General features: G+C 38.5%; 5 protein-coding genes across 8 annotated transcripts; 3 read left to right on the top strand and 2 right to left on the bottom strand.

The window, feature by feature from the left end:
• Window positions 1-1038: 1038 nt before the first annotated feature.
• Window positions 1039-5866, top strand: otpa (orthopedia homeobox a). Of its 3 annotated transcripts, none has more exons than XM_026176893.2 (3): window positions 1039-1222; window positions 1772-2187; window positions 4416-5866. In XM_026176893.2, the coding sequence occupies exons 1-3, from the start codon at window positions 1186-1188 to the stop codon at window positions 4935-4937; spliced, it is 975 nt and encodes a 324-aa protein (XP_026032678.1). In that variant the 5' UTR covers window positions 1039-1185; the 3' UTR covers window positions 4938-5866. The 3 variants fall into 3 exon arrangements, with proteins under 3 accessions (XP_026032678.1, XP_026032676.1, XP_026032677.1); XM_026176891.2 differs by having other exon boundaries at window positions 1724-2187; XM_026176892.2 differs by having other exon boundaries at window positions 1039-1261.
• A 9666-nt stretch (window positions 5867-15532) lies between these two features.
• wdr41 (WD repeat domain 41) lies at window positions 15533-25910 on the top strand. The gene is made up of 13 exons (XM_026173153.2): window positions 15533-15916; window positions 17974-18089; window positions 19008-19056; window positions 19165-19293; window positions 19392-19454; window positions 19953-20064; window positions 20166-20228; window positions 20315-20419; window positions 20953-21137; window positions 21236-21357; window positions 23121-23206; window positions 23656-23789; window positions 23871-25910. Exons 1-13 carry the CDS (start codon window positions 15869-15871, stop codon window positions 24009-24011), a joined length of 1353 nt encoding a protein of 450 aa, XP_026028938.1. The 5' UTR covers window positions 15533-15868; the 3' UTR covers window positions 24012-25910.
• An 867-nt stretch (window positions 25911-26777) lies between these two features.
• Window positions 26778-72713, bottom strand: pde8b (phosphodiesterase 8B). Of its 2 annotated transcripts, none has more exons than XM_026173151.2 (22): window positions 71824-72713; window positions 59377-59433; window positions 53051-53241; window positions 51504-51563; window positions 50448-50505; window positions 50075-50163; window positions 49865-49943; window positions 49290-49430; window positions 49114-49202; window positions 48979-49033; window positions 45146-45197; window positions 44039-44116; window positions 43271-43347; window positions 42510-42674; window positions 41009-41054; window positions 40154-40283; window positions 39773-39971; window positions 38872-39089; window positions 38602-38740; window positions 37786-37953; window positions 37462-37591; window positions 26778-30527 (listed from the first exon to the last, which is right to left on the bottom strand). In XM_026173151.2, the coding sequence occupies exons 1-22, from the start codon at window positions 72103-72105 to the stop codon at window positions 30418-30420; spliced, it is 2613 nt and encodes an 870-aa protein (XP_026028936.1). In that variant the 5' UTR covers window positions 72106-72713; the 3' UTR covers window positions 26778-30417. The 2 variants fall into 2 exon arrangements, with proteins under 2 accessions (XP_026028936.1, XP_026028937.1); XM_026173152.2 differs by lacking the exon at window positions 71824-72713 and adding an exon at window positions 59525-59912.
• Window positions 72714-88287: 15574 nt separating this feature from the next.
• crhbp (corticotropin releasing hormone binding protein) lies at window positions 88288-92073 on the top strand. Its single transcript, XM_026176889.2, has 7 exons — window positions 88288-88447; window positions 88534-88627; window positions 89037-89194; window positions 89656-89866; window positions 90472-90617; window positions 91162-91279; window positions 91366-92073. Exons 1-7 carry the CDS (start codon window positions 88358-88360, stop codon window positions 91518-91520), a joined length of 972 nt encoding a protein of 323 aa, XP_026032674.2. The 5' UTR covers window positions 88288-88357; the 3' UTR covers window positions 91521-92073.
• A 6229-nt stretch (window positions 92074-98302) lies between these two features.
• s100z (S100 calcium binding protein Z) lies at window positions 98303-100972 on the bottom strand. The gene is made up of 2 exons (XM_026176888.2): window positions 100736-100972; window positions 98303-99251 (listed from the first exon to the last, which is right to left on the bottom strand). Exons 1-2 carry the CDS (start codon window positions 100949-100951, stop codon window positions 99096-99098), a joined length of 372 nt encoding a protein of 123 aa, XP_026032673.2. The 5' UTR covers window positions 100952-100972; the 3' UTR covers window positions 98303-99095.
• Between the last annotated feature and the right edge of the window lie 7273 nt (window positions 100973-108245).

The raw sequence follows: 108245 nt of genomic DNA, 5'->3' as shown, positions 1-108245 counted from the left end.
CAAAATAAAAATAAAAAAGCAGGCGTGCTAATTGAGTCTAATGGTGGTTTACTGACAAAGAGAGTTTTCAGTTAATTTTTAAAAGCTTTTTCTTGTTTCTTCAACATAATTTAGACAGATGATTTTTAAAAAAACAACTGATGCCTCCCCCCATCCCCACCTGAAAGTGTTGGAAACATGATTACGTGGTTGCCCGTGTTGTCAGACTATCTGTTCAGGTGTCAGACTTTCGGGTATATTAGGCTGACTGTGTCCCTTTATCAAAGGCGAGCATCCTCACTTTACTGTTCGCTGAATTAATTTGCTCACACATCATTTAGACCGAGTCCCTCCCTGCCTGACAGTTGGAACTATACAGGAGATCACATCCACTTTATACTGCTTTTATTTCAAAGTGCTCAGATATGACGAATCTTATATAAACCTGCTGGCCTTGAACATTAGCCTGGTCACAAATAAAGTTAGTTGATTCCAGTAACGGGAAATTAAAAAAAAGAAAAAAAAGTCTGACCTCCAAGAGGTATTTAATGTCGTAAATAGGTGGATGATATCGTCAAGCTGACTAAAAAGAAAAAAAAAATGAACAAGAACAAGCAGTATTAAAAGATGCAGACTCGTAGCTGTCATGTGGTATCTCTTTATGTGGTTCTTCCTAATACGAGTAATAATAATTCTTGTCCGAGTGGCTTGCTGTAAAAGCACACGCAGAGCAGCGTGCGCAATTAAACAAATATTGTGGTGATCCAACATTTCTTGAGCGGGTCGAAGCTTTCGCTCAGATATTAAATCAGGTTATTTTATTGGATGTAATTTGGGGGGAGAAATCAAAGCCAATTACAGGAATGAGGAGGAATGAACTTGTGGATGGAGAGGATGGAGAAGGAGGAGGAGGAGCAGGTGGAGTGGGTGCTCGGGTCTCGGGCTAAAGCTGACATACCTCAGGCTTCAACTCTGATTGGTCCTCGTTTGGAGAAGCTCATGGGTTCATTCCGTTGTTAAGCGCCTCCCCATTTCGCTAAACTACATTATAATGCAACGAACCTCCCTTTTAACCACAAACCGAATTTGCTTTCATTTAGGCTATATATTTTTCTTAAATAGGTTAAAGTCATAGAGATTTTTTTCTTTTTTTCGTTTCCTTTTTTTTTTTTTTGGGAATAGCATTTCGCCCTGGAGCGGTGCGCAATGCTATCTCATGCCGACCTCCTGGATGCTCGCCTCGGTGAGTTAACATCACCAAACTCCGGTCTTCAACTCTACTGTAAGCTGGAGGAACTTCTAATCTTAAATCAAGCTCAGAAATGGTCAATTTGCTTCTTATGTGATCTTAATGGGGCTGAAGTGAGCTAAACTCGCTTAATTCATTGGAAAAGTAATTATTATTATTATATTACTGCGTAATTTGATTTAACAATTTTCCAAGATACCAGTGTGATCAAATTGAATGAAGAGTATTTAAGGAGCAGATTGCAATGTGCATGCTGTCTCTTGAAAATAGCTGCAGTGGCTGTTTCTGTTCTTTTTTTTTTTTTCTTTTTTTAAATGTCTGTATTTGTGTTGAGGCGTTTAAAGCATGCACAACAACTGCTTCATCCTCTACTGCAGCCTAAACAATGCTTCAGCGGCTCCTAAATTCGCCTTTTCGCATGTAAGGCATGCTTGTTGTGTGCACTTGAATATGTCACTGCATTTGCCTAACGTGTTCCTTTTCCTTCCTGTATAGACCAAGTGTTTAATGTGCAGCTCTCACCTGCTGCGGTTGTCTGTGCAGGGATGAAGGATGCCGCGGAGCTCCTGGGCCACAGGGAGGCTTTGAAATGCAGGCTCGGCGGTGGGGGACCTGACCCGGGACACTCCGGGGAGCTCGGCCCGGGCCCGGACGGCGTGGAAGGGACTACGATGCTCCCGGGTGACGATATCACCAGCGGCGGGGGATCCAACCCGGTGCAGGTGAACAGCAAAGAGCAGGACAAACAACAGCAGCAACAGCAGCAGAACAACAACAGCAACAACAACCCCAACCAGTCTGGAGGGCAGCAGCCCCAGAAACAGAAGCGACACCGGACCCGCTTCACGCCGGCGCAGCTCAACGAGCTGGAGAGGAGCTTCGCCAAAACACACTACCCTGACATCTTCATGCGGGAGGAACTGGCTCTGAGGATCGGCCTGACGGAGTCCAGAGTGCAGGTGGGAGGCGGCTGGGAGTGTGATGTTGATAAGAAATGAAAATGAAGAAAATGAACTTTTGAAAGCCCAGATTTGAAACATACAGGCGTTAAAAATAAAATCTCCCGGAGTACCGAAAATGCAACAAAAATAATACCTGCACATTAAAGTGATTAAATATTGAACTATTAAAAAAAAGCCCAAATGCTTTCATTTGGAGCTCAATAGTTACTGCAACATAACACAATTAAGTTACTCTGCAGACGCTACAACGGCTCTTTAGAGGAAGCTTACCGAAACACTTTATTAGGATGCAAAACAAAAACAAAAAACAAAAAAAGCAGTCAGGGTTAAGATTTTAGATTCTTTTGTTTAATTTACTCTTTTATTTTTTCTCACAAAAACCAAATTCTAAGCTAGAGGAATGTGTTATATCAATTTGTGCAAATAATCAAGCTTATTGCTTGGTTGACATATCAAAAATATTGCCTAAGAAGGAATGCAAAAAACAAGTTTTAGTATTTCACAGAATTGTAGTCACTGTAAAAAATAAAATAAAATAAACGACGTTTTATGGCATCCGCCTATTATTAATATTATTAGGTTTTTATAGTTTAATTATTTTTAATGTTAAACACACACTGCGGTTTATCTTCGCATTGAACATAACGAGTGCAGGTGTTATTAAAAAAGCTTGATACTAACATGCCATTCTTTCGTTATAAAAAAAGGTGCATTAATTGGGTTGTTTGTAGTATTTTATTTGATTTTATTCAAACTTTATAAAATATCACTTTTCTTTTAAAAACCGAGGTTGCTTTATTTTAATGTTTACTTATTAAAATGGCCCAAATTCCAGTGTCTGCCGCATGTAATCCATCTACAGGGAACCAAATGCTGACGGCAGCTTTATTATACTCGATTAATCGCCTCGTATCAACCTTTTAACAGTCCTGAACTAACAGTGATGGTCAGTCTACAACTTCATCAGACTGCATTTCATTCTCGCTGTAATGCTGCCACTTCAGTGGCTCACTCTTGCGCCTTATTGGATGAGAACGGAAATTGCGCTTGGATCGCTCGCATGTGAAATAATACCCCATAATAATCATTACTATTATTGCAAGAGTCCATTCAGTCCCTCCGCCATTTACATAAAATCAAAATTAGCGAAATGACGCTCATCTGCTATTATGACAGCGCTGAAAATAAGAAGCAAGATCCAGATTCGATTTAGCGATGGGCCTGTCACCGCTGTCTGCGTCTTAATGCCGGACGCGCTGAAGATGCACCCTGTCTCATTTTTATTTCTGTTTTTTAAGGGGGGATGAGAAATTGCGTTTTCTTTCCTTTGAAGTGTAATGCATTTCAGGCCGGATTTCACGGCTGGGTTACTCCGGGGAAAGAGAGTGCGATTGTCCCGTTCTTATTACTGCGCCCCACTTTCTCAACCAAATCTTCACATTAATCATAGACGCCCGCTTACAGCCAGACCCACAGAAGCACGGGGACTCCGGGACTAACAGAGCAAACCACCGCTCTACAGCAGCAATAACATTGCCTTTTTTATCCCAGGCTGGATGTAGCACAGGAATCTGAAAAAATGTGGCTCAAACTATACGACGACTGCTACTACTACTGCTACAAATAATAATAATAATAATAATAATAATAATAATAATAATAATAATAATAATAAATAGCCCACAAAATAACTTTAAAGTAGAAAATATTTAACATAAAAATCTGGTTGAACCTTAAAAAAATAAATAGGTCTCTCTCTCTCTTTCTTAAAAAAAATTAAAAAAAAAAAATAAAAATCGGCACCACGATGTCAACGGCAATGAATAATTAAAATAATATAAAAATAAAACCTGGTACTCTTTAGTGTCATTTCAACATTAATGTGAATGTTCACTCATTACTGCAAACAGCTGTTATTTGAGAATTTAACCAAAATTCATAAATCTGTGTATTTCTGCTGTGATTTATTGCTGGTGCATTTCCATGATCACACATTGATATCATGACCTTTTTAATATATATATATATATATATATATATATATATATATATATATATATATATATATATATATATATATATATATATATATATATATATATATATATATATAATTATTATTATTATTATTATTATTATTATTGGTGCTCCCAGCGTTGGTAACGTGACCTGTCACTAAAGTCACTGACTCAGCTCCCCCTGACTCCTCCCGTCTTTGTCTGCAGGTCTGGTTCCAGAACCGACGGGCTAAGTGGAAGAAGCGCAAGAAGACCACCAACGTGTTCCGGGCTCCGGGGACTCTGCTGCCGACGCACCACGGTTTGCCTCAGTTCCCATCCGCAGCTGCGGCAGCAGCGGCTATGGGCGACAGCCTCTGCTCCTTCCACGCCAACGACACCCGCTGGGCCACGGCAGGTATGCCTGGCGTGTCTCAGCTGCAGCTCCCGCCCGCTCTGGGCCGCCAGCAGGCCATGGCGCAGTCCCTGTCTCAGTGCAGCCTTGGAGCCGGACCACCGCCCAACTCCATGGGTCTATCCAACATGTCGTCGAACGGCTCCGGGCTGCAGTCGCACCTCTACCAGCCCACTTTCCCCGGAATGGTCCCCGCGTCTCTATCTGGCCCGACGAACGTGACCGGGTCGCCTCAGCTGTGTAGCTCCCCGGACAGTGACGTCTGGAGAGGGACAAGCATCGCCTCTCTGCGCCGCAAAGCGCTGGAGCACACAGTATCCATGAGCTTCACCTAGTGACGACAGTCAGGGCAACGAGCTTTTCTTTCACCAACTACAGAGATCTTGTGCATTTTGTTCTTACCCACCCAGTCCACCCAAAGAGGCACAGTGGGACAAATACACCCGGGATATTTGTTCAGATAACATTTTTTCTTCTTCTTCTACCCAGTTCACGAGAAAGAGGGGGAGAACTGACATTATTCATTGGGCCCTTTGGCCTTTATTAACCATAGGACTGGTTCTGTTTTAGGCTATAATTTATTATTTCGCATGTAGCCTCGATCAGCTATTTATTTCTCTATTTAAACGAACCGATGCGTGAGTTCGGTATTTATTCACTTATTTATTTATTTATTGGGCACATCCAGCCCTGGCCATGATTGCCGCGGGGCACTCGGTTATATTTGCTCGGTGACTGAAGGTTTTTGAAGACAAATTCTGTGGATACTTTTAACTACAAAAACTAGATCACAGATTCAATCTCCCCCTTTCCCCCCCTCCTGCTGCACAGCATGCAACTCTATAAGACCAAAGGGATGCACACTGGCCACGCAAAAGCCACACACCTGGAGATTTAAAAGAAGGAAAACATGGACGATTCACCAGGAGGGAGACTGATTTGACAGGAACGGGGGTAAAAAAATAAATAAATTAAAGACTTGACTGCATGTGCTGTCCAAAGCAAAAATAAAAAGGGGGAAAATACTCTGAATTAAGACATTGAAAGTGACTTAACTATAATCTGTTATATAGGATGTTTTGTGTAGCGGAAGCACTCTTGTTCCCATTTGGTCAGTTTGTGATAACTTATGTTTCCAAAATTATGTCTGTGCTTATTCTCAGCTATGACTTTCTTAAATGTTTGAACCGTTTTGTTTCATGGACATGTTTATATCAATTCAGTGTAAATGATCAAATAAAAACCATTTTCAATTATGCCACAACACGAATTAACCCTCGTTTCTTTACAAGCTCAGTCCAAAAGGTATTTAGATTTTAAATGATTGTAGTGATGAATCTGAAATTTTTGTTTAGCGTTAACTGTATCAAATTCTCTATCTGGTATAAACTTATTTAAGTAAAAAAAAAAAAGAGGCAGCAATGAACATTGAAGTTAGGCTTAAGTAGCAAATAATTATTCTACAAAAAAGTAAGTTTGCGTTATTTGTGATGCTGTTAACTTCTTTGCCTTACATCTATCTATCTATCTATCTATCTATCTATCTATCTATCTATCTATCTATCTATCTATCTATCTATCTATCTATCTATCTATCTATCTATCTATCTATATATATATATATATATATATATATATACACACACATAGATATATATATAGATATATATCTATATGAGCACTTCCACACTGAATGCTCAAAATCCAGAATCCACATTAGTAATTTAGGAGAGATCAAGCGTGTCAAACTCAATCTCAGTAAAGACCAAACTGACAAATTAGAGTCAAAGGTGTGTTTCTTCATTTTGTTATTTTTGTTATACAAATAGCACAAATAATGACCTCCAAAGCCCCAAACGTTATGGCTGCATCACAGAATGGCATTTACAAGCAACATGTAAGCATTTAATAAAATGTTTATGATACATTATGAATAATAAAGACACTTTTATTGGTGTACAGTATTTATCATCAATATAACATTTTCACATATTTTTATATGACTGCATTTTATTGACTAATCTCTCATTCTGCTTCTATGCCAGCCTCCAAATGTGAGTGCTTTAATACACTAATAAGCACTTCTGTCTGTTTCCAGCTAAATTATAGATTTAGTTGTAAGCAGACAGAATTAAATTACAGACTAAATTCAATTATATTTATTAGGTAAATTGATAATACTTATAAAACAGGCTTTATAAAGTAATACCCATCATTTATCTCACCTGGAACATCAATTAGACAAGGTTTATAAATCTCACGGACTCTTTCCAACTTGCTCCAGTGACCTAAATGTGACAACAGACCTGATGGCACTATCTAAAAGGTCTGCTTTCTGTAATAAAAGAATAAAACAGTGAGAAACAGGCTGAACTTGAATGCAGCATTTGTGCAACCAGCTGTGAGATCCTGCTTTTTGTATGGAGTCTATGCCGTACACATTTCAGTGCACTTCACAGTGTTGTATTAATTCATTACCGAATTCTACTTTTTAGGCCTGATCTAAGGCAGCTGGTTTTTTGTTGTCTTAAATTTTCTATCAGGAAGCAAATACACAGTGATAAGTTCAGGAATTTTGAAAACAAAACAAAGCGCTAGCTTAATTTAAAGCATCAGTTAGTAATGGCCTTTGAAATCCCTTAAACTACATATATACAGATATTTATATGTTCCAGTGTTTAGTTTCTCTGATTGTATTCCAGTGTGGAAACGGGACACGAAGCTGCCACTGAGGTGCAGCACAAAATGTGTGTTGGAGTGTTTGTGCTCCACACAGCAAGTGCATCATTTTACTTTACGTTGTTAGGAATAACACATCATGTTTAAGTTTATTTATAATCAGTAAATAATGCACTGCCTCTGCAAGAAAAGGCTATGGTCAGAAAAAATTTAAATAAAATAAAAGTCATTTTGCCCACAGTTGGCAATTGAAGTCAATGTTTCTTGGTTGGCTTTAGAGCTTCTCCTGTGCAGCACCTGTTTGTGTAACAGTCAAGTTTAGGGAAAGCCTTTTTATTAATTTTATGTTAAAGCCTTTTATTAATATAGTTCCTTTGTAAACCATCCATCCATCTTGTGCTCACTCAGTTCAGATTTGTAGGCGGTTTGAATCTACCTGTGATGAGGTAGAACCACTGGACAGGTCACAAATTTTTACAGGGCTAACACAGAGAGACAGATAACCATCCACACTCCCATTCACACCTACGGCCAACTCAGAATCACCACTTCTTCACCATGTTGCTAGATGTAGGAGGAAGCTAATGTCCTCAGACTGAGCCCACGCAGTTACAGCGAGAACATGAAATCTCCAAACAGAGAGCCCCAACCAGCAGGCAGATTTGAATCCAGGACATTCCCAGAGTGAGGCGAGAGTCCTAACCATCACACCTCTATTCCACTTCTGAAATGTAATCTTCAAATGGAACATAGACATTAAAGGCGGACCTTTGAGTTGCAGTTCAGGTTTTAATCAAGGGAGCCTAGTGACGCAATGTTTGCTGATGAAGCTGCAAATCTCCAAACAAAGTGAGTGGAAAGTGCAGTGGAAAAGGCCCTTTAAGCACTCTAATGAGAGAATTAATCAATTACATTTAGAGTTCCCATGATTATAAAAAACTAGAGCAGTAACAGTAGATATCTCAAATGTGAGTGCCTGCCAGCGAGTATCTGATACAACTGTACTTTTAGATTAGACAAGCATTTTGGTCAGCATTTTGGCAACAGAGATTTCCAAGGTATCCATTCACCTTTAAACGAGGAGTATGGATGCACTCATGTCTGAAGTGCAAGCTGCTCTTACACTTTTTTTTTCATTACTGTGTTAGAGATACATTTATATTATATTGAAAACAATACAATATTTTCTCTATTGTGAAATCCAAGCTAAGTAATTCCTCTTCCCCGACATCATATTGGCAAGTCCCTAACCCATATTCTGGAGAAAGGCAAAATGATTATGTGAACAGATTTCTGTGTATGTCAGTCAGAACTTCCCTGAAAGCCAAGATTTTGGAAAAAAATATAATAATAATTTAAAAAAACATACAGAGGACTGTTTGTACATGGATTTAGGATTTATGGAAAATGGCCCTGCCAGTCTTCCGGATGTGTTATGCTAAATGTATTCTTTAACACTTTTATTTTATTTTACACAAGTCTGGATTCAAGTGTTCCTATACTTTTATAATCATACAGAAAGTTCATTCACCTACATGAAGAAAAAGTGTTAGCTATATTACATCCAATTACTGTTAATCACAGGCTAACTTTAGACAGCATGCTGTAATTAATGTATCCAGTTTTATACCATTCTCCTTTAGACAACTGAATACTTATGTCACCCCCGTGAAACAAACTCTCATCACCTAGAAATATAACACAGAACATAGCAGGTTATCATCTAAAGGATATCACAATACAGTGAGGCCTGCTGGGATGATTGACCCGTGTGTGTGTTTGATTGTATAATCATCAATGACTAAACCTCTACTTGCTTTATTGTGTATCAATTTTCACAGAAATGTTCTGACTTACTTCTTCTATTTGTAGAATACTACTACTTAATTAGCCAGCAGGTACTGTTCTATAAATTATTGTGAATCTTTTTATTTTGATGTAATTCCATGTCATAGACTTTGGCTTTCATTCGTGAGCCCCTCGGGATAAAGATTTTTGCAGTCTAGCAACAGATGTGAAATAATATTACATAAATGTAATAATTTGTTTCACTATCAGCCAGGTTAATTAGTTTGTGGAAATGGGTAACCTGTTTCTCATTGGGTAATTTGTCACACACTGACGCGGTAGCCAATCAGTGACCCTGCTGTTGGTGGGATCATTTCTCCCAGAATGCTGTGCAGCGAGGGTGTCGCAGAAAATGCGAGTGCGAGCCAATGTTTACCTCCTATTTATTCCACACAAATAAATGAAATCAGTCAATAAACCATCCAAGGGTGAATATGGCTCTCTCTATCCTGGATTATGAATGAGAGCTCATTAATTTTCTTGTGTGTGTGTGTATGTGTGTGTGTGTGTGTGTGTGTGTGAGTGTGTGAGTGTGTGTGTGTGTGTGTGTGTGTGAGAGAGAGTTTAACAGTTTAAATGTGTGTGTTTGCATGCATTTTCAGGTATGCACGTGTGGTTATTTTCTTTCTTCACATATGTTTATGATGTGCACAAGAAGGATGTCAGAGGGACATTATGCACAAATACTAAAGAGCAATTAGAAATCAGAATGGTAACACACAAATATTCACACGTTTGTAATTATGTTTACAAAACAACAGCAGTAGACTGACATTTCAGTAATTCTGATATGATGATTAGCGGATCAATACAATACTCATACAAACTTGTCCACTGACAACAATGAAAACAGAGGGAAAGTGCTAACCTCTGAAGCTAGAAATTGGCCTATCAGTACCAATAAAGCTTAATAAATAGGTTTAATGTCTCTGTTTTTAATACTTCTTGGAATCTTTGTCAAAGCCACTCGGCCTAGTCATGAAACACAGAATAACTTCAAGTAGAAAAATAAAATAAGGTACAAATATTAAACTTCAGATGTGCACAAAAGTTCTTTTTTCATGCTATCTACACTAAGTTAATCTAAGTTAAACAGTATGTATGAGAGGTGTATCCATAATACACACAGATGCTAATGAGGTCAGAAAAATTATTGGCCTGACTGAAAAAAGCAGGTTCAGCTCCTCCCTCTTTATGCCAGCAATCTTACTGACAATAAGATGAAATTAGTCTGCTATCAGTCTGCCATTGGTTTGCTACTGAATGGGGTCAAGTCCTCTGATGCAAAGAGACCTGTCACAGATGTGTTGCATTCATCAGTGCAGACTGACTGTTTAAGGAATCTGTCTATATTTATTTATTAGACAGCAATTATTTGCAAACCTTCGCCAATATCTTTGAGAGTGATTGCAATCAGTCTGATTCCCATTGCTGCTGTCTGTAGACTGGTTACTTTGCGCCAGGTGATTGATGAAATCATCCAGAAACAAGCAGTTTTTACTATATTGTGACTGAGCGACACTGACTCTCTTCTTCTCCCTTGTATTGATCTCTCCTCGACTAATTGCATCCACTGAGGTTGACCTGTTCACCATGCTTGCAGTGCTGGTGTCTTTTGGGGGCATTTTTAATAGAATTATGAAAGGCTCCAGCCTTTCACCCAAATATGATTGTATCTATCAATGCGATCATATCAAATCAGACTTTATTTAACATGAGCATAATAAGTGCTCTTTGAAGTTTACATTGCTTAGTTATAGTCTAATATAGATATCAAGCTGACACTATTAAAACCAATTGACCAATACTTAAATAGCAGTGTAAAAATTATATTAAAATTATAATGCAATATATCTCATAAAACAAGCTACAGAGAAAAAAGAAATTTATGTCTGAAGTCAGTTCAGGCCACACGTCCCAAAAATCTTATCCTCTTAGTTTTAAGGGGTACGGATACATTGGTGGCTTCAGATCCATGCTATGAATCCAAATTCATGGGAGCTTTAATGTTATTTGACAGGCAGAGTCTCGTAGTGTCTCGGTGATCGTTATTCCAGATGGTGGCAAGAAAATTCCATTTGAAGGTTTTATTAATTTTCGTTAAAATGGGGAGGTTCGCTGATGCTGTCTTTGCTCACTCGCTGACGAGGCTGACTGACATCTCGCTGCTCCCTCCATTTGTCTTTGTTTGAAAAGGTCTTAATTGTATTACATGCAAATGAAGAGATTTGATTTTTGTCCATTATCTATTCATAAGAGAAAATGAACAGAACATTAGAGGGTCACCAAATGAGGGAGGGGGAGGAGGAGGGACGAGAGACTGAGACAGTGATGATCAGTTAGGCAGAGAGGAAGATAATACAGAATAAAGGAGAACTGGCAGCTTTATATTGTATTGGTGTAATATCTCCCAAGTTTTGGTGCTGTGTAAAAATAATCTTTCCACCCTCATGTGTAATCTGTACGTATGTAATACTGCAGGTCAAGGCTGATCATTAACCCATGATGACTGAAACACAGCAATTAGAGTCATGCTCATGTGACAAATCACAATGACAGATGCTTAAATGCATTCCTCCGTCCTGGTCAGCCCCAGACCACCATTACCTGCAATGTAGATTAAAGTCAAGTGCACATCCTGTTTCTGTTTAAATTAGGCGCAGGAGGAACCTACGAATTTAAAGGATCAGCACAGGATAACGAAGAAAAGACAATTTTGATGTCAAGAGAAAGCTCAAGATGCTGCTGACAGTCACTTCTGTGGGTTTTTAATCATGACAGCAGCAACACAAATAGACACAGACGTCTCAAACAGCTCCAAAGGTTACTTGTAATATGGAGAAATGTTAACAGTTACAAATAATTATGTGTTTCTAAGGTTTGACTGTGATTAGCTTATTTAATAAACCTAAACTTGTTAGCTAGAGCTATTTTGCTAACTTTCTTGCTATGAGCCTGAACACATCTTACACAAAGGCCTAAATTGCTACTTGCACATCCACTGCATCTACAAGAAAGGAAGGGTACTCTGGGATCATCCTGAAGTAAAATTCATAATAATTCCAAAATAATTCCAAAGACCAATTGAGCATTCAGAGGTATGCATCAACATCAACGACTGGGTGACCATTTTTGATCACAAGACAATTGCACAACCTGTCTCCAAATTGCTATAGTGTTATATCACCGTCACCAAAGTCAGCCTGAAACTAGCAACTGACTGCAATGGTTGGCTACCTGACGCCTGACTTCAAAACAACCATTTCAAAGGCAACAAAATTGCATGTTCACTGCACATTGTGGCAAAATATTTGACAATGCTCTGATCTCCATCCACGACTTTACCAAGTGTGTCTGTTGCATATAAGAAGGAAGTAGACTCAAAGGTCTGTAAAGTAAATCAAAATGGGAAGTGCCTTAAACATGCTTATCTTCTAATAGCCAGTAAAGGGTGAATCTTCTGGTTTCAAAGGGAACTCTGTACATAGGTCTGTAAGAAAATTACCAAACCTTTCACCATACTCTTCTTTCTTAATTTATGATGGTAGTAAAAATCTTTCGATGAGTTTACAGTCTCAGTCATTTATTTATTTTTGGTGGTATTTAGGTCATTATACTCCCATTTAGAGTGAAATAATGCTAAATGTTACCTTGGTTACCTTTCTTTCGGACAAGTGACTACTATCACATTAAAATGGAGCATCCTCAGCATCCCCAAAAAGAAAAGACGAAACAAATAAACAATTTCAAAGATTTTTATGCAATGAATGTACATAAAGCTGAGTGTCCCCAAACAATTCAGAGAAGCAGAATATATTAAAGTAGCTTTATAAAGAAATTTACAAAATAGGTTTATGTTACATTTTATTTATTGATTTATTGATTTATTTTTTCAATTTTACGTGTGATTTTCTATTTGGCTCTGCAAAGAACTCTGTAATTATGTTTTGCCCTACAAATAAAAGAATATTATTATTATTATCATTAGCTGCGAACTTATAAAGGTGCTGCCCTGTGTGTTCAGGTCTAAGTGGAGCAGGCCCTCAGTAGATAAAGCAGAACACAGTGAACGCCTGATGAAGAGGGACAGTGAAGTGTGTTGGTCAGGAATGAGCCTATCTCTCTACAAGACCCCTCTGAACAGCAAGGGAGGGAGTGTGTTATTGAATACTGTTGTTGGCCCTTTGTTAAATTACTACTTAATTTCTTTTCCATCATCATAACCATTTGTTTTCCTTACAGGCTGGAGATAGGGGGTGAAATCAGGCACTATGGTGGAGAAAGAGGGAGCACACAGACTTCTTTTCTTTCTCACCCTGAATCTGTTGGTCTTTAGTGCTTCAGTGACAATCACATCAGGGCTTTCACATCTTAGATGATTTCTACCATTGGTCATATTTGACACCTCGTCCTCCTCGGCTACTGCACTCAACAAACCCTCTTTTCCACATTTCTTCCCACTGCGCACCTGAATCTGTTCTTTAACTTCTGTTCTCTCTATCAACCTTATTTCCTGTATTTTTCAAAAATCTTGGATTGTCTACATTGTTTACATAATAATATCTGCCACTTGATCCAATTCATTCAATCCTGAAACACTAACAAGTGCTACCATCATGGCCACATGTTCTTCTGATTTTTCTCATTCTCTGACTTTTCATCTAGCACAATTTATTCAGTAACAGTAGACTCTCAGTAACAGGATCACGAGTCACAACTTTTCTAATAATTATATATTGATTCAAAACAGTGCTCTGCAATCTAAATTTTTGACCCATCCATTCAGATATCTAACAGATACTGTAGTAAAACAAACATTCTCACATCTAAAACCCATTCACTCCACCTCAACCGATCCCTTGCCCTAACCCTCCTCCTTTCTCTAGCTGCCCTTGAGCTTTTCTATTACCGCATGGAAAGCACCTCGCAGCCCCTGACAAGCGCAGCGGATCGACACTAAATCAGAAATCAGTGCCAGCCACAGATCTGAGCCACCATGAAGGTCACAGGCCCTACACTGCGTGTCGTCTCAATTGGGGGAGCAGGAGCAGACTCAGCTAGGGGTGCGCGTGTGTGTGTGTGTGTGTGTGTATGTGTGTGTTAACAGGGAATACACTCAAAGAAAGAGATTGTAAAGCTGAGGAAGAAGGTTTGGTTGAAGAGAAGGTCAGCATTATTGCAGAAGTCGATGAAGGAAAAAAAATAAACAAGAGGAAGAGAGGAAACTGTGGGCAGAAAATGCTGAACTGACCCATCTGTATATAAAAAAAAAGAATTACATCATAATTTTTTTATACAAAAGGAAACAACTGATTAAAAAAAAGGATTTTCCTCACTAGTAGAGTTTTGAGACTTCTTCTGATCTTGTGTTATTGTTACACACTGCCATCTAGTTGTACGAAGAGGAATGACGCTCATTTAAAGATCTGACCTGATTCCAAAATGTGTTTTAGCAATCTTGAATGTTTGAGCTTCATTGTGCAGACTGATGAATGTAAATAATTTGATAGTACTAGGCTGTTTTCATGTATATCTGCAGAATATTTCTTAAAGTGGAGCATAAAAAGCTTCATTTTTGAGTAATAACTGTTTAAAATATTAAAAAAAAATACATCCAGCTTTCCCAGATTAGACTGTTTCCCTCATTTTCTCAACAGCAAGTAATTTTTGCTGTGGATTTGCAGGCCTTGCATCTGACTCGCCTATGTACCAAAAAGGCAACCTGGGTTTTATTGGTTATATTTAACTAAATCTGCTTATATCGCTACTGAGCTTAAAAGTGCACTGAGACCCAGGTTTGGTGTGACCAACATAAAAAAGTGATTTCACTTTTGACTGAAATTCAACATGTGTTACCTTTGTAACAGGATTCATTGAGGTTGTTCCAAAGACTGACCTTGCTCAAGACCAGATTTCTGTCAGTCCCTGTTCGAGACGGAAATTCATAAATGAGAATCTCAAAGTAAAAAACAAAACAAAAACAACAACAAAACAACCCCTCCGGATTAAGTTGTTTTTGGTTTCTACAGGTCCACTGCTATTTCTATCAAGATCTATGCTTTCAACGTGTGTAGCTTATTATTTTATCATTAATTGCATTTATGTCGTTATTTATTTATATCGCCCAATTGTTAATTCAGTATTTTTATTATTATTATTAATACATTTCAAGCTTTAATGTAACATTATGCTGAAAAGTAAAGCAATTTCGGAGTGCAGATTTATTAGTTTTAAATAGGCATGGGCAGATTATTTTAAGCAAAACACACAAACGAATACAAACACTGCCTGAGTGGATGCTGGGTTCAGTTTTCCAAGTGTCGCAAAAGTCCATGAAATCATTAAAATGCGCAGCGGTCTAAATATATTTACTTCCCAATTATCATTCGACTTCAGTGAATCGTGTCCATGCAAAGCTTCCGTAGTGCGAGTCACATGAATGGTTTGTTGTGGTCGTGACTGAAAACCTTTTGAAACATGTAGCTGAAAACTGCAGTATTAACGTGACTCTCTCAGTTCTGGCGAAATTAAATTATCTGTCCAACAAACCGAAGCGTTACCCGCCGAAGCTTCCTCACAGTGAAAACGGCGAGAGGCTGTTTCTGTGTGACGCTGGGGACTTTTCAGATAGAGAAGCTTGTAACGTTAGCTAGCTGCTTTGTTGTGCTTTGAGTTTTGGGTTCGTGTTCAGAGAAGCGTTTGTAAAAACTGGCTTTACTGTGTTTGACCGGCTGACGTCATGCTCCGGTGGATTCTCGGTGGTCGGGAAGCTCAGAGCTCAGCGGAGGTAAGCTGAGCCTGGGAGCTCGTGTTTGCAGCATACCTTGTTTGGAAATGTATGTGATGATTTTATGAGTCTACCTGTGTAACTTATGGAAATATGCTGTAATTTGTCCCATAAACGCTCCTCTCCTCCAAAGACTCATGTATTCCAAAGCAGATTGTACCTCCATGTTCAGGAAGCCTGTCTCAGTATGTGATATAAATATCCACTAAATACAGGCATAAACACTCACCGGTCACTTTGCTAGTTACACATTGCTAGTACTGGGTTGGACACCCTTTTACCTTTGTAGTGGTCACACACAGTTGCTGCCATCTTCCATTCCTTCACATCCCAATCCCATGGTAGACTGGGATTTGGTGACTGGAGACCATATGAGCACAGGAGCTCATTGTCATGTAAAAGAGACCATCTTAATGTGATCTGAGCTTTGTAACATGTTGTGTTCTGATGGAAGCAATCATCGGAAGATGTGTTCACTGGGGCCATGAAAAGATGGACATGGTCAGCAACAATACTCTGATAGGATTTGATGTTTAACTGTTGATCACTTGATACTGAGGAACCCAAAGTGTGCCAAAAAACTATCCCCGACACCGCATCTCTGTGAAGGTTCACAGTCATCCAGGTCATCCAGGCTCTTTTGACTATCCCCAGACCATTTTATCACCACCAGACAGAACTATTCCATGCTTTCAAGTTTTGTTTTGTTTTTTAACTCCCAAATTCTGACTTTACGATCCAAATTTTAAAGCAGAAATGGAGACTTATCAGACTGGGCAACATTTCATATCTGCTTCAAGGTTTGGTGTGTTGTGTCTTCAGAGGTGCTCTTCTACACGCCTTGGCTGTAATAAATGGTTGTTGGATTTGCTTTTGTCCCCATTTTAGGTCAAAGCAGTCTGGCTGTTCTCCTTTGATCTCTGACTTTTTCACTGCTGTTCACTAGAAATTTTCTCATTGGACATTTCTCTGTAAACCCTAAAGATGGCTGTGCAGGAAAATCCCAGTAGATCAGCAGTTTCTGAAATAGTCAGACCAGCATGTCCGGCACTCCACGTTCACTCACTTAAATCACTTTTCTTCATCCTTCGCATGCTGAGTTCGAACTTCAGCAGGTTGTTTTTACCAAGTCCACCTGCTAATGAATGCACTGAACTGCTGCCATGTCAATGATTTATTCTGTATTTACTTTAACAATCCGTTAAAAAAGCAGTTAATAATAATAATAATAATAATAATAATAATAATAAAGTGATAGTGTTTTTTTGTTATTTTCAGTTTGATAAAAGACAGATAATTTCCTTGTTACTAAACTCAATGCTCAAAATATTTTATGCTGGCTTTATTCTCAAAGTAAGGCCAATATCAGAGATGTAGTATTTTAACATGGTGGTGTCAGACCATGCTTATACTTTGTGGACAGGACATAGACTGAAATGTATGATGGTTGCTGAGAAGCCCACTTACATTATGAAGTAGAACATGAATTACCTATATAATATGTATATCGCTAGCTATTCCAAAACAGTTTAGCCTATAAAACATAGGCCTTATCAGCTGTGTCAAAAAGGTATTTCAGGATAACAATGCAAAGTGCTTCCATAAGAAACCTGTAACAGGCACTAAATGTTAAGCACGTTCATGAGTAGTAACAATATCAGGGAAGTAATGAAACCCTCCACCCATCTTATTGTACATATGACAAAAAACTCCAACATATTGCCAGTTGGGATTTAAGTATGAGAAGCAAAACAACTCACTCTACAGAAAAAGTAACAATTGAACAGCTGGTATATTTGTCATGTTTTTGATATAAAATCAGAATGCAGCGATGGCTATTCTTTTTTTGTAAGATGGGTAAAGTAACAAAAACAAAAGTGAATAAAAATATAAATGCCAATTTGTATCCCTTAAAAATATATTTGCTTAGAAGTACAAGTTTGCTTTCCACTTCTTTCTTCCCGTACTCTTGTCTTCCCTATCTACTCTCAGCCTCAGGGCTGGGTGTACAGCACCGCGGCCTGTTTGTCTCACTGCTTTCCCTCTTGTGTCTGCAGAAAAGCCCTGTGCTGTGCATTGGAGAGGAACAGCCCAAAAACTGCTTCACTGAGCTGCAGGTGCTGAAAGGACATTTTGACATTGTTCGATTTCTGGTGCAGATTGATGACTTCAGGTAAGCCGACCGCAAACGGCCCCCTCTCCCCTTCCCCAACCCTCCCTCTCGCCTCTCCTGCCCTCTCTTATCTCTCTTTCCCTCTATAACCTCTCTCCTCTCTACCCTTGGCTGGCCTCCATCCCACTATGATTGACAGGAGATCCTCACCTACAACAAACTTACAGAGCATGACAGGAGCCCAATCATCACCACTATGTGATGGTGTGTGCATGGTACAGTATAACCAAAGCCTTTTAATACTGTCCGTACACACACACACACACACACACACACACACACACACACACACACACACACACACACACACACATATAAAGGTTTGCACCTGCTCTCCTCGTTTGCGCTGTATTGTGGAAGCATGCTACACACTGGGATGGCAGAGTGGACCTGCATAAGTGTAAGATTGGGATTTATACCCGACCTAAGTGTGTGTGTATGTCAGGGTGGAGGGGGGGTTGCTTTACGCCTGGTCTCCTCCAGTAATCACCTCCTCCTTTGGGTCTCGTCCTCTCTGCTCACAGGTCCACAGTTGGGGGCAAAGGCCAGAAAATTCTCTCCAGATTGCTTTTGAAGTCTGAAAATGTATCCTCAACACTTCCTCTCTTCTCATTTTGTCTCTGTTTTATCCGCTCATCCTGTCTGTTGGTTTTGGGAACAGGCAGTTTGGATGGTTCAGGGTCAGAAAGCAAGTAACGCGATAAGCCCCAGGACAGATGTATTTTTTTTTTAACATTTCTCGGTGGAGATGAAGCTGCAGGAAATGATTCCTTGTATGAATAGGTTGTATCTGCAATTGACTAGTCGACCTGCTAAAGCAGAGTCCTGCCAGTCCTACAATTCTCAGCTGAGGGGCCAGTGTGACACAGGAGTCTAAATTCAAGAAATAACTCTTACCTTTCTTCTCATGTTACCCAGATGTGCCTCAGCAGGGGATGATGGCCTTGTTTTGGTGTGGAATGTTGAGGTAATATGCTGCCAGTTTTTTTTCTTTCTTTCTGCGTCTTGCGAAATTGCACACAGCACAGTGGGACTAATTGCTAATTGCTTTTATTTTTGCTTGTCCGATTGCTAGACTGGGGAGAGGCTGCAGGAGCTGAGAGGCCATTCTCAGCAGATAACAGCCATAACCACCATCACCTGCAAAAATGAAGTCACACTGAACACCTCGCTTATCACTGCCTCTTCAGACCGAAGCCTCAGTGTATCCTGAAACAATGCACACAAATGTACAGCAAGTGTTTCATGAGTAATTCATGACTTTGTGATTCAGGCTTGATTCTCCTTAATCCTGCATGTCAGCTGTGGGACCCTGATACAGGCAACAGGGTCCAGACCATTTCAGATCTTCATTCTTCTGTAAAGGTAGCAAAAAACACCTTTGAAATCCCTAAAAACACACACACACACACACACATCTTGCATCTGTATTATCAGCTATTTATTTTTGGAAGTGAAAATGGAAAACTGTGTATACACAGTTTTAAAATGCGCTCCAATCCTGGATATACAAATAGTAAAATAATACCAAACTGCCCCACTGACATCTTCAACAGTGTTGTACAAATGTACTCATGATACAGCTTCAGTTGCTGGATCAAACCATCCAATTGTCTCTGTCGCTGCCTTCTTGTGAGAATTGGATGAATCCAGAATCTCAGTTTCTTCCTTTTCTTCATTAGAAACGTCAGGATCTGCTCATCATCTCTTGATGTTGGCATTTTTTTCCTTAGTGCCTTTCTTAAGGATGAATTTTCCACCAAATTATTTTGGTGTATATAGAAATTAAAAATCTAAAACAATTAAAAAAAAAAAATCTAAAATGATATTTCACATCCTGATCCAGCTGTGTGTCTGTCTCAGTGTTTGCTGGTGCTCGAGCGACTGTGTGTGTGGCTCTCTGGTGGGGAAGAACTATGCGTGTGGAATAGAGACTTTCAGCTGCAGTGTCAGCGACCCAACCACAGTGATACTGGTGAGAAAAAAATGTCCGTCGCACAACCACATTTTTACTGTTACACCAACCGTGCTGGCCGCTGACGCTGATCAATGTTTTTGTGTTTTGACGTGTCGAAGGAATCACTGCTTTGATTGAACTGCCGAAGAACTACATAGCAGCTGCCATGGATAAAAAAATAAGTAAGAGCACAAAATATGGTGCGGATGAACAGATCAGTAGATTAAAAGTGCGTTATTTGAAACAAAATATTCCTTTGTCTTTGCAGTGATCTACAGCTTGACAGTTTCTGCTGATTCCTCTCTGTCAGTGGCTGAGATCCGCTGCCTCTCCGACCACCAGGATCAGATCCGAGCTCTTATCAACGTCAATGGTCAGTCTGAAACTCGGTGTGTCTGTTTGATTTTTAAGCTGCAAAGAGACTGCATTTTGAACCCACAGACCGTGTAAAAGGTGGATGTAGCTACTGAAGATCTGTTTCAAAGGCTTGAGATTAGCATTTTCACCCTTTGTTATCTTGATTTAAAAACTAAAAAAACTAAAACGGGTCTGACAAAGATGTGCGTGTCTCACTGTTAAACTGCTTTCTCACTGGCTGTCGACTTTCCAATCACCAGCCGTTAGCTAATTAGTGGCCACAGATAATCCTCCTTGGTGAAACATAGTCCAAGATTTACAAAATAGACTTCACTTTTTAACCCAAAATGAGGAGCTGAGACCGTGAACTCATTTTTACAGAGTATTTAAATCGGTAAGCTCTTTTCCTGTAGAGTCTCTAGGACTGTTTGCAGCCACAGCCGCCATCACGTGGTCACCAGGTTTGATACATTTAGAAGCTATGTCAACACTTTATTCTCACTGTGTTTGTAGCCCTGGACTCATGCCTTTTCCTCTTGTGTTCTTCAGACGGGCTCTTCGCCAGCGGGTCCCATATGGGTGAGTTGATCTTATGGAATGCGACTGAGTGGAACCTCCTGGCCTATGAACACATTCTCTGGGAGGAGTCTCAAGACTACAATCAGACTGAAATACGAATGGGGGCTCCTAAACCCAGCGAGATGTCCATTCAGCACCTGACCACCAATGGAAATGTGAGGACAGGAAAGGGCAGGATGGGCTTGTATACTGGGAATACTCTGTTGTTTTATTGTCATTTAAAATGAGAACTTTCTGTTTGTGTGTTTTGTAGCTCATCCTTGCTGCTGTGGGCAGCGGTCTCTACGTCTACAGTGTTCAGACCAGAAGCGTGGTGGCCTACAGAAAGGTTGCCCACGACTCTAATGTGTTACACACCATGCTGCTGTCTGACTGGTAAGATCTTACACCTTTTCTAAGACTTCTTTTTTTTACCCTCTAGAACACACACGGGCAAAATACTTTCTGAAAGGAAAACTAAACAACCCACCTAAAAATCAATAGCTGTAGCTTGGGCAGTTTGCACATGCACTCCACGGTGATCTATGCTTACTTGAATACATTCATAAAAAAGAAACCCTCAGAGCTCACTCTCTGGTTAGTATTAACTTTTAAAGGAATACTTTTGTATTTTGTATGTATTCATTTGGTTTTTCTTTGTTCTTTTGAAAAGTACTTGAGCGGTTTGTAGTGTAGTAAAAATCAGATAAGGGTAGCATGATGGAGTTTCTTTCAACTTGAAAGAAAGGCAGATATGAAATGAGGTCAAATGTAAAAAATGAAAAATCTTTATGTGGTACTTCCTACATGCTGACCATAGACACTACAGTTGTAAGAATCATAGTGTCTAAGTTATACCTGCTGTTGGTTGTGGTTGGGGTGACCCTCCAACTCACAGCTCATCTTCATAACCGAACAACTGCAGATCAAGATGGTTGAGTTGGAGTTTGTCCAACTGAAGGATGAGAGTCTGGTGATTGCTATGACGGCAACGTGATTAGATTACTTGTGGGGAAACGTTAGACAAAGGATCAGTGAAAGCTTAGTACAATTTACTCAACTTTCAAGAGGGAGTGAGACTGACTCTATAGTAACATGTTCATGTTAGAGTAACATGTTCATGAGCAGTGACTGTTAGCCAAATTAATTCAGAGAAGCAGGTCAGCACTGTAATGTTATTAAAGTCTGAGTTAGCCGCAAAATTAAAAACAGTCTCAGTCAGGTTCATAGGTCAGGACATATTTTACTTAATTCTTAAGAGCATGTACAGTACCAGTCAAAAGTTACTTTTATCTTACCAAAGTTTGCTGATTTTACTTCTTGTTTTTTGTCCATGGTTTTATACAGGGCACCACCCAATTCAATAAGTCTTATTGTATAAAGGATCTAAATGTGCAAAATAAGTAGTAACTACAACTTTGAAATAAATGCGGTGGAGTAAATCTCTGAAAGCTGCAGGTATGAAAGACTGGGCTTGTAGACAGTTTAAAAAGATATCTTCCAAATATAAAGATTATGGAAAACTAAACAAGCAGTCATACAGTCAGCTGATGTTTTATCTTGTTCTTAACATATTGTCTTGCTGTGTGAAACAAACTTGTGGTGGAGCTGAAATAATTGCTTTTCCTCTGAAGTTGTTGAACAGGTGTTTTGATAAAGGACACTTTAATGGAGTTACAGGTGCTCAAATCAACTCCAGGCTGAAATATTTTCTCTCTTTCACTGAGTCAACCCTCATGTAGTTCAGCTGTAGCGCCAATACTGCCTTCCTGCTGTTTTCATCCATAACACTAAGGGAAGCCTCATTATTCCTGGTTTATGTAATGTTGAACCCTCATAGACTGAATCTTAAGGCTTTGTTGGCTTCTGTGCCTTCTCTACTGTGAATCAAGCTTCTGTTTATTATCTAAACATTAGTAGATTTATGCCTACAAGACAAGACGGCCACATGATAAATATGTAGGGAGTCATATCTTTCACTGATAAAAGATTTTTTTGGACAGCCATGAACCAGTGCATTTTTAATCAAATTTAATAATTAATAGTTTTGTTTTCAATATAATTATCTAGCAGTAAATCAGCCTGCGACTATTATTCAAATAGCTGTTGCTATGCAGACAATCTGTGTGTGTATGTGTGTGACACTGCCTCTGTTTTAGTGAGCTGATGTCCTGCTCTGAAGATGGCAGTGTGAGGATGTGGGAGATCCAAGACTTGCCTTTGCCGGCTGAACCAGCTTCTTCAGGTGAGACACACACACACACACACACACACACACACACACACACACACACACACACACACACACACACACACACTGCTAAAACTAGATTCCCCATGATCTATTACTTACTTATGAATAATTATGACTGGAAACTTTAAAGACTGAGGAATGTGTGTGTGGAGGTGGGAGTGCTGTAATGTTGGCCAGACGTGGTATTGTGTATATGAAATAAAAGTGGTGTGTAGCAGGTTAGCACAAGTCAGTGTTCCTGTCACATCATTATTATGACGTTTAGAGCAGACCTATTAGTTACTATTCTGACAGTCATGGTAATGCTGTTTTTAGCCTATCCTGTCATCTGTCATCTCTACCCGTAAACACAGAAAATAAATTTTTAACAGCAATATCATCAGCAACAAGTACAGTTTCCTTGGGTATCCTGTAACAGTAATTTTCTGTCCACGCGACAGGGTTCTTTGGGATGTGGAGTTTTGGCCGTTCAAACAAACAATCTGGGCCTCCTTCAAAGAAGGTTATAGACATTCCCAACATTAGGATGCTAGAGTTGACTGGAGATCTGATTGGACACTCAGGAGCAGTCCAGGTACATAAGGCTTAAACTAAAGTTCTTTCTTATAATTATGTAATGCCAGGGCTGCAGTAATGTCTTTTGGACTTATTTCAGATGTTCGTAAGTTTCACGGAGAAAGGTTTGGTTACATGCTCGGCGGACCACCTGCTCATTCTGTGGAAGAACGGAGAAAGACAGTCTCGTCTCCGCAGCCTGGCCCTTTTCCAGAAATTGGAGGAGAGGGGAGGACTTTGACATTTATGTCACTCGCTTTAAAAAAAAGTTGGGAGGTTGATGCTTAATGGTGTTCACAAATGATTTAAATGTTAGTGTAATGGTTGGTGTTTACATTTATTCACTTTGCCTTTGGACTGAAGATGTGTATTACCTTAAATTCTATAAACTGTCTGTAAATACCTCATCTTCCAAATGTAACAGTACTTTTGTTTCCACACTGGAGTGTTTGAGCACTGTGATGCTGACATAAGTCATTTTGTACCAAACACAGTCTGTTATGGTTTTACATTAGTACAGCCCAATTCAATTCCTGCTCAGGCTTTACTGTAGATATACATTTGTGCCTCTTCATGTTGTGTAGGTCTGCTTCCATGTGCCAAGAAGCACTGTTGTGATCATCTAGCAGTGCAATGAGAGGAAGGTTCAGCAGCTTATACGTGTAATCATTTGCACTATTGCTGTTTTTGTGTGTTTGTTTGGTTTTTTAATATAGTTTGACAATATGCTTTGTGTTTTTGAGAGTTATGAGAATGACAGTGCTTTAGCAGTGGCATCATTCGATAATGCTTGTATTTTTCAAAAATATTTTCCACACTATACATTATCACTTTTTAATTATTGCCATGATTATACAGTGTGTCTGGAAAGTATTTGCAGAACAGGTTCCACATGTTTTTCCTGTTACAGCCTTATTCCAGAATAAATTGAATTAATTTTTACTTAAAATTCCACACATACTACCCCATAATGAGTGAAAAGAGTTGAAATTCTTGTGAATCTATGGAAACCAAAAAATGAAAATATAAGATTTATATAAGTATTCATGGCCTTTACCTCAGAAACTGGTATCGATGAAGAGATTGGGGGAAAAAAGAAACATATCTGCAGCATTAAAGGTCACAGTGAGCTCAGTGGCCTCCATCAACCATGAATGGAAGACATTTGGAACCACCAGAACTCTTCCAAGAGTTGGCTGCCTGGCCAGTCTCAGCAATAGTCAGGGAGTTCACCAACAACCCAATGGCCACTGACAGAAATCCAGCGTTGCTCTATGGAGAGAGGAAAACTTTCCGGAAGGACAAGTATTTTTGCTGCACTCTACCCAGGCCTGTATGATACAGTGACCAGTGGAAGTGATTGCTTAGTAAAAGCCACATGATAGTTCAGCTGGAGTTTGCCAAAAGGTACCTGAAGTGCTATCAGATGGGAGCCCTTCCTTTTTATCAGATGAGAAACAAAATTCTCCGGTCTGATGAAACACAGATTGCACTCTTTGGCCTGAATGCTAAGCATCATGTCTGGAGCATCAGGTCTTTTAGTTGCCCAACCAGAGTCCAGACCGGAACCCAAACATCTCTGGAGAGATCTGAAAATATCTGTGCGCCAACGCTCCCAACCAACATGATGGAGCTGCAGAGGTGCTGCAAAGAAGAAAAAAGAATGACAGAAACTTCCCCCAAAAAGGTGTGCCAAGCCTGTAAGGTCACACTCAGAAATACTTGTGGGTGTCAAAGACTTTTAAGCATTTTTTTCATTTGTCATTAAGGGGTGTTGTGTGTTAAATTATGTATGAAAATTAATATTATCCATGTTGGAATATGGCTGTTTCATGTGGAACAGATTAAGATGCTATTATTACTTTCCAGATGGACTGTAATATATAGAAAATACAGAACTGGCACATTATTGCACTGATGGACTGATGGACATCAGTTTTATTGATGAGAGGAAAATTTGCAATTGATGAAGGATTTTCTTAAAATATAACAAGCTGTTATACAATCTGCTTCTGGCTCAGTAGATTCAAAGCAAAGTGTTCTGTCACTGGCTGTAGTCGAATGTAACTGAGCTCATCATATTCTGCTTCTTACTGCTCATGGAAAAGACTGTCTGACATTTAAATCTGAAATATTTAAATTGTCTGTGTGAATAGAAATCTTTATCGTATACTAGCAAAAATATCTTCTCATAGTCAGTGATAGCAGCTATGAAACATTCAGAGGTGGAACTGCTTTTCAAGTCACCTTGAAAAACAGCAGGAGCACATAACATCCACAATAACATCCACAATAAAAATGTATGAAAGCAAAATATGTAGAAAGCTAAAGCAAAAATAATATTGGCTTTAAAAATCTCGTAGTTGTACAAAACATAGGAAAAAGTCTTGGGAGCATCATCACCGACTCAGAACTGTAGCATAAAAGTGTGTATCACCTCTAGAACACCACTAGATGGAAGTCAAAACATAGAAATCCCCCCCACTGGAAAAAAGAGGCCAAATGTCTTCAGCGTGAATTTTGGTTGCAGAATTCAAGCCGAAGTAAAACTGCTTAATCAAAAACCACGAACGAGAGAGAGATGCTGACTCTGCAGCTCCTTCACACCTTTGTCAGCCCAATGTGGGCTTTATTTAATCAACACGTCAACTAAAGGACTTGATGCACTGCATCCTGATCACAACATGTTTTGTACAACATTATATTATATTATAAAAATACATCCCAGCTGTAGTTTATGTCAATTAATGTCTCACAGATCGGAGATGGTGGACAGTTTTAGTTAATTTTGGAATCTTTTCCAACAATTTTTAAAAAACATTAGTAAATACCTTTAAACAAAATACACATAACTTATTCAGTTAGATTTCAGGATGCTGGTAAGTGACTCCTTTTATTTTGTAAAGATGTATCGTTTAGATTTTGTCCTCCAACTTTTGGGAAGAAGGCAAACATTTCAGCTTGAAAGGATTCCTGTAAAACATCTTTGTGCCAAAAACGTAACAACTTTATATTGAAAGAACTTTTTAATTGTCTCTCACAATACAACTTTGTGTTTGACAGAAAACATCAAAATAAGACCAGAGAGAGCAAAATACATTAAACCTTTTCAACAAACATGGCGGCTCTTACGGAAAGCTTTTGTAACTACTATGCTTGAGGCAGTAACATCTTTGAAAACATCACAGTTCTCATGGCCAATGACCCTCATATTTTTCAAAAAATATTTTTCCGCACTCTATACTATCTATCAATCACTTTCTAATTATTGTCATGGTTGTAAATGATAGAAAAGATAGAACTGGCACGTTCTTGCAGTCACGGCCAACAGTTTTATTGATGAGAGGGAAATCGAAATCTTTGTAAGTGATGAAAGCTTCTCTTTATATAACAAGCTGTTATACAATCTGCTTCTGGCTCAGTAGATTCAAAGCAAAGCGTTATGTCACCAGCTGTAATCGAATGTAACTGAGCTCATCATATTCTGCTTTTTACTGCTCATGGAAAAGACTGTCTGACATTTAAATCTGAAGTATTGTCTGTGTGAATAGAAATCTTCATCGTATACTAGCAAAAATATCTTCTCATAGTCAACGATAGCAGCTATGAAACATTCAGAGGTGGAGCCGCTTTTCAAGTCACCCTAAAAAAACCCGAACAAACATAACTTTGGAAATTAACAGCAACACATAACATCCACAATAAAAAGGTATGAAAGCAAAATATGTAAAAAGCAAAGCGAAAATAATATTGGCCGAGTATTTACAAGAACAGCAGATACATTAGGTAGTTTACAGTGTATTGCAACAATAGCAGAGCTACACAGTGAGACGTAACAGGATTAAGGCGTTGATTAAGACCTTCATCGTCAGCATAATGACAACATCAGTGTGAATACATCGAACATGGAGGTGAACAAACAAGGAACGTGCGTTTTATCCAACTGCACCTGGTTCAGCTTCTGTCGTTAAAAATCTCGTAGTTGTACAAAATACATGGAAAAAGCTTCGGGGGCCGTCAACACTGACTAACTCAGAACTGTAGCACAGACCGTGATGCATCAGGCCAAATATCCTAGTTTTAAAAACATCTAAAACACATATGGCTTTTCTTCTTTTTGTGTTTTTTTTTTATTTTTAGTTTGTTTTTGTTTTTATGTCTAGAGGAGGAAATGTTTCAACAAAAATACTTGTGTTCTGTAAAGATGACCAAAGAATAAGGCACCCTAAAGAGCTCTCTGTGCCTTTGGTTAATACTGCTTGATGTGCGTCTCCTGGATTACCACGCACATACTTGCACATGTAGACCAGCAGCTGAGCTGGAGAGTTGGGACAAGAACTGGTAATCACAGAAGTTCACCACATTAGTAGCCTATAGATATCTGGATATCGCCATTTTGATTTTTTGAATTTGTAAAATAATTTATTATGAAAGTCTTTTAAAGATTCTGCTGCTGGCAGTAGTGGATTCCAGTGCTGTTTTCACCTTCTGATATTAAAGCTTAACAGAGGTGATCTTAAATATCCAAGTCTAGTGACTAGTATTATTATAGTAGTATTCCATCCTCAGTCATAGTAGGATGAAATATAATACTAAACCAATTCCAGTCCAGCCACCTACACCCTTTCACTTTGTTTGCACTTTGTGGAGGCCACATTAAGTGCTGTTCCAACAAGCATTATGTGGTGGTGGGCTCTAGAGTCCGCAAAACACCAAGTGTGCACCTGTGCTGACTTACTCGCTACATGGAGGAAACACACTTACAGATAAGAAGGACTGTTTGAAGACTATCTCAGTATGAAAAACACTTTTGTGGAAGTTTTCTACATTTGTACATGTTTTTAAAAGTGCATCTGAATTTATTTGTTCTTATTTTTGTTGCAACAAATTCTAATAACAGAGAGCAGTATGTAAAATCACCATAACGACCTGGAGCATGTTAAAAATACCTGAATCAAACTGAAACACAACACGGCGTATTTTCCAATATGTCATGGACATATTAATACATTCATCTCATAGCGGCGCACATCTCCAAAGGAGCTGTTTGGAAGTACCTGTTTTCACCTGAGAAAGGTGAGGGCATCCCAGACTTTTTCCGCTTTATTTCTGCCCTCCTTCATAATTAACAGACTCTTCCACACAGTGGAAGTGCCAGATTGAAATTGGGCCTTTGTGTTGGTTTGATTTGATTCACGGACAACATGACAAATTTAGAGTCTACCACCTGTAGATGGAAGCCATATCATTCAAATGACACCCACCCCACCGAAAAAGGGGCCAAATGTCTTCAGTGTGAATTTTGGTTGCAGGATTCAAGCCTAAGTAAAACTGCTTAAGCAAAAAACACAAACGAGAGAGAGATGCTGGCTTTGCAGCCGTGCTTTTACAATCTAAACACGGTTTAGCAGCTCCTTCATCTGTTTGTCAGGTCAATGTGGGCTTCATTTCATCACTAAAAACATGTCAACTACAAAACCTGACACACTGTACCCCGACCAATTGCCAAGCATAGGCTCAAATAGAAAGCCAGTAACTATGTTGTTCAAATACTCGCAAGTCAATCATTTTTGGGGGGAGTGAAAATGTCTACAGTTAGTGTCACAAAGCTATGAGTGTAACATCTGGTAACTAAATAGCTCTGATACAGTGCAATTCTGTTCCTCCATTTGTTCGGACATGCAGGTTTGACAAGGATCTTCATTATCCTCACTAGCTGCTTTCACAGTGCACGTAAGATGGTGATGTAGAAGAAATGACAGTAGGTTATCAGGTGGCATTTTACAAGGTATTCTGCAGCTATATGATCTCAGGATCCAGCATTTGTCACGAAAATAGCCCTACAATCGGCAATCTGTGGACTGCACCCTGGTACATAGGTAAGTACTCCTGGAAGTGCCCTTTCTTTTAGATTTTGTCTGAACTGGGCAAATGGACAGGGATTGAAGGGAATTTGGTCCCAGACACAAGTCTCTACGTTGTTTCACAGCTAATGCAAAGATTAATTCCAGCTAAGCACCTTTTACTAGCTGGAACTGTGAAAAAGGAAGTATGGAGATTTGCACTCGCTTGTACTAAAATGCATGCCCAGATCACTTCAGATTCTTGTTTTCAGTCAGTGCCTCTGGCAATTGTCACGTTTTACTTTCCATATTTCTTTTATAGCAGTATACAGATACAGAAAGAAAATATTTGCTTTAAAGAAAACTTCCAAAAGCAAAGTCAACAAAAAGGGAGTTCAAAATGTAAGATGTCATGATTAGCTAAAGTGCAGGTTTCTGTTGTATTACACTGTATGGTACAGATTGTCAGGTGACCTATCAGGTCCACACTGTACCATGGAGGTGCTATCAAGATATACTTTAGGGGGCCATAAAGTGGCAACAGGGAGACAGCCTCCAGTGACCACCTGTTCTCTACTGGTACCACCTCCAGCTAGAACCATACAAGAGGCTGTGATTTGAGATGGAAACGGCATATCTGTGTTCTTCCGATTATAAAATTTTCAGGCCGTATCCAGGAACCCCTGAGAGGTCACGGACTTCTGTCAAATCCCAGCTGAAAAGAGTAACTGTTCCACCGCAGGGCTTCATTCACTGTCCTACCCTGCTTGGAGTGATATATGTAAGGAGGGGATGTGGACTCGGTCACGAAGGAGGCGGAGGACGTAGACTCTTACAGTTCATCTCATCCAAGGTCTTCCAGTATTTGTAGTTCTCCGACAGGTGCTCCATTAAGCCAGGAAGAGTGGCAAAGGCTGCAAGGAGACACATTGAAGTTGGTAGAATTAAAAACAAACATGGCTACACAGATGTGTGTTGTTAGGCAGATTTCAGTCATAGTTAGTAACTAATTATAAATTCAAACCATTAAATCATTGAAATAATATTGCACAGATCCTCTTGGTTTCACCAAAATAGCTCAGACAAAAGACAGTGGACGATATCCTGTGATATCTGGCACCAAAGTGTGAAAGGCAGGAGATAAAACCGTCCATGGTTTGGACTTGATTTTCCATTACATCCCACAATTTCTCAATCAGAACATTTGTAGGCCAAATCATCATCTTGACTTCTTTGTAAGCTTCCTCAAACCACTTTTGGACAGATTTGGTGTGTGTAATAGGTAATGTGCGCAGTGCCTTTTTCTCATAGTCCCATGGTTTTCCAGGTAAGCAGTTCATCTAGCTGTCCATGTGACGAAAAAGAAACATCACATTTCTCATACACGGCCATTACTTTATGATCCAGTTCGGACATTGATGGCATATTTGGTGATTGATTAGGTAAGCATGAGCACTCTGACTGGTCTGCACTTATATAGCCCCACACACATTACTCTGACACCTTTGTCATACAAGCAGAATTAAGAAATGACCAGATAGACCAGCCTTCACTCCCCACAAGCATGAGTTAGTGTTTGCCGCCAGTGACCACGTCACTGATTCACTGGTTTTTTGTCCATGGTTTGTTTTTTGGCACTGGGATCTAAACAATAAATACCAGGGACACAACAAAGGAACTGCTGTTTCGAAACCTTCTGCCTTCCAGCCTTCACAAATCAGCCCTTGTCACAGACTCTTGGATACTTCACACAAGCTGAGAGACTATTTGTTGACACCCCTTCAAGATTCAAGATTTACTTTATTGTCATTCAGCACTACCTCAAAGACGCAATGCAGAATGAAATTACGTAGCACAAGCTTACATAAAGACATATAAAAATGTCAATAGAGTTAAAAAAAAGGCAAATATAATAATTAAATAAATAAATACATATAAAGTCAGTGGTACATATTTAAAAAGCACAAATAAAAAAACAATTCAATTACTGCAAAAGAGAAATGCTGATTGTTGACCGATTGGTAGAGTATAATAATCTAGAGAACAGAAGCTGTTTTTGTGCTGTTCAGCAGTTCGATGGCTGGTGGAAAGCGCCTGAGGTGCGACCTGCACCTCAGGCTATGATACCGTCTGCCTGAGGGCAGAAGTGAGAACAGGCTGGGGTTGGGGCGGAAGGTGTCCCTGATGATGTTTTTTGCTCTGGATAAGGAGTGTTGTTTGGCTGGACCCTCAATAGATGGCAGTGTGACCCTAATAGTCCTCTCAGCTGATCTCACCACTCTTCTCAGGGCCTTTTTGTCTGAAGCACTGCTGTTCCTGTGCCAGAGAGAGATGCTGCTTGTCAACACACTCTCAATGGTGCCTCTGTAAAAGGTGGTGAGAACCCTGGCAACCTCCGGTCACTTAGGAAAAATGTCTACTCTCTGACTAGTTGGCAAATAGTTGTTGGAGGTTGTTGTCAGTTACTGGAAATGGACAACATCAGCCTTCAGCATTAAAAGCTTCAACCAAAGGTGCAAAGGGTGCAACTAGAAGGCATTCTGGTTGTCCTCAAAACTCTTTACAGTATGATTAGTGTCTTTGTAGTGTTTGCAGACAAATCCATGTCAATCAAAGCATTATCAGAGTGCTTTTTATAGCTATGTGCAATTTCTTGCTAGCAACTGGCAATAACCTTCAGCAGCCGGTTGTGGAATACGCACTTTTCCTAGCCATTTCTGGTTACCAGTGGGTCACTGAATGGTCTCTTGGCCTGCACAGCTGGGGCATTAGCAATCGCTTTCACAGCTACTGCCAGCAACCGCACGCAACTGGTCTCGGTATATGTTTTTTTCCCCAAGTGACTGGCCTCTAGGCCCCTATCCCTGTGTGACTGAAGCCTAAGACTGCAACTAAAAAACTTACTGTTCCCGTTGACACTGTAGTTTTTATTCATTTCACCTGATAGTGGTTTTAAAAAATGTGAAACATATATGGTGACAGATGACAGCTGGCAAAAGATTAAAGGGACACCTGCAGACATAGCCTGGTTGGTCATATGTCTCATATCTATACAAGTAATTTTAATGTATCAAGTCTCAAAATATCAGATTATTCAAAGAACCATGAATAATCCCAGTAGAGAGAATGCAACAAACACATATGTAAATTATATTTTCAAAAAACAAAACAAAAAACAAAGTAACAAACAAACACACACACACAGACACACAAAAACAGGAAATCAGGGATAAACACCTACATTTGCCACTGACTTCCTGTTATCATTCCACACGGACTGTTAACATTTGTAAGCAGGCTATGTGCAGTCAGTTTGTGTACAGTTGCTAATGCTACATAGACTCTACAATGGTTCTCCCACATTAAAGGTCAGCTGGGGCTCAAAGGTCTCTCTGCCTCTCTCTCTCTCACACACACCCACAGCCTGAGGCACCACAGCTTCGGCTTGTGTTGTTTACATCCTTGTTTCCGGCCTTGTTGATGAGCCACACTGCATCTGTGGAACTAACAATGACCCCTGCCTTGTCCTGACAGTGACCCTGGTGAATTGAAAGAGGCTGCATGTGTGTTTTAGTGTTTATGTGCAAGTGAAGTTCTGCTCGGCTGCTTGTCGAGTGATTGTAGCCAACCCCTCCACCCTCATCCCTGCCACTATTTCCCTGACTTCCACTCCCCTGATACTCTTGTAATTTCTCCTGATCCCACTGGCGTTTGGAATCTTTCCGTGACATCAGAGCTGACAGTAAACAAGCTGCCTCTCGGGGAGACTATGCTAAGAGGGGAATTCAGTGGGAATGGGGAACTAGTACAAGCAGCATACTATCCCGTTCCACTCATCATCACTTTCTCTCACTATCTCTTTCCTGTCATTTTCTCTCTTGCAATCTACTAAGAAAAAAATCACTGACGGCAATAAAAGAGGCCAGGAGTCAAGATGGCACTGTCAGAGGTTTTGTTTTAGTTGGACTGAAATGCCTAATTGTTTCAATTATTGCATTTGAGTTATGGAACAAACTGGAAATGTGGGAAGTGATTCAGAGGTCTTAACCCAGACTGGTTTAGTGTCCCCAAAGAAAGGTTACACTGAGCAGACACAACATTGCAGTAAGTAACATTAATCATGTTACAATGCAATTTCCTGTTGGGACAGGGTAGGTCCTGGCATTCATGCGGATGTTACTTATCCCCCTATCCAAAATCAAGTGGGATAATGCGCCCAACCACATGCACAAATACAGCTTGAGGAACATTAGAGCTGACCATAAGGCTGTAGCAGGAAGCAAGATTAATAGGTTAGTGAGCTACGACGAGCTTGGAGGTAGAGTCTTCTGTGTCATGAAAGTGGCTCCCTTTCTACCTGGCTAAATCACTATGGTAACTTATGCTGAACAGACAGCTGGAAGAGTCACGTTTTCATTAATGCTTTTATTTTCAGCATATTTTCTCTGGTAGGTGAATAAGTTTTACATGTGCAAGCTGTTAAGCTCTACCTTACTAATGCAACAAATGAAGCCCAGCTGTAAAGTTAGAGGAGAGCAAACTGTTCAGTGATGATAACAAACTGGAGCAAACTGCACTCATAGTAATGATTTTGTGCAGCAGAAGAGTTATATGTGAATGCGCTCAGATCCTGAAAACTAAAACCTGGCTTAACAGAGAAAGAAACCATTAATACATAAATCAGCAGCCATTTGAAGATATTAATGGAGGAGCTTCTTTAAACTGAAATCAAAGCAAGTAGGGATGGGTATCGTTTAGGTTTTATCCGATACCGGTGCCAAATCGGTACTTTTGAAACGGTGCCGGTGCTCAAACGGTGCTCGAACCGGTGCTTAAAGAATGGAGAACACAAACTTTGTCCAAAAACCTCTCATGTTCAGCTGGTTTTTTTTGTAAAAAGATAACAATGTTAGCCTTTTCTGCAGCTATGTGGCATATATGGCATCACTCTTGGCTGGAAGCAGTGCTTAAACAATGGAAAAAACACAAACTTTGTCCAAAAACCTCTCATGTTTAGCTGTTTTCCACTTTTTCTTTGGTCATTTTAGCCTTTTTGGCCAGGGTGAAGGGAGTATCTGCCATCAAACAAGAGGACAGCCGCATGTAGCTATGATGATGTTTGCTAGTTCACCTTACATGCATTAATGTAATAACGTGGTTAGCCTACTCAACGTAAATTACACACGAACAACATGAAGCTACTCATGCAGAGAAGAACGGCTGCTGCTGCCATCATCATCCGTCATCATTTCTGCTACACTGGCAGGGCTAGGGGCCAGGACTCTATTCTTCGGGTTTTGGGGGGATGTTGCTCCGGGTCCGATAACTGGCAACCCACCCAACGTGCACGGTGTGAGGTCTCGCAGCAAGCTATCAAATACGGCGCATTTCTTGGCTTTTAAAAAAAACGCTATGCGTCGCCAGCTGTTTAATCGGATTCTTGGTGTTACCTCCTTTGACAGTATCACAGTATCAGCTTAAAGCACTTGTTGCAGGCTGCTGAGTTTGCATATTTTGCTGTGAAGTACAGCCAGACTTTTGACCGCTTCGACTTGGACATTTTTAATCTGTAGCTCTGCTCTAACAGAACATACGTACCTAGCCCCGCCTACTATCCTCGGAAACGTAAAATGATTGGCTAGAAGTGTATCACAGCTCAGGAAAAAAAAGCACCGAAATAAAGCACCGAAATGTGCGCTGCTTTTCGGTCTGGTTACTACCGTTTATGTCAGATGGCACCGGACACCGGTACCCATCCCTAAAAGCAAGGTTTATGGTTCAAACAGAAATCATCATCTAGGCTGATGAGCCGAGCCACTGCAGTCTTGCTGTTTTGGAAAAGGATAACTGCAGGACCCTGCACACTCACTGGCTATCAATTTGTGATTGATCCGTTGTTAGCATAACCTGGATAATTCTCCTTTTTCTGATCCAGAAAAATTAAATTTTTCCTGTTTTAGAATCCTGAGCCACAGTATTTCCTAATAATAATCATATTTAAGAAAATGTATATGTTTTATTTCAACATGACCTGACACTTGTGACTGACCACACAAAGTTATTAGGAAAGTGTCTACTGAGATCACAGCACACGAGAGCAGAGGGCTGTTTTCCCATGGACCTCTATGTTACCAGAAGTTGTTTTGCGGAGGCGTTGCATCCTATTGACCACGGACCGGTTTATGTCCGACAGTATTTTCACGGACCGGCCTTTAAGGTGTCGCGGATAAATACAACAAAATAAAACCAGTACCGGTACAAAAAAAATAAGATTTATTCATAACACACGGGAAAAGACCCAGGGAAACCGAGTTAACGATAACGCTGTCAAGTCGAAGCCTTGCAGGCTCAAAGTTTTGTATTATTATTTGATTCATTCAAAGCACCTTCAGGCAACTGTTGTTGTGATTTATTGCAAGTTATTAGGGGCTTGGCTTTGAGTGACAGGTGGTTGCTGTTTTGTCTTGTTTGGTATATAAATTTACAGTTTAGGATTTTCAGTCGCCAAATTTAGTGTTCCAGTTAATATCAAGCTGATTTATGGATGCAGCTTTCTATTCTTTCACTCAAATCTGGCCTTTTCTGGCATCCCAAAAACGAACAAACAAAAGAAAAAAAACCCTTTTATGTCATGTTCTGGGTGTGTGGCTGTAAAATTCCTGAAGGTCTGGACCTCCCTGGTATCCACCCATGGGCAGGGCCTACAGCCTCCCTCACCTGAAGCTGATTGAGGCAATCAGGTTGGAGATTTAAGCTGCTTGCTGACACTGCTTCCTCACTAGTTCGTCAACTACCCTATTTACTCCAGGAAATTCCAGCACACTGAACCACTCATCTTGGAAATCTGGTTAACCCGCCTGCTTTCAGAATCATCTCCTTGCCTCACCTGCCTGCCCTCCTGCCCTTGCACCACCTCGGGACCTTCACCGCTCAGGACAGCTGCCACACACCACCAAACCCACCTGGACCGCACCACCTCTCCTTCAACGCTTCCATCTCCCACCTGCACATACGTACCTAATCACCAGCCAGCTGCTGTTGCTTTCTTGGACCTGTCCCCTTGCTTATCCCTCTCCCCTGACCAAGACCCTCACGCCCCATGTGTCAAGCCTTAAGTCAGGTACTATCGTAAATGTCATTTTTGTGCTAGTTGATAAACCTTTGTTAAACCCTTTCCTCAGCCTCCGCTTTGGGTTTTCTGCACGTGGGTTTGATTTTTGGTACTCGGCCTCCGGCCGTTTTGTGACATTTTAAATGGTGGTCTATGAACCAGTCAGCAACTGTCCAGCTTATATTACTAGTTTTTGACTTTGTCACAGTCTTTATTTTGCAATCTGAGCAAATCTCACCAGTTTCTGTTGATGACAGTGTTGTCGGGAATGCATTTTCTTTTTATCAATCTCACATCCACAGATGTATTTAGAAACAAGAGAACAAGACTGCTTGGACTAACAGAAGCAGGCTGGTAACTTTAGGACATTTAGTAAAGATTGCAGTCACATGTAGAATGTGAAACAATTATCACTTCAAGAGAAAAGATGTGAAAGATCATTTGGGAAATGGTCTGAGTGAAAGCATTAGAGGAATCCTTAGCAAGCAAATGGCTTCTTATAGAACAACAGTTACTTTTGTTCTGTGAAAGTAAACATTTAAACTTGTTAAGCAGCAAGTCCCAATCTATGATTTATGATCCTGACCTTTTAGCTGCACAGTCAGACTTAATATGTGTGTAAATATAATACTCCACTCTATTGAAATGGAAACAAAGAAGAAAATGACTAAGAAGACTGTGTGGAAAACCACCCCTGAGAGAGAAACACAGAACACAGTTGAATTTTTTGCTCTTACCATCCCAGGCGTCAAACATATCAGTGATGAAGTAGTCTATGAAGGAAATCTGAGATTTGGGGACACTGCAGGTGTTCCTGTCGAAAACGGGCATCACCACTGGCAGCCCTTGTCTCTTCTCCTCATCTGTCTGCAGGGAAACACACATAATTCAATAAACAGGGAGCTTAGACGGCAGGAGGCCATTTATCTAATAAAGTATGCAAAGTGATTAAGCAAAAACAAATAAAATTAAATGAACAGTTAACTATCTTCACAGTAATGATTCTGTTCTAAGCTTTAAACCCGCTATTAAACTAAGCTGTTTTACTGATGCTCCCACACCTGTGCAAAGTACTCCTCAGAGATCCGTCCAGCCCACTCGATGCAGAGCTCGAGTGGTCTGCAGGGGTTTGCCACATCTGCACACTTGATCAGCATCCTCTTTATCAGCAGACGATTCTCTGGAGAGTTTCTGATGTTGGCCTGACCCTCACAGTCACTGTTCACGCTCTGTGGGAAAGACACAGCAGATATAACCATCTGGGACATCCAGAAAAATGAAGGACATAAGACACACAAACACATATACTGAGACATATAGTCTCATCACATATCTGTTTTGTAACTCTGATTTCTAATAACTTCCTGGAACGTTTCCTGGAAAGAGCTAATGTGGAACCATTTGTATTGTTTGCAAAAAAAAAAAAGAAAAAGAAAAGTAAACCAAACAGGAAGTGTTGCTCTTTTTCTCCCCAGGCCTTCATCCTTCGGCAGACTAAGCAAACTACTGCTGAGCAGTTAATCAAATTTTAATCTCAGTCACAGTTTCCCCCTCCAGTATTCAATGCATGAGGTTTTGGGAGTTTTTGCAGCAAAAGAATGATACAAATTAAAACTAATCAAATTTAAAATTGATATTTCATTTCTTGTCCTTCAATAAACACTCCAGTTTCAAAGATTAGAACATTCTGGCTACAATGAGTTCATATTTCAGGCTTTATGGGGTTAACACATATATAATAGTCGAGATAAAACAATTAATTACAACAATTAATAATTCTTTCTTTTAAAAAGTTTATTACATTCAGTATTTTTCCAAAATGTATACACCTTATTATTTGCTCTTACTGAGTGTCTCTGAAGCTATCTGACACTTACACTCGTGCTGGTCTCCTCTATGGCAGCCATTGGCTTGTTGATACTATTCACAAATTTGCTGACGTGTTCAAAGTGTCTGGTCATCTCTGTGGCCAGCACCATGTCTATGATGGCCTGTCGCAGCGTTCGGAACTGAGTCCTGTATGCAAAGGGTAAAATAAAATCAGCATCTATTCACATTCTGCATTGTTGCTGCATGCTAATGTAAATCAGCTGTGACTAAGAAGAAAACAAAAAGAAAAAAAAAGCAGGTGTGCTGCTTCTACTGACCTGTCGATGTTCTTGAAAATGTTGCTCTTGCTGTCACGGACAGTGAGCTGGAAGGCGAGGGCTGCGTGGTGGCTCTCCAGAACGGCCGTGTCATTGTAGAGTATGGCCAGTTCACTACCTGCATTACACAAGAAGGAGTTGGTCCTGCCTGGGTGGTCCACATCGTGGACTGCTGCTGCTATCAGTGCTGCCACCTCATCCAGCTGGTCCAGACTGCTCTGAAGAAAACAGTGGAAACAAAAGGCCACATCAGTACTGGACTGCTCTGCATATATGGATGCAAGAACTTGCTGGAATAGGTCCTGGCATCTCTGTTTAGATTGCTCCCCTCGTGTTCCAAAGCCAGTAGCAGAAAATGATGGATGGATGGATTTTATTTAATCTTCATAATGAATACTATATCTGTATTGCACGATGCTATATGAGGCTTTTTTCAGTTGCAATTGCAAATAAAATAAAAAAGTGAATTTAAATCCATCCACCATCATTTTCTGCTGCTTATCTGGTTTTAGAACACAAGGGGTGCCGTGAACAGAGACGCCCAGTCCTATTCCAGTTAATCTGTATGTGTATCCCAGCTTTTTTGGAATTGGGATTGTACAATGAATTGTATTCAGATCTTTTGCTTGTGTTCCTTTTAATAAATGCTGGTATGCAAACATATCTAGAGTTTTTTTTTAAATAATCTGCACAAGCAAACAACATCTTCTATCAACAGTATCATTACATTTTTTTGTTATTAGCATAACATGTTTTTTTGGGTATATTTTTGGTATATTTTCCTTAATAAACCAAAATATACAATTCATTAAATGTGTATATATTATTTAGTATCTCCTGTTTTAGATTTATCATTCTCATGTTCCGCTCACTCAGTTTATATGTGTGCTTTTCTTCTAACCTTGACTCTCTCTTTGCGTAGGAAGTAGGCTGTAGCGTGCAGCACATCTGCAGCGTGTGTGGAATTGTGGTAGGAGTTAGAGGAGTGGTAGCTGGCCTCAATGAGCTGCAGCCAGGAGCGCAGTGTAGCCTCCGAGCAGTTTAAGAACTCACACACTCCAAAACTTGTGCAAATCTTCAGGCCTAGGTATGTCAGTGGTCTGCAGGGGATCACACAAAGGACTGGATGAATATGCGTGGAACAGGTTAAAGTAAGAAAAATGCAGCAAAACAGATCACTACTGGATAACGAAATGAATTGAAGCCAATAAGCATACGTAGCTTTTTCGAATCCAAGGAATTTGATATTGTTTGGACTCTCTGGATTAAATCATCTTTGTACCTTTTGTGTGTAGCTGCCTCCAGCTCCAGGATGTTGAATTCCCAGCACTCCTCATCATTCAGCATCTCAGCGATGTTTGGAGGAACATCATTCAAAGTGACTGGGATAGCCAGCTGGCTCTGACTCATGTCTAATAGACACACACACATAAAAATGTCACCATAAAAAGACCAACGAACTATTGTACCTGTGTTGGCTCTGTAATATTTATACCAATAGTTGTTCTGAAAATGTAAAGACTGTGGTAGCAATACAGTGTGCAATAAAATTATTTAGAGAAGTGAAGGAGCACCGGTGGTGTTGCAGTTACACTTACAAAGACACAGCTTTCAACATAATGACAAATTAGACCATATCTCAGAAAATTGACTCTTGCTTTGGGTCATCTCTCAGTTAAGTGCTCTTGTGACTGTAGTCATTATAATGGGGTTATGTAATAAACTGAGATGGAAAAATACACACTCTACAATGTTACAAGAACATTGCGACTCTTTCATCCTGCCAACAACAACTTCAAACTTAATATTTATTCAAGAGATTCCATCAAGACAACAGACCACATTCAACACCCAAAAGGCAACACCCAAACATATCTCTAGTCCCACATGTTTTTAACCTAATGCTTCATTAACAGCTAGCTACTATGAAGTTATTGCCCCAGTGTTGCCAATATATTTATACATACATTGAAATATTTACATAATGCACAGGATTATTGTGCAATATATATTGATTTTTCACCCCCTTGTTGTGGATATTCACTCATGAAAACACACCAGTGTGCAATAGTACCCACTGTATTCCTCTGTTTCTTTTTCTTTGTTGCCATTGATATTACAGTGCATTAAAACTTACTTTTGCAGAAAACATATTCATTCCCAGAGAGTCTGCGCAGCCCATCCTGGAGGGGAAAAAAATGAAGAAAATGATTTTTTGAAAATGATTTTGTTTCTTGAGACAGACAGTGAGCCTATTATTCTTAACATCTGACTATTCCATTAGAACCCCAAAACAAATAATGTGGCAGCCTTGCTCAATATTTCAACTTGCACACACAGTGCAACAAACTGGAGTGAAAGATGCATTTATTGGGGAGAGTTGGTGGATTAACTAAGCATCAAAATAAACCCAACATGGAAGACAAGAAAACTGCCGTTCTCTAACTGACCACTCGAGTCTGCTTCCAAAAGTGAGCCACTCCCCACAGAGATGGTGAAACAAGTAAAACTTCCAAGGAGAGAAAGCTTTTTAAAACTTTATTTTGCAGAGTTTCTTTTGTAGTTGTGCCTCTGTATACCATTAAAAGTGTGTTTCAATTATTGTAATTCAGTGCAGCGCTTTAACCAATGGAGTTTAAAAGTACTGCATTAACTGTTTAGTTTAGATATTTTTATATACAGTACCCCATCATCAGAAAGGCACTTTCTGAAGCTGATTTTGAGTGTTGAACTTGCATTTGGTGTCTTTGCACTGGAACTCTTAACTATAAGGTCCACAGAGATATTGATGCAAGTGAAGGAGGCCATAATTAAGCAGTGGAACTAAAATAAACCCATCAGAGAGATTTTGATGTGGCCAAATCAACAATCTGGTATATTTTTTAAAAGAATGAATGCACAGCAACACTGAAAGACAACTAAAGGGGATAATTAAAGAATTATGTTCTTGGTTAAGACAAACCTCTTGACAAGAAGACTTTTGTCAAGTCTTTAAGCAAGAGACGCCTTCATAAACGGACATACAGTGTTTACAACAAGGTGCAAACCATTGGTTACTTTCAAGAACATGAAGGCCAGATAAGACTTTGTCAGAAAGAGCCTGTTTTGAAAAAACTTCTTTGGAGAGATGAATACAAGATGAGCCTGAAGGATGAGCCTGAACCATAACAATAGGAGGAGAAAAGTAGAGCTGGTATCTCCTTTACCATCACATTGTCACTGAATTGATGTACTTTTGGTGGTTACTAGAAAACACAGCAGATCTATACTGCGGAGAAAAATCATACATTAAACAATTTGACTGATAGACTGCATCAGCGGTCTATAATATTGCTGCTGGAACCTAAAACTTGCTTTCAAAACAGAAATGTATGCGTGCAGTGACTCACCTCATAGTTGGGCTTATTCAACAAATTCAAATTAAATAAAAACTGTTGGCAGTACAAAAACACAAGCGTGATTGCTGAAGGCAAACATTTCTCGGCTGAATGAAAATACCTTTTTATATTTTATATGCATGAGGTAACAGTTTTACACTGTGATTAAAAACAGCCTGTTTCTTATGTCTCCTTATAAAGTGTTTCAGGCATCTCAACTTACGAACCAATGTTTAAGTACGTATACTAACTAATTCTTACACTCATAAGCCCGCCAACCAGGTCGCTTGTGTGTGGGTCATCTTCTTTGGAGGCAAGCTGAGGGGAGTAGAGCTCAGTGGTCCTCAGGATCTCCAACACACGGTCCAGAGCTTCGGCTACCGTTACTGGACTGCTCTCCTGAGCTGCATTGATGATGTTTATTACCTGGGAATGAGGGAAAAGAGTAGCCAGTTAGCAGTTAGCACTTCCTGTTATTGCTGTGAAAGGTGGTCCCTCAAGCTACTAAATGCTTGATATGTTAGATATTATAAATGTGTCCAAACACTTCCAGTTTGTTCCTGAGTTACTTGGACAACAGCCACAACAGTGAAAAACATTATGAAGTCACAATAAAGCTGACTTTGGAAATAAAATGCCACTATTTTACTTTTTCACAAATGGATGTTTCATTTTATTTGTGTACAATGCTGTCATCAAAAGAGTATGAAATTTAAAGAGTTATAACCAAGAAAAAAAAGTGTTTTCGGAGCTTCAGTGACCTTTAACAGGTTAATTCTTCTAAGTTCTTTGTTGAGTCATTGTGACTTCTTGTAATGAAAAAAAAAAAAACCCAAAACAGATGGATGAACGTACATGCTGAGGGCTGGACAGACAACCCACAAACATATTGTCTCTGGCATCGAAGGATAAAAACACAGTGCAAGTTGTGACTTCTGGTCATTTTTACATAGCATTTGCTTTGGTACATTTAAGGTTTATTTTACTGTAAATGATTAACTCCACTGCTTAAAGCAGCATACCTTTGTTATTGGAGCCTCAATGGTCATAGAATGAATCCTGGCCACAGAAGAGTATCTTCGATTTTGTAAACTGGGAGCTGCAATGTAGAAAACATTATGGTATTGGTATTGTGATCACTATATTATGGCTTGTGGATTATCAGTAATAATAACACGATTTTGGCTTTCATCAAAATGCTCATGAATGAAAGAGATAAAAAAAGAGCAAGAGAAAATATTTTGAGGGTGAACAGAGGAGAAGCAGCATGCAGCTGAGATAACTTAAAATAGCAGCTGCGTCAAAGTGAGTGGAAGAGGGAGGTATGCATGTTATCAGCCCTCAACATCTCTCTGTACGATCTCTTTAGTTCAAGCACCTACCATAACACAGTCTGACTCACTCTCTCATTCGCTATCTCCAATCATTCCTTCATTCTTTCTTTACCCACTCCTATTTTGTGTTCTCCTTTGCTTTATTCACATTTTTTTATTATGTTCAATCTACTACGGTTGTTTTGTGTTCAAACATCTTCTTCAGATATTTAGCTGTAGACCATGGCTCCCGTTACACTGTGTTGTTTAGTTAGCGCTCCACACTTTCCGTACATCAGGATTGGGGCCTGTTTTGTTTATCTTCTCCTCATTATAATCTTAACTGTTATCAGCTTTAGCCAAGCCAATTGAAAATATGTTTAGATGTCTGGTTGTGCTTTTGGAGTGGCGCAAACTAGAGTTGTACCAATTTAAACAGAGGCTCAAAAACGTAAAACACATTTTAAATATCCTTACCGTCACTACTACGGGAGCTCACCGATCGGTCGTCCATCGAATCTTTTCTTCTGTCTCGGTGTCGTAGAGAATAGCACTCTGCGGATGGAAGTAATGCATGTAATACGATCAAGTAATTTCATCTTTGAGAATAATAACAAACGTGGACTTGTTTACTTTGGTGACCCCCTTACAATATCCACTGACATTTAAAGAGAGCATGGATAGGACAGCGGAATTTAACAAAGTAGATTTACTCAAGGACTTAGCTCGAGTACAGTTTTAATGTACTTGTAGCTTGTTTAAAGTTCACTGTTATTCAGCATTCTGCTTCAACTCCATTGCATTTACAGTGTTTTACTTTATACTCCATCACATTTATTTTAAAGCTAAAGCTACGTAACAGTCTGCAGTCTTAAATACTGGAAATAAGGTTACCCAGCAGTTAATAAGTCATCTACATGTGCAACATTAAAATGAAATACACATTAATGAACCAAAAATTATTAAACCAACAGTGTCATTTATATATTCTGCATAGATAATACTTTTGCTTTAGCTGCTTGATTTGATTTAATTTAATTTAATACACTTAACAGCCACTTTACTAGATACACTTTACTAGTACTGGGTAGGATCCCCTTTTTCCTTCAGAACTGCTTTAATTCTTTGTGACAAAGATTCGACAAGGTGCAGAAAACAGTCCTCAAAAATTCTGCTCCACATGCATTTGCTTTATGTTTGTTGGCTACACATCCATGATGTAAAACGGTTGGTTACAGAACACCTTTGGGATGCGGTGAAACGGGAGTTCTCTATCATATCGAGACTATCTCTCCACTCAGAATATGTGACATTCTCTCACTCAGAGAACCAAGGTTACAATGCCTTATGCATTTGAGTACAGCCCGCTGTCATATTCAAGAAACCAGTTTGAGATGATCCATCCTATTTTCTCATTGTCAGACCATTGTGGATGAACTCTATAATTTACCTTCTCCAAATGGAGCCTATCCGAAAATAATTCCATATCATTCTATATTTATCTATTAGTTCTACTTGCGAGAACCATAAAATACACCTCTGCAATAAAGGAACTGTGAAAGAAAAAAAAATGTTGTAAGATACCTGAGTGAGAATTTTCCCCGCTGTATCTCTCCTCCTTGTTGAACTTGTGGAGCTGGTGGACAGAGAGCAAGAGATGATTAAAATTTAGGTGTGCACTGTGGATATGCATTTACTGTGATGGATATAATCAGACGCATTTGGGGCTAAAGCAAAATGCTGGATTTATTTTAACATTCTGTATATTTTAAGAATTTGTTCCAATCTTATTTCAGCCTTCTGTATCATTGTTAAGATATAGCAGTCTATAAAAATTATTGATTTAGGCAAAGGAACTGCAAGGAATATACAGGTTTGTATTACTATAACAGAGCATTGTGAATACAACCTATGTATGACTGGAGAATTCAGTATGACTATGAATACAGTATTAAAGTCGTTAAGTAAGTAAAGTGGATAGCCTGCAAAGTGATCCAGTGTGTTACCAACGTGTTTGATCAGAATGGATTTATGTAGTATAAAAATGGCATATCATAAAATGTATGTCTGCAGGACAAGATCTTAATAAATATAAACCCACCCTGTCTCTGTATCAGTGACATAGCACTTCTTAATTCAAAGACTAAAAACTAGTAACTACTTAGCATGTTAACACACACTATAGGCTCAAGCGCAGTGACACTAGCAGTATGCTAATTGCGTTTGATTCTTTATATAGTGATATTTATACAATTCTTATGAGTCAAGCTAATGGTAACATACATTTCAATGCACTAAATCATAGATTCATTTATTTTTTAAAAAGTTAAGAAATTTGTGTTTGGTGGATTATGTCTTTATTGTAAGAGTGCTTCTTGGGAATAAATTTTATTTCCTTGTAAGTAAAACACATCTGTGGGTGGAGCAACAGAGTTGATTACGTGGGTTGTGCCCATTAAGAACTTGCAAAATGTCCTCTGCCAATGCTAAGCAGCTTATTCTGTTATTTTCTTTTTTGTGCTAAGGTCACGTGTGGGAGTTCCCTGCTCATGCCCTGAAGCTCTTGGTACACGGTTTTCATGCTGATGTTAAAGGAGTCTGAAGTCTGCACACCGATGGAAAACTTTTTTTCGCTGTGCACTTCTTTGCACTCAGCAACTTTACATGGTCTGCTACTTTGTGGCTCAGGTGCTGTGGTTCCCAAATGTTTCCACTTTGCAATAATGTCTCTTAAGGTTGATTATGGAATATCTAGGAAGGAAGGAATTTCAAGAACTGACCCAGTACCATTGTCACATTCTATTACAGTAACTACTACACGTGATTCAGTGAACCTTTTAGAATGCCCCATTCTTTCACAAATGTTTGGAAAGGCATAACTCATGGCTATGAGCTTTTGTGTATTTCAAATCAAATCAAATCAAATCACTTTTATTGTCACATCACATGTGCAGGCACACTGGCACAGCACATGCGAGTGAAATTCTTGTGTGCGAGCCCCACAAGCAACAGAGATGTGCAAACACAACAACACAAACGAGCAAAATACAAGAAACTTGTTTGCTGTGTCTGCCTCTCTCTCAATATATATGTGTGTTTGCATGCATATATTTAATACAGCATATTTATATAGGTAACAATTTGCATGGTACATCCTGTTAGTCACACTCAGGTTCTTCGGATGGGTAGAGCCTCTAATCAGGTTAAGAAGATTTTCCTTACCCAGTGACTCACTGCACCTATGCAACTTGCTGACAGCGCAACCTGCATGTTTATGCAATCATTTATGCATGTATACAAACACTGTCTATAACTGTAAATCATTTTTACATATTTAGGAACGTGTAATTTCGCTATGGAGCAATGAAAACTATCCCTTGAACACTTCAGCTACATGTCATTTTTAAAATCCATTTCAATCTCATAGAATTGGCTAGTTGGTCTTTCTTTATACCCCCTTTGCTTAAAGTTTTAAGCAAAGGGGGTATAAAGTATTAGGCATTGAGTGTGTCTCATACTGAGTAAATAGGATTAAGACAGTGTAAACATGTCTAATGACATGCAAAGTTTCCAGATTTAACTGGCTACAATTTAATGTTCTTCTTGGGCTGCAAAGCACAAGCAGACATCTAAACATCTTTTAAATTGGCTTGGCTAAAGCTTGTAATAGTTGAGATTATAATGAGGGGAAAGACAAACAAAACTGACCCAAAACCTGCTGTAAGTCTGGAGTGCTAACTAAACAACACAATGAAACGGAAACCATGGTCTACAGCCAAACATCTGGGTGGGAAAAGATGAGGAGTAATGTGGGGCTTTAAGTGCTCAGAGGAAAAGATCTTAAGCGGGTATCCAATGTCACATAAATGGTATCCTGAAATGGCCTTTGTGGCCTTGGGTTGTCAAATAGATAATCTCAGTGAAGATGTACTACATGCCTCGGGTCATGATTTAGTTCTAGAGAGCCATCAAATGCTAAAACTTTGTTGCTTCTTTGCATCAATTCTCTATGGTAATTTGTGGTAAAAAATGAATAAAATCTAGAAATGACACTGTGATAATACCATCCAGTTTGACACTGCACATCTTAGGTTGTGGGGGATGACTAGAATCGGATCAGTCGCTGCCATGCCTAAGGATTCCCAGCCCCGACAAGCAGGAATGAGTGCCATTTGGCTTTGGCAGTCAAATGTCAGTGGCTGACTCACCTTATGCACACACGATGAAAGAGAGCAATGAGCTAAACCTAGTGCCTGTGCAGCTTTGCCCAGGGTATAAATAGCCTTGGTGCCTGGCTGCTCGCCTTCCTTAGGCCTTAGTGGGAGATCCTGGTGCTTAGCTGTAGCTTAGCATAGTATGACGTTATTGGCTGGGAACCCAGCTGAGCGTAGCGGCACCTGCTTCAGAGTAGCTGTGCATGGTGCTCAATAGTGCTGGAAGCCTGTGAGCCCACATGTTTTGTTGAGGTATTGAAGTAAATCTGACACTTTAGCCTACAGATCATTTGACGCATTTATATAGATGTAACTGCCAGCAGAGTTTGCAATCAGTGAGTGCAGTTTGGACTCAGTGGTATATTTCATCACCAGACTTGATTGGGCCAAAAAGCACTGCAGCATTAGCGCTGCTGATAGTTTGACATTTGTTTAAGCTCCACAACACAAATAATATTTTGTAGCTGCCCGTTTTCTTCTTCTTCTTCTTCTTCTTCTTCTTCTTCTTCTTCTTCTTCTTCTTCTTCTTCTTCTTCTTTTTTCAACTACAAGCACCTGCACGTAGGAGCTGAATATTTTTCATTTAGGGATGGGTAATAACCAAACACAAGAATATGATTTTTTTTTTTCAACAATATGACTTTGTTGTTGAAATTGTTCTTGTCTCCTCACCCCCAACTTGGTTGCGGCAGATAGCTGCCGCTTTCTGAGTCTGGTTCTGTTGGGAGGTTTCTTCCTGTTACAAGGGAGTTTTTCTTCCCACTGTTGCCAATTGCTTGCTCATAGGTGGTTGTTATTGTGATTTGGCACTACATAAATATATTAGAACCGAATCATTTAAAGATGTGGCTATAGCAAAACCCAACCAAAACCCCAAGTAAGCAAAGAAAGAGAGTCCCACATTAGAATCCTTAAGTACCTGAATGAGTAAATATTTGATTAAAACCTTTAACTTCTAGTTGTTATTGCCGAAGCTCCTGTTTCACTCCTTGTATAATGACCTCTCCTTTGCCAAGGTTTGTACAATTAGCTTCTACACTAGGTACAGTATTATTAAAGAATTAGCCATGCCTCACTCATACTAAAATTCAGATTGGTATTTCTTTTTTGCAGTGTTAGTGACAAACTGATGGAAATGATTGTCCCTGCCTTGGGTGGAAGGAAACTTTTCAGAGTAAACGATCAGATGATCATTTCACCAACCTGATTGTTGTTGTCAATATGCGGTCTCTTGATGGCTACAAAATGTCGAATTTTCCTGTGGGAAGAGGACAGGAATCAGAGATTTCTTTCTAGGAGCTGTACACTAACAACGTTCGCTTGTTTAACTTGGCTTACCCTCCTTGGCCGATGACTGGTGTTATCCTCACATGCTGTTGTATACTGTCCCCTGATTTCTTTCTGGCATAATAAATGCCCTGCCATTCCTTCAGAGACGACAGGCCAGTCAGGGTATGAAATGCTGTCAGATCTCACAGATAGGTTGGATGGAGATGAATGGGTACAGGACTGACCTTTCCTTTTTTGATACAGTTGTTGATGGTGTCCAGCAGATCAGCTCTGTTCTTGTCACTCTTGGGAAGTTCAGTCAGTTCTTTCCCGATCAATTCCCCTTTGTGATAGCCCATCATCCGTTCAAATGCTGGATTCACGTACTGTGAAATAACCACAAAACTATTAGATTAAAGGAAAAAGTTGTATATTTTTCTTATTGTCCTCTTATGTCTAAATTTCCCTGATCACCTCTTCCCCATACAGAGGGGGAAAGGATAATCTGTCTATAAGGAGGTACATGCTGTTTTGCGGTGACTCGACTTCGACTTTTTTATGTAGCACATTGTTGTTAATGTATGTAAAATCTGTAAATGTGATGCTTTGTTGTGTTTCTATTTATTTCACAATTGCCGCGACCAAGACAAAAACTAAGAGAGACACAGTTTATATGTAAAGGTATTAAAGTCATACACAGTTTTTTTGGATTAACTACTTGAGGATGAAAGCCACAGATATTACACAAATACTGACTATCACTAGCTTTGTGATTTAAAGAAAAGCTTTTGCTGCGTTGGAAGGTGTGTAATATGTTTACCTGTATTATGTGGTCCTCACTGGTGATCTCCACAGCTTCTTGGCAGTGCTCCAAGGCAGTGAAGATGGAATTACAAGCCCTGTGGATGAATAAAGCCACCAGACTAAGAATTAGGAAAGTCAGTACCAAAGAACACTTACACAGTATATGTCTGTGCATGTTCACATAATTGCATGATATGATCTATGTGTCTTTGCCCTCCACTTGTACCTGAGTTTGAACTGGCAGCGCACCTCTCCATGCTCCATCTGTATGAGCTCATTATAGCATGCTGACACACTGTTGTTCTCCACAAACCTCTGGAGGCCAAACAAGGTTAAGTGACATTTGAAGGAGAGAAAGGGGGTGGAAAGATTGAATGAGTCAGTAGCAAATCGTATTGAAACCTCCAACGTCATTTTCACACCATTAAAAAACATGGACAATAAGTGCCTCTTTCAAAACTGGCAACACGCTGCTGTTTAAGTGTTTAAAACCTTTAGATGATCAATGAAACGCCTCAAGGAGAAACAAGCATAACACATTGAGGGCTGCATCTGATATAAACAAAGTCACAAGCACAGGCAAAAGTTGTTGGACGTACTCTGCTAAATCCAGCGCAGAGGAGAGGAAGAACAGATGGCTCTTCTTGGTCAGACGGTCTATACAGTGACAGAAAAGAATGATTACCATCTGCAACCACAATCATTTTTCAAAATCATGCTTGGAGTGGTCTGCTCAAACAATGAATGGAAAACTGTGCAGTTTAAACTCTCAAAAGTCAGTCAACTTTTTTTTAATATGAGTGATTGCATCCAAAATGAACAGCACCAATTGAAAATAACAATTGTTTCAATGGAGTTTGCAATGTAAGGTAAAGACTCTACAATAATATAGAGAAAATCCCCAAAATCTGACAACCCCCTATGAGCAAGCACTTGGCAACAGTGGTAAAAAAAACTCCCTTTTAACAGGAAGAAGCCTCCGGCTGAACCAGGCTCAGGGGGGCGGAGCCATCTGCCGTGACTGGGTTGAGGGTGAGGAGACAAGAAGATTTTCAACAGCAAAGTCATATTATTGAAAAAAAAAAAGTTCTTGCATTTGGTTGATACCCATCCTTTTTTAATAGACATTTCTTCTATTTTGAACAAACAATCTTAAAATCAAAAAGTAATACTAAATTATAACATCATCTCGCAACTGAAAATTTGTCTGTTTACCATGTGACTAAAATAAAATCCACCATCCAACCATAACCGTAGACAGGTTGCTGTTGACCTTGCAGATTTTAAGAGAATTATATAAAAATATATGAAAATATTTTGAGGAATAACTTTTTTTTTGGAAAGTGTTGGAATAATCGGTTGATGTGCTGATTTTCAAATTAAAAGTCTAGTTAAAAAATGAACCTGATAGAGTTCATGGTTGCTTAATATGGTTAAAAAAAGTGTAATGCTGTACATGAACCCAACATAGTAAGATAAAATGCCTTTGAAAGACTACCCCATTCAAAGGCATCCATATTAATGGGATACTGTAAACATCTGAAGTTTGTTTTGAAGTTGAGCCTTAAAGACCTTAAAGTCTTATGTGAATAATTTTCTAATTAATTATTAACACAGAATATTAAAATTTACAAAGAAGATTAACTCAGACTTACTTTTGTGGCACAACAGCTAGAATAACTGTGTTTTCAGAGGGCTTTGTGGCACGGATCATCCTGAAAATAACACAAATACAGATACAAAGTCAGCAGGAGTTCAGGAAAAGTGGCTTGGACTCATGTACAGGACAAACATGTGGACAGATTTGGGGGTTGATGTCATTGCCTCAAAAGGAGGACAGAACATTTCTGCGTTTTACACAGAAACACCAAACCAAACATGTACCTCAGAGGATTGGCCACAAAGCCACAAGGCCACTGGCAAAGTGTAAGGGAAAGGGGCCAGGAGGTGGAGGAGGAATGAGTATGCAGTGTTAGAGAATGAAAGCAGGAACAGAAGGAATGGATTATGGAAGAGATCCTCATGGTGGATAAGGACGGGAGGTGGAAAAGGCAAAAAAAAAAAAAAAAAAAACACATTGAGGAAAGGAGCGAAGGAGGAAACAGGGAGGAGTTGCCAAACTGTGGTATTCTGGAGACAGGGGAGATAAATGGATCTGTTCCTTTACTTGAGGAAATAACGAAGCACTTAAAATAAATCACAAGAAAATATATGGGCACAGCTTTTTACTATAGGCCAATAACTAAAAGGTCTGGAGGAAAACTAAATCAAACACATAAGTAGTAGTCACTTGTCTTGGCTAAAAATAATATGGAATAAAGTTTTTCTTTAAATAGATGCCAAAAAATCGAAGGAACATCCAGCTTCGATTTATTTATTAAAACAAAGAATAAGCTGACTTGAAAACCTGAAAGTCATGTTATTTATGTATCCAGAACACAGGACTACAGGTCGTTCTCAGTAAATAAATAAGTAAATGAATAAACAAATGCACACAACTCTATGAGCAGTAAGGATTTAACATCTGGCACAGGTCTGGGAGTGAACGGGATCATTTCGCAGGCGCATATACTTTTGAAAAGCTGCCAGCACAGCCACGGCCACTTTGGACAAATGGGCAAAAAAAGCTTTTTCAGGCTTTTGGCTGATTTCATGTCAGCAAAGTGCAGACTCACTTTAGTGCCTGCTCAACTATGGCTTCCTATAACTTGGGAAGTCAAATATCTTGTACTTCCTTTTGGAGAAAAACTGAATAAAGAAATCTGTAAATATAACTTGGAGCATCAGGTTTCAAGTTGTAGACTTCTGTGTTGCTTTCAGTGAACACCAGATGGCACCAACCAGTTCTTCACAACAGAGTCCCAAAGCTATAGGAGCTTCAGTACTCACTGCTCCTTGCTATAACTTTTGACTGATGTAGTTTGATCTATATATTGCACATGATTACGTGCAAAAAGATATGGATTTGGTTAAATCATTTCTTTGCTAGTATTTTTTTCTTTTTCAGTTTAAGGAGATGGTTTCCAAACATTAAAGAAGTATCAATATACTCTTAAATATGTAATACAACACCAAATTACTTCCTAAAATGTCTTCTCCCAGCTGCTGGGAGGAAACACTCTCAAAACATTCACTGAAGTGAAAATAGAGAAATTACAGAAAATATAGAACCAGTGACTCTGGTCAGAAAGACTTCACTCACCGGCAAACAGCTTCAGGCTCAAAATAGCGTGAGTGACGTCCATCAATGATTATTATCTCATGGTGCTTGTCTAGGAAACATTCAACAGCAGACTCAGGCGTCCGTGCAATGTTGCACCTGAAACCAGCGCGGTCACAGGCCCACCAGAAGGCATCACTTTGGCTGTCCTCCTTTGCAAACACGAGCAAGACCTGGAGAGAGACAAGGAAATGGGCATGGGGGTAAGAGAGTACTTCTATTGCTGGGATAATTATAAAATAGATATTTCACTTTGTCTACTACTCAGACAGGACACTATTCAGGACAGCAAACCAAGAACATTTTATGTGCCGGTTACATTTTTCACAAGGTTACAGGACAAATGAGGCTACTGACATGTATCAGTGAATAGAGTGAATAGCAACAGGTACAAATTCTGGCTTAAATTATATCCACTCCTCCCTTTTTGTAGATTAACATAATGCACTGTTTATGGAGTAAGTAAGTAACTGGCTGCATGAAAGAAAAATTAAACAGCCTTATGTTGACGTAATGCAAAATTATTACGCTCAAATCCACCGTTTTAAATCCAAATCACCACTTAATCTACCATGCATATCTTTGGACTGTGGGAAGAAACATGTAGAACATGCAAATGGCAAACAGAGAGGCCCCACCCTAATGAAGAAACCAAAAAGCACGAAATACTGCTCGCATCAGGATCGCTGCCTAATGTTATTCTTACTGGAACCAAAAACAGCTCCTTCCTTTGCCTGTGCTTAAAATGTCAACAAATTTTATGAAATCCAGCCTGGTTGTTTCTTGTCTTTTGCTAAGAACAATCTATATCTTATTATCATTATATTACAAGGCTACGAAACATGACAGTACATAGAGAAACGGCTAAAAAAACAGAAACAATTTATTACCTTTAACATGCATTACTCATAAAATAAGTGTGTTATTGTACCTTTAGGGATAGCCTTAGTGATGGCATGTCATGGGGGCAGTAACCTCTTAAGTCTTACCACTGTACCCTCTTTCAGGGTATTTATAATCTGGTGGTTTGCACACTGCAGGGGCTGGTCTTGGACCTCTGGTGTCAATTTTGTATCTTAATCTTGGGGTCTATCTCAGGAGCCTTTTACAGGCGACATGCAACAAAATGTAAGGTACAGTCCACAGAGGTCGGCAGTTCATCACAGGACGAACACATGGAGGCTGCCTTTTCACATCCACACCTACATCTAATTTTAGAACCACCAATTACCCTAACATGCATGTTTTTGGACCGTAACAGGAAATCAGAAAAACAGCCTCTCGGCACGGGAAGAACAAAGATCCTAGAGAGACTTTGCTTGGGAACATCTATCTGTTTGGCCCCTGAAATGGTTGTTCCCTTGAGGTCTAATAATGAGCCCTAAGGAGTATATTCATAGATGCACAGAAATCGAATTTTAACATTTCTGAGAAAGTAATATATAAGAATGTATCGGGCATTTGTCTCTAGTGATGGTTTTCATTTTGAAATGAGCACATAATGTTCCCTTAGTGTTCGTGTAGGCTTGACAAAACAGGAAGTTTTTCTGGATGTAACGAAAAGCTAAAAAACCCTACTTCATTTGTAAAGCTTGCATAACTGGGTAAAGTAAAACATAGTATTACCACCTTTATTTGTTTTGTTAGTATAGCGATGTGAGTAAAATCAAAAACTGAGAAAAATAAACAGCGGGAAAATGGTCAACTGTGTCATCATCAGTCTTGATTTTCAGTCTCAGCTCTGTTGCTTTTTCTGGGTTGAGTTTTAATTTTCTCTCTGGCGATTTGTGGATTTCCTCCCAGAGTCCCAAGACACGCATGCAGCTTGGGAGAAATATTGGAAATTGTGTGTGCTCATCCGTGTGCTTGACTTTCCTTAGATAAGCTGGCAAACTGTGCATGGTGTCTCTCTATCTTTTGTTAAAAGCATGCTAGGAGAGTCTCCACCTGCCTGTCCCCCCGATTCTGACTGGGGAAATTTAAAATGGATGAAATGAATAGCTGAATAACCGCCATCATGTAAACGTCATGGTAATGCCTTCTCCAAGAGGTGAATTACTGCTTTGACTGAAACTGAGCAGCGCAGAATCATGACAGACATGAAACCTGCAGAGTGAGGACATGTTTTAGATCCCACAGTGTGTTTTGACCATGAACACACCAACCACCTTTGGTACAGTGGTGAGGAAACACAACATATACACGCAGGCAGCTGGACTGCAGCCAGAATCAACAGTACTCAGCTCTGCCTCGCAGCAGCATCACCTCCTGACTCCCTCTAAGGACAACAAAGGATAGAGTGACAGATAGAGTGCATGGAAGCACAGCAGAGAGAGGGGAAAGCTAATGAGTGAGTGGGTGAAATAAGCAGAAGGGAGTCCAAGTCATGATTCTCCACAGTAAAATCAGGCAGAGAGCATTTCAGAGTGTTCATATGTTGTCCTTCACAGGCGGCGACAGAAACAATAGAAAATGAAAAAGAAGAGGTGAGACTGCCAAAAGACGATGTCAGAAGGAGAGGACAGGAGGAGAAAATGGGCTCCCATTTTCGAGTGCCTGTGAAAGATCTACAGTCTTTGATCCTGTGCTGGCTTGTGTAACCATGGTGCTAACATGTGAAATTCCACACACACAGTACCTAGCGTACCCTGGGACAACACAGACCGCACACATCTCTGACCTGCCACCCAAATATGTCACCAATGACAAGCCTGATAGGAGGCGCCGTTGGTCTTAATACCACCATCTAATATACACACAGTCAAACATATTTAAACACATGGTTGCACTCCATCACACCAACATCGTATCTGTCAGAGCTAGACGCCTCTCTAAATGCAACTCACTGTTAATGGTAGGCAAATGGATGTGTGTTTATGCAATTAATTGGTTACAATACCCTTAAAATACAATTTAAGTTTTTAAACCTATCAAGCCACCCAAATGACACAGTTAAGTCACAGCCTTCAAAGTTTACATGAAAACACTGTTCAGCTAGCACAAAGGCTTATCCTCCTGGGCTGCTGCTGTTTTCAGAGTTCAGAGGTTAATCTGCCATGTTTGCACACCCAAGTCAGATGCCATTTAACACTGGGAGACTTCCAAACAGATGTGTCACTGGGATAACTACCTTTGAGCCATTTAACTGTATATCAGGTCAAAGGCTGGCCAATGAAATCTTTTCTTTCAGCTTTCCAGCATTTTATTTTAACAATCAACTTTTTTGGGATTGCACAGCATTATCATCCCTTGTTCCCCTGTCCCGACTCTTGTATGCAAAAGCACACACTGCAGGATGTGCATTTTTCTGGATTTTAGCCAATGGATATGGAGAAAGTAGGGGAGGTTTTTATCATGTTCTCAAGCAGGTTAAGTCTTTGCTGGCAATGCTTTGCTCAATGGGGGAAGTTGCAAGACACTACAAGGTCATAAGCTCTGTAGAATTTGGATGAATATGATGGAAACTGCCCCAAAGATTAGAAAATGAAGTGATAAAAAACTGCAGAACAGGGAAACTGTAGTGTGCAGTGATACAGTATTTAAATGTGGGATAAAAATTAGAATTGCCAGGTGTGGCTCAAAAGAAACTCCACATGTGCACGCCTATTGAGATCCAAGGTAATTACAAGACAGAACAGCAGCTCAAATAGCGGTTAACAACAGTTTTGACTGAGCTAGATATTACTGGGATAAAAAGAGAGTACAAGAGTGTAAGATGACTCTCACGTAAGACTATAACAAAAGCAACTTTCCTCACTATAGCTGGGGAGTTGGGAAAGTTAGTTAAAAAAGTTTTTTCCTTCATATGAATGATGTCAAAACTATAACCTGCATAGTTTATCATGTATATTTTGGAGTACCTCCCAGCTTAGCATATTCTACGTACACATTACACACACATCCCAGAATTAGTTTGAAAATTGTAGACAGTGTTTAGGTCAGGCTGTTAATGAAACACTGATTTCATGCTTTTTAAATATAATTATAAAGTAATGAATTCATTAAAAATTACCTTTCAGTCAGCATTCCAGTCTAAACCTTTTTTCTTTCTTTTTTTTTACTTTGGCATATTTTAGCTCTGCTACTTATGTTGAGATATTACAAATTACTTTAAAGTCCCATTTTAAGATGACTTAATGATGATAATTGCACTACTGCAGTTTAAACAGTTTAAAACAAACTCATTACATTTTGCATTGTACAATTTTATGCGCTCCAATAAGCATGTTTTAAAAATTTATCAATAAATTAAAGAAAAACAAAAAATAAGAAGCACAAAATCCTAACACCGCTTACCTAACTAGTTGTGGTAGGATTTGGTTAATGGCCATCAATTTTAACTGGATTTTTATCATTTTCTGAATATCCACATGGAAAATCTTTTAAAAAGAAAAGAATTGCAATAAATAAATAAATGTCTGAGGACTTATTTCAGATAAATAAATAACCAAGTAAATCTGTGTCAAAGTTAGAGGACACAAAGTCTGTATGAGTGAGTTGTTTTTCAACATATTATATCACGATAAACTAGATGCAAATCAAAGGTGTGATGCCTTTAACTTACATATAAAATTGTCAAGGATTAATTAGACACAGAAACATTGCTTTTACATTTAACAAGCTCTTATTTTTAGTAAACCAATGATAAAACTTCCTTCCATTAAGGATTCTGCTGATGAACACATGAATTATTTGAGCAACAGCTTCAACTGCAATTGCAGTTGTTTATATAGTTGAGCTTACACACAAAAAGGCATTAAAAGTTTAAAGATACAAAATGACAAAAGTTTTCAACAACAGAATTACCTTTCTTTACATGAATCTGCAATATAATTACAATGCACTTTAGATTATTAATTATGTGTGTAACAAGTGAAACCACATGAAGCATTAGATAAGCTGATGGAGGAGGTATGTAGCAAATCTGAAACTCTCCAGGACCACTAGGCAGTAATAGTAAATGTCAAGGAAAACCCACAATATATAACTCTCTGCTGCAGAACATTTTATCTCTCTTTTCATCTCTCTGTTCCTGTGGAAGGAGTGAAGTAGAGGAGGAGCGACTCAGGTCATGGATCCAGCAGAAGGTTGGACGTAAAACTAAAAGAGCAGTTTTAGGGTTTTATGGGCCATGAGATGAAGTCAAAAAAGGCTTTTTAATAAAGCCCTCGGTCCCACCACCTGCTTGCATGCTGCCAGAGATTTCAAGCTATAGTGCTTTTGGGTTTGGTAAATAAGGAGGAGGGTGAAGGGATAGAGTGGGATTCTTTAGCTCAGCATGAACACGAGTGGCATGCCAGGCCTCTCACATCACCACACTGGAGTGGGAGCTGAACTGAACTCAAAAACCCCCGGAGATGGGTCAAAGCAGCACAGCTCAAACCAAAGCAAATCAAATAAAAGCAATAAACGAGCAGCTAATAAAGTAGCAGAACTGCTGGAATAAGGAATGCTTTGTAATCTAACCAGCTAGTCACCTCCGAGAGCTCTTACTTTCTCTGTTACATAAGGATAAATCTTGTTAGCACATGTCCTAATCCCTAACCAGAAGATGAGTACAGACAGTCCCTGACTCAACCCTGCCTAACCTCACAATATTACTCGAGTTCTTGATAGGCAAGATGAAATCTTAGCTAGACCGAAATTACAGAGGACAGACAAGGTGTCTACAGGTATTTAAGATGCATAAAATTAATCTAAAATGGCAAACTATATCCAGAAAACATCACAGCAAATATGTCTTAGAGCACTGATTCAAGAATGAATGCAACGCAAGGGATAGAAGATATTATTTCGGGGACATACAAAAGAACATTTTGGACTACAAAGGCAAACAGGGTTTATGTGGCTAAGATCATATTTTACTTTAAATCAAAAAAGTAAATTTATCTTCAACAACTTTAGTCAGGTAAATCATTATCACAGCAAATACTGTTAACCACACTGTGGATAAAGTCACTTTACGAATAAAAATCAATCTGCAAAAGTATTCTCGTCCTTTAGTAGAGATGGAAGGATTTTTTTCTGGGATAAAATCTGAAGAAGTCCTAATGTGATATAAACTATAAGCAGTATAAATGGTATAAGTAGCATAGGCAGTGTATTTGTTTTTCCCTGTTTTAAATGAAGTTGCATATAGAAATTCCAACTGGACACAAACAGGGAATTCATAGTACATTTTGAATCCGTTTTGTTTATCTAGGAGACTAAATTACACTTATGGGGGTGGAAATTTGGTGCCATAAACTGCACTCATCAGTTGTTCTTAAACATTAGATATGAACATGACCCAACTTACTTACTCTTACCTGAATTGGCTCTTGAGACAATCTCATGGGTCCTACATATTCTTCTGTAGCTGAAACCTGTTGAAGAAACATGACAGCACTGAGAATGGAAAAATCACTCACTTAAAAAAAAATACAGACAGAGCAAAAAGCTGTGAATATTTCTTACCATTTTACCATTAATGTCCAGCAGCATATTAGCATATTGCTTTTCCTTCCACAACCTGTCTGCCCCCGCTGCACTTCACAAACTTTAATCGTCTTCCTTACCACCCACGTTCAGTCCCCAGTGCAACAAGCCAAGTACTTCCTCTTACAAGCCAGATGCGTGAAGTCAAACAGGATAACAAATAGCCTTTTAAATCTACAACAAATATCTGTATGTCTGGAGCCTTAACTACAGATTTTGTGATGACTCTTCTATGCTGCAGACACGCATATTTTCATGCCACAACACCAATCCAGAATGGAGCCGCCCGCTACAAACTTCTTTAGAAGGTATTAACCACCAGCCGCAGATTGAACTCACAGGTTTACCTGATAATCCCACTGCAGGAGCATCACATTCTGCGCTCTATATGTGTGTGCGTGTGTTTTTGCAGCTTGTCTGGACAGCTTCAGCAGGCTCCTTAAGCACATGCGTCACTCTGATGTGAATAAGCAACTCAGCTACATGTGCATCTCTTGAGCATATGCATGCACACACATGCTTACACCACACTTCAAAATACACATTGAGTCAGCAGTGCACCATATCATACTGTATCATAGTGGCCAACATGTGTGCAATACCCAGTTATTTATTTATTTCTTTGTATTAGTGGCTTTTTTTCTCATTAAAAATGGAACTTGTTATTGAATGCCTTTTGCTGCTAAAGTGTTCATAAACACAGACTTTTAAACACTCAGTATTAAAATTCCCCTCCCCATGGAGAGAAGCTTGTACTCTTTCTACACGTAAACAGAGAGAGAGATGGAGAAAGAGTGGGAGGAGGATGTCTGTTAATTCCACAAGAAGCACCAGTGCCATAATAACGCATGCTATACACAAACTCTACTCGCAGTCATACAAATTGTATGACTAAAGCAGTGAGGCGGGCAGCAGTCGATGACTTAACCACCCATCATTACAGCATTATTTGTCAGTGGTGCTTAGGCTTGAAGCTGAACATATTTCTGCCCACATTTCAAGAAGCCACTATCACAAACATCAAGACTTCTGGTACAGCACTTGAGATATAAGAAGCTTAATTTTATTAAAGCAAACAGCGACTTCCAGGACTGAAAACTGAAACTAATGGGGAAGTGGCAAAAATGACAATTTGTCAAATAGCCACTTGAGGTTTTAACATCTATGTTAAAATGCAGCAAAATTAGCATCTCTGACTAATATCATAGGCTGCTGTGTGAAGTTTACACTCTAGTTTTTCTAGTCTGTTGCTCAGCACCAACCAACAGATAACTGTGTCTTTACATTACATCTGAGTTGGTCACTTCCACACTGGCTGGATGCTACATCCATTGCATATTCTTCTATCTCTTTTCTTTTAAATGCAGTCTATTGGGCACACATTAACCCATCTTTGCATATTTCCATTTAGTGCCCCTGAACCTTTTCAGCCTCATATGTATAAAGTCCAGCACTGTTTCACCTCTGAGCCACGTAGGCTGAAAACCCCCCCCCCATAAAAGCACACACAGAAAAACACCCATTGTCCCATGTTGTCTTGCAAATGACAAAGTACCACAGTTTACTCATGCACAAGAGCATGTGCATTTTCAACTAAAGCAAAACTACTAACTTGAAAAAATAATAAAGCATGTGCACAGAAAGAGAGAGAGGGAGACAGAGTTATATATGGAATGCCTGATTGTAATATAGTGGAGACAATATGTTTAATTTTTTCTCAGTAATAACTTGGTGAAGTTCTGTCATTTTCCAGCAAATGCAAAGCAGGTGTGCAAAGTGCTTTGTGATTTTTCTGCTTCACAGTAAGAAGAGAACTAGTCGCTGTTACTGTAAAGCACCTGTAAAAAGTAATACGTGGATTAAACTTAACATTGCAGACATGCAGGACTGTGTTGTCTCACACTTGTGGTCCTTACATCAGAGATGTTTGTGTCTAAGCACAAAGACATTCCTGGAAAGCTGAGCAGGGATCACTATCTACATAGTGTGGTCTAACAGGACAAAGAAACAAGGTCAACCAAGTAAGAAATGACCCAACAGAGTTGGTAGGAAAGACTCAGAGCATCTGGTGGCTCGGTGTTAAAAGCATAAACGTAGTTATAAGAAGACTGCGGGGAATGAGTCATTGTTTAGTGCTTCAGTGACAACAAGAAGCCCAGTTTCAAAATATATAATTGGGTTTGAGTGTTGGTTTCTTGAGTATACGAGCAATTTTGTTTTACTTGAGGACGATACAGCCAGATGTGAAACAGAACAGGAAGGAAGGCAGTAGAAATGGGACTGTTAACCAGTGCTGAGAGATCAATTTGGAGAAGGATGAGTCAGCTAAGTTAGTTAGAAGATGATGGAAGAAGTGTTAAGGAAAGCCATCATTGGGGACCATCTCTTCTTAGAATAGCTGACAGAGTCCTCACGAATAGACATTAAGAGGAAGTAAGTGAAAGAAGACTTTGGATCGAGTGCAGAGACAGATGCTTCTTCGTGTTAAAATAACAGGTATAAATGAGACTATGAAAGCTTTCTTGTATATCCACAGCAGCTGAAAACCAACAACCTAGCTAACAGAAAATGAAAAAAATAAATAAAGTTGATGCCGATGGCTTATAAATTAAACTTGGTTGAAAGACTGACTGACCTAATGCTTTATGGAGTATTAAAAGAGGCCCATTAACCATGACATGAGACAAAATTTGTTTTCAAAGAACATAATTTGTATCATCTGTTTTTTGTTTGAATCCAACACCAGCAGATATGTAGAATGACAGAGAGGGAACAGAGGATTCTCAAAGTCACTGAACTGAAAAGCAACTACAGCATAATATGTTTATTTAAGCTCAGTCTCAATGTAATGCAGCTGTAATACAAGTTGAATTATATCGTGCAGCCAGTGTCCTGGCAGAAAGGTAAGGTAAAAGTTTTTTCACTCTTCTTTATAAAGTATTCAGTTGTCATGTCCAGGTTTGTGAAACAAGCCATATAAGCCTTTTCTCAAGAACAAGATAAAATAAATTATTGGTTTTAATTAAATGTCCCATACTACCAGCAGCTGTCAGAAATCAGGCAGGTCGTTTTAGGACAATCTTCTTGTATAGCTCCTGTACAGAACTTTTGCTCTGTTAAAACCTTTAAAAAAAATCATAATCTACTTTTACACACTACACTGTTACAGCAACAAGTCGCAAAATATACTGCAAAGATGCACTTTAACAAAATGGCACAAAAATACACTAAATTACAGTAATATGTTCTTTGTAAACAGAGCTAAACACTGTAAAAGGATGCTGCTGCTGTACAACGTACAGTACAACACAAATTAACAAAAAAAATAATCAAGTCATTTCTGTTTATTGATTCAGGCCATAATTAATTGCCAAATTATGCTGCATGTCCCACTACCTCATGCGATGTAAAGAAATTAAGAAACAATGTTTGTTGATTACACAAATGAATAATAGGGGTTTAAAGATTTATTGATCTACAGTATTTAAACACATATCACATTTTCATAACATCTTATTATGGCGATTACAGTGGAAACAATAGTGTAATAGCAAAAATTAGCAATATTAAACAGTCACTCAATGACCTCGCTCTGTAACTTTCTGTGTTCTGACACTTGGCAGTTGCTGTGGTTCCAAAATACCATTTACACTTAATTGCAGGATATCTAGGAGTGAAGAAACTTGATTTCTTGAAGAACTTGAAGAAACTGATTTGTTGCAATGGTGGAATCCTATTATAGCACCACACTCAAATTCAGCGAGCTCTTTAGAACAAACCATTCTTTCAAAATGTTTTGAAAGGCAGACTGCACGGACAGGTCTTTGACTAACTGTAGCAATGGGACTAAAAACACATGAATTCAAAGATTAAGACGTGTGGCCCATATAGTGTATGCTAGTATCTATGATCACAATGGACAAATAAGCTACTTTGCTGTACTGAATTGCTGGTTACGTTTTAAGTGAGCTTTCAAGGATATCTGTAACTCTGGAAAACGAACAAACAAAAAACTACAGAGTATAACTTATTATAATTGTATATGTACATGTAGTATATGTACCCTATCTCCTCCTTAATGGGCGAGCCAATCTGAACAACACTTTGCACAAACATCGTCACACACAAAGTGACTATTATTTTTTATGTGCTTTTAAAAATCCAATCTCTTTTGATTTTCATGAAAATGTACATTGAGTGATTCTTATATAGCGTTTTTCTACTCTCCCGGAGTACTCAAAGTGCTCTACACAACATACCACATTCACCCACCTATGCTTTTAAGCGCTTACTAACTACCCAAGGATATTTGGCATGCAGACAAGTGGGAGACAGGGATCAAACCACCAACCTTCCAATCAGTAGATGACCTGCTCCACCTCCTGAGCTACAGCCACCCCAAAATGTGATGTTATACTCTCCAGTTGACAGTCAATATGCAGTGGTTCTGTATATAGTGTTTGATTTGGCATTTTAAAACATGACACCAGTGTTCACAAAATTCAGAACAACTCAGCAGTAGATAGATAAGTATACAAATAGTTAATATGAATAATCATTTGAGTCTCTTTTCTTCCAAGCAAAAATGGGAAACAAAACAAAACAAAAATCCCCTGAAAAGGGACGGTTTATTGGTTTTTGTTTTATTTTTGTTTTTTCACACATTTTGCTAAATTAATTATACCACAAAGTAACATACAACACACAAACCTAATATTTCACGTCACACAGCCCTTCCTTCCCACCCCCCTTAAAAATGGCTTCGGTTATTAAGCCTATGACTTAGATCTTCGACTAATTACAAACTTCTGAACGTTGGAGCTGCCTTCATCTTGGAGTAATTTCAGTCTTTGTTTTTGTGAAGCAATTTGTAATGTTGGCTTTGAAAGGTGCTGTATAAATAACCCCTTAATTGTTTCCTGAGGCCAGGTATATAATGTCATTGCATATACTGTACACACATTGTTATGATACAGATCAAACATTGCTTTCATTGTGAAGGACCATCAAACATTTCGCAGCACATTTAATTGAACAGTTTATTCCCCAGAATGCAATAAACGTAACAAACTTAGTGTATGTTTGATGTGGTCCTTTGAAGGTGTTTTCTCTGTTGATGTTAGATTATGAAGATGACTAGCTAGTTTACAGCATGGCTAGAGAACAGAAACGCCTTACGGGCCAGAGTGTAATTGTTTTGAGTAATGACAAAGCGGGGGAATTTCTCGTGTAGATTCGACCTTATGAGTGGCTCTTTTGTTGAAAGTCAGACTGTTTAGAAATCAGAAGTGATACAGAATGACGTTACTGTGTCCTTCAGAGCAGGGATAAATCTTTTTTTCTGCTTCTATGCATTATGTCACTTTCAAGTTTATCGAAACCAATAAAGAAATGTTTTGGATTTTCATTTTGTATATTGCCAGATAAATACCAAACACTTGGTGCTTATCGAATTAGGTTCCTCATCATTGTTAACACCAGGCCTTGGTGTCTGCATGAATCACAGTCCTTGCAACAAGGCCTCACCTTATCTGCACTGAAGTGGCCTTCTTAGAATGTCTACATGGACTTGAGGTCGGCCTCTGTCTTATCTGTTAGACTTCTGTCCACAGCATGAAGTCAATGATAAGCTTACAGTGAGAGTCTGATATTTTGACGTGGCTTAAAGCTGTCGTCTGAACAAACTTCTTGACTGCTACCTTTAGGTGTTAGGTTCATCCTACAAGTAACAGCAAACTGTAGAACTGTAGAGAATAACAGCTCTTGATCACGTTTCTGGATTTATCATGTTTGGTTTGCATAATTTAGCATTTTGAAAACATGCTAAGATATTTTTATTAGAATTGTCAATGTTATTAGTTAATGTCAGGGAATAAGTTAAACATTACATGTTAATCTAGTCATTGTTAGGAAGCAGGTTGGCACTCAAAGAGCTGCCACACAGAACAGCATTTGAAGAAATCGGTCAAAATCAAAGCTTCTCAGTATGCCTCTATGTAACGATCTAGGTATTTGCCTTAAGGTTGAGTCGGGTTGAGTCCAACACTTTGCACGCCATGTTGACTGAGGAGTCCAATTTGACTGGAGCTGTAAATATTAACAGTATCAACATTCACCCTGTTTCAGCTGCAATGTAACTGCGAACTGTTTAGTTTATTCTGTTCCTATTTATATGCTGGGACTTAAGGAGGTTGCTATTGTAGTGTTACTCTCCAACTTACATGAGTGGATTGGGAACCCAACCTAAGTCCTGCATCATCCTGTAGGTCTCAAGCAGGAGGAGCTTTCAGTCAACTTTATGTGGAGTAAAAAATACAGTCGTTTACCATTTGGCGAGGGAAACTCAATTTCAGTATTTAAGCATGATTGTTCCTGGTACTGCTCAGTCACCATAGAAAAAAACTAAATAAATAACACAGAAAAGCTAAGTACACCCTCACTGCTTCATCTTGCAATTAAATGCACTTGATTAACTGATCATCAGCAAGGGTGAGCTCCTCTACAAAAACAGAAGTATAGGTAGTTTACTGGCCTGAAGCATTCAGGTGTGTGTTAACACAGTGCCAAGGAGAAGATAAATTACCGATGAACTTAAAAAAGGAATGTATGCTGCCCATCAGTCTGATAAGGATTAAAAGTAATTTCCAAACAATTTGAAGTCCATGATTCTAGACAAAGAAAGATTCTTCACAAGTGGAACACATTCAAGTTCCTAATAATCCGCTGACTGGATGTACCAGCAAATTGATCCCAATGCTCAGAAATCCTGAGAGCTACATGTCAGACTCTACAGGCCTCAGTTAGCATGTGAAATGTTAAAGTTCAGTACAAATAAGCCAGACAGTACAATTAGAAAAACACTTGACAAGTATGGCTTGTTTTGGAGGGTTGCCAGAAGAAAGCCTCTTCCCTCTTAAAAATAACATGGCAGCACATGATTGGTGAAAACCAAACACAGCATATTAGCACAAACAGTGTTAATTATGATGATGGTGTGGGCTTGTTTTGCATTCACAGGTCCCGTGCACCTTGCAGTCATTGAGTTGACCATAAACTCCTCTAGAGGCATTCTAGAGTCAAATGTGAGCCCATCTTTCCAACAGCTAAAGCTCAGCCAAAAAGGCTTCGTGCAATAGGACAATTATCCCAAGAAACACCAGAAAATCTGTAACAGAATAACTGGAAAAGAAAAGAATCACAATGCTGCAATGGCCCAGTCAGAATCTAGAGCTGAGCCTGATCAAAAAAGAAAGCTGTGCATAAATGAAAGTCCATAAACCTCAATGAACTGAAGCAATGTTGTAAATCAGAGTTGGCCAAAATTCCTCCATGGTGATATGAAAGACTGATGAAGTCATACAGAGAAAAACTACTTCAAGTTACTTCAAGCTATTCTGCTAAAGGTGGTTCTACAAGCAAATGAATCACGGGGTGTAGTTAGTTTTCATAGTTTCTACATTTTGGCTCAGCTTTTGTTAAATAAATAATGACACTACAATACTTTGTGACTATTATTTAGTATCTATAAGATTTAAGATGATTTTTATTATATTCTGACATGTAAAACCTTAGAAAACGAAACCCAATATATCAACTTAGGGTTACCTAATCTAGCTACAAGAGCATGCAAATACATAACTACATATGACCACTTACAAACATGATAAGTCTAACTGCAGCAGAGCAGCATATTTTGTAAATAAAGAAAAACTATATTAGAAAAATATGAAGAGATTGATCACATAGTGCAGACCCAGAGCAAGACAGCCACAGCAGTGCTGTGCTAGTGTGTTTGTATGTGTATAATAAAAGTGCTGTATTATTGTGTGATTCTACTCAAATCAACGAAGGAAAGATGAGAAGAACTGGCAAGTAGGCTAACTTCAGGAATGGTGAGACTATGTGCCAGAGAACTGACTGGCCAATTTGAAGTGGTTTTGTATGCGATGATCTCTTATCTCAAGCAAAACCTCTTCACGAGTAGGCTAAACGTGTTACTGTGACGATGAACCCACCTTGGTAACACAGAAAACCCAGGGTTAAAACTGAAGTTGGCTCGCTAAGCCCCTAATCCTGCTTTGTAATGCAGGCTTCTGTTGAATTCTTCTTCTTGAACCTCTGCATTAAGATGTCCATGGGCCTTTCCCATCTGTGACTTTACGATTCACTTGTTCAGTGCTGTCATCCTTACAAACAGCTAAAAAATTCACTGCTGCATCAGTGCTGTGTAAAACACTGACATAGGTTTCCCACCCCCCATCCAAACAAAAAGCTCATTTGAATGTTTTTAATATTATATTTTATATATATATTATATTATATATTTTTATGTTTTTAATCTTATATTTATGGCAAAAAAAAGTTGTTTTTTAGTGTGAAAAACAGGCTCATACCTAAAATAAAAAGAGAACACAGAGCTTGCAGTGGATGTACGAGTTCTCCTTAATAGCAAAATAAATTGTTACATTGTTACTTCTTACTGTTATGCAAGACATCACTGATGTGTTTAAATGAAATCAATAATCTGAGTTAAAGAGTAATTAGAGAGGAGGAGGGACTCTAATGCTTGTAGGGCTCTTGCTTTGGTTTTGATGCATTACAAAGGACGTGAGGTTTGTGTATGCTTAGCTTTGGTTTGGTGTGCATACTTGCACAGTTGTCATGTGTAAATCAAAATTACAATCTGGAAAGCCAATGAAACAAAGTATAATGGATCCAGTCTCACAATTTATATGATAAACATTTTCTTGGTTATTATGTGTTTTGTCTGTTTATTAGATATGCTGACTTTGCAGAATAAATTGCATCTTCACAAATTATATGGTGTATCTTCTCATCATAGCACTGGTCTGTTTGTTGCTGACCTACAACTTTATGTATTACCAGCAGCAACATTCTGTTCCAATCCTGATCTCACTTTTGTTTGCCAAAGAAAAAACTTAAAATAGACCTTCTACAAACTGGCATGAATTTATAAGAATTGTGTTAACTGGGTTTGGTCTGGTTTATTTTATTTTTTAAGAACACAGAACTTTATCATTGCTGAATTTTTGCATGTTTAATCCACGTTGGACTTGTTAAATATGAGTCAATCCCCAGGGACTATCACGTTATAACATGTAAATAATGCATAGCCTGGTACAAAGGTTTTTGGCCTCTAAAGCCGATTTGCTCCAACAATATAGAATTCATTAAATAATATATAATTAACAATTAAGGCCTAGAGTTAGAGGCATGGCCTCTTTTTTAACAGGAGTGCTAATATGGGCAGATCGTATCTGCTATGGCTCATGTCCTCTAATTAAAGTCTCTATAGTTGTGGTTATGATTGTTGTGTTGGTCATTGCGGATGCCAACTGTGACATCAACCTGCAGAAATGCAGTGCTTGAGGTACGTGGGATTTTCTGCAGTTTTCTTCAGAACGTCTCATCTTTTCCAACTGATGCGGCACACTCCCTCTCTGTCATCTGACAATCTCTATTCCCCTACCCTGAAGTGTTATTAAATGCTAGTAAAGACAAACTTATTTGTACATTTGTGTCTCTAACCCAGCCTCTAACACTGGGTTACCGAAACTAAACTAGGTGCCGAAACAACACCAAATGTGTTAGCATCTGCTACTATGCAAGTTGACATTTGCATGAGCAACACTGACAACCATAACGTACTAGTGAACTAGCCGTCTTTAGAGTGTTTGCGCTGATTTGAGCATTTTCAATGAAATTATCTAACAAATAACATGCGTGCTGTCTGAAACAAAGACTGGGATTCCGGTATTTAAGTTTGTTTCTCTGCAGTATAAGCAGAAATGTGAGTCTGTGTAATGCAGATGCACCTTGCTAACCAAGTTTGCTAGCATAAGCTGATAATTTTGCACTTCACCCTATGGTCTGAATATGGTCCCTTGTGACCTTGGAAACCATCAGCACCAACAAAGAGGAGTTGCAGACTCCAGGAACCAGTGGGTCACGTCACAAAAATTACTTCCATCTTTTAAATACAGTCTGTGTTCTAAACAAAATGTGTCTGGTTGATTGTGAGAATCTGCCAATTCATGCTTTTGTTGGTGTATTCCTTTTTTAAATCAGCGCCTTGGCATAAAGCCCTGTGGGGAAACCAGTACCGGTTCTTTACATGTGACTGTTCACACTCCTGATGTACTGACCAGAGGGGTAAACAAATGACTGGTGTATATAAACATGCACACACACACACACACACACACACACACACACACACACACACACACACACACACACACACACACACACACACACACACACACACACGCACACACACAGGAGTGTGATCAACACTGTGTCAGATGATCAAGATCCTGCAGGGTAAGGCAGATGGCTTTAATAATAAATGGCATCATTGATCCTGTCTCAGTCATGGAGGGGGGTACTGAGAGAGAGCGGTAAGGAACTGCTGACAAACCAGGACACACACACACTGTCTGAGCTACACTTAACTCATGACACAAATCTATAAAAAGTACTCAACTGCTGAACCTAAATGTTACCAAACTGTTTGCTATAATTCCAGCTCCTGGCAAGAAGTCTAGGTTAAGGTGACTAAATGTTTTCATTCGTGGGAATGACTCATGTCATATCGATGTCTTGTCGTTTCACGCGTGCCAAATTTCTTCCATATTAGGAGCAGACAAGACAAATATCAGGAAAAATGAATGAAAAGTGTTAAAGACTATCCACAAATGTGAAATAAGGACAATTTAAAAGCTTTTTAATATGAACAATCAAAAACAACTGGAACCATGCTAGCCTCAGAGATAAAAGTCTCTGAATCTCATCCAGGCCTGAATGGGTTAATGTATTCTCAGAGTCTGATGACATGATCATCTGCTAGACTACTTCTTAGCAAAACACAGTTATATCCTCTGGGGTTTGATCATAAATATGAAGAAGTATCTGTTCACATGCTTCCTCATGAGAGAAATCCTTCATCAAGTAAAAAGCACACGAACTTCATGAAAAGATTTGAAAACTGCTAAGCAGAGCAGAGCAGCGCTGTGCTCAGTTTTGTCTCAGTTTTCACGTGGTTATCAACGTTTTAAATATCTGCAATATGTTGATTAAGTGAGCCGCTTACCATTTTTTTCAGTATAAAAAATAGTGTTTATTTTTAAAAAACGTGTTCTCTGAAAACTTTGAAATACATTTAATGTACTTATCCACAAAAATGTGGCTGTTTCCGAAAGCTTGACTCCTGCATTACAGATTATTACATTAAATTAATAGCAATTAATTCTTTTTTCCACGATGACTCAAATAGTAATCCTCTTCATAATGACTTAATTTATTAGATTAATAGGTTTTTACACATCTTAAAGCAAACAGTGTCATAAATGGGGTTGATATAAAGGATATAAACCAAAGTTATCAAATCTGAGCTGATCCTCTGACTTTAGGCAATCTGAAACACACTTTGCATTTTGTTGCTGCCTGGAGCTTTGGGGCTGTACTCAGAGATAATAAACAAAAGCCTGCAAACAAGCTTTTCTTATAGCACAGATTTAGACTACAAGAGATGGCTGATGGCGAGAAACACGCTAAGTGGGGATTTCAGGGAAAGCTAGACCCGAGTTTGGGTTTTTTTGTAAAGTAAAAACTTCTGGTAACTCTTGCCTTTAAAACTCTGTAGTACTTATATAGAACATGGTTTCATAACACACTGCAGAGTACATATGTAATCATGTATAAGTGCTTAGTAACGCATTTATGAGCAATTATAACTCTCCTGTGGATGCAATGAAGTGGAGTGTGGTGCAAACACGTGTTATAAAGAAATACTAAACACAAATATGGTCCATCTTCTGCAGGTACTCTTCAATAGAAACTTAAAATGCCCTTATCTTCTTACTGTGTTACACACTGCTACAGAGTCCTCAGTCAACGTGTAAGCTCATTCTTAAGATTAACACATTTTGTGCATTAAAATGCAATTATGCAGCATAACACCCTGCCTACACCAGATCCTTTAGTAAGGCCACTGTCATATGTCATACATTCAATTATCATCATTGTTACACACATGGCTGGCTGCAGGCATGGCTTGACACAGGGCGAATTAATGAGGAGGGATTGAATGAACTGCAGCCAGATTTCTAATCCCGGACCCACAGGTTTGGGCCTCATCAACTAACAAACAACAACAACAATGGCCCTCTCGCAAGTGCGCTTTTCACTCACGACTCTGCTGATGCGGTGACCATATGCCAGCACACCCATGTTCGGTTCTGTCACAGCCACTGTACCTTGACGCTGGTGTGGCTGGTCTGCGTCTCGGCCTCGATGCGGATGTGCCCTCCGCTGTTCTCCTTGCGATCCCGGCACGAGTTGTTGCGCGAGTGCCGACTCTGGTAGGTGATGACGGAAGGGATGGTCTCGGCCGCATCGGTCTTGATGAAGAGCCCGTGGAGCGTGGTTGCGTTGCCCTGAGAGATGGTGGTGGTCTGGTGGGGGGAGTTGGATTCGTCTGAGTCTCGGCAGTAGATCACCCCGCTCTGAGAGACGTGGATACTGGGAGCGCAGCCCATACCTCAGCGACGTGCCTCCGGAGTCAGATCCCAGATAATAAACACCGACTCGTGGGTACCACCTTCCTGTTGTCCACAGCTGCCTGCACACAGGCTGCTTTTTTCTCCGGGCATCGGCTGCAGGGTCGAATCGCTCTGTTCTCCACACACCTCCGTTCGAGAACATCAAGGGAGGGAAAACGTGAGATGTAGATAATTATTTAAAACATGCGACCTACGAATTCGGTTTTGTTCCCAAGCTCCCGCTATTGGCGGATTTTGGACTTCGACTTCATATTGAGGACAAAATGTGTTTCAGGCTATGATCTAAAGCTTCCCGATAACCCGTTCTCCCCGCCGGCGCTTCCATCAAATGACCCGGACTAATGAATAAAATGAATAGATGGTCTAAACCACCTGGCGGCTCTTCATCACCTCTTGCTTCATATCCGGCTTTATTTCTCCGATCGTCCTCGGTGACATGGTCGCATTATCGGCCTGTGATGAGTAGCCTTTATGAAATCTCTTCTATCTCTCTACTTTAGCTATTCTGCTTGCTGATCATTGGCCACGGTCCATCTCCCTCTCTTCCTTTCTGCTTCCTAGTCTCTCTCTCTCTATCTCCATCATACCAACATTGTATAATTTTTGACTCTGCAGAAAACGAGCCTTCATAACTCCCAAGAGGCCATGCTGTGACTCCAGGGGTCCTTTAAAGCCCCACGTGAATTATGCATAATGCTATCACAGTAATGGGGACCTGATGAAACACCACTTACTGTTCAAACAACCCCCTGCCTCACCTTTAGGCACGTGGTTAATTTAGAGAACAGGGTATATTTACTCTTCAGCCGAAATGGGGGGGGGGGGGGGGGAACATAATTGTTTCTTGAAGAAAATGTTTTATAAAATGTGCTTATAGACCATTTTTTATTGCCTTTTGTTACAGTTCTGCTGCAAAAATAAACTAGCGTTTGACATGTAAGCACAATAATCATTATAATATTTCTATTTAAACATTCTACTATTCTTCCACTCAAGATTAGGATAGTTGGTAATAACGTGCTTATTTATTGAATGTGATGCTAACTGGATCAGAAATTCTGTAAATGCCAGTTATTATTTGATATTTTATAATTTATCCTTAAACATAATTATGTTTTTCAACTGAGTATCTAAGCAGATGTGTCACATAATGCATTTAAACTGTAATAAAACTGCACTCCATTGTATTTTGTATTAAACTATTTGCTTTGATATTTTGGATAAAAAGATATTATTATTTTCCATCACTAAAATTAAATGTGGGCTCTAACAATGTGGGCTTGTTACCGAAGCGTGACCCGGTGATGGGTGTAATCTTAAACCTCTCTGGTCAGTGGTCAGTTCTCCATATATATATATATATATATATATATATATATATATATATATATATATATATATATATATATATATATATATATATATATATATATATATATATGTGTGTGTGTGTGTGTGTGTGTGTGTGTGTGTGTGTGTTAGGGAACAGGGCATTAGGGAACAGGAAGTGAAGTATAGAGCTGAATAGAATAGAATAGTCACAAAGCAACATAAATTCATATTTGGCACATTTGGCTTTAGAGTAAAAAATTGCAGTCTGTAATAATACAAGAATATGACAACCAAAAAAAGTCTTCAAAATGAAAGCAAAATTAAAATAACCATCTTCCATGACATCTTATTTAAAATATTCACAGCTGTAGGAATAAAAGATGTTTTTGTAAACCCTTTTCTTACCCAACACGACTACATAACACCAGTCTGATGTTAACAACTGAAAGGACTGATGGTGGGGAATTAATCTGACCTGATGTATAACTCAGAAGTTTTCATGATACTACTTGCATATTGCTGGTATTCCATTACTGAGTTCATGATGGCCATAGCGTCCAGGTCTGAAAATCATAGCCATAACTACAATGAACATGCATTTTTTTGTGGCCCCTGGGGGCGTTACCTGTGGTAGCAGAAATACTCCAGTTTCTTTGGGAGAATGATCCTCTGCCCTGACCTCTGCAAATACTTTCCTGATGTATTTATTGTCTTAATTATACTTTTTAAGTCATATTAAATAAAACATTTAGTGCACGTTAGTCCATATATATCAGAAAAAGAGATTTTTCAGTTTAAGCTAACTTGTGACTAACAACTGATTAGACAACAAGAATGTGGTTTCACAGTCAGATCCACCTCTAGTTTGTCATACATGCTTTCAAAACACCAAGACGGTGACAGCATGAACACTCAACCCGAGGATTCAAACTGAACCTCACCAGCCAGTTGGTGATGTCATGGTGGCTATATCCATCTTTTATACTTTGCACTTTTTGGTAGGCTACCTATTACTACAGGATGAAGAATGACCATCAAAACAAAATAACAATATTTCAGGAAAGGTACAGTGATGATTTCTACATCATTAATAAATGCCTGATATACAGTCCATGCACAAACTCTTAAACTTACTGTGATGTTTAATATACTCATTCAACATGTGATAAACTTATTTTGCTCTGGACATACAGTCAACTGCATATCATTTACTTAAAATCTAACTGCACAGTTTATTCATATTAACTTATGTTAACTTTGTGCTTTAACTAACTAATTTAACGAGGTACTTTGTCCTGAATTATTTTTTCACACTAGCAATTAAGGACTTAAACCACTAACACACTTTGCTCAATATTCTATTATTATTTTCAAGTTTCAATCATTTTAACCATCAAGCAAAATGAATAAAAATTACATGAACTGCTTAATAATTCCACAAACAAAAGAGTTTTTGTTTTCTTTTCATTGTCACTTTATGCTGTGAATTTGAAAGCACTGGATGACAAAACAAGCAAACTGAAGACATTGCCTTGGGGTCTGGGAAACTGTGTTGCACTTTTTCCCCCCTTTTTTGTGAATTAAACAATAAATTAGTCAATTAAAATGATTTTGAGGCCATACCCTCCATTATAATTTGTAAAACTTTACAAATATGAATGACATAATCTCAGAACATATAACAAACATTTGTTTAAACATATTCTTACTTAGTGCTGCATTTAGCCGTAAGCAAAACAGTCATATTTAGCTTTTTATTTGCAATCACCCACCCTTTATTCATTTAGGCAAGACTCCTAAATGAGGACTGCACATAAATAAAATATTATTTTTCCAATCTATTCTATAATGTTTAAAAAAAATTGCTGGTATATTTCGTCAGTGGAGGGGGTAGTGTTAAAACCTTTCGAAAGTATTCCTGCTGATAGTGCTTTAAAACAGTTATTCATATAACTGTATGAATATAGGGAAAAAAAGGCTAGCCATCAAAACAAAGCAAAAACATATACAGTTACAGAGTGTTTTCTACATGAGAATATATTAAGAGAAGCACTTTAGCAGTGCCTCTAGCAGCAGGTCTGGTTTATGTCCATGTGGGCAAGCAAAGCATATAATTTCAGTGAATGATTCTCTCAGCATCACTTCAGCCATTCCATCCACATGTACCACATAACTATACAACTGATTTGATTTATTGACCTGACAGGTGATCCTTAGAGACAGACACATAGAAATAAGATATGGAAGAAATGGTCCCATACTTTTGGAGGTTTAATATTCAAAGATGAATAGGGAGAAGTGAAAAAGCTGTATTGATAAAGTTTTTGTCCTTTGTCAAAAGTAGCCACGTAGTACAGTTAGTAGTTGTTTTAAGCTGCTTTCCTTCTAATTCACATTCACTATGGGATAGTTTACTTTTGCTCAGCAAAATATGTTTATTTATATATATTTATTTAGGCATTTATAATATATAAATGCAAATAATTAATTTATAAATCTTTATAAATTCCATCCATCCATCCATTCGCTTCCGCTTATCCTTTTCAGCCTATCCCAGCTGTCATAGGACAAAAGGCGGGGTACACCCTGGACAGGTCGCCAGTCTGTCACAGGGCCAACACACAGGACAGACAACCATTCACACTCACATTCACTCGCACATTCACACCTAGTGGCAATTTAGATTATCCAATTAACCTATCCCCACAAGCTGCATGTCTTTGGACGGTGGGAGGAAGCCGGAGTACCCGGAGGGAACCCACGCAAACACGGGGAGAACATGCAAACTCCACACAGAAAGACCCCGGCCTGATGGTGGAATTGAACTCAGGACCTTCTTGCTGTGCGGCAACAGTGCTAACCACCGTGCCACCGTCTTTATAAATTAAGTTAAAAAAACCATATAACATGTAACTACACTAAACATGTGATTTTCTTATAATTTGTGTTACATAAGTAACTCTATTGAACCACTTAACAGTATGTAAAAAACACTGAGCTCTCACAGTTGCAACATTTGAAAGCTGTGTACACATGCTGTCACACATATGTCACTAATACTACAATGTTACATTCAGTTTTTTTGTTATCAGCTGCAACAGCGTAGCACTATTTCCCTGTGTGATACTGTGTGTGGGTGTGTGATCATGACAAAGGCAATTTTGAGCACACTGGCAGGAGTTTATGTGTCTGTCAATGCATTTGTCAGCACACTAGCGTCAAAACACTTCAAGATGCAGTCATAAAACTTTAGTGGTGTCTAGCTGAGCGTAGAATAAAGATTATGTTTATGTGTGTATATGTTTGCACTGATTGCCTTAACAATGTGTGTAATCCGACCCAGTAAAGAATGCCAGAAGTAGGGGCTTAGATAAAAACAACAAACATTCTGGCACAGTTTTTTGTTTTAATCTGGTGTGTAGTTTGTTCAATTTCACACATGTATGTAGTCCAAGAACTCACTGATGTCACTCCTGTGAAGTGATCGAAATATGGTCTCTGGTTTAAGGATCTAAATAAATAATAAATATATGGATACCTAAATGAATACAATTCCTCTAACGCTGTTTTTAAATACAAAATGTCTGGTTACTTGCATATAAGAGCACTGAACCTACAGTGAAACCTAATTTTACTTGCTCAGTATGCAATAGGCTTCTGCTTAGAAGGCCCTCTGGTGGCCGAGCTCATAAACTGCTGGTTTACATGGTAAATAAACAGAAAGAAACACAGTCAGGTGGTTGTACAGGATAAAATATCCTCATACGTGCTGAGGGTTCGTCATCGCAGCTCTTCAGTTATCTAGGCTATATTTTAGGGGAAAATACTTGCTTTTCATTTGCCAGCTTGGCTGACGACAACTACAAACTATGTAGCGATGTTAATGAGCTTTTCTGACGTGGTCTGCTCAGAGTTTTACACATGACGCGTATAAAACAAGACAATCTAATTTATGATTTGATTATTTAAATAAAACAACACAACGTTGTTTTTTTCAAGAACTACACAGAAATAAAATAACGGCTATGTTCCAATTAAGAACAGATACTACCACTTTTCACGGTAGTAAGTGTAATTTATAATCTTAGATTTCAGCCTGTATTATTTCCTATTTTTTAGTTCCTTGCTACTAGCCTTAAGCTATAGGCAGTAAGTCTGGAAGTGTACGGTGACAACTAACATAAAGTTTTTTCACTTTAAGCCCAAAATAAGAGTTGGATTTACTTCGGCAAGCGCCTACCTTTCGTGGTCCATTAGGGGGGAAAGACTCTGGTGACAGTCCGCTCATGTTTCAAAACCAAATATTTTGTCCTTCAGTATATAATGCAAGCAGCGGGGAGTTTAAGTAAGCACTGGATCCGCATCTGAGACCTGTAGGAAGAGCGGCAGAGTTACGTGGAGCTCCACAGGTAGAGAGTGCTGGATGGTTAGTTAGACGCTGGCCTCTGAACTCCATAACCTAGGTTCAGATTGCACCGGGCAGGCCCGGTGTCCGTGCGGCCCTAGTGCCCTTTACACGGCCTGGTGAAAAGCAGTAGTAATGTGATATTCTGTGAAGTTGACACAAAAAGAAAAAATGGAAAAAGTTCAAAATTTTGTATAAAGACATGTAGGAGGCATTCATACTCCACCATCAGGTTATTTAAAAACCAGTATATCTGACAGTTATAGTCAGCACCGCCTGAGCTCACTTTCCAGTATTCAGCAACACATTTTCAATATAACTTTATGTTAGTAATAATACCTGTGCATCCTTGTAATTTTATAATCTGCATTTACCACAAACTGCAGTCTATTTTCAGCCTGTCCCAAGTCTCTGCCTTATGGTATATTATTATACAGCGCACAGCATATTATATGACTATTTGAAATTGAAATCTCAGAAGCTCAGAAGAGTTTATCAAACACCACGATTGCATAATTTGAATCTGGAAAGTCATGTGAATACATTTCTTTCACCAGCTGCCGTGATACTGGCTGTACTTCCTTTTATTTGTTTAACAGCTTTAAAGTGCTCTGCTTCTAAAGAGCTCATTATCATCATAAACTGTGTTCCTATAGATTAAACTACCAAAAGAGATATTAAGTATATTTAACTCCACCCTTAGCATCTACAACAGTACAAGACTACTAATAGTACTATTGGGTTAATCAGATGCAGTATTTGATTTGCATGTTAAGCAAAGTTATTATAACTTTTTAAAAAATCACAATGTAGTAATTTAGTTTATTTTTAGCATGATTTTGCTAATTTCATACTAAGAGGGATTTTCAGGAGGAAGACATGAGAACTTTAGAACAGAAGACAAACTGTAGCACAGAAATGCATAATCAGTTTGTGAAATCCTCAGACTCACAGTCAGGTAGACATTAAAGTCTCAATATGCAACAATGTCTCCTTAGACTAAAGTGACCAACTGTTAAAGAGAATCTACCTGTCCCCCCTTTAATTTTAGTTTCTTTTGTAAGTGCATAATTTTGTTTCAGTACTTTTTGTTTGTGTGTCTTCACACTTGCAATAAGTTAACAATAATAACACTGACAGTAAGACACCAGCTTTTACAGTCAGATAGACAGACTGTTGTTGAGACTGAGTCAAAGTAGTAAAATGATATTCTGATTAAAAGGGACCTTCAGAAGTCAGACTTTCTGTTGAATTATGCATTTAACCTTTCCTGTGAGAAATAAAAGCATATAGCCTACAATAATGACACATTAGTGTCCTGGACATGTATTTGTCTGTGTGAATACAATTATTTTCAAGACATATTTAAAAAAAGAAAGAAAAAAGACAAGAAAAGCAGAATGTTTTGCATGTAATATATAGTATTGCTTCAGGTTTGCTGCTTGTATACTGGCTGGGAGTTTTTATGTGTGGAGTTTGGAGACATGCATTAATTGGTGATTCTAAATTGGCTATGAATCAATGTCATCTCTGTTTTAGCTCTGTAATAGACTTGGGCCCTTTTGATGGTGTACATACCCTGCTTTTTGCTCTGTGACAGCAGAGGATAGGCTCCAGCTCCCCGTAGCTCCTAAATCAAAGAGGAGGATCATAAGATGAATGCTTTTTTATGATAACTGCAGTGGAGATAGACACAAAAATTGCAAGCAGAGAGGTTAAAGAAGAATTCTCCCTGAGAGGGAGTGGAATGGGGGCTCCATGTGACCATGTGGTCTTAACCACTGTGCCTGGAACCTGAAAAATCATTTGAAACTGAAAAATAATGGACGTCATTTTGTTATTCTTTAGGCTTTTATCTCCACACTATCCATATTAAGCTTGCTGAAATCTGATACAGTAAAGTAAAAAAAAAAAAAGCAATATGATCCTTAATAATCTACATATTTACAAGTTTTGCTGTCTTGTTCAGTTTCATCAGTGGACTCTTTAGTGCTATCACTAAACAAGCTGTAGGTCACATACAACTGGAAAGTGGGATGCAAGAAAGCGAGGGCTTAAAATTTTTAAGTCACTGATTAAAATGTTATGAACAATATTTACAAATGAACACAAGAATATTTACTTTCAATTCTGGAGCTTGAAATTTGCTAAATGGTAAATGTGCTTTGTGTGTTTTTTACTCTGTTTGAGCACTCCAACCTACTTCTATGTTTAAGTGCTTCCTAGCAAACATTCACCTCCTGATGAATGCATCAGGAGCAGGTTGGGGTTCAGGATTATGCCCAAAATACTGAACCTGAGAACTGCAGACTGGATGGACCGACCTTCTGAGATGACCTGTTGGATGTCCTGAGCCACAGCCACATCCATTTGCACAAGTCTTCTTCCGCAACATTTCCAGATATGAATTTTATTGAAACATTTTATATCTTAACCACTTATCCAGCTGAGCTTGAATGTTGTTTAGTCAGCAGTCATCACAAGGTTAACCACACACACTCTCGCCAGTTACTCTAATAAGCACGCTTTTGGATTGTTTCCTAGAGAAAACCCACACAAACAGAGGCAGAACATCCAAAGATCACACAGGAGGTGGGAACTCAGAACCCTCTCGCTGTGAGGGTGCCTATCTAATGAAATGTATCTCATTTTGTGAGTCAGCAACACTGCGTGTGCATACAGTTTGAGCAGAAGCTGAAGTTAGAGCCAGCACATGCATTTAAAATATGTCATTTGTAAAGAGTGAAGATGCATGATTAACTTTGCAAATGATAACTTTCAGCTAACTGTTAAACTTCTGTCTTTTGATTTGCACTGAAAATTCACAGAAACATTAATGATCAGTAAAATATGTAAAAGCTGGTGGACAAGCTGAAAAAGGTGGATGTGAGTTACAGGTCCATCATCCAGCCAGCAGAGGGCATGAGAAGTACAATGGATGACTTCCCATTACTGCAATATATACTGACCATTGAGAAGTTTTTCTTTTTCTTTAATATTATTAAAAATTGTTGACTGTGTGGAAAACAACATATGCAGTAGTTATAATAAATATAAACACATGTAAAGGGCTATAAAAAGGCTTGCACCAATTTTGTCTGCTTAAAAAATGAGGAAATACCTTTCTAGGAAGACACCTACAAGCTAAAGATGCTGAATATGCTCTCACCCTGTTTACCAGGAAGCTGGATTTTAGTCTCTTCTGCCTAACGTGCAAGAATGTGTAGCTTAAACTGTTATGACATAAGCAGGCCTTTGTTTCTCTAAATCTGAATTATGCATGGCTGAACTGAATCCTTCTCACACACACACACACACACACACACACACACACACACACACACACACACACACACACACACACACACACACACACACACACACACACACACACACACACACACACACACACACACACACACAAAAGCCTACTTCATCCATCAAAGTGTACAAAACATAAGCCTTTGTGTAAGTGTGTGTGTGTGTGTGTGTCTTTGTATGCATGTTTGTCCAAATATGCATGAGTCCATGGATACATACCTTTCGGTTCAATCATCACTTTTCTCTGTGGATGTCACTGTGTAGGACTGTTTCATAGAAAGCAAATGTATTTTAAGATTATTGCATTATTATTATAATATAACATTGCTGATGTAATAATACATATTCTAACAATTTCTCACCCCAGAAATAAATCTGATATGTATGTTCAGTGGTGTAAGAAGTGTAATATTTCTCTGAAATGAAATGTAAGTGTATTAGTATCATGAAAAGTAAACAGGAGGAATACGATACAAACAAATTCGAGTTGTCAGTGGAGCAGGATACAAACGTGTTATTAATATCCCTCCAAAAGTTGTCATGTTTTCTTCACTGTTTATGTTTGTGTCTTCAAATGAGCCTTTAGTGTATTTTTTAGTAACAGGGTAATATCAACAGCTGTCCCAAGGATCCACAGTTCATTGCTTCTCTACACAGAAAGGCCATGACCAGATGGTGGATTTGAACCAAGGACCTTCTTGCTGTGAGGCAACAGTGTACCATCACACTACCCAATATATATAACATTTTTTTCAACAATCTACATCATACAGCTCAAAGACAAGCTATGTTATGCTTGAAATAATATCACATCAAAGCATGTAATAGACACGCCGGTCCACTGTGTCCTTTTCACGCTTTGCCTCTCCAAAACATGAAATGTACACTCATGCAGAAGTTGTACTAAACTGGAATAACAGCAGAGGGAGGTATTTTATTTCAAGCCAACATGAAAATAATCATGAGAAAGTGTTTAAACAGAGTTATTAATGCACTTACATGTAAACATATATTATCCCCATAGCTAATGATCAAGTACTTTGTGGCTTTAAATATATTATCTCCCCCTGCTATTAATGCAACTTCTGCATGCCCGTCCATTTCATGTTTTGGAGAGGCAAAGCATGAAATGGACACGGTGGACCGCTGTTGCCTTAATGCTCTGTGAACTGCAAAGTAAAGAGCCTGCAATATTAATCCAACAGTCTCATTTGCCTCCATGAGCAAGCACTTGGTGAGAGTGGGAAGGAAAAACTCCTTTTTAACAGGAAGAAATCTCTCCAGTGGAAGTAGTAATGACTGAATGAGGGTGAGGGGAAAGAATCGTCAATAGTGATGCTGACTTGCATTCAGTATACTCATCTGTGCATATTTGTTTGCTTACTACTGAATAGCAAACATTTGTTGCAAACTTGTATTCTGTGCATACTGAAACACATTTTTATTATTTGTGAGTGTTATGTATAATTGTGTATTTGTTTGCATGTATCGGCTTTAAAATAACAGTTCATGTAAGTTCCAGGAGCTGCTTTGTGGTTTGGATATCACTTAGGATAATTAGCAAAAAGAAATCTATACAGTAAAGCAGAATTTTTTAAAATCCATTATTAAGTTCTCTATAAAGAGGGTCATTGTTCTCAGTATCTTCCACTGAAAATTCAGTTCAATTAGTGCTAATGAGGCGGACAACACCACAAAGTCACAAAAATATGGATAGAAATTGTAGCAAGATTATACATTAGTGGCAAAGCTTTATCAGTGAGATGAACAGGTACTGGTAGATGTGTCTCTGCATGCCCCCTCAACAGGTGGTGATTGAAGAAGATGGCACTGTGGCTTAACAATAAGCTCAGAATGATATGATCAAACCTGGACCTGTTCAGCTATTTATATTGGTGTGAGCATCAAACTGTAGAATCGGGGGACTATCTGTAAGGTGTGACAATTTATGGTGTGATGAGAAATGCAATTTTTTTATTAATGAAAATATATTAGCGCCAGAAGAACTGCAATTTTGCTAATGATTTAAGTTTTCATTAACTGACTTTCCAATGATTGTGAAGCCATTCATCAGTGTCAGAGAAGAGCAGATACAAGACAGTGTCAGAGTCAAGTCACAGCGTATCAGTCACACTGTTTGGCTCCTGTGAGGCAACATGTTCAGAATTTGTATTGGCACATTGAGTGCTGTTATCTGTACTATGCATTTATCTGTTTTGGCACATCCATCTTCCCAAGAGAATGTGTTATAATGATTTGTCCTTTAGCTCAACCAGCAGGTCATGGTTTCCACTGACCTGCACATTATCTACACACAGTGGATTAACACTTTGTTGTCTGTCAAGGATATTATCGAAAAACCACTGAGCTGGTGTCGTGAAACTTGGAAGAAAAATGGGGACCAAGCAAAAACAGAACCCAGTACATTTTGGTTTGGATCTTTAAAGCTGCCATAGCTCATTTGCTTTGTTTGATGGTGAGGTTTCCAAAAGCCCTTCTAATTATTATTGTTAATAATTTGCCATTTCATTGTGTACACAGCATTCTGCAACATACGTTCTGTGTCAATGTTTTTGGACAGAGTGATGGATGGATAGATGGATGGATGGATGGAACCGATACTAAGTCCGTCTTTTATGTAAATTCGATGGACATCACCTACGCTTAGTGACCCCTGCTACTCAGCAAAAAGTCTTACTGCCAAACGAAAACCTACAGAATCCCTCAGATGGCCAGAATCTTCTCAGATTAATTAGCTCATCAAAAGACTTTTTCCACACATGGCTTAAAAGTGACAGAAGATATATTGCTCGAATGCTAGAACGATAACAATTTGTGTGCTTCGTGCAAAGTGTATTTGCGATTGAAAATATATGTTCTTTGCAAATTATGTGCATGTAGAATTTCTACCATAGAAACGGCCACAGTATATTTACAATAATGAAAAACACTTTGCCTTTGTTAGCAGTTAGGTCCCAGCTACCAGGTGAGATGCATATAGCATTTGACATTTATTACTATTTACAATAATAAACAAAGGATAAAAGCTTGTTTATTACACTCCATTTAAAAAAATGGTGTGTGCCTGTTCAATATGCATAGCAAGAAAAAGATTTAATTTGTTTGCATTTTAGCCTCTATGTTTTTACTTAAGCGTAATACAGCCGACTAGCAACAGCTTGACCACAGCTCTGCCTCACAAGAGAGTAAAGACACAGTAAACTCAGCTCCTTTACTGTTTGAAAGGCACTTAGATTAAACTTTTATTTGGTCAACATGATGATAAGCTTTTATAGACTGATGTCTATCATCTCTGTCAGGAGAAATTAAAATCTCACCGAATAAAACTTAACTTGCATATCTCTATGATGCTCTTTTAAAAAGGCAAAGTTTCTGGTTTCTTCATGAAGTTTGGATGGTAGTCCAAATGTCTTTAATGACATTTGCCATATAACTAATTCCATTACATAACATTTAACTAATAGTCCATTGACAATCTGTAGTTTGAGCCAACATAGTTGTTTTGTATGGATAACTTTAAAAGCCAAACCATGCTGCTTACAGACTACTTCAAATCACTGAGAAGAATTTAGGAAAAAAACCCAAATGCACAAAACATCTTCTTGAATCTCTTGCAGTAGGAATATCTTATACAGTTACCCATCACTTTATTAGGTAAGCCTGTTCAACTTCAAAGCAACATTAACATAAATGTCTAGTCAACAAATCCCAAGGCAGTGAACCAATCCTCTTGGGCATCATCAAAGATGATATGAGTGACTTTGAAGGTGGCATTGTTGTTGGTATCAAGCAGGCTGGTCTGAGTATTTCAGAAAACAAAGTATTCCCTCTCATTATTATTAAAATAATATTGTTTATATCAATATATTACTATATTTGCTTTTTAAATAATAACCTTGAACAGTGGGGGGACAGGTATGCAATTACTTTTACAAATGCTATATTGCAAAAACATACATAAAAATTCGATTTGCCTTAAGGGTGTGTGAAAATACGGTAATACATTTTCCAGTTTCTTTAAACATAGTCTTATCTTGGAGAAACAAACATGTTGTTTTGAGTGTGGATTACACCGGCATTAGAATGGATTGACCTTTTCAACAGCCAGAGGCACCTGCAGACCTCAGGGACTGAGCCCAGACAGGTGGGAGACAAGTATTCTGTGTCCTTGACTCTTAATGAGAATGCAACTTGAAACTTTTCTCTGCAGTATTGCACTTTACACAAATAATGTGTGAATATGCCTTTTCAGACCCGGAAAATAAGCAAACATTCTTTACAAATGCAATTTGTTTTTCTGTTAAATCATATTAATTAACTATGGTATGAGTTTCTCTTGGATGAAAAATTTTAGGATGACATTTTAAGACACTGCGTGGTGTTTTGTGTTTGGCTCGAGTTTTCTCACCCTAAAAAACAAGTCAGACTACAGTGCTGAAAGCCCCCAGGGCTTGTTATGACTACATAACATGAGGCAGGCGTAATGAATGAACTCTGGGTGAGAAGTGAATGGTGTGGAAAACATTGAAGGTTGTTACATGAATCAGTGTTTTTTTGGTATAAACTTCCCATTAACCAACTGTGCTGTGAGACAATCATCCTCTGTCTCAGCCTGTGTTAATCTAGTTTCTGTTGTGTTTGACATTCTCTACATTATTATTTGAGTTAAGAGTAAGCTACACTGTTAGTTTAACTATATATTTGTGCTTAATCTACTAAAAAGTACAAACAGTTTTTGCATACATTCAAACAGTCCAGAGTAAGAATGATCTGACTTTTTCATTCATTTTCTTCAGTCCTTATCCAACTTATCCAAAGCTGACACTAAGAAAGCGACAGGGTACATCCTGGACAGGCCACAAGTCTGTTGCAGGGCTAGCACCATGCCTCAACAGCACTATCTGTATTCATAAAGGAATGGAGATGGTTAGCAACAACACTCAGGTAGGTTGTGGTGTCTCAACATTGCTCAGGTGGTATTAAGGGGTCCAGAATATGCAAAAAAAAAAAAAAAAAAAAATCCCTTACACAATTGTACCACTGCCAGCAGTGTGATACAAAGCATGTCACAGTAAAAATCTAGACTCATCAGACCAGCTAATCCAATCTTTTTTTGTGCATTCAGAGATGCTCTTGTGCATATTCTGGTTGTAACAAGTGGCTATTTTAGTTATGCTTTGATTATACTCCATTGCAGAAGCAGACATGGAAACCTGAGAGTTGAGTAATCATTCTTATTATGCTTCTTAGATGTCCACCACCTGGATGCATCAGTAGTTGGTGCATTTTAATGTAAATTCTGCGCAGACAAGTGTGAATGGTCACAAAAAGCAAGCAAGTACATGGATGCCCACATTGAAGGTTCTAGAATATCTTTTACCTTGACAAGACCAAGGCCATGGTTGACTACAACTGGTAGTTTCTCTTTGCCAGGGAAAAAAGGATTTGTTTTAGAGTGCTTATTGTTTTAAACAGTGCCAAGAAAAATGAATTTCAGTGAAGGTCTAAGAAGAATTGTAGATTTATACAAACTGGGAAGGTCTCTTGGAGTCATTTCTAACCAACTGCAGATTCCAAGATCATCAGTTTAAGAACCGCAAGTTCAAGTTATTTGCATTTATGATGGTGTCGACCAAGAAAGAAGGCCCTGCTCCAGGACTGACACTTTCAAACCTATGAACACTGTACAAATGTCAAGCATGGTGTTGGTAGTATTATGCCACCATGGGGTTGTTTTGCTGCTTCATGGTACAGTTACATTACCTCCAGGAAAATGACCAATTTAAATGACTTCCATCCATCCATATTCTAATGCTTGTCCGGGTGTTTTGATAGCATAATCATTTCTTGTTTGCTCCCAAATAAAATTTCAATTAGAATTTATTGACATAGGTCTTAGAAATTGTAAAAGGAAAAAGAATATTCAGTGTGTCATATTATTTTCATAAAAGATAACTGCCATCATTAATATTTTGTCCCACGAAGAAACAGTGCTTTAATTTGTCACTTACAGATGTAACTTCTGATTCATCAATGAAAGTATCCATAAAGCAGAAAGGGGAAATAGGTCATGTTCAGTTAAGCTCAAGTAAGGAATGTGTATTTTGATTAACAACACCATTTAAGAAGTCATGCTTTTAAAATTTTTATATTTCCTATAATGAATGGGCAATGCCTAACATTTCCAAACATGCATCTAAAGTCATTTAGCCCTGGGGCAGACTGACAGAAGCGAGGCTGTCATATTGCGTCATCGGCCCCTCTGGCCAACACCAGTAGGGTAAAGTGTCTTGCCCAAGGACACAACGACCAGGACAGAGAGCCCGGGGATCGAACCGGCGACTTTCCGGTTACAGATACACGTCCTAACCCCCTGAGCCACGGTCGCCCCAAGTCATGGACATCAAGTCATGGACCATGGATTGGCCTCTGAAGAACCCAGACTATAGCAATATTGAGAACTGAAGAAAAGGTAACCAACATTCAGACAAGAGCTTTGAATGTCCTCTGAGAATCCTGGAGGACTTTTTTTTTTAGCTAATTCTGAAGACTATTTGAAGAAACTGCAAGAAAGCATGAAAGGTGGTCATAACAACGATGCACAACTATGTTTTTGTCTTATATAGTTCATGTTCATGTGTGTTTTCACATTTCTCAATAGATCATTGCACCTGTGTTCAATAATCCTATACAATATTTTAAAAGGTGTGGCTCAATACTTTTGCACAGTACTGAAAGGATTTAATATCCTTTTTGTTACACAGTGTAAAAGGCCCTTGTGCATGCATCACTCGTTTCACTTTTGATTTAGAACAAAGAGAAGAGGGCAAACATGTTCAATGTGAGTTGTTTAATGATCGGTATGAGTCTGGGAGGGCTGCAGCAGCTACCTGAGTCGCTTTGAGGGAAGATGAGTGGGAAGGGAAGATCAGCTTTTCCCTTTCTGTCTTTGTTTTTTCATCCATTCGTCCCTTGCTCTCGTCACAGCTACGCAATTGGCTGCTTAAGGAGTGGATCGTATGGGAGGGGAGGGCGTCCACGGTGGGCGAATATGTCACTTGGTCCTTACAGTATTTGCTCCTATAAAAAGCAGCGCTTGTCGCGGAGGAGCTCAGACTTTCTCCGCTCAGGTGAGCCTTGCAGACAGAGATGCGCGTTATGGAGCGCACTTTCCGGGAGCAGCTCTTCTTTCTGGTGTTGTGCTTGTCCGTCCTCAAGGGAGACTCCAGGTATATTGAGGTAAGTGTCCGGACAGATACAGAAACTTCTTAGAAGATTCAAAGGTACAAACGAGACGCGCCAAACTTCTCTCCCACTCTCTGTAGAACAACGAAATCACAAAAGATGAATTATATTCATTTTTCAACTCGGAACTCAAGAGAGAAATGCCCGAAGAGTTGATGTATCGCCGACCTTTACGTAAGTCACGTGACATCTATCTATAATATTTTAAATAAACATATAATTGATGGTTTATGCTGGTTTTCCTTGTTTTTGTTTTTTAATTTTTGCAACTTATGCGTTTGAAGAACAGATAAAAGGGGAGGTAGCGTTTTTGTATACTTTTGGTAAATTAGACTTGTTTTCTGTCTCTTAATTTTGGTTTTACCAAAATTGCTCTCGATAAACACCTAAGTATAATCAATAGGCTAAAAGAGCTGGAATGTAGAGAATGAATGAAAACGCAGCAGAAAAAGATATTTATATTAAAAAAGGATAATAAATATAATAAATAGTAATTAGAGTAGATCAATGTGTTTTCATTTATTTATAATTTTTCATATTTGGTTGGCAAAGTTTTCACATTCTTTCCTGGAATGCCTTTCAGGTTGTCTGGACATGGTTGCAGTGGAGGGCCAGTTCACCTTCACAGCAGAGCGCCCTCAGCTCAGCTGTGCCGCTTTCTTCATGGCAGAGCCCAATGAAGTGATCAGTGTGGATTATGACAGCGTTGACATTGACTGCACGGGAGGAGACTTCATCACTGTAAGCTAACAGCGCTTCTCGTGAAACACCTTCCCCCTCCTCTTATATTGAGCAAAATATCACAAGATGGGTAGATGCATCTGGTCACGTTGAGCTTGAAGGGCTTAAAACGTTATTTTATTGCATAATTTTTGTATAATTACAGGAAATGACATAGACTTTTTTGTGCTTTTGTGATAAAGCTTTTTCTCTGTGTTTCCATGTCACCAAATACTGGGGTCTGTTATCTTGGTTCCTAATTAGACAAAATGCTCTTTAAACATAAAGTAATTGGGCACAAACCTGCTTCCTTTAGATGAGCTACCTGAAAATCACTTCCCTATTGTTTGCATACTGGTTAAGTTTCGGCCTAAAGAATTTAATATTCTTTCTCATCATTAGTAAAACCATCAAGAAATAATTTGCGATTAAATATAAAATTCTACTTAAAGCTTCTGTCTTTTAATATATATCCCATCAAGGTGTTCGACGGCTGGGTGATGAAAGGGGAAAAGTTTCCCAGCACCCACGATCACCCACTGCCTTTGTTCGAGCGCTATGTGGATTACTGCGACTCTGGATCGCTGAGGAAAAGTGTGCGCTCTTCTCAGAACGTGGCCATGGTCTTCTTCCGCATTCACAGTGCCGGCAGCAGCTTCACCCTGACAGTCAGGAAACACACCAACCCCTTTCGTATGTAGACGGTCATTTTCAGAAGTAAACTCTAAAATTCCCTGCATGCACATAAACATAACCATTTGAGCTTTCAGCCCATTTACACTGCAATTAATGTGTAATTCAGTGGTGATACTGGCAGCCTGACATGGTGCTTTAGTCATCACTTGCACCATTAGTAGACAGTTTGCCACCACTGTGTTCCTGGATGAGGACCAAGGACAGGCTGCAAATGCTCTCCCACAGTAACATGAAAGGAAAGGGCAACTTAGATGATGAACCTGCTTTTTAAGTGTTTTTGAGATTGACCTCAGTGAAGGCATTAAAGTTTTCTTCATTTTCTTTGAAACTACCTGATCTTTACTAATTAGATATAATAATAATAGTGAAATAGTGCTTTGAAAAATGCTTGTGTAACAGACCACAAGCATAGAATTATTTTTGACCTTTTGACATTTGTCATTCAATGCAACAAATTGAAGAGGTACTTTAACACCATGTATATATGAATCATGCATGTACAACCCCAGTCTTTAGGTTATGTGTACATTCCTATGCTTCTATCTGAACATCCATCAAAGTGATCATGTTTGCAACATCCACCCTTGTCTATTGTTTTGCAGCCTGCAATGTCATGTCACAGTCACCAGAGGGCAGTTACACAATGGCGATCCCACAGCAGCACAGAAACTGCAGCTTCTCCATCATATATCCAGTAGAGATCAGCATCTCAGAGTTCAGCCTGGGCCACTACAACCACCTCCCCAAGGTAAAGAAAGTCACTAAACACCCTTGAATATTGCCGCAGTGCTTTTAATTCATCTTCAGTGTTACAGGGTTTCTCAGTTTATATAGCAACTGAAACCTTAAGTAAAAAGTGATTTTTGCATTGAGAATATTAGTGATTTTAAGTGACCAGACCCCTAAAATTATAACAAATTCAGATCTCATACTAAGGTATAAGGTATATAAGGAATAAGATTCAAATCAGTTATGGAGTGATTTAAATGAGAGTCACAACAAGGTGTAGCTCCAAGAGATGAAATGGCACCAGCCTGTGCTTTCTCTTAGCTCTAAACAGAATAACATCAGCATAAAAAAAGGTAAAAAGCTTTTAAAGTGTGCTTGGTAGGACATTTTCTTTTTTTACAAACTTAAAATAATTTATCTTAGGATATTTTTTATTAAAAAACACATATTCTCATAATATATGTTGTCCTTAAAAATTCACTATATGTACCTTTATTTTGCACAATAAGTATTTAGTATTTGTTAGTTAGTATTTGTATCACACTCTATGTTGATTTCCATAGAGATCCATGCCCGGATGTGCAGAATCAGGAGACTTTGTACAGCTGCTGGGGGGAAACGGCATTGATACATCAAAGCTGCTTCCCATTACTGACCTCTGCATCGCTTTCACTGGACCAAGTAAGTGCACACCATCTCTCTGCCTCCTCTTCTCTTTAAATAAAACACCAGTCAAGACTTAAGATTTCCTTTTGCTCTACCTGCAGCTCACATGAAGATTGGCTGTGATAACACTGTGGTGAGGATGGTGTCCAGCGGGAAGTTTGTCAACCGCGTGTCTTTCAGCTACAGGCTATTAGACAGCCAGGAGCTACAGACGATCAAACTCAACAACGTGGAAGATTTCTGTTTCAATAACTGATCCTAACAGGATCTTATGTGACAAATGTAGCATTTGACTGCAAATGTTTTTAAAATGGCTTTAAGTGAAAGTAACAGTCAGTCCCTCTGATTAGATAAAATGTCTGAGGACATTGAAATAAAAGTGTATGAAAAATAAAAGATAAGTGTCATAGGACTATTATGATATTACACACTCGACTTTACATTTATTAAAATAGATTTTTCTTTTAAATTTCATTCATCTTATTGTAAATAAATTTAATTAAGTGTCCTTTTGTGTTTGGTGGAACCACACTTGTTTTTATATGCTGTGAGCGCCCTGTGTGCATTTATCAGAATTAGACTTATAATGTTGTTTTGGGAGTTTGTCATCAACATTCTTGATAAGGAATGGTGCTAAAATGAATGTCACCTTCTGTTTGTGTGAGTACTGGTGATGTGCTGAATCATGGACATGGAGGGTGAACGTAAAGTGAGGGAGTATGCCATCGCCATTATGAGGGGATTTGATTAAAAAAACAGACCAAAAATGTTTTTTGTAATAAAATGATATTGCATGACAAAGCACTCAACCGGGGTTTTCTTATTATAAAAAAAAAAAGAAAGAAAAAAATGGACTCTCTTTTAATTCATTCATAAAAAAGCAGTCAGATCTCAGGTTTTAAGATATTACCTTTATTTGACCTTTTGACCTCTACTTTGACCTTGGATTTGATCTCCTAGTACCAGAAAAATTTTTAAGCATATTAAAATATCCCAAAGATAATATAAGCTATTAACGTGGGTCAGATCTATCTATCTATCTATCTATCTATCTATCTATCTATCTATCTATCTATCTATCTATCTATCTATCTATCTATCTATATATATATATATATATATATATATATATATATATATATATTATATATATATATATATATATATATATATATATATATATATATATATATATATATATCTGACCCATGTTAAAGTAATGGACTGAACATACACACACCCACTAGCACTTTATATAGCCTCTGTAGAAATTAGCCACATATTTAACTTATCTTAACTGCACTACTGTATAATTCTGTATAAACAATCATTCTGTACAATATGATAATTATAATTCTACAACTGTTTATAACTTGCATATTTCTGTATAGTTTCATATTTATATCCTCTTCATAGACTGTACATAGCTTGTATACCCACTACAGCCTGTACATACTTATAGTTATAGCATATTCATAACATACTTTCATACCGTGTACATTGTAACATACCCATAATAGACACATTTTTGTACCTTCATACCTATAACAGACCCATTTCTGTAATATATCTATATCATGGCTAAAGCACTTCTGGATGGATGCAAACTGTATTTCGTTGCCTTGTACTTGTGACATGTGCAATGACAATAAAGTTGAATTCTATTCTATCCTATTCTATTCTATTCTAGTTTACATCGACTGGTTATTTTGCTAAATGCTTCCTAAATCTTTTTTTTTTTTTTTTTTAACTCATGTTCACCCTCTAGCATGCTTAAATAATCCAGTTTTTGGCTCCATGCTAACATTTGGTGCTTTTAATCTATATACACAACATAGAAATATTCATGGTAAATGTAGATTGCCAAAAAACTAAAACAGAGGTGGAGTAGGGTCTGCAAATCTTAATAAAATGTGTCTGTCATCTCTGTCACAACTACAGTTATGAATGAGTTATTTGCAAAGATATAAGAAGAAACATGGATTCACTGTTGAAAGTAATTACGTGTCACCAGTTAAATGCAGGAGATTTAGGGCATATCAGGTGAAGTCAGACATTGTGGGCTCCTGTCTTAGCAAACCCATGTCTGCAAAACCATCATGTGTTCAGTGGAGTACGTGTTTCTTCATCATTACCTCATATGTGGAATGATGTCACTGCCTTTGATGACTGTCCTGGGTACATAACGAACTCTTGTTGTCACTACAGAGAAAACAGCAGGCGGTATCTCTAAAATATTAATGCCTGAATCACACAAACCAATGGGGCGACCTGTGATTAAAGGCCTGAAGGTGTATTATCATTGAGAGACATGTGCAGGCACAAGCTGGTGATGAACGACTGCCCAAGACTTTATAGCCAACAACTGTAGGTCTGTATGCGTGTGTGTATGTGTGACAGTGTCCTGAAGCCACATTGGTGGTCTTTATCTTTTTTGAATAGTGTGGACAAAGTTGGATACAAAACATATGTGCCGCTGCTGCTATTGACGCTAAATAATAACCTTGTATTTATATTTTGTGAATATCAATGAAGAAAACTGTCACCTGTGCAACAGTGTGCTTCACAAAGGTGTTGTTCTTAATAGTTTGTGGATACAAAAGCAATGAGTGGCAAGACCATTAGGATCTCAGATGCTTTACAGCAGAAAATCCTTTTTGTTAAAGCCTATGTGTTACATGTTTTTCTAATTGCACGAGTGTACATTACACCGACTGTACCATCATTCTCAATTATGTTTATATGTTTAAAAATGTGTTCTGTTGCACTGTGTTACTAAATCAAGCAGCTTCCTATGTATTCTCTCTGTGCTCAGTGATGTAGTTAATGAACAAGCCAGATGACGCATTTACTCCATGACACAAAGAATCTAAGACATTATTGGCTTTTTCCTGTCCTGTGCGTACAGTATGATAGACGTTGAATCGTCAACCAAAGCTTTGCAGCAGCCACATCACATTCTTTGTATAAAGCCGTAGTTTAGTTCAAATGTTCCTCACGTGTGTATTTTGGACTCACAGCTTGCTTTTGATGCTGTCAGTTATACCGAACTACTCTGTTATTCTACAGAAAATTATGTTTGACATTTGAATCTGGCCTTTCTCAGCGAAGATGATTAATTATTTGTCGATCACTCAACAGGAGATTAGAGCAGATACAGGCACTCAATATTTTGAGTGCAGTGCATCTCAAAATATCACAGTTGCATAATCACGACGCCACTTTTCAGCAATATTTTTTGCTTTTATAATATCCTGTATTGCATTAAATCTTTACAAGAAATTCAAGACTTTTGTACCCTATACATACACACATTTAGGTTACACACATTGTGGATCTTGAACCACAATGTCACATGATGAGGTACTAAAAGTGTTTCTTACATTTCCATACAGGTTTGAAATTGAACATTATACATTTAACAGACCCACAATTCCTGTTATAGATGAACAATTTATGGAAACATGAGCACTGTCTTGAAGTCCAGAGTACTTCTCCTGGTCGTGTAGTTTCTTTAAACCACAGTAATATTGGAGTTCAGGAAGTGTCCTCTTATTTAACAAATGACCCCAAATACATTGTAGCTCAGTGACACAGAACATGCTCAGTTTCTTGCCAAAGGTCACTACTTACTGAAAGCCGTAAAGTAATAAGACAGGCAGGTGCCAGCAGTCGTCTTTGGTCACATATCAAATCCTATTTAAAAATGATCTTTGATATTAAATATCCTTTATACTGAAAATCATATTTGCTGATCTTCACTGACAAAACTCCAAAGAGTCCATATGTCTGTTTTGACAAATAACATTAATGATTAATTGATGTCCTTAATTAATCATTAATGACCTTACTGTAATTAGAAAGGCCTCCTGGGAAGTTTAGCTCAAACCCAGATTTCATCTTGAAGCAGCTTCAGTTTAAAATCTCGGCATCAGTTTAGTAAATCTTTGAGTAGAACAATTTTCAGTGAAGAACTGCACCAGTAAGTGATACAAAGGCTGGACTATCAATGAGAGACAGATCAGGCCATACATGTTCCAGCAGGGGCAGCAGGAAAGTGTTTTTTCTCTTGTCCTCTTGTCATCCTCTGATGAGCACACCACTTTCCCAGATAAGGCAATCTGTTGTAGAAAGTCTGCCCCCCTTATTTGTTACTAAGCAACACCAATATGTGTTTAAAATAAATATTAATTTGTTCTTTACAAAAACAAAAACAAAAAAACCCCTGTCATTTTCATTTTCTGGCTGAGTTACAGGGGAGGCTGACCAAGCAAACATGACCAGACTTCATAAATGAAGCTAACTATACCATTTTAATCAAAATACATTATCATCATACATTAAGTACAAGGTTAGTACACAAAGACAACATGCTTTATTCCCCTAAATACAATCTAATAATCTGTTAGGCTGCTTACCCCTCATGTGTGGTGTCGTTTCCACAACTGAGTTCTCATTTTCTTGATTCACCTAGTTATATGAGAACCAAAAAACCAAATACAAAAAACAAGCATCTAGTCCTTTTTATAAATCGGTGGTAGTGGGAAATAAAACTTCATGAATTTTTAACAGAAAACAACTTGGACCTTCTTTATATTTACAAAAAAAAGAAAAGAAAAGAAAAGAGCCACAGTTTGCAGGTGAGTCAGAAGTGGATGGGAATACACAAACCACACGCTTGTGTATTCCCACTGATATTCCCAAGCCCTAACCCTAACCCAGACAGTGTCTGATGTAATACCCTGTGCCAAACCACATATTTTATTGTTAACCTCAAAGAAAATCTATTGAATAATGTTGCCTTGACATTTTCTTAGACTTTGAATTTAGTTTGTGTGATATATAAATAAAACGTTGCTACTAATAGCACTCAGTCAGTATTGGAAAATAAAAAGAAATCTCTAATAGGGGATTTTATATTATATTTAAATTATCTTCTCTTATTAGTTTATGTCTTATTATTACAATATTTCTTTACAGATGTAAACAACAAATGATTTCAAATTTAAATGCTCTCTTCACAAAGTTTTAAATGCTTATCAGAAAATTAAGAAACCAAAAGCATTACACACACACTCACAAACACAGCTCACTCCTAATGAGGAGTTCTGGCACGAACGGTGACGCACAGAGTGACGAAAAGGGGGAGCGGACAGCATGTGGGAGATAAGGGCTCGAGGCATATTTTAAAGACGTCACAGGTAGCAGCTACATTTGGATGGCTGACACTTGGAGTGAGGAGAAACTGTCCCAAAAAGCTACAACTGTGCTCAACTCAGTCAATTGAAATCACAATTTTTGTGCCATATTTGGTAAAACTGAAAATACTAATCTGAGGCACATTTCCTGGATTGATTTCCTGATGCAGTTTTATCTAGAGTTTTATAAACAACAACAAAATGTGTTCAGGGAATGAGTCTTGTACTTTGCCAAGTGCTAGAGATCAATAATACTAATAATATTTCATCAGTTGTCTCTTATGTCCTCTTTAATATCCCGTTATCTCTCTTTGAAGTGTCAAAAACACTCTTCTTTTTTTTAAACAATTGTTTAATATTTAATATTATTTGTTTTCTCCATCCTCTTACATTATATTAGGTATAGATTAAATTATGCTTTTTGGAATTATAGTTTTTTTTTTAACAAATAAGAAAATTACTACATTATATAAAATTTCTGCTTTAAAAATCTCTCTCTAGTAATGTCTTTGTGCTAGAAAGATGCAATTGTGCTTTAGGTGCAACCACTTTTATGTTAACAATTTCTTAGCTGCCCCATATAATTTGGATGCATTTCCCCCCACAATAGCTGAATGAATACACTGACACAGGACATGAAGATCTGATCACGGCTGATGACTCAAACTTTGTGTGATGGGTAGGGTTTTTTTTTTTTTGCTCTGCTAGAAGCCAGTTCCTGAACATGACGCTCACAGGAAATAAAGAGACAATCACATGAACATTCGGAAGAGGTTTGTGAAAGTGGAGGGCAATCACACGAGTGAGAATATAAATATCCACATTTCAAAATTATCAAATGACACTTAGAATTGATTGCAACCTTTTAAAAATTGAACAAAATGCACAATTATGGCATGGCATCTTCCCATGGGGTGATTATCCTGCTCGATTACAGCCAATCACAGACAAATTGCATTGTCGTGGTGAGGGTTTGTGCAAGCACCATCTGCTCACATAAAAGCATCAGACTTGCCTCTGGATTTTGTTTCAGTAATTTTGTCCACGTCACAGCTGAGAATATCACTGCAAATGAACTGTCTAGTTTGGTATTTTGGGAAATGGGCTGAGAGCAAGAGAAAAAGAGAGAGAGAAAGGGAGGAAAACCCTTAGAAAATACAGCTTCAGTGTACACTTTTGTCCTTCCCAAGGTGAGAAAAATCTGCATTTCTGCTTGAGGGGATGTTGTATCTGTGTGTTTGGCTGATCCAGCTGGACCCAACTTGGGATCACCATGCGTCATAAAGACATAGTACACAGTCATTTCCCAAAAGGGAAACTCAGGTAGAAACTCGTGCTGAGTATTTCAGTTTTATGCTCATCTAAACTCATTTGCTTTACCTGATTCAGTTTGTATGCATATTATATATAACTGCACTGCAATAAACTGCACTCCATCTGTGTAGTCTTCCTATATGTCCTTAACGGGCCTGAACAGCTCTTTCAATTCAAAATTGGATAGAAATCGAAACAAATTAATCCAGTTGTGCCACAATAAAGAGTTAATAACTCCACAGCTGTGTATTGTGAGCCTTTGGAGAGGTGTGGGTTCCTTGCAACCTTTAAAATTGTATATTAAGTATTTAACTTGAACAGCTATCATTAAATGCCTGATGCTTTTCACATATTTTAATTAAATCTATTACCTGTTTTCTTATGATACAGTTTTTGGTACAATGTTGCATTTACTATAATAGTAATTTTATATTGTAACAATTTACTGTTTTACTGGAGTTTGAATGCACTGTAAGCTTTACAGGATAATACAGTCGTGCAAGACAGTGGATCAGCATAAAATAAGTCACACAGGATAGATTTACATTTATTAAGTGCATTTACTTTTAACATGATGTCTTCAAGAATCTTTAGTAGGTTTCATTTGTGGCCATATAAGAAATTATTGAAAGACAACGCTGAAGTCAAATCTTGTTCAAAAGTGCACAAAATACCACACATGGCATATAGCAGTGAGACATTTATTCCTTTTACAGGGGAACGCTTGGCTAAATCACTGTGGGCCTGCGTATTTTTCCACGACTCTAATTTTGTGCCAGGAAAAGGTAATTCCCCTTAGGGAACGGAGGCTAAGAGTAAATGCGAAACTGTTCATTGCATCCTTAACATATTAAATGAACATATGACCTTTAAAACTTCCAGACATCTGTTGGAACAAAATCTTGTAAGGATTTAGGAAAGGTTTTTAGATGACCACATTATCATTTTTAAGGAAAATACCTCTGAATTAATCAACAGTAAGTTATTCTATTCTTTCTTTTGCAGACTAAACTAAAAGAAAACCAATTACACATTTATGCACAAAGGTTTGGATGGAACACTTCCATACACAAAAAAATCAACAATAACAACACCATGGAGGGCTTAAGGAAAGGGTTTTTCTAGTTATATTTATAACAAAAATAATAAAATAATTTGAAAAAGACAAGGTCGATGTGAGATCAAGTGATTGTTTAACAGCTCCAGTCTGTACATTGTTACATTTACATCCACAAATGACAATCCTATGCTCTGGGAAAACTACGACACAATTCAGCTACAGCTTAAAATGTGGATGGACATTGGGTTTTTTTGGACACCTATTTCTTTTTCTTCTGTTGCTCTTGGAAGAAGTCGTTGCAGGCAACAGTCAGAGCTGCCACCAACACAACAAACTCATTGAAATCCACCTCGTTGTCCTTGTTAGAGTCCAGGTCATTCATGATTTTCTCCACCAGCATGGGATCTTTCTGAGACTGAAAACAAAACACAAACAGATAGTGATTCAACAAATATGCAACTGGAATGATTATGTCTTTGTGACTCTTGTAATGCCTTGTAATGATTTTTCCATAAAACAAACTTGTTACCAATATTATCAACTTCTTAGCCAAATGCCTTCAACGCTTCTAAGCTTCCGGTAATAATGCATAAAATGTGACTGTTACTGGTGGTTGATATTGACTCAAGGCAAAGCCCCATGTCCGGTGGTGAGCAGAGTGATGCTGCCACTAAATGACCCGTGAGCCTCAGCTAATCAAATGCGACATTTATTACTTTGCTCATTTCCTCCATGACTGGGAAACAAGACGTTTTTTTATTCGTCCTCTAACCTCCAAGGCACCAGTGATCTTTCTGTTGTGGCACTAAAGTCAGCATTTCTCAGAAGGTTAAAATTAAAATCCACACTGGGGGTTAATTTAAATTAGAAAAAATATCACCACAGCAGTTTTGCATTTTCTAATGTAGTTTCAATTTAAATTTGGTCTGAAAAGCTCAAAGCTACGTTAAAATACAAAGTCACCTTGAGTGAGTCGACAGTAGACATAAACATGAAAAATGCAAGACTACAATTTTATCAGTAAATAAATCTAACAATCTTAATCAAGAGCACACTTAATTTGAATTTTGCATTACTTTTTTAAAATTCTTTCAATTCTATCAAGACAGAACATGTAGTAGTAAGTACTGTATCATGCTTTGGTTGTCAAGTGTCAAAGTTTCCTGTTGGCAGAAACTCAGGGTGAACGCCACTGTGTCTATTCTCAGAGGTGACTACAGCCCACAGGGATGTGATGACATCACGAGGGTGTCTATATTTGGAGGTGATATGGGTCACTGATGATGATGATGATGATGATGATGTGTGAGCACCTGAGGCCTCCCACCCACATGAAGGGGGACGGACAGTAACAAGAAAGATATCTGAAGGCATCAGGTTTTAGACCTTGGCTGTTTTGTTGATGCTGTGGTCTCAATCATTTGAAATTGCAGGCTTGTACGCGCTGCTATCACACAGACTCAGGGGCAGGGATTTATCTCAAATGACCTTATCTATCTCTCTCCCCGCATCATTTATTTGCCATGGTGGTCATGCGAGAGCCACAAGCAGTTACACTTTGACAGCAAGAAAGCAATCAATGAAAAAACAATTTCCTCCAACAAGGTCAGGATGTTACATCATTTGAACACATCACTCTTAAGATTGACTTTTAAGTGAATAAGACTTCAAAGTGTTCAAGATCCATAAGCAAATTAATGCAATTACTATTGGTCATTATAGTTCAGTTAATGAAATGCATAGTCATACTTCAGTACACCAGCATGTTCCCATTAATTTAAATTCATACAGGGATTGTGCTTCCTGTTGAAAATTCTGCATGACATCAAATCTTTGTCTAAATGCCGAACAGATAAAACAAACAACAAAATAATCATTGCATTTAAACATCAGCCTTACCGTGAGGAAGTCAGTGAGCTCACTGTTCAAGAGTTCCTTCAGCTCACCCTTGTTGAGCTTGTATTTATCTCCATCATGTCCCGAGTAATTGTAGAAAACTGTCATCAGTGCATCCATTGCACTCTCAAGCTGGCTTGGCATTTTGCTGGAGAGATTAAAGGTGCGCTTGCAGTTTCCTGAAAAATAATGTAAAACAAATAATACAAAAATACACATGCACACACACACATATGAAAAAGCATTACAACAACTATTAGCTCATAACAGTGGTGTTCCTACCTGGTTAGAGTCCTGCAAAAATGAGATCACAGACTCTTCTGAATGGCTTGTTTATCAGGAAGTCAGAGGATGCAACGTGGGATAATTAATTCCACAGGTGAGACCCCCATGGCAACAGTTCTTTCCAGGTTTTAATCAGTGTAGCTAAGTGAAAAACAAACCATGTATCATGGGTATTCATCAAATCCTGAGCCAGACGTGAGCCTTGACGCATGTGTAACTTAATATATCCCTGAAGTGAGTTCAGTACTGTGCAATATACTTCATTAGAGATAGAATAGGTTAAAACTTGCCTACCTGCTCTGATGTGTTACTCATAAAAGGGCAGCATGGAGATACTACTTAGAGCAGGTGCTTTCTGATCATAACAATGACAAATGAACACGAAGCATCTCATGGCTTTTATGCCTATCCTTTAAATATTCATTCATTCCTTTTATTTATGCATTTGCATTTTCTAAGGCATTAGGCATGGGCCTTTCAGCTGGATTAGCTATGAATGTTTACGCAATGAAAGATACAACTTCTGCCCAGTTGCAACTAGACACACTTTGTTGTAAAATTTGCTAAAGTTTCTCAGCCTTTCTGGACATTGGTGTTTTTTTCATTCACTTTTAGTCTAGTCCTTGTGCTGACTGTCAGGACTAACCAAAAAACCCAGCTCAAGAGCAGAGACCAAGACAGGATTATAGCCGTAATAAATACTTTTATTGGCTAGAATGGTTTGAGGCTCCATTTCAGTCAGTGGTGTTTGAGATTTTGTCAAAATTGATAGAATTCTGAAGACATAAAAATAATCTCAGATTGTGTTCTACCATGCAATACCATCTGAAAAAATTCAGAAGCAAGAGCTTAATTTTGCAGCATATCAGTCATACCAAATACACTGCCAATGCAGTAAAAGCATACCTGGATAGAAAAACACAAACTGGAAAACTATCCGTTATGGACTGATAGCAGTGTGGGAACATCTTGAAACCAAATGCATATTGACGTGGAAAAAAAGGTTTGAGTGTCCTTCAAGAAGGCTATTCCTGAAGACTGCTTAAAGAAGAGTGTTAAAGAATAAAGTTGGCTATACCAGATATTGACTTCCAAGCTTTCAAGAACTGCAGAAATTTCTTTTTTTGCCTTATATACTGAATTTCCATGTGTGGAGAAGTTTATAAAATGAAAGTTGCATTGAGTGACTTTGCTGCTTTTCTTCTTGTTCTCTCAGGCTGACCTTGCGATTCAAATGTTTTGATGTTCTCGTTCTTGGGTTTATTTTTAGTAACTGCAGCTTTCATCCTTTGTCATTCTGTGTCCCTCTCATACACAGTCGCCCCTCCTTTGTCACCGTGTCATAACTGAGAGAGGAGAATAACACTCTATTCAGCTCCGAGCCCTCGTGACAACACCTGAGAGATGTTCGTTGTCAGGTGTCCCTGCAACTTCTCTCCCACTTGCAGCCACTGTCACAAAGAAAATGACTTTCCATTTGTTAAGGTGATGAAATTGTTTCCTTCACAGCTGCTGTTAGTAATGATTGTGCAGAAGGTGCCCTGTAAAACCATAAACTGGCATTACAGCAAACACTGCAATGTGTCTCATTACACAATTATCTTTCAATAAATACAAAATTCTTGTATTTTCCGCAAGATGATCCATGTCTATCATGTACAACTTAACAGATGTAGAGTGAAATTCTAAGCAACAGGCACTTTGATGAAATGATGCACATGATCACAATACTCATCACTATAGGCCATTAAATGATCATTTTTTTTTACCCTATGATAAACCAGGAATCTTGTTGCTATTTGAAAATGAATTTAAAGACACGCTTGTCTCCTGCTCACTTGGCAGATGCTCTTCCACTTTAGATCCCCTCATGTTCTCTCTCGTCATTTGCAGCAGCTTTAAGATCACTACAAAGAGAAAAGATGATGTGTCCATTTTGTTTACAGGTAAAATTTGACCTTTTTCATTGCAATAAAGAAAACATGGCTTCAATATAATAACTGTTTTTAACACTAATAATGTCCAAAATTATGCATTTAAATAAAAGGCTATCATTAACATTCCCATTGAAGAGCGCCTAATATCTTTAATTGAGGAGATAGGAATTGAACTATGAATAGCTAAGATAAGAAGAAAGTGTGTTCAACATCTTGTGGATCAATTCAGAATACATAAATTCGTTTAAATATGTTATTAAATATTACTATATGCATTTTTTGTTTTTGCACTGTATTTGTATTTGCATTTCAGCCAAAGCTATCACCCCCAAGTAACCATCAAAAATAATGTAGGTTTAAGATACAAAGTACTTACTGTAATTGCAGACATGCCAGTGGAGTTATTCTATTTTATCGTCAGAAAGTATATGTAGTGTTATGTACTGTCAGTGTACCTGGGTCATTGACCCAGTGTGTTCAGTTTGGACTTTTGTCAGTTTAGTTCTATTTCCTGTGTCAGTGGTGTTCTCGCCTGTTTCCAGTCATTATCATTATCCAGTCTATTTAAAGACTGGAAGAAAAAATATGTGGAAAAAGAAAAAAAAAGAAAAAATATGTGGACTATGTACAAAAGTTAGAAAAAAAATAAAACAGAAGGAAAGGCCCATCATCACTGACTAACATGTATGGAGTTATGACTCCATGACTCCATAACTGTGAATTGAGGTTGCGTTTAGAAGTTCGATTTAAAAAAAAAAAAAAACTGATAAGGAATGAAGCAGAAATGCAGAAGAAAAATTGTTTAATTCTTGAAAAGCAGATAAAAAGTAGGAAGAGCTGAAGCAAAGTATGGCATGGCTGGTGTCTCCAGAGAGATTAAAAGAGATCTCAAAATGCTAGTGGAAAAAAATATTGTTGATCATTTTGAGAATAAAGTTGTAATTTTGAGATGAAAGTCGAAACAGTATTTTGGGAAAGAAGCTGAATTATGGTTTTGAGAAATTGTTTTTTAGAATTTTTGAGATCACCATTGTTTCAAGAAACACTGCCATGTTTGCAATATCCTCTACAAAATGCCCTGTTTAGATGAGTGGCTGCATTGTAATCAGTTGTTGGGAAAATTACATCATGATTTTACTGTATACTTACAGAACTTTAAATATGTTAAATTCCTTTAAGCATCAAAGCAATCTGGGAACTTTCAGTAGTTTAAAAAAAAAAACTTTGGAAGAATTTCCAAAAGCCTGAAGTTCAACAAGAATTTGTTCAAGATCATCCGTCCATGCATTTTCATCAGCTTATTCAATTCGGCATCACAGGGGTGAAGGATCTGTGCCAGCTATCACAGGGTGGGAGAACAGGCCGCCTATCTGTCACAGGAGCACTCAGCACTTTAGACCACTCAGCAGAAAGACGTAAACTCAAAAACACTGCTTTAATAGCTGTGATTAAATTTGAAGTAAACAAAACAATAAAAATACAAGACAGAAAGAAACTAATTGGTAAATGGAGATTCCTTAAGCTGGAAGCAGATTCCAGCTCACCCCTCCTGTGGAGCATCTGTAGTGCCTCCTGCACAAACTGATTCATCCTAGTTCTGGATCCTAAGTCCATTATCTTCACATCACAACCTGCCTGCCACGCTCCAGCATTGCCACTAACCTGTTCCCTGGAAAGGAAATATTGCACCCTTCTTGGAAGCCCCCATGGAAAAAGTAAGACTGTCATCCAATATAAATTCTGTTAATCAACGGCCTGGAACCAATTAACCTTCTCTCCTTCGCTTTAAGATCAGCCCTTGAATTGCCTTGTTTTTCTCCCCTCACTGTCACTTTCTTAAAGGTGATGACAGCACGGGAGCCCTTACTGAATGAAGCTGTGTCAGACTGGGAATAGGACCTTGCGTTGCTTCAGGATCTTTTTGGGAACCTGGTCATTTACACTAGTCTGTTTCTTTCAGCTCCGTGCCACAATTCTTCACCCGCTCTGTCTTCTTGAAATGGCTGGAGACTGTCTTCCATCATAAATTCTATTAATTTATGGCCTGGAAACCTGATTAACCCCCACTGTCAATTTCTTAAATAAAATTTCTGTAAACCGCTCATTGGTTGACAGAAATTTTCATCTTTTGAATTTTGGGTCCTGACTTCCTAAAATTATAACAGCATCCTACTGCAAGTATTTCCTCTGCATTCCCATTAGAAATTGGTTCTCAATTAAAATAATTCTACCATAGCTGTAATGTACAAATTATTGTAATAATTTATTGTGTGAAGAAAGAATGACAAGCAACAGAAAAATTGAAATTAAACAACAAAAACGCTGTTTACGTGCTATTAAAGATTCACTCCCACTAATTGTTGCATTTTGGCAAACATTTCAGTGTTGTTTAGTACAGATATGTTGGAAGAGAAGAAAATACAAATTATATGAAAGTGATCCGTGGTGTTTTGTGTAAAGCTGGAAGACTTCACTTGTTCTTTACTGACTGATTTCTGACCAAAAATCTATCAGCTCACCATAAAATGCATGTTGAAATATGGTGTTTGTAGGAAACTCCTACAAATACTTATGAATTGCAACAATAACATCTAGGATCTAAATTTAGATACTAGTGTAAAACAATTCTTTAAAGTTGTAAAAGTTCAAGTACATCACCTTCTTTACTCAATGAAAGAACCTAATTCAGACTTGCAGGGGACTGGAGCCTATTGTCATGGTTCGGGGTCCTTTTGACTTGATTTTGTGTTTCTTGTGTTTTTATGACCTGTTGTGAAATGAAACTAGTTCATGCATTTATTATTTCTAGGCTGGACTACTGTAATTACTACTGTATTATCAGGAAGTGCTAAAAACTCCCCGAAAAGCCTTCAATTAATCCAAAATGCTGCAGCAAGAGTCCTGACAGGGACTAGAAAGAGAGAGCATATTTCTCCTGTTTTGGCTTCCCTTCATTGGCTCCCTGTTAAATCCAGAATTGAATTCAAAATCCTGCTCCTCACATACAAGGTCTTAAATAATCAGGCCCCATCTTATCTTAATGACCTTGTAGTACCATATCACCCTATTAGAGCACTTCGCTCTCGCACTGCAGGCCTACTTGTTGTTCCTAGAGTATTTAAAAGTAGAATGGGAGGGAGAGCCTTCAGTTTTCAGGCCCCTCTTCTGTGGAATCAGCTTCCAGTTTGGATTTTGGCTTTTTGCTAAAGCATGTAGTTTGGGCAGGATCAGGTGACCCTGAATCCTCCCTTAGTTATGCTGCAATAGGAATAGGCCATCCTGTTCATCTCCCCAAGTGTCTCTCCAGCTACATTTCCATGTTTCAGGTTGTTTAGTTTTATGTTTCTAGTTTCATGTTTAGCTGTCCCCAGTTTAGGTTTTTGTTAGTGGTTTTGTGGTAATTCTTACAGCCACAGTAAAGGCTCATTTTCAGTTTGAAACAGTCTCTCCTGCATCATTTTCTGTGCCTGGGTCCACACCTCTCAATCTCCACACGGTTTGCCTCACAAACCGTTACAGCTATTCCACCTGTCATAAGGCGAGACACCCAATCTATTCAATTCAATTCATCCATCCATCCATCCTCATCCGCTTTGTCCGGGGCCGGGTCGCGGGGGCAGCAGCCTAAGCAATTCAATTCAATTCAATTTTATTTATATAGCGCCAAATCACAACATAAGTCGCCTCAAGGCGCTTCATAGATACAGAGAAAAACCCAACAATCATATGGCCCCCTATGAGCAAGCACTTTGGCAACAGTGGGAAGGAAAAACTCCCTTTTAACAGGAAGAAACCTCCGGCAGAACCAGGCTCAGGGAGGGGCGGGGCCATCTGCTGCGACCGGTTGGGGTGAGAGAAGGAAGACAGGATAAAGACATGCTGTGGAAGACATGCTGTCTCTTGGCCTATTGCAGGCCAAGAGACAGAAAAGACATTATTTGTCTTCAGATCCTAAGACCATTTGTGTGCACAGCAGGGGTGATTCGAGGATCAAACCGTTAGGGTGGCTCAGCCCCCAATAATAATTTCCTGTGTACAGTACCATATAAACATACTCAATCCTTTTCATCTTTGCAAACATCAGTTCAGCTGGCTACACATTCAAATGTTACCTTCAACAGCAATCTAATTAGTTGGATGACTTATTATAGTGTCTAAGAGTGACACTACAATAGGTTTTGATTAGCACCACAGGGACATTCTGCAGTCCAGCCTCCAAAGTTATGCATCGATATCGATAATTGAGAATCACGGATCTCAAGAAGATAATCAATAACTGAGCAAAGCATTGACATCTTGGCAACAAATAATAATGTATAACGCAATAACGAAGAACAAACTGAACTGGCGAGACAGATGAATCACTGTAGACACTGGTATCATCATACTTAAACATAAACATTTAGCAGCTAACGTGATTTTTTTCTCAGGAGTTGAGTTGCTGAAAGGTTAAATATATAAAAGTCATGTTCTTCAAGCTGTATGTTTATGCCATCTCCATCTTGGATTTTAGAAGCCAGCCATCAATTGCATGAGGAAACTGAGGAGAATCACTCCAAATCTTTTCTGCCTTCAGGGCCGCCCTCCCTCTATACAGGAGGACAAGATCATTTAGCTTTATACCTGCCAGTTTGCTACACACTTTAATACTTTGATCCAACCTTTTCTCATTCTTCCAGCTAAGAGACCCGGACCAGCAGAACACAAACAGGGGGCAGGGATGACATTTTTTGTTTAAGATAAGATAAGATAAGATAACCTTTATTAGTCCCACACGTGGGAAATTTGTTTTGTCACAGCAGGAAGTGGACAGTGCAAAAGTTATGAGGCAAAAATTAGAATACAATAAGAATAAATACAGTACACAACTGTACAGAATAGAATAAAATAAAATACTATATACAGTAGAATAAAATAAAATAAATATACAATAAGATAAAAATAGAATACAAATACTATATACAACTGAGTAAAAATACAACGATGACAGAAAGGATTATTGCACTTAGTATTATTGCATATGTATGGATGTGTGTGCTTGATCAGTTAAAGTCTTTATTATGGAGTCTGACAGCAGTGGGGAGGAAAGACCTGCGAAATCTCTCCGTCCCACACCGTGGGTGCCGCAGTCTCCCACTGAAGGAGCTGCTCAGTGCTGTCACAGTCTGCTGCATGGGGTGGGAGATGTTGTCCAACAGGGATGACAGCTTAGCCGCCGTTCTCCTGTCACTCACCACCTCCACTGGGTCCAGAGGGCATCCTAGAACAAAAATCAATAACCATTTCCTTTG

This window comes from Astatotilapia calliptera, chromosome 7 (genome assembly GCF_964374335.1).
Source record: "Astatotilapia calliptera chromosome 7, fAstCal68.1, whole genome shotgun sequence".
In the NCBI taxonomy this organism is placed as follows: Eukaryota; Metazoa; Chordata; class Actinopteri; order Cichliformes; family Cichlidae; genus Astatotilapia; species Astatotilapia calliptera.
Note: the sequence above shows the minus strand (reverse complement) of the source record. Positions and strands in the feature narration are given on the sequence as shown.

What these genes read in the sequence shown, in the direction of transcription:
- crhbp (XM_026176889.2), top strand. Translation starts at nt 88,358, where the DNA reads ATGCGCGTTATGGAGCGCACTTTCCGGGAGCAGCTCTTCTTTCTGGTG. An exon ending in GATGTATCGCCGACCTTTAC is followed by an intron (nt 88,628 to 89,036) that starts GTAAGTCACGTG and finishes AATGCCTTTCAG; the next exon opens with GTTGTCTGGACATGGTTGCA. An exon ending in CATCGCTTTCACTGGACCAA is followed by an intron (nt 91,280 to 91,365) that starts GTAAGTGCACAC and finishes CTCTACCTGCAG; the next exon opens with CTCACATGAAGATTGGCTGT.
- wdr41 (XM_026173153.2), top strand. Translation starts at nt 15,869, where the DNA reads ATGCTCCGGTGGATTCTCGGTGGTCGGGAAGCTCAGAGCTCAGCGGAG. An exon ending in GTGCAGATTGATGACTTCAG is followed by an intron (nt 18,090 to 19,007) that starts GTAAGCCGACCG and finishes CATGTTACCCAG; the next exon opens with ATGTGCCTCAGCAGGGGATG. An exon ending in CTTCAGACCGAAGCCTCAGT is followed by an intron (nt 19,294 to 19,391) that starts GTATCCTGAAAC and finishes CCTGCATGTCAG; the next exon opens with CTGTGGGACCCTGATACAGG.
- pde8b (XM_026173151.2), bottom strand. Translation starts at nt 72,105, where the DNA reads ATGGGCTGCGCTCCCAGTATCCACGTCTCTCAGAGCGGGGTGATCTAC. An exon ending in TGTCTCAAGAGCCAATTCAG is followed by an intron (nt 53,242 to 59,376) that starts GTAAGAGTAAGT and finishes GTCTCTCTCCAG; the next exon opens with GTCTTGCTCGTGTTTGCAAA. An exon ending in TATGTTTGACGCCTGGGATG is followed by an intron (nt 30,528 to 37,461) that starts GTAAGAGCAAAA and finishes GTCTCCTTGCAG; the next exon opens with CCTTTGCCACTCTTCCTGGC.
- s100z (XM_026176888.2), bottom strand. Translation starts at nt 100,951, where the DNA reads ATGTGTATTTTTGTATTATTTGTTTTACATTATTTTTCAGGAAACTGC. An exon ending in AGCTCACTGACTTCCTCACG is followed by an intron (nt 99,252 to 100,735) that starts GTAAGGCTGATG and finishes TTTTGTTTTCAG; the next exon opens with TCTCAGAAAGATCCCATGCT.
- otpa (XM_026176891.2), top strand. Translation starts at nt 1,186, where the DNA reads ATGCTATCTCATGCCGACCTCCTGGATGCTCGCCTCG. An exon ending in CCTCCTGGATGCTCGCCTCG is followed by an intron (nt 1,223 to 1,723) that starts GTGAGTTAACAT and finishes CTTCCTGTATAG; the next exon opens with ACCAAGTGTTTAATGTGCAG. An exon ending in TGACGGAGTCCAGAGTGCAG is followed by an intron (nt 2,188 to 4,415) that starts GTGGGAGGCGGC and finishes CTTTGTCTGCAG; the next exon opens with GTCTGGTTCCAGAACCGACG.